The following is a 144,179-nucleotide window of genomic DNA, read 5'->3' as shown; positions in this document are numbered from 1 at the left end:
TCTACCTGAACATTCAACAAAGTATTTATCTCATGGAGTGCTTTTGGAAGCAATAGTAAATGAAAAATAAATTCTGTCTTCTGGGAGTTCAGGACAAAACTTTTAGCCTTGTCTGTAGAAATTTTAACTTGTCTGTACAAAACCAGAAAAATTAAACTACAGCTACTTTGGCTAAGCATAGATTAGGCCATGGAAGTTTGAAATTAAACCAATATAAATGAAACCATCATCAAGGTCCAAGGTTTGCTCCTCTATACAGCCCCCTTCTTAACACAATAAATTCATTTCCTCTGAAGACTCTGAAGAATAATATCAGTAACCACAGCAACACTGAAACGTAAGTATCATTTTTAGCTCTATGATGTAGGCTGCACAAAATAAGAGAACACATTTTGAAAGTTTTCATCACAACCTACTTTTTTCAGGGGTTTATATTAATAACAAGACATGTATCTGGGATTTTTTAATCATTCTTAAAATTTGCATTGGCAGATGATTGGCTTACATTGATTGTAGCTCACAGTGAGGAAGTCAATGAAGCCTCAGCTTTTCTGCCGCCCGTGGCATTATTCTCAGTACTGCAGAGATAAATTTGGTCACCTGCCCTCAGATTTCCGGACCCAAAGCAGAGTTTGAAACCCCTGTTGCAAACCATGGAAGAGACCCAAATGTATTTCTGAGCATCACACCAAGCCCAGTGGATCTCAAATATCCAGATGAGTGGCTTCTCTCCGGCAACTGGAGGACAGCCTAGGCTCCTGCATGAGAGTTTGTCCTGTGGGCCCTGCAGCTTCAGGATACATTCAATAGCCCTCAGAACTGGGAGCTTCTGCACCATGGCCCTATAGTGCCTGGGGCATGACTGGCCCTGCCCAGGACAGCACCCACCTGAGAGGAGCCTTTGCAGCAGGATGCTCGTCACAGCCACCCCAGGTACACCAACGCATTAGACACACAGACTCTGGGAGGTCAACATGAGCCTTGAGAGATATAACCCTTCATTCAGAGGGGTACAGGCCACCAGAGAAGGTTGCAGCACAAACCTCCATCTTGAGAGGAGCTTCAGAGGTGATGGAGTTCTACAGTTCCAGAGGCACCCCTGCAGGGCACTTCCCTGTCTTGAGATATGGCGATATATCAATGTACACTTCTTACTGAGACAGCTGGACAGGTCAACCTTTAGAATTACTGTTTTAACCTTCAGGAGCCTAAATTAAAGCCAAATAATTTATCAGCAGTCCTGGCTAACCAGGGAGGTCCCAGGTGACTGGTAGCTGGCGAATGTGACACCCACTGATGTGGAGGATCAAAAGGATGATCTAGGGAACTACAAGCCTGTCAGCCTGGCCTCAGCACTGTGGAAGGTCATGGAACAGATCATCCTGAGTGCCATCACATGTCACATTCAAGACAAGAAGAGGATCAAGACCAGACAGCATGGGTTTGTGAAAGGCAAGTCCTCCTTGAACAAATTTCTACTGCAAAGTGACTTCTACTGCTTAGTGGATAAGGGAAAATCTGTGGTTGTTGTCTACCTGGACTTCAGTAAAGCCTTTGAAACTGTTTCCCTCAGCATTCTCCTGGAGAAGCTGGCTGCTCGTGGCCTATATGGATGCACTGTTCACTGGATAAAAAACTGTCTGGATGGCCAAACCCAGAGAGTGGTGCTGAATGGAGTTACACCCAGCTGGGGGCTGGTTACCAGTGGCATTCCCCAGGAATCAGTTTTACAGACAGCACTGTTAAACTTCTTTACTGATGGCCTAAAACGAGACCCCCTCTGTCAGTTTGCAGATGACACCAAGTTTGGCAGGAGTTGATTTGCTGGAGGGCAGGAAGGCTCTGCAGAGGGATCTGGACAGGCTGGATCAAAGGGCCAGGGCCAACTGTATGAGGTTCAGCAAGGCCAAGTGCCAGGTCCTGCACTGGGGTCACAACAACCCCAGGCAGCACTGCAGGCTGGGGGCAGTGGCTGGGAAGCTGCCTGATGGAAAAGGACCTGGGGGTGCTGGTCAGCAGCAGCTGAACATGATCCAGGGTGTGCCCAGGCGGCCAAGAAGGCCGATGGCATCCTGGCCTGGATCAGCCATGGTGTGGCCAGCAGGACCAGGGCAGTGACCGTCCCCCTGTCCTGGGCACTGCTGAGGCCACACCTCAAATCCTGTGCTCAGTTCTGGGCCCCTCCCTGCAGGAAAGACATTGAGGGGCTGGAGCGTGTCCAGAGAAGGGCAGCGGAGCTGGGGAAGGGTCTGGAGCACAAGTGCTGTGAGGAGCAGCTGAGGGAGCTGGGGGTGTTCAGCCTGGAGTAAAGGAGGCTCAGGGGGGACCTTAGTGCTTTCTACAACTGCCTGACAGGAGGGGGTAGCCAGGTGGGGTCAGGCTCTTCTCCCAGGTAACAAGTGATAAGATGAGAGGAAATGGCATCAAGTTGCACCAGGGAAGGTTTAGATTGGATAATAGGGAAAATTCTGCATGGAAAGGTTTGTTGAGCCCTGGAATAGGCTGCCCAAGGAAGCAGAGGTATCACCATCCCTGGAGGTATTCAAAAGATGTGGCACTTAGGGATGTGGTTTAGTGCTGGGCTTGGCAGTGTTAGTTTTGTAGTTGGATTTGATGATCTTAGCGATCACTTCCAAGCTAAATAATCCTCTGATTCTGTGGATTCTATGAAAAGTTTCTTTTTTTAGCTAAATGTATTAGAAGAAAAAAATAGAACCACCAGTCTTCAGAGTGCAGAATCACTTTCACTGAAAGACTTGACAGGAAAAGAAGAAACTGAATGAAATCCTGTGAGGTCCTGACATGCTGCTGCTTTTATGCAACTAAGAGTCATTTGTTTCATTTATCACATGTCACTCTAGAAGGAAATGCTATTACATAAAAGTACTGCTATGAACTTCCTCAAAATACTTGTCTGATACCTTCCCACCTCCAGCAAGAGATTTAATAACTCCCACAAAGATTCAAAAGTCTTTGAATACCTCTGTATGCATGTCTTCATTTAACCCTAGTTTTAAATGAGTTATTAATCCATGAGCAAATGTGTTCTTTGATCCTTGGCAACTTATTATCTTTGAAGTCTTTAGTGTTGCTTTGTTGTTCCTGAAAGCCTTCTGGAAACACAAGTATATGAACCAGATTGCCTTAGATCCCATGATAATTTTTTAAGGATGGCCTTACCTCAATTTTGAACCACAGCAGTTTGAAGGTGGGGTTTTCTGTTGGTCTTCCAGCTATTGAGTGATCATGCATTTGTTCAAATCTGTGGTATTTTCAGACAATTCTTATGTCATCAGTGAACACTCCACCCTTTCATTTGTCTCCTTTCAAATCTAATATTTATATTGTTGTTTGTTCCTTTAGGGGTTTTTTCAATTGACCATTGTGGTTTTGACAGTAGGATTTTAACCCCAGGCCTGTGCATAGCTCCATTTTCAGTGGAGAGCTTCTGTTCCACCTGCCTTTTCTCTGACTAGCTCCTCTGTGGTGCAGTCTACAAATGCAATCAAACTGCACATACTTCATTTATATAAAGAAGCTCATATCTCATTTTTATTGTGTTTCCTGCATTGTCATCATTGTAATAATTGTATCTATCCATCCTGGGTCAAACAATAATCATAAAACTGCATTTTTGGTATTTATATCTGGAGCTTTTTTGTATGGCAACTGCATTTTGAGTCAATCATTTAAACTAATTACCTGATTAGATGGCATGTCTTCTTTAATATGCAGATACACTGTTAGAGCTGGGCAGCCATTCTTTCCTTTTTTTTTTTTAATATTTTTTTTCCTAATTGTTACAATATCCCAATAATTATTGTTTTCCTTTCCAGTTCTAAGGTGTCTGCTATGTCAACTTTCAAATTTAAAAGCAAATATACCTGTTCCATAATTTCAGCTTCTAGTATTTCAGGGAAGCACACACCCCTTGATACAGTTCCCTCTGTGTATGTGTGGTCACATGCACATGCACCTTGTTTAAACAGGAATTTTTCCTCAGAATAACCTTCAGATTCTGTAAACTGCAAACAGTTCTGTAACTGTTTCTCTCCTGGACTATCAGCCTCTGCACTGCCACTCATCTAAAGATGTTGTTTTTCATGCCTTTGTACCAGAGGACATGCTTTTCAGATGCTATAGCTCTTTGCTTTCTCACAGTTGTTTGTTAATTTTCCATATAACTTTTTCCACTTTGAGTACCACCTTCCATTTCTAGTATTTCTTAATGTAGAACCCCCATTTTCAAAAGCTTCCTGTGTGTGTCAGCTCTGTATGATTTATTTTCCTCATTTCCTAAATCACAACCTGACACTGATTTTCAGTCTTTCTGTGCTGACAATGTGGCACTGGGAGCATTTCAGCAAAGACAGCCATGGGAAAAGGCAGACCACTGTGCAGCTGCTCCTTAAAAGTTTAGGTAGAGATCTACAAGATCTCCCCTTGTTGCATCTAGCTGATATCAAAAATCCAGTTATCTACATGCTGGACAACTAAAGCCTATTCCATTTTAACTTCCCTCTTCCTGTCCATGAGGAGAAATTTCCCATGGCACTCCCAAATGGAGTATCTCTGGTACAGTTCTCATGAGGCAGAAGGGGTCTACCAAAGGAATAATTTCCCTCTCTGGCAGCTTGCTGCTTTTCTGCCATTAAAGTGTTTTCTCTGCAACAGTCTGTGTAGCTGGCCTAGAGGTAAGATTTTTTTATCATTTGCCTCAAGGTATTGATGATGAACGTTTTTCTTTATTTCCAGCTTAGCTTTGTTTTTTTCCCTCTTAGCCTCACTAGAGAGTAGTTTGCACTGAACTAAGCCCGTTTTCCCAAATGGAGGACTCCTCTGATAAACTAGGATGCTCCAGGGGGATTTAAATCTGCAATACAGTGAAAGTCAAACTATATCAATTATGTGTTATCCTACAGAAGACTGTTCATGTACCTGAACAAAGAGAATATGACAAAGCTCTAGAAGTGTTTATCAGATTTGAGAGATTGTGTAACAGCAAGAGGTGGTGAACAGTAGGTAGGTAGCATTTATACATGTCTTGTGAATCATAAGCTTCTTCAAAGTAGGGTTTAACACAGGCAAGCTATACCAAAAGTACAGTCTGCTTGTCTTCAGAAGCAAGGAAGGGGTTTTCTTCAAACACACAGCTACAGACCCATTTATTTCACCAAAGAAATGTCAGGGGAAATAAGGCAAGAGGCACAATTACTGAAAAACATTTTGAAAATGAATAGCAAAAACGTATTTTGAACCTAGCAGGCAGACAGACCCAGTATCTTGCCAAGATACTGTTAGGATGTGTTGAGTTTGGGAAGTTCATCCCCATGACCAAAGTCTCTGATAACAAAAAAGAAGCAGGACTGTCTCTGGTGGGTGCAGGCTGGTGGGGCACTTGTCACCCCCACGCCATGCTGGGGCTTGTGCTTGTGTGCCCGTGCAGGATATGAGACTCAGAGAGAGGCTTCAGTGTCTGGCTCCTAATCAGCCTGTACAAAGGGGATGCCCGTAAACAGCTTAATCTCTCTTTATGATACAGGCTCCTTTTTAAAAAAAAAACCTCCAGTATTACAAATACAAAATTACATAGGAACAGCAATTACACTCCCCTCACTGTAGCCCAAGGCAGGGAGGGAACTATTTCATTTTTCTCCAGCAGTTCCTGTCTGCCATTTTGGGGAAAAGTTGAAGCCCTGGACTGGTTTGATCAAAGCCTTCCTACACCGTCAAACTTGCAAATAATTCATGAAGTGTAAGGGACTGAAACCTTTCATAAAGTATGCTGTAATGTACACTTTTTTAAAGATGTTGGCTATATGCTTTATAGCAGCACTTGGAAATAGGCATATCGTTTAATTGCTTAGCAGCTGCCAGTTTAATGCTTAAAACATGATTTAATGCACTGAGTCAATGAATCAATTCCTTGTGCTTCCATGGTCTTCCAAGGGATATGCTCATTGAAATGTCTGGCAAAACATTTCTGTGGCCTCTTCATTCACATCACGATGAAAATTCCACAAGTAAGCTGATACTTTAGGTTCACGTAAGTGGTGCACTCTGAGTAGCAGCAGACAAATCACTAATTCATCTTCTAATTTCTTAATATTCATGTCTCTTCCACTGAATCTCAGTTGTGCATTCTGATCTCAATGTGAAACATTTGGGATTAATGTCCACATTTTTAAAAGCAGATGCTGGTTCTGGTGACCTTGGTATCTGAGGAATAGTTTGAGAAATTTGACCTGAAGCTGGATAGAGGATCTGATTTGCATATGGCACAGAGCCTCCTGCTCTAAAAATCAGACAAAATCTTCTTGACTTTTCTGATCCAAGTCTAATCCTAGAGTAGTTATTTCTGATTGATTGTTCCACATTGTCACTTTTATTGCTGGATGGGTTACAGGCAGTGGGAAAAGGAAAGCTCGAGAGAAGAGAGCAGCCTGTTTTAACCTACCAGCCCATAAAGTCTCTCAAAATCTTCCAAATCACATCAATCCTTTCAATTTCTGTTCACTCAGGAGACAGCAGAGTCTCTTCATACCTAAGGGCAAGAACACTGCCACATCTGCCCTCTCCTCTAAGGTGTTCTGTGCCAAATAGACTCATCAGCCATGACCTCAGGTATGCAAGGGAATGTCATCTAATGGGAGTGCTGCAGCTTTTAGAGTAGAAGTAATGCCTATCTACAGGCTTTGAGACAGGCAGCTCTCTGAGGATAACCCATAATCAAAGGAGAATAAAGGACTCCCACCAAAAGCTGACACTGGCATCAAAATGTGAAGTTACCATCAGCTACTAGCAGCAACAAGGAGAGGAAAATATGTGTTTAAAAGAATCAGTGTCTGATGGAGCTCTCAGAGTTGCACATCAAATAAGAAAGCTAAATTATAGACTATATGTCTTTCTGTGTAAGACACTTTTTGGAGTCATAGGTGGTGGATTTCTTCCTGTGCTGGTTTCAGCTGGGGTAGTCAATTTCCTTGACAGTGGCTGGTGTGGGGGTCTGTTCTGGATTTGTGCTGAACATAGTGCTGACAATGTAGAGATGTTTTTGTTATTGCTGAGCAGGGCTCACACAGAGCCAAGACCTTTTCTGCTTTCGTACTGATGTACTGAGGAGGGGGGTGGAGGTGCATCAGAGGTTGGAAGGGAACACAGCCAGGACAGGTGACCACGACTGACCAAAAGGATATTCCAGACCATCTGACATCACGCTCAGTTTATAAACTGGGGGGAAAGAAGGAGGAAGGGACGTTTGGAGTGATGGCTTTTGTCTTCCCAAGTTGCCGCTACATCTGATGCGATGCTGCTCTCCTGATGATAGCTGAACATGGGAAGCAGTGAATTAATCCCTTGTTTTGCCTTGCTTGTGTGCATGGCTTTTGCTTTCTCTTTTAAACTGTCTTTACCTCTACCCAGGAGTTCTTTATCTTTTACCATTCCGATTTTCTCCTCAATCCCACCAGTAGGGGCAGGAGTGAGAGGCTGCAGAGGCTTGGCTGCTGGCTGGGTTTACACCATAACACCTCCTCATCTCATTAAAGAAAATCTTAAGCCTTGAATATGAGATTGTATCATAAGTAGCCTTAATAATCTTAATATCACAGCTCTAGTCTCTGATCTTCGTAACACATAGTTTCTAAGTACCAGCCGCCTGTTTCTTTTGTTTGAGATAATCAGAATTCTCAGGAAGGCATTTGAAAAACTGAATTATTTTTGTTGTTGATCAGAACCAGAAATTTATGCTGTTCGAATTCAGTAGAACTGGGATGTGGCAGAGAAGTGCAAAAAAATATTACAAACATAGATATCAAAAGGGAGATAATTTTCTGCCCTAGGTTGAGTTTTACATATTCATTAAAAGGAGCTAAGAAATAATTCTGTAAAAAAAGACTTGGTGGCACTAGATAAAGGGGACAAATATAAAAACAAAACTTGAAATCCCAAGCCTATATATTTAAATTCTGGCTGGTGTTGCTTGTCAGAGCCAAATTTAACATTGAAGGTCAAAAGAAAACTTGTACAAAAAATCTCTTTCTAAGCCAAGATAGCTCATTAATCTGATTGACTGAAAAAATAGCTTGGGAAGTGAGAAGTATGCTTTTTGCTCCTAAACTTAAGATCAGTACATTGAGCGGTCAATGCTTCCAGAGTTTTAGTTTGACTGAATGAAAAGAATTGATTTTCAGAGATTGGGAGCTGGCACACCTGTTAAATCTAACAACTTTTGTGAAGGTGTCAAGGTGTTTACTTAGGAAATAAGATGTCTTAAGTGATTTGTCAGCTCTGAAGGGTACTGGCCAAGATCTGCATTTTAGAATTTGATCATTTCAATGACTCCTAAAATGCTTTGTAACCATAATGAAACTTAGGGCACAGTTAGTACCAATTGCCCAATTTTTTGGTACTTCTGTTATGTTTTCTTATTTAAAACAGTAATCCTGGATTTGTAAAAGGCAACTCAAGGTGGAAAATCAAGGTTCTTGGTGCCATCATAAAGAAGCTATAGGCTCATATGATTGAAAATCAAGGTCCTTTTAGGAGATTCAAACCTCACTCTAAAGTCAGAGCTGATGATCAAAATACAATCCATTACATATGATTCACTGAAATGGAAAATAAGTGTTAAAAATCTTAGAGAAAAGTTAATATCAGGTAGAAGAAAAAATTGTAAGCTTTCTGCCTTTTGGCAAACTTTTCACTGTCAAACTATTCAGAGATTCCGAAGTCCAAACCAACCTCTCCATTAGCACCTTTAATACTAAGATCATTTTATTTAAAGTCCTGGAATGCAAGAGACTGGTACAAGTAATGAAGCACAATTAAGGCAGAAAGAGTGGCAGTGATTGATAATGGTTTGCACAGTGGTACTTGTCAGTCTCAAATTCTGGTCTAGATGAAATGAGTGAGATAATAGGCTGAGTAACTTGCTATACCATGCAGAAATTAGTAACCAAACCAGCATTAGTTACTCAGTGTACAGATAGAAAAACATAGAACTTTAAATGGCCTTTCCAGGTCTCTCCATTCATTAAGACAATTTTAAATGTCAAAGCTATTACTCAAGCCTCAATTTTACTGACAAAAGACCTTTACTTAAAATCATAGCAGATGTAGCAATTTTCTAAGTACAGAGCAAAAGGTTCCAGAGTAGTACTGCTACAGATTTTGGACTTTGAGGTGTACATGTCACATAACTTCAGCAGTCTAAAAGTAAGGTATCTAAAAGTAAGCCTCAGTTAAAGATTAAGTTCCCTCTCTAGTCAAGGAGGAAGTGAATCACCTTTTGAAATGTCTTCCTCTGCCTCTCTGGTCATTGATGGAGGCTACTCAAAAGCTTAGCCTAGACTTTACTTTTGGATGACTGGAGTTAGTCTGCCGTGGCTTCAGGGCTGCACTGGTATAGACCCCCCACAGGGGGTCTTTGTGGTGTGAAGAAAATGTTCCAGGTGATATGATGTCCTTGTGACATTGATTTCTCAAGCATGTTAGCAATATATGAAGGGTGTCTGTCACTAATCAGTCAGCATTTTGGGGTACCTCATCTCCTATGTTTGGCACTTCACATAATGCCATGTTGCCAACACCAACTTTTCAGCTCTTAGCAGTACATGTGCAAAAAACAGATGGAAATAATTGTGTAATGGAAAAACTGGATTTAAAATAACTCTTTGTTAGAAGAAGTAAGTTTCAGAGTTAATAATATAGAGGGAAATCAACCTAGCGAGATAGATGGGATATATAATCAGTGAAGTCATGTTGCTCAAAACAGTGCTTTGATAACTTCTACCTTTTAAATACTGTCACAAACAAATCAATGGATGTTAGTCAATTTATCATTCTCTGTGGTTAGAGACTATTGCCTGGGAAACAACTGTAATATCTTAGCATGATTACACAATATTAAATAATTATTCAGTATGAATTAGTGCTCTTCACCAGCACTACCAGCAACTCTGAACACTGTTTTACCTAAGTAAAGAATAAAAGTTCTGGTCCATATTCAGTTATTTTTGTCTAATTTGTTCAAAGGTAAGAATCTTGTACTCTACAGTCAGAACTGTGTTTAATTAGTGAAAGCGCCTTCTGGGTTTGTCAGATGACATCCCTGTCTCAAGGTATGGTTAGTGAAGGAGATAAGGAGAGCTAGCCCAGAGTAGCCAGCAGCTGCAGAGTGTCCTTGTACTTTTAGGAATCTACTTAAGGAAGTCTACATGTGAATTAGGCACCAAGAGCCACAAAGGGCACTGTGGTCAGTGGAGATACAGAGCTCAATTCAGATGAGGTGTTCAGTGCCATCTGACACTTGTGGTCCCCAACTGCAGCTACATAAGGCATTATATGGGTGCCATATGTACCAGCCCACATGGATGTCTTGGATACTCAAGCACATCTCAATCAGTACCTATATGCAGACAAGTGGATTGAATCCTGAAGAAGTACAGCCAGGAGACCTCAGAAAATATTTCAGTTCACCCTGATATATTTGCCTACTGCTTGACTAAGTTCTGCATACACAAGGAATTAATGCTCTTTGGGATGCCACAGGACACCCAAGATGTGGCTGACAGATGCTGCCCATAACCTACAAAGGACCACGGCCTGCTGGAGGCAAGGCAACTTCAATGACACTGTGTGCTGGCACCCAAACAGGCATGCAGGTCTCTAGTGCCTGGCCACTGAGAGCTCCCTTCCCCCCAAAGGAGGCCTCAGCTAGGATGCCATGACCCGTGATGGGTTCCTTTGCACTACAGCTCTCAGTCCCCACAAACCACAATGAGGTTTTGTAATCTCAAACTGTGATTACACAGTTGTCCCTGAATGTTGGACAATTATGACTCATCTTTTACTCTCTTGCCAAAGAAGCCTCTAGGGGTGGCCTCTAGAGACTTTTAATTCTCAGGGGTTTAGGAATACTCATGGGTACAAGAGGCCTGGAGAAACTCCCTTTTCCACTCTTTTCACAGGTGCAGGGAACTCTAGAAGTAGATAGTGGCTGCAGCTCTCAAGCAGAGGACTTTTAGGTGAACTTTCCTTGGTGTCAGCTCTTCTCCCCTGACTTACCCTCCTTTCCCATAGCATATTAATCAGGTGAGTCTTCAATACTCCAACCTAGTTTCACCTGAAAGACATCTGCCTCTTTCTCCGTGTGCTGCAAAATTGAGCTGCCAAGGAGGAACAGCACAAGGAGAGAAAAGGGAGGCATGTTGAGGAGTTGTTTGAGAGATTGATGACTCTACTAAATTCACACTTGCTGTAATCCCACAACCTGTAATGAACTGCAGAGACAAACTCACTCCAAAGCCCTTGGGCCCTCATAAATTGTCTTCTATGGGCCCAAAATAAAGGCTATGGAAATGAATGAATCTCCTCTCCATGACTTTAATGATCTTCAAATGACCTTGGCATAATCTCTTCTGCTCCTCATCTTTTCTTCTCTATTTTCCTTCTGCTGCAAAATTTTACAGGCTCAAATACGCTGTGAATTATGGCAACCAGCTACAGAAATCTTATTCTTCAAGTGTCTGTATTATGTCCTGCCAGATAATCCGTCTGTGCAAATCAGCCTCAAAACAGGAATTCAGCCCTGCTGAAATTAAGTTGAGAGGAAACAGAAAGGAACTATTTCTTGAAATGTAGGTCTGCTACTGAATTTTAAAAAGATGTCACCATGATCTTGGTTAATCTGTTCCTTCTGTGACACTCTCCTATAAATAATACTGTTCTCTCTGAGTGTGCATAAATCTGGTGCAAGTTGACCTTGTCAACTTTTAGCTACAAACATTAAAATTCTTCATCTATTGAACTAACCCCAAGTGCAAAGTTTTCTCATTATTTCAAACTTAGGACTGGACTAGGCTTATACCTCAGTAAAAAAGCTAAGTCACTTTCCAGGTTCCTCCTGACTTGGGGGATGTGATAATTGATGCATCCACAATGCATCCAGCTGATTTGTATTATCCAGGCAACCAAGAGGCTGATAATGGCTTTGACTAAGTACAGCTGGGAACTTTGCTGTGAATTAGCCAAACCAAGACCAGAAGTGCCACCTTTTTTTCCCAATCTCCTGTGCTGAAAAACAAGAGAAAAAAATTCTGGTTTTCCTTAGCATAATATTTATGCTTCCATAATTCCCATTTACAGATGCTATATACAGGCAGAAAGACAGAGGACTGCTTAGGAAAGCATAAAACTAGAGAGAAGTATGGGATTAAGAAAAGTAAATTATTTCAAACAGACATAAATCACCTCATGGGTGAATACACTGAAGGTGAACCAGCAGGAAACGTGGGCAAGATATTCACAACCAGCTCAGAGCAGGTGAGGTCTCAGCTGAGGCCTACTCATCATCCCCATCATCCTTAAGATATCCTTTATCCTTTTACTGGATAAACATGTTTCAGGGATGGCATACTTCCAGTTCATTTTCCCTTAGGTAAAAGGACAAGTAGGTGAGCTGTAAGGAAAATCCAGCCTAGTTTCCAGCTATAATTCTCAGTCACATTGGAAACTGGCACAAGAAAAGGGGCCAGGGTGTCCAATATCACACCTGGGTTCCAATATGGTAATTAGGAGTATAGCATGTCCTACAATATCCCCATTTTTGACATTGCTAGAAAAACATCTGTTTTAAAGGGTACTGATTCTGATTCCATCTAAAACAAACAGCACCTGGTTTCCTATGCTTTGCCATGTAACCTAACAGGTAATTGTTGAAGTGGCTTCTTCAATAAAGTATGAAAGATTTCTTTGGCTGAAAGCTGTTAAATACTACAGTTGATTTACAGTGAAAGGTATGAATAGAAAGCAAGCTCTGTTGCACTGATTTCTAAGCACATAGTAAGGCATGTGTCCTATAACCAGGCTGAGAGTTTGCAGCCTTGAGAACTAAAGTTCACTGCAGAAATAACCTGCTGGATTTCCTGTTCTGCTATACCCAGGTAAATATTAAGCATTTACACTGGGTTCAACAGAGGTGGAAGTTAACCTAAATATTCCATGCTAGAGCATTTTCTGTAATGGATGGAAGTCCACTTCAGTAATTTCCTTTTATTTGAAGGACCATAGGATCAGGACTTTGTACTCTTCCAGAGTCATGATCTGGCCAGGAGAGGTAAACTCAGATTCTATGCTCAGGATGTTGCACACAGAATATATACAGCACCCCGGGCACCTGGAATACAAATCTTGTTTTCTTAACAGTGAAAAACTGACCCTTTACTGCCTCCTGTAAAACAAATCATGAATCATTTGTCAATTTGTTGTTATTAGGGTTATCAAACAGGTAACAGTAAATGACTGAGAATGGGTTTTTTCCAGCTTTAAATTCTGTTTCATTCCAGTTATGCAGCATGTGCCCTTGGATACCAACTGGATGAGGAGCTGTTGCATGGTGTAGCAGCAGTGAAGTGTTGCTTTGCCTAAGGGACACTATACCCTCTGGAGGGACCAGGATTGTGTCTGGTACTTAATGACCTTCCTTTACTTTAAGTCCTCAGATTTTCATGATTGGCTTGGCACAACAGTGAATAGGGCATTGAGTGTATCTTTGCTTCATCTCAACAAAAACCTAGGTGGATTCACTGGAAGGCTTCAATGAAGAGGTTGAGGACTTCTTATCTCCAAGAGAGCCTATTTATCTTAGTCATCTCAGGCTGAAGTAATTGTAGAAATTACTAGGTTTCCCACTATTAATGGGAATTTATCCACACCCCCAAAGCTGCCAGCTTCATTCAGCAGGCTGGGACAAAGGGCAAATGGGCAGCACAAGCCAAGCATCACTGCTACCCTGTTACTGGTACCTGAGAGAGCTGGCTAAAGCTAGCCCATATTTAGCCCTGTATGGCCCTTACACCTGACAGACCAAAACCATGACAACCCCTCAAGAAGGGATTTTGTGAATAAAAACTTATGTCCTATGCATAATGTTTTGGACTACACATTTATATTATTTAGGCTTTGTAAATAAACAGAGAATAGCAGCCACTAAATTATGATTGTGCATCAACTCCTGAGCAGACAGTGCTTTACAGATTGCCACTCAGTAGGTGATACAGTATTGTTCATTAAGTTTGGTGGGAAATGACACTACGTTTTTCACAGTGCTTGAATGTGATTTGTTGGTGAACACTGCAATTGCAATTTCTCATTAATTGTATGGGAAAAAGAAACCCTTGCAATATCTTCTTAGCTAACAGGATAAGGAAAAGCATATTAAAGGCAAATGTACATTTCCACAAATAGAATATTTTCTCCATCCATATAAAAGCAGAACTATTACTAGAAAATCGGGTTTTGCCCTCGATGTCTTTGAAGAAAGAAAAGAAAGGTTACATTCAGGATGAGAAAGGTTACATTCAGGGTGAAGTGCAAGGTACTGAGCCAGGGTACAGAGCATGGGGAATCATTCCCAAGGCACTGCCACTGAGGGAAAGCTGCTGGTATACATAAAGTTGATTGAACAGGACAACAAACAAGGATGTGCTCACGTGCTCTGGTTCCTACAATATGGGATATGTGGGCAAAGGCTGTTACAGGTTTGCATCCAGGAGATTACACCAGAGATGTCGGTAGTTTTGGTTCAGAAAGAAGATTAAAAATAATATTAATTAGGGTTTTAGCTATATTATTAACTTTTTCGTATAATTTCAAGGACAAAATGTTCACGGCCTCTATCTTGCCTATTGTTTCTACAAATTAGTTCTGGATATCACTGCAAGTAGTGACTACAGGAGCATTCAGAGGTGTTAAGTGCAAGGAGAGTTCAGCCCTGCTGCTGGAACTGACCCACCAGGAGAGAAGTGCAGCTAATGGGAAGTTATGTTTCATAACAGCAACAAATATTATTTGTATTCTGCTTTTAGGCCTCACCCGTTTTACATTTCTTTTTTATAATCCTCTTAGCCAAAAAACCTAAATACATAATGAATGAGAGTCTGATTTTTAAAAATTTTATTTTATATACTAATTTTTGGCATCTTTAAGTGATATATTTTGCAGAAGATGAGCGATGAGCACTGTTTTTATGTGCCAATACTTAGCAGAAAAAAAACATCCTGACATCTTTGGCTCCAACTACCAGTGTCCTCTTCAAAGCATGGCACTCTCCTAAATTCTTTTTGAGTTTATCCTAATGGTCTTTCAGGTCTAGATAGCAGGATGCAGTATAAAATGGACTCAGAGCAAGCCCATGCACAACACCAATTAACAGCAGATCTAATCCTGACATATCCAGGCCAAAATGTCTACAACAGGCTGACAGCAGACATCAGCAAAGACACAAGGAAAAACCTATTTTTCTATGCATTTTAATTACTCTCAGGAAAGAAAATCCAAGTCCTGGACCAATTTTAAAGTAAGGTAAGCACTTGCCATAGGCAATCCCACTACTGAGTTGGGAAGCCAGAGATCTCACAAAAACCTTGATGCTACTCCTTAATGCCTTTTTTTTTGCACAGAACTACAGAACTGCTCCTTGAGTCCTTCATTCTCAGCCCTGCTCCTCTGACCCTGTTAAATACATTTTCCTGCCTTTTTTTTTTTTTTTTTTTTTTTTTTTCCCTCTGCCATTTGAATTTTCCTAAGGTCTGGAGTGGGGTGTCCATCCTCAGCTGTGGCTGAATTCCATGTTTCAACTGCCAGGCTGTTATCTGAACTCCTGCCCATTTCCAGCTCAAAGACTGATGCCAGCAGTCACGTGAGGAGCTTGGCCTTTTGCACAAATTAATCCCATTTCTAACTCTTACTGTGCAGGAATAAAGTATGGAGACATAAGCAGGCAGTGGGAAGGGAGGGCCAGCAGAAAAAAATAAGTGTTTTAAAGAAAAAAGCAGCAATTTGAGTGGAGAAGAGAAAACGAGAAGGGGGATGCAGGAGTCTAACTCCCAACTTTTCAAAAACTGATGTTAGTAATTTTGTGAATGTCTTTCCAATCCTTAACCCTACCCTGCCTCCCTTGGGCTGCTGCCCTTCAAAATAATCACTTTACAAGGGCTACAAACAGCTAGTCCCTGCTAGTAGGAGGGATGGACAAGCTGCTGCTCAGAGACCAAGGAATCTGCTGGGCAGTGTCCACAAGGAACACAGAGAGCTGGAGCTCAGAGCCGTGATCTCCTGTAGGACAGGAGAGATAAGGACTTCAGATCCCGGTTCCTCTATCCCATGCTTCACCCTGGGCCAAGATGCTTCAAATATCTGATTGAAGTGGCATCTTGTTCTGGCTCCTGCAATTTTCTGCTGGCACATCTGACCCTTAATTTGGAAAGGTAACATTCAGCCTGGCCTTCTACCTTGGAAAGGATGCTGGCACTTGCTCTGGGAAGACAGAGTAATTCCTAATATGATAGATAGCTGAGGTGGCCCATGGGACAAGCTAGATGGATATTTTGGGAATGGTGATTCCTAATTAAAAGCTCAGCTTGAAAGAGGTTTCCATATTTTTGAGTCTGCAATTAGTTTGGTATTTATTTAGCTGCTAGTATGTGTGCGCTCCTCTGACATTAAACAAGCTCCAGCACATTCAGGGCTTTAAATACATCTACCTCAGAGCATGGCACTGCCTTTGACCTTGAGGAAGCTTGAGTATGCCTGGCCATGAGAGAAGTCCAGAATGCCCCCCAGAAGAGAACCTCATTTCCATCACACACCCCCCCAGAACAGCAAGAGCAGGGGCCCAGGAGGCTCATGCTGGGGGCATCAGGGGCTTGCAGGGAATGTTGTCCATGGAGCAGGCACTGTGCTGGGAGGACAGAGCACAGTCACAGAGCAAACACTCTGTCACTCAGCACAATCAAGTGTTGCTGTCTTTAAGTTTACTGAGACCCATGTAAGGGCTCTGGTGTATGGCACATCACAGTTGGGGTTGTGCTCTGTGATCAGGGACAGCCTTGGGGACAGCAGGGACAGAGCAGCATGCTCCATTCTTCTAGTCAGGCTGTGTGTTACAAGTACTGCAGGAGAGACCAAAAGGACCCCTTGGATGCAGAAACAGCTGCTTTTTCTGGATGGTAGCATGTAGCACAGTGTATCAATTTTTCAAGAGGGCCTTAAAAATGCTTTTCCTTATGTCTAAGAGTAACAAAGAGTCACAATGGGTGAGAACAACTCACTCCTACAGGAGCTGAAACTTTCGCATGCTTTGCAGTAGAGTAATATGTGCCTTTGATGACAAGGCTATTTTTCTCCTATCATTTATTTTGAGGAGGAGGGCTTATATACCATCCACTTACCTCTACATGCTTTTTGAGTGTTACTTATACTGAGCATGGAAGAACATTAAAGTAGAAGAAGAAATGGTAGAGATTCATTAAATAGTGTGCTCCACACTGCAGTCCTGAGCCAAGTTTTGAGGATTTCATAGCCTTTTCTCAATATATGCTTTATCTCAAAGCACTTCTGTAATACTTTCTAAACTCACATGACAGAGAATAATTATAGACAATAAATACAGACAATGAGGATCGTGTGACTATGTGTTACAGCACACCTGTATAGTTAAATAGAACAGCTCAGGGACTCTTATCTGGCCAGCTGATTATCTGACCCCATCTGGTTTGCAAATAACTGCAATAAGCCTGTGATAACATTTTTTCAGTTTAATGCAATACCCATTGGTATTTGAAGTGAACAAGGCTCTTTCCATAGTCACTAGTGCAAATCCCCTGTGATCAGTCATTTTCCCCTTAATGTTAATATCATTATTCAATGCTTTCTCTGGATGGAAAAACACATCAGCATTTCATAAACTCTGGCATATAATGAGCAAGCAGAGGGGAAAAATAATCCTCTACCAAAATCTCTCATGGCGAAACCACATTCATCAAGTATGAAGAAATACATGGCAAGATAGAACAATTTTTCAAGGTGTCTGTTAAGTACTGCTCTTCTTGAGAATGAAAAGTAAAAAACAGCACAATCAACAGGTAGAAAACATCACATTGTATGGGTTAGTCATGCCAGCCTCCCTGATACTACATAGTAATCAGGACAGAATGAAAAAAAAAAAAAGACATTTTAAAACATAAAACACTCATTCGATTGCTACTCAATTAATAAATTAGGAGTTCAAAGATGAATACGCAGAAAGTATTTAATCTTATATTTTTATATGTCTAAGTATATATATATATATATGTAAAGCCTCCCACAAGCAATAGCTGGGGGTCTTAAAAACATACAAGCACCAGCTGGAGCTATCACAATTTGCAATAATGGAAATAAAATTTTTAAAAAAGACAAAACTCCCAAAAGGTTCCATTTCCTCCACATCCCCTCAACGGAGCAGTGAAGTGTAAGTTCCATCAAGCCAGGAATGAACAGTAAGAAACTGCACTATGAATCTGCTCCCTCAGCTGAACCAGAAGCCTCCAAAATAAAGATATTGTGACAACATCTGCTCAGTGTAAATGTTATTTCATGTGCAATGACCAGCACAGAACTGTAAGAGGTTTTATTAGCTTTCTACTACACGTCATGGCATCCCAGTGCCAGAAAGCCAGACCTGGCATTTTCCTAGTACAGAAGATTGTCACCTGCACAAAAATGGCAGTTGGAACATACTGATTAATTACAATGCAAATACACATGCAGTAATACTAGAAGGTGTTCTGAAAATATTTTAACAGAAAATGGGGCAAGAATGGCAACTTTTGTACAGGTTGGCTGCAAGCTCTTCTTGCTAACAGGATACAAACTTAACTCTATGCAAACAGTCATTGAAGTATCATTCTCCTGTAACTGTAGCCTTCAGCAACACATTTGGAGAAGCATATAAAGAGGCTTCCTTCATGCAGCAATGTCTAGAGCCTGTCCTAATACATGCTAATTTTTTGGCAAGACATGTATAAACTGTCATAAAGATGGCTAAGCTGAGCCTAGGCTAGAAGCATCTATTCTTTGGTTAGCAATGCCTCTTGCAGGAGGAGGTAAGACTAAACTCAAGGCCTGGCTGATGTCAGGCAACTATCTCTAACCTTAATGTCTCATTGCTACCTACTAAAAAGGAGCAAATATGAAACCAAATTATTTCCTTTTGAGTAAGACCTGGATGAGGCAAAGACCTTATGATTTCTCTTTAGTACTTGGTTCCCTCTCACATGACATGAGATTGTTCCAGGAACACCCATCTCAATCTCCAATTGGTTATGGCTTTAAGAAGCAGCCTGATGATTTGTTTTCTCCATGGTAGGGATTAATTCTCCTGCTCAATAAGCAGGCACAGTTTGGTTGTCAATCAAAAACCACCCAAGGATTCACAGTGAACATAAATCTCATTCAGGACACCTAGCAGCTCCCTGAAGCAGGACTGTTAGCTGTGGCAAAACCCACTAACCAACATGAGCTAAAATCCAAGCTGTTTAATGTTGCCTTCAAGCAGCTCCTCCCAACCCCAACAAGAGTATCCTCCAGTATCACATAAACCTGGAACACCGTTTCTCCCATCTATCCCAGAAGAGAGCAGCTCCGTGCTTATCCCTTCAAAAAACATCAAGGCAGGTTTACCTCCAGTAAGACAAATCCATTGAGGATTTTGCAACAGAGGCCTATCCCAAACTGGACAGCATTTCTTTAAAATCAGAAATACAGGTGCTCTGGTGCCAAGGCAGATACACAGCCCAGACTCTTCCTGCCTCCCCAGCTCCTGCTGCTTTAGTAATTGTACTAATGTTGTTTCATTACCAACCTGTGTCTCACCCTAGGACGCAGTCTGGATATTTCTGGTATATGATGGAACTTTCACCACGAGCTGCTGAGCTCTTCCATATATGATCAATAAACTATTGTTGAACTCCATAAACCTTTGAAGCTGAAGATATGCTTGTTAGCCAGTCTGTGTTGGAGGATACATCTAAGGTGTATTGCTCTTGGAGCCATTGGCACAGTGAGCAGCGTGGACTCATAGCTCTTCCCAGAATAGAACTTCTCAGAAGTGTTCATTTTCATTTGAACAGTTGCTGCAAGCTGTGAGGCAGATGAACCTTCCCCCTGCTGTGCATGTTTATGTATAAATGTAAATCTTTCTTACCTTTCATCTGTGAAAACTGAAACTTTACCAAATGTTCTCGTTTACTGAAAACCCACATGCTGGGGGTATTCAGAGAAACAGCTTTCCATCCAGGATTATGTACATTCCTCTAGACCTGTGCTAAATTAATGCTGGGTTTTAATAAATGATTGCACTATTATTTTTACATGAACCATGAAGGCAACCACAATATATTGCAGCTAATGTGTTCTATACACAGTGAAATGCAGGATACTTTTGGGGACTTGTTTGAAAGATTAATCATCCCTTTTTAGGGCAGGCATAGCATGGGGGAAGTATATTTGGGTTAGGAAAGGATTTCTGAGTTGTTTTTTCACCTCTGCCTAAGATGCCACCCTTTCAAATCATGTTTTGCATAAGTAATTTTGACAAATTGCCCGAAGAGCAATCAAGCCAGCCAATTCTGCAGTAGGACATATTGAAATTTCACATTGGAAATGATTATGCCTCTCTAAGGTGTTCATCTTTTCATACCACCATTTTTAAATAGATAGTGAGATTTTACCCCACAACACTGTGCCCAACAATAACAAATCTTCTGCTAAGACAGGATCAACCCTACTTAGTGTCACTATGCCTAGAGTTCAATAGCATGCAGTGCTCAAACAAATCCCAATCAACTACAGATAGGACAAATGTCCCATAAAAGCAATTTAGGTGGTAACTAAAATTATCATGACATTTGACAAGAAAAAAAAAGAGAACCAGGGTCAGGGCCTTTTCCACATCCTACCTCTCAAATGCTAAGTGGTGAGCCATGGTTTCAGTTTGTTTCTCATGGTGCTTCTAAAGAGATGTCATTTAACACGGGTGACCTACACCAGAGTTAGCCTTAAATTTTGAGAAGTACTAGTGACATACTTAGTAATTCCTATTATATATTACTTGGAAATAGTCAAAATCAGGGAGATTGACTATAAAATTTCTCAGTAGTGATCCAAAGCTGTAGAGTTTACAGCATGCAGCTTTGTGTTTGTGAAGTCTATGCTACAAGATCCAAAGAGTCTTCCCCTTTCTTCTGGGGACAAAGCAAATCACAAATGATTTTCTCACCTGAAAAAAAATTTCAGGAACTGAGAAAAATTCTCCACCCCTAATCAGGATAAGCAAGCAGTTGTTTGTATCAACTGACAAAAAAAAAAAAAAAAAAAAAAAAAAAAAAAAAAAAAAAAAAAACCAACAACAACAACAAAAACCTAGATTTTAAAAAGTGATTTCATTTCAATTTTGATGATTTGGGGTTTTTTCATCATACAGTTTCATTGGAAAAGTCACTTTCAGATGAAAAAAAATGGAACTTTCCACATATAAATCTTGAAATCTCTCATTTCATATCTCCAAAACCAATGGTTGTTCAGATCACATGCCTCTGACTGTGGCACTGTCTTCTCTCATTCTAAGTTAGGTGTGCTATGAAGGGGACAGAGATCCTCTTTTCATTCCCTATACAACATCCAGAATGAGTCCTCGATGTACTACTATTAACAAGTGCAGCAATAATACAAACAATAAACAATAACTGAATAACTGGAAGAAACAAGCTGTCCTTTATGTCAGCAAGTCATGAACAATGTAAAGCCTTATAAAGACAAAACCCATACCCCAAATCAAAAGGAGAAACATAGAAGCAGTTGTACATCACAGTGATCAGGAATACCCTGGCAGCCAGGAGGGCCAACCCTGTCCTGGGGACATCAGGCACAGCAGGGCCAGCCGGGCAAGGGAGGGGATTGTCCCCTCTGCTCTGAGCTGGGGCAGCCTCACCTCCAGTGCTGGGGGCATTTCTGGGTGCCACAATATAAAAAAGGCATTAAATTGGGGAGAGTGTCCAAAGGAGGGAAATGGGCAAAGGTCCTTTGAGGGAAAGTCCCCCCTCATGGCTGAAGTCACTTGGTCTGTTCAGCCTGGAGATGAGGAGACTGAGGAGAGACTTCATTGCAACCTTCAGTCTCTTCAGGAGGGGAAGAGGAGGGGCAGGCACTGATATCTCCTCTGTGGTGACCAGTGACAGGACCAGAGGGAATGCCCTGAAGCTGTGTCAGGGAAGGTTTAGTTTGGGTATTAGGAAAAGGTTCTTCACCCAGAGGGTGTTTGGGCACTGGAACAGGCTCCCCAGGGAAGTGGTCACAGCACCAGCCTGACAGAGGAGCATTTGGACAATGCTCTCAGGCACATGGTGTGACTCTTGAGGATGGTGCTGTGCCAGACCAGGAGTTGGACTCAATGATCCTTTTAAGTCCCTTCCAACTTATAGTATTCTGTGATTCTGTGATTCTATGAATAAACTGATTCTGATTTGCCAACAACTTAATTTTAAAATTATATCAAGTAGCAGTAACAACACTAAGAGAACACTGCAGGAGAGATTTGTTAATGAATAGCAATATGAATTCAAAGCACTATGATGCCAGTGGAAAATCTTAAACATTATTAGATATTACCACGAAGCAGAAGGTATTCTATCAAGATGTTGATTCATCTTCAATTTCAATCTTCAAAACAAAGAATTCTCAGATTTTTTACATAAGAGCCTTCAGTCCATCAGTCAGTTCCCAAAGCTGGGACCCATCCAGGGTCTGCATCAAAACAACTGATCAAAAAAACTTATTCCAGTAGGCTCTGCCCTAGGGATCTGGAGGTACAAGGACAGTTTATACTTGAAATATTAATTCATCTCTGTCTTCACAAACACAAGTGTGTCCTATCTTTCCTCTCAAAGGACTTTGAACCCGGAATATCAAAGTACCAGGAGCTAAATATGAAGTTTCTAGATGAACAAACACTAGCAACAGCCCATGAAATAAATTTTCTGTCTTCAGTTTTAGTTTTATCCTTGAAACTTTGATGATTTCTCCAAATCAATGATAATCATGTGAAATTCAGAATCTCAGGTTACATATGCCCTATGGTCATTATTAGTATCATAATGCTATTAAACTTAGGGTATGATCAAAGTATCATGGATTTATCCCAAATGCTCTTTGCAGATACTCATGCATTCTCCCACTGTCCTAATATCAGTCTGGTCATTTGTATTTAGGTTTCCTTTGTATGTTGTTTGACCTGAGACAACTCGCTCAACTTGAAGTTTGTTCTGTAATTCTCACAAAACTGTTCTGAGTTTCATACAGATTGATTGATAGATGAACAAGTAGAAGATTCAGAAGCAATTATCCTCCATCATAAGATGTACTATAGTAATAAGGATTTTTTTAAAGGAACTATTATTTAAGCTGTTTATAAAAATAGAACTGAAAAGAGTAATATTTCTGAACACTGAACTACAATGGACCATATTTTTAGATCAACTTGCTTTTCAGATATATGCAAAAAATCCTCTCAGTATTCCTCCCTCACATGTTAATTTGAAAATTTACTCCACAACTTCAAGAATGAAGCTGATATCTTCTTAAACCTACAATAAAGACAATAAAAGAGCACTTCTGGCATCTTGCTTTTGCGTGCATCTTTTTTAAAGCACTGTAGACATAAAACATCGAGAAAGAGCCAGCAGGCTTTTGCTGATGTGGTGCCTGCTGATTTTGATACTCTCCTGCCAGGCCTTGTGGCTCACTGGTATGCAGCACTCACAGCAAGTACAGCCTGAAGTGAGCAGTGCAGAGCTGCATGAATTGCTTTTGCTTCAGTGGTGATGTAATTGGAGAGGGCTTTTCCTCTGATCAAGTTCCCCACCCGCCCTCCTAAAAGATAAGCTGAGGTTCTCACAGGGGGCGTTTAATGCCATGCATTCTCTCATCCAACATGTGCTTGGTTTCAATTCCTTATTATGAGAACTGTGTGAACCAGCTGAACAGATTGAAAGAGGAACAAAAAGGATGACTTGAAAATAAACAATGTTTAACGAAATAGCAACTGGTTTAGCCTTTAGAAGATGAGAAGCAACATGAAAAATAAGGGTAAAGGGCACAACAAAGAGGAAAGGAATAAATTGCACTCCATCCTCTTCCTACGGATGAGACAGAGTGAAATGGTTTTTAATATAGTTTAGACATTAGAAGTTTTCTTTCCATCTCAGAAAGGTCTAAAGGCCCATCTGTAGACAAAGACCAATCCATATCTCCACTTCTTCTAGCAGAAACTTAGAAGTCTACAGTATCTGTAGATATATACCTGTAGGCACATACAGTTACAGAATTAACCCCTTGATGATTATTTGAAAGGCATTTCCCAGAGAAACTATGAAAACAGTACAGACCAGTCAGTACAGGAGAATTTTGCCTACAGAGTATATGGTGTCTCCATCAACACACATTATCTAGAAGTATGACAAATGCCTTCAGCACTAATCTACATGGAGATGATCCTGCTGTGGAATAAAATGATGGGCCAAATAATGTCTCCTATCACACTGTTTTCTGTGATTTCTATGATTCCGCTTATATTCAGAAAATCATAGAATGGTTTGAGTGGGAAAGGACCTTAAACACCATCTACTTCAAATCCCTCTGCTGTGGGAGGGACATCTTCCACCAGACCAGGTTCCATCAAATCTGTCCTTGAACACTTCCAGGGATGGGGCATCCACAACTTCTCTGGGCATCATGCGCCAGTGCCTCACAATGATCACAGTAAAGGACATATAAAGGGAGCCAGTAATGGGGGAAAAAGGCTCCAAGAGACTCAAAGACTGGAGCAGAGTGAAGGTAAGTGTCTAAAGTCAATATTGCCCCTCAACTAAAATACAGACACTGGAAACTGTTCTGTTAGTTCAAAAATTGTGAAGTAATCAAAGTGAAACAAAGTCTGAGAACATGAATGGTCAGTCACAACTATCATAGCATTTCTATCTCAATTACACTGAATTAATAAATACCAAGACAATTCAATACTTGCTTGCTTTCAGGCCTTTGTTCAAAACAAGAGGGCAAAAAATTATATAAATGGAGGGAATAAAGAAAGTAGAGATTCTCATCTCCAAGGAGATGAGGTATAAAGAACAGCAATCATTAGGAGAGAAGCTATTACTGCATTCTCATTAATGATATGCAAAACCACTAAGAAAATGGTAGCATGTTGTTAGCAGCTTTCGGGCAAATTGCATAGTTCCTGAAAAAAACGTATTTTCACTGCAGTCAAAAGCCATTTTGTTCATTTGTGGTAACTGTTGTGCTCATTTCTGAGCTGTTATGAAACAGAACTCTATAGGAAATAACACTAATCCCCCCTCCAGGAAGAAAAAAAAGCATAAGCATTGGTGTTTGGTGGGGGGGGGGGGGGGGGGGGGGGTGCATCAGTAAGATCAGATTTCACCAGAATGAAGGAAACACAATGGTATCACTTCACCTTAAAGAAACACCAACTTCCCACACTACTGAGGTATAAAACTTATAATAAAAATACTACCTGGTGAAACAGCAGAATGTGACTAAGAGTCATATTGGTTGCAGAAGAACAGAAAAGAGCTTATTCCTCTGTAATTCTCTGGCAAGTTTTTGTCAGCTGTGAAGAAAATAAAACATTTGAGTATCTGAAAAGTATCTCCCAAGTGCTCTTTCATTTGAATTTTTAGCATTTAAAATATTTTCAGATAAACTAAAGGAAATTTCAGTGAAAATTTCTTCCTAATCAAGGAGTCAAAACCCCAACTAAAGATGGAAAAACAAATTATTTTACATAACAAAAGTTCTGTAAAATGTATGAATGCAAAACTGCTCAATGTTTTAAGGTTTTTGTTTCAAAATTTGAAATGCTGTTGCAACTACTTTCGCTTGAATTTTCATTGCTTCAAAATACAAATAACCAATACTAAATATATGGTATGAGGTCATTTCACACTCCCATATCCTTCTCTCCTTATTCAGTAAAACAACAGCATGACAATCACAGTTGATGAATATATGAGGTAAATAAATCCTCCTTGAACTGTTTTTTTTTTTTACTGCTAGGTTACTCCATCACCCTCTACCAGTGCTCTTCACAGCCCAGAGAATGAAGAATACAGGGATATATTCACAGGTATGAAGAATCCCTCAGCACTGGCTTTCTTCCTCTGCCTGTGCAGTCTCACAGTTTCCCATTAAGCTGCTGCTTGAGATGACTTGTACCTTTCCTGGTCTCCAGAAGCCAACACATATGCATCCTGCTAACAGAAAGCCTGTTTAATATTCCTGTCAGTCAGACTTTTTCAAGCATCAAATTCGTACTTTCCTGTGTTCTGCAGTGAAGAAGATTCCCATGCTAGTTTTCAATCATACGTCTGGATATGTTGACAACAGATACTTCTCTTTCTTGCTGATGCTCTGAAAATTTTGATAACAGTGAGCATGACCTGCGCCCTGACTCACTTCAGGGATGCCCTGTGATGTCTCCCAGCTGCAGAAATTAGTTTTGCATTTGCTTAATTCACTCTCTGGCAGGCACAGCAAGGGAATTTCTTCACTCTTTCCCCCAACCCCAGCATTATTGACCCTTTTTGTGGCCTTAAAGTGCCTTGAGAGTTTGCTTGGCTTTATCAGGATGCAGGAGAAGGTGATAATGGAGTCAGGCATCTGTCCATGCTTGACTGTGTCCAAGGATGCGAGAAGCAAACTTCTTTTGGTTTTTTCTTTTTTTTTTTTTTTTTTTTTTTTTTTTTTTTAGTTTACTTAAAAAAAAAAAATTACCTATCAAAGAAAGATTCCTGCCTCCTGCTTATTCCTTTGATCACTTCCCAGGCTGTGTCTCCTGCAGTGCTGTAAGGTTGCAGAAGCACAGACCCACACAAGTCAAAGGTTGTCAGAGACTTCTCAGTCAGCAGGCAAATTAACAACAAAGTAAGAATGCTCACACTGCAGCACATGTCTTAGTCCAGCCCAGGATCTCTCTCTGAGAGTGGCCAGCTGGAGATGCCTTTTGCCAAACACAAGAATTAAACAAATGTGCAAAAGCTCCAGCAAGGATGAAAGTTGGGGCTGCTTTAGGGACATACTGAAATACAGATCTCTGCACTTTAGCTTCAACAGCTCTAAATTAATTTTTATTCCATGGGCATACCCACATGCTTTTTGAAAAAGTGGTTAGTTGCAGGGAACCTCTCCTTTCAGTGTCTCTGAAAATTGCAACTGACAATTATATCTGATGCTCCACAGCTCCAATATGAAGACAGACGAACCGTGTTGTGGCAGTCCTGTGGCCCCCTTAGCATGCCTCCTGAAGCTACAGAGTTCCTGGAGCTCTGAGCTTTGTAGTCTTCTGAACCCTAACCCTAGGCAGAAGAGTAGGAGCAGCCTGGAGCTGAGGCTGGTGCCATGTGGGAGGACAGACAGAGATAGTGCTAAAGGTAATCTTGCCCCCAATATATTGCAGCTCTGTTAATTTGCAAAGAGTGGAAACAGCCTTGCCCTCACATCTATGGTGGGTGTGATAAAAGAGTGAGTTAGCTGGTAGAGTGGTTGGAGTCTGCTGCCATGTTGTGAGGAGGAAGGGACAGGAGGTCATGCAAGGGACAGAAAGGATAAGATGTCGTACAAGGGACAGACAGGGTTAGGTGGCTGTGCTAGGGACAGGAAGGAGCTAGTTGAAAGTGCAGAAGGAAGGGAGAAGAAAGTAAGAAAGAGCAAGCAAGTGGTGCCCATAGGAGGCTACAAAGAAGAGACTTTTAGATAACAAGGTGATGATGCTTGAAGCCTACTTCAGTGTAAATTGTACTGCCTCCATCAGTGCTGTGTAGAAAAGTGGAGGGAGCCATGTCACAGCAGTCCTTTGTTCCCCCTGGCATGCCTTCTGTAGCTGCAATGTGCTTTGACCTCTGGGCTTTGTGGATTCCAGAACCCTAACCCTAAGCAGGGCAGTAAAAGCCTCATGAGGGTGAGGCTGGTGCCAAGCAGAAAGGTGTGGATGGAACCATGTTATGGTAGCCCTGTGTTCCCATTGGCATGACTTCTGTAGCTGCAGAGTCACTGGAGCTCTGAGCTTTGTGGATTCCTGAACCCAAACCCTAGGCGGAGCAGTGAAAGCCTCATGGGGGTGAGTCTTCTGCCATGCAAAAAGGTGTTGAGGGATCCATATTGTGGTAGTCCTGTGTTATGACAGGTACTCAATTCATGGGGTTTGTGTCATCCATGATTTACAGATCCCTCTCACACCCTCTCTGGATTGTGTCCTTTTTGGGCTAAAGGAACTGTCTGTAAAAATGTCCCATATCCCTTACTATCCATACTACTTTTTTCTTGTTCCACTGTATCTCTTCTGAGATGTGAAGGCAGGAAGTGCTTGTGGCATATAAAAAACTGGATCATCATAAATAGGGGCATGATTATATTGCGTATTTCCTATTCTTTTCTTAATATGTATTTCTTTCAGCCACATTGATATTTTCATCACAATTCCAATATCCTTGGGCTCACTGAAGTCAACGGTTCTTCATTTTAGAATTTAGGGGTTTTGACCCCTTGAGAAATTCAATATTATAGAGAAATTTTGTCACTTTTTTCCCCACCTTTTCTTCCCCATCACCTATGAATACATGGATCAGCACAGGTACATGGGCAATACATGTTCTGTGAAGAAAAGCACACTACTAATATTTAACAAAAAATCATTACAGAAAGAAAATTCTTATTCTTTGACAGAATAAAATGACTGTACACTTTTCCAAAGCTGTCCTTAAGGTGAAAAAGAATAGGTTTAAACTTCTGATGCTTTTCTAATCTTTAAAAGCTTAGGAAATAAAGTATTTAGCATTGACAATTATTGCAACAGCTTTTTTATGCCCAAAACACACATGGATGTGCTCTGACAGAGATGCTGATTTAAGGCTATAAACACAAGTTTGTAGAAAAAAAGTAATACCTACTTTGGTCAAAAAAAAAAAAAAAAAAATAGAAAACCTATCAGGAATGTTATCTGTTGAACAGATCTGCCAAGTAAACAAATGCCAATTATTCTCGGTATAAGCTATTTATTTAAACTGAAATGTAGACAAGAATGGAATTTTTTAAATATACAAGACTTTTCAAAACCAAATCATGCCTAAAAAGTAACATAGTACAGTTTATATTAAAAACTTTATGGTTGCCTATCAGTGCAGATCAGAGAATTTGGGATTATGTGCCTTAGATCAGTCTGGAATAGAGCAACCCTTTATTAATTGAGTAATTTTTTCTAGGATATGACTAGAGAATCTCAGATTTATGTTAACATTTTGTATGGTTTATGTAGAACATGTCTGAATACACTGACAACAGTCATCTAAATAATTTTTATTGCATGTTTGACTCACTTGTAATTATAATAGTTATCTCAGCAGTAAAATGCAATGTAACTCATCAGTTTGTGTCTGTTGTGGGCTACCAAAAAAAGCCAAGAAAAGCTCTGGCCTGTCGCTATTCACGACACACAAAGGACAAACCAGACAGTAGCAGATCAAGTCAGGAAAAACTCTGACTTTATTTTTTGACTCTACACATTTTGGTTAGAGGGCCAAAGATTGGCTGTACAGGTTGCCACCCCTCTGACCTCATTGGTGAATATCACCATCAATCTTGTTTCTCATCTCAGAGAAAAAATATGTAAACACAAGTAGACAAATTTTAAAAATATACATTTTTTCATAAAGCTATGTGAGAACTTTACTGCAAAAATTCAAAAACTCAAAAGCAAAAAAATTCAAGGCAACACTGGCCTTTAACTACACAGACAGAAAAAAGGGAGAAAACATTTTTTTTGTCCTTCAAAGAGGAAAGAGATGATCAGGGATAGGACTTCTGGAAAGAAAACAGAATGTACAATGGGACTGGATAAAGAAACAATGATTAATGAGAAGCCTCAGATTATATGTAATCACAGAAAAATAGGTCTGTAACAGACCTCGATTAGTCACTTAGTCCATCCCCCAATTCCAATGCCAGATCAATAGTACTTAATATTTGTCCAGTACGTACTTAAGAACATCCGGTAACAGAGACACCATTACACCCTGTGATATAAAGCTGTGCCTCACTAATGTTACCATTAGAAAAGCTTTTTCTCCTTGATGCAATTTAAGTCCATTACATCCTACCCTACCTACCAAGAATAGATGATTCCCCTTCTCTTTGCAATAGCCTTTTAAGTATATGAAGTCTTAGCATGTCTGTCTTCTGCCCTTTCCTCCAGCCTGAACAACTCCAGCTTCCTCAGTCTCCCCAGTCCTCTGTCCAGCCTGGATCCCAACTGCACTGCCTCCTGTTGGTTCACAATGCTCTTGAGCTGTGGTGCAGAAAATTAGCCCTTCCACTGATGTCCTACCAATATTGCATAGAGCCCACAGGTTTCTCCCCACATCTCTATCTTCATGGAATGTTTACCGGTTTTGCCAGGAAAACACATCGCTTACTCATACTCAGCTTGTGATTTATCGTAGGCACCAGATTCTTTTCTGGAAGATTACTCTTTTACCCCTTGCTCATTTCCTGAATCTGTGCAATTTTTTATACTCGGCTAGGCTCATTGCTTTTGTCCCCCCAACTTGTGTCTTATGTTTTCTAGAATCCCCTCTTCCAGCATGCCTGAAATTCCTCATAGAAATTAACAGAACTGGATTTAGATTCCTAATGGAATCTACCTGGTAAGCCCATTTTGACAACAACTATTGATATCTACTCAATAGACACCGTTATCTACCTAGTTCAGACCCAGCTCCATAGCAGCTGCACACAGACTACATTCCCCTAGCTTTTTATCAGAATGCCAAAGTGCAATACCAAACAATGAAACATTTTTGCATGACTCAGTTGCTGTGGTAACATAAATTAACAAAATGTACATTGTTGTAGCAGCTTTGTCATATAAGTACGTAGGCTTTTCCACGCAAATAATGGCAGAAGCAGCACAAGATTCTCAGATGAAATTTCTGGACAAAATGTGATAGCTAAAAAAGGTAAAACAATGCCAGATGAAGGCTAAACAAAAAGCTGACAAACCATCGGGATATTTCAAGGATGTCAGTTTGGAATCAGGGACCATAATTATGGTTAAGTGGAAGGAAAGTTCAAGTGTCTACCTGCCAAAAGTACTCAAACAACCAATGCAGAAAGCCAACAAGAAATACACCTAATATTCAGAATCTTCAAGTAAAGCAGAAGCTATGTAAGAAGACAAAAGCAACAGGCACTGATACTGATGACATAATGCTGAAATCAGTTATCTGCTCTGCCACATCTGACAGTCTCCAGCACCACAAGCCGGATCAAGAGAGTCTGAGGGGTTACCTTAGAAGCAGGTTATTGTGGATATAGAAGCAGGTTTCCCCAGGCTGAGAGGCTGAGGAGTAGGTTCAATTACAGGGGTTGGGCAGTGCATTGGACAACTGAAGGAATAAAAGAGCCATTCCCTGTCTGAGGCAGAAAATATTCAAGTAATGGAAAATAGCTGCTGCACAACATAACTGAGAAGGTAAAGAAATTCTGAAAAGATGATTGTGCATTCCTTATACTAGAAAGAGAAGTAACTGATGTAGAGCTGTTAATGAAAGTTTGACATGACAGAGATTGAGAAGGAAGGCAGAAGGTAAATCAGAGTTAACACATACAGGAGATCAGTTTTACAGAAAAAGTACTGTTTATAAACTTTTGCTATTCTATATTGCATTGTAGTTATGCCAATACAGATTCTGGAAACAAAGGAAGTTCTGGTTTCCAAAGAAGGCAGCTGGTCCCGTTTTCCCTTTTCTTGCTTTTAAGTACTGACTAATCCCGAGAGTACATTCTCATTTATTCATAACTTTTTTTTTTCATTATCGGACCAGTTAAGTGTTGTGAAACATGTGAAAGTCCCAAAGAAGCCATGGAAATCCTGAGTTTCAGCAAAACCTGAAGAACAATGATGTAGGAGTGACTGGGGACATACAATGGAGAAGGAAGAAAGAGATGTGGGAAGTTCTGAAGGCACATAAATCCCCAGCCACTGACTGTCCTACTCTACCCCAAGAAAGTCTTTTAACATTTACAATCCCTCCTTCAAAAGTACTATTACTGTATTGTGGGTATGTGGTCACAGGACAGAAAAATTCTGGTTTCTGACTCCCAAGTCAGAAACCTGTTCCTATTTCAATTGAGAAGCAAGCTGTTTCCTAAGGCAATAAGGAGGCAATGAGGTTTTACCAACGAGCAGTGCAGTGACATCAAGCAGCCCGCTTCATTCTGAGCAGCCCTGCCATCTGAGCAGATGTAATTCATGCCTATGAGCAGCATGTTTTAATCACTCACAAGGTACTGTAGGTTTACTGAATCACAAGATCTTCTAAACAGGAGATGAGGTCAAAAAGACCCTTTAGACAAATTGAGGAGGAGCTATAGTATACTAAGAAAAAGAAGTTAATGGGAAGTTCTCGTAATTTTACGTAGTTTCAAAATCAATTTCATATTGCTCTGTTCTCTCTTATTCTGATAATTGAGAATCATTTTCTCCAGCACTGCAGTGCTTTTAACTGACTCATATGCTCCTCAATCACCGGCAAAGACGTCCATAATAAGCTGCAAAGTAGCACTGCAAATGTCTCATCCTTTCATCTTGCTTTCACCAATTTTCCATATTAAATTAATATTCATAGTCACATTTGGACACCACTCTGGCTCTGAAACAGCATCAGCATATGGGACTGAGGGAACAAGTATTTTAATTTTTTAACTAAAAGCCTCAATTTCCTTCTGTACAGCAAAGTAAACTAACCAGGGGAGAGAAGTGGCCTTTTGGATCACGAACTGAACCTTCCAAACTTGTGTCTAGGATGGGGATGAAAAATTTAACAGATTTTGTAATGAATGAGTCAAACAAACAAAATCATGCCATCATTCCATGGGCTATGTCAACTCTAAGAGGGAGGTTTGTGGAAACATATAGGAAAGTAACATACAGGAAAGTAACATACAGGAAAGTAACATACAGGAAAGTAGCCCTGTGCCTCCACAGCCTTTTGTCCAGGCAAATCTATCATATTTTATTGAAAAAATAATCCCTGCAAAGTTGCCCTTGGGGCTCATATTTCTGTGTAGATTTGTGTAAATTGGATGCAAATGTTTTCAAATTTAGCCCGTTTTTCTGCTGGGTACCGGGAGAGGTTCTTACAAATTCCAACGGTGAAACAGGAGAAGGTGACAGGTCTGTCTCTATACATGTATACACACACACAAACACTTGCAGGCTGTGAGTAGGGATGGCTGTATGTCTTATCGTGTACACGATACGCTCCACCAGCTCCAAGCCGCAATCACAACACCAGACTTTCATTCATTCATCTCTCCCGAGCAGCTCCTGGCGCTCCGCCGCCTCGGCACAGGCACAGAAGGCTGGGTGGGATGGTGAGAGGTAGATCATTTCAACTGCATGAAAGTAACCGCGGGGTGGGAGGAAACATCTCGTAATTAGAACACGGGACGGAAATTGAGGACTCTACCAACTCTGTCACAAAGGGAGTTCGTGATCCTCGGGAGAAGCTTTCCGCCCGCCCTCTCTGCACCTGCACAGCCGGGGCGGCGGGGCACAGGGACATCGCACGGCGGGTGCCCGGAGCTTTTCTCCGATGGCGGCGGGACCTTTGCGGGGCGGGAGGAGCAGCTGCCCAGGCCGCGCCGCCCCGGCCCTGCCCGCGGGCCCAGCCGGTAACGCAGCGGCCTTTCGCGGGGGGGGCACCGCCCGCGGGGATTCACGGCGGGGACCCGCGGCCCGGGGGGTCACCCGGGACCCTCACTGCTCGCCCCTCACCCCCGCCCGCTGCCGGAGCCGGGCCGGGCGGTTCCCCCGGCGGGTTTGGCGGCTCCCGGCCCCGGGAGGGGGCGAGGGGCGGCCCGGCAGCACCGCGGGATGCGGGAGGCGCGGCGGGCGAGGTGAAGGCGACCTTGCGGCCATTCCCCCGGGCTGCAGGTGGGGGCTGTGAGGGCCCGGCGGGCCCGGCGATGGCGGCGGGGAGCTCCGGGCCGCGGCCGCCTCCCTCTCTCCCTCCCTCCCTCCCTCCAGCCCCGGCGCCGCCCATGGCCGGGCTGGCCCCGTGTTGACACACGCGCCGGGCCGGGCCTGCCCCCGGCGCCGCCCCGAGGTCGCCCGGTGGAGGTCGCCCGGGCGGCGGAGGCCGCGGTGCGGCGGCGCTTCCCGGGAGGGAGGAGACGGCCCCGGCTCTCCGCCCCCAGGGGCCGGCGGGGTCGCCCCTCGGCACGGCAGGCCCCGGCCCTCCGGAGAGGAGAGTTCTCCCCGAGCCGTGCGGGGCCGAGCCCCCCGGGCTGTCCCGCCCCGTGCCGGAGCTGCGGGCCCGGGACACGCGCACCCGGAGCCCGGCAAGGAATTTAAAACTTGTCTCAGGTACTCTGACTACCCCGCTTCTTTCCCCTACCCGTTCCTTCCCCTGCTTCTAACTTTTGGGTTTGTTCCTGTGGATGTTTTGTTTTTTAATAATGCTGTGAGGAAAGCGTAGATTTATTCCCTTCGCTTTGTGTGAGAGGACAGGCTGCATAATTCGGCTTGCTCTGTTTGACCGACCCGTAATAAGTGTTGGTTTCGCCGTTCTCGGATCTGGCTGTGGCTTCTGAGCCGTAATTTCTCCTAAAAATTAATTTTGAATCAGCTGTGTGTTTGGGGTGTAATTCCGCAGGCATGTCTGAGTAGCGTGTGGGGTGTATTTGTGGAGCGGTGACGCTGTTTTATGATGCCCGGGGGAGGAAACTCTGCTTGTGCAGCACCTTCTGCAGCCGGACCTGGCCCTGCCTCGCTCCCTCTGCTCTGACAGCGCCAAATAACCCTTCAGCGATGGTGCTGCCAAAATCTGGGTTAAGTAAATCCATCCCACTAAGCGGCAGACCACATTTCTTCTGAACAACAGATGTATTGAAATGTCATGTTTACTGTGTCTCGTCCTCTTGATCTGTGTTTGCAAAGCGGAGACATAATTTATAATTGCGGCTCTTGGGGTTATGCAATTAACAACATACTTAAGATAGCAGTAGCACGGTCTTTTGATCTGGCAGGAAAATAAACCATTCAAGTATGTCTGGGTTTTCAAACTGGCAGGGTACTTCCTCTTCCACTGTCTCCTTACCGTGTAGCGTTTGCCTGTATAGCAAGCCAGGGAGCTGACAATAAGACTTCTTCAAGGATTATATTAGATGTATCTTAGTGAACTGAATTTTCTAACTGGCAATGCTCCAGGGTGATACTACACTTCAGCAGAGTGTAATCTGTCATGAATGAATCTGAACTGAAGCATGTTGGCATTTTAAAGGGGATTTGTTATGTCACTGTAAAACACATTTGCAACTATTTTAGGGTATTAGGAGGAAAATTTTGTGTTTTCTCTCTCTCTGCTCCTCCTTCTTGCTTTATTAATTAGACCACTTACTCTTGAAAGTTCAAAAACTTACTTTTTGTTTTTGCCTAATGGATGTAGTTGAACCAATTGGAAGTATTTCATTTCTCTACAAGTCTTGCCATGATTATTACACCTTGATTACTACACCAGACTTCTGGGCAGCAGTCAACCAGTGGAGCTGCAATTACCATTATCATTTGCAATTCTTTTAAAAAGGCAGTTATTATTTATGAGATCCTGATAGAATTCCACTAGCAGTATTTTTACACATCTGCAAATCAAAACACGCATTAAAAACACTGTCTTAAAATGTGAATGTGGAGAAGTGGAGTTTATTGAAGGTATGCAATTTAAAAATAAACCCCATACTCTCAACCTGACAGAGCATGAAGGGATTATCCAGACTTGACTCATCTGTGCAGACTGTGCATTTCATGCTGACTGCTGTGCTGAACAACACTCTGCTCAGTGATTCCACTGCCTGCTCCTGTGGCTTGTACCAACCTTTAAAAACACTGTCAGTGTTCCAGAGCTGTTGATATTTTTGAAGAGAACTAGGCTTGCAGTTGGTGAGTTCTGAAATGATGGGAGATGCAGGTAGGTATTTGATGAAACCTATTGACTATATTTACTGCTCAGTTTTACATAGGTAAGTCAAAAACCTTACGAAACTTTATTTTGTGAGGTCTTTTGCGTGCTACATGCAGTTGAAAGTACTCTTTAAGCAAGCTGGAGAAAAAGTAATTCAAAGTCAATGTGAAGTAAAATGAGGAACTTGTCTGGGTCAGGTCAGTTTTAGTTGTCCTCAGAAATGGCTACAGCTAAGCAACTCCATTTGGTAGAAAAGTGGTGTGGGATTTAGTTTGACTTCTTTCATTACAGCAGTCATAAAATCTTGTTTGGTATTTTCTGCATCATCTCCCTAACTTCTATCTTAAACCAGTTATAAAAAAAAAATCTGTCCTTGAGAACTAAAGAGTCTATTTTTGTTTGTTTGTTTGTTTTCCCTGGTTGTCAATTAATTTTTATTTAAAACAGATCATAGTCTGGATTTTGGTAGACTCAACCTCCAGTGATCAATCTCTTCATAATCTGTATTTTAAATAATTATTAAAAAATTTAAATGCTTCAGAGGGAGTAACAGTAATAAAAAAAGGGGGAGAGAGGTTTATAGTAACTAGGAGGAAGGCTGGAAAATGTGTGATGTAAAACTTCTGCTTTTCCTCTTCTGTAAGTACTATTCTGCTGCTTTTGCTGTTCTCTGAAGCAATGTTCCACATGTAGCTAGGTAATCATAGATAAGAGTTTTTCTAAGTTATTCAAGAGATATTTCATAATTCAGTCATTTCCAAAGTGTTTTTTGCCATGGGAGCTGGCCAGCGGCCTTATTGATGAAAACAAGGGGATTGCACTTTGTTTTTTGACTTGGGATACTGAAAACTGTGTCTGAGCTGCTGTAAGAAACAGATGGTGTACAAAGACTGCAGTGAGTTGTTTCTATGAAGATATTGAAGCATTTCTGTCCTTGGACTGAAGTTATAGAGTGAAGCTTTATATCTCTTATCATGTATAGTTATGTGTAAAATGCCTCATATCTCCAAGCTTGCTAAATATTTACAGTGAGTGTACTACTTCTACCATATGTTTGAATCAAGAAACCCATTAATTGAACAAGCCCATATTTTTATGCTTGAAAGAATTGTAATTTCATTTTAATTGCTAAATTATATGTTAAAAGTAGACTATAAAAAAAAGCAGAGGTGAGATGATGTAATAAGAATCAGAGTAATTTTTCTTACTTCCTGGCCTCAAACTGTAGTTATTTTCAGTTGGAAAATAGATAGAAAATCAATTGTAATCTGTTCATAATTGCCTTCCTGGTAGGGTTATGAGGCATTTCACTCCCTCTTCCCTCCCCTCTCCTCCACTCATTTTTCTTCTTTTTTTAATTTTTTTTCTCACTGTCTGTGTTTTTTCTGTGTCTTTATGTCTTGGGGATAAGGCAGATCTCCAGAGCTAGAGGAGATTTTTCATTGAAAAGCTCTTCATCTTTAAATGTTTTTGTGTAACAGCTTGAGGCTCTGTCAAAAAGCATGTTCCTTACCAAGCTGTTTAGTGGTGAGTAGAAATTGATGGAGATTTTCATAACCTTGGGGCTTTCTGCTTAGATGAACCAGGCATTTCTCTTTTACCTATCAGGATTGATTTCTTCAGGTTAGATCATGTGTCTTATGTAAAAAGCTTAGCTTGCTCTACCAAAAATCCAAATTTGTTTTGCTTAGCATCAAGTGCTGGGCTTGACATTTGACACTGACTTTCAGATTCTCCTAGGATGTTCTACTACCCCTTAAGGAATTATTTTAGCACTTTGGTAAACTCAAGCTCCATTCATTCTTGAGTCATAGCTGCAGAATGAGAATGCTTTGAAGGCATACCTCAATTTTAAGACTTGTACCTCTGCTCTCCCGACTCAAAAGGTCCAGACGAGACGTTTTCAAAGTTTCCCCTGGGGGGTAACATAGCTTACACCCTCTGTAGCTCTGAGATTCATCATTCTTCCAGGCTTATGTCACAGCATGTACCAGACTACTTCTCCTGATGGCTTGACTGTTTTAAGGTTATATTGGCTTGATTTATGATACCTGTGTAACACTTTAAAATTTGACATACGTCATCCTCCTCCCTGGGAGAGTGGGTGTCTGTTTATGTATTTATATGTACATGTGTGTGTAAGGGTAGATGATACAGAATAGAATGCTAGACTGGACTGTCCCAGGTTCTGCTGTCCTTTAAATGTAGAAACCTTCTATGTGCTCATAAATGTAGCTGCCAATACCTCTGTTTCAGACCAGATCTTTTGATTCTAAATTCTTTCAGGATAAAGCTGTTCTTTTGCATAAAATTTCTGCAGTATTATACAAAGTATTTAAAATGTATTCTTTCTTAAAATTACAGTTTTCTTCAGGGTGAATAATGAGGAAACTAAAGCTTTATTCAGGAGGAGGGTTTTTACTTATGAGAAGTTGGTATTTTGAGAAAAGAGTGGGTAGAGAGGAGGGAGGGGCAAGACATTCAGTGGATGGGAGTGTAGAAAAGTTTAATGGATGTTATTAATCCTCCCAATGGAAGAAATAGAGTAATTTCTTTTGGTATGAAAGGAATGTCTTGGGAGGTGGTTGAAAGTTGCAGAGGAGTGCCAAAGATTGGAGAATCAGTGAAGCTGGAGGTGTTCAGTAAATGTGACACAGGATATTGCAAATACCTGAGAAGCATTTTGCTTGCTGTGAGTAGGTAAAGCTCAGAGTCTGGGGAGCATCTTAAAGAGTAAAATCTTTGAGCCCTTTACTTCTTGACAGAAACTCACATGATAATTCCTAAATGACCATTTATGTGAGCCATGCTCCCCTATGAGCTGTAAAAAGTAATGTGCTAAGTTGTGAAATCAATGAATCAGTCCCATGAAGCTTTGAAGTTTTGTGATGAACTGAAAATTTCAGTGTTGCTATGATTTAGACCTTTCATCTTAGGATTAATGAAATTTGGTGTTTTTGGCAGGGATTGTCTGGAAAAGGGATAGATTGCACTTCCTTTAGTAGAAGCTACTTTCCTGGTCTACTTTTGTTCTTTAAACTGTTAGTGTAAGTAGCTGGTATCTCATTCTTCATCTCTCTGCTCTCATAGTTAGCATTTTAGTTGGTGCCTTGACTCTCAACAGGTCTCTTCAGTCCTTTGTCATCTGTAAAGCTAATATTTGAATTGCTGAGTTATCTGATCTTTCCAGATTCAATGCATTGCCTCATTCTTGATGAGAGACATTTTTCTTGTAAGAAGTGTCATAAACACTTTCATAGAGACCTCAACTTTATCTTAGTGGAGAGCCTTAGAGTTTCATAGCTTGCAGCAGCATCTCCTAAGGCTTTTCCACCATAAAACATTCGACTAATTTGGAAACCTCAGATGATTTTTTTCCTTCAGCAATAATTCCAATATATGCTATTTGAAATGCCAGATATACCTCTGGAAGTTGTTTGTTCTGGCTAGAGAAGGACTGTGATGTACAAGTGCCCAGGGCTGTGCACATGGGTTCACAAATCTCTGTAGCAGCTGCTTCTGGGGTTTGTACTGCCATTCTTGCTGGGCAGCCAACTAGGGTTTTGCCATCCTTGCTGAGCTGTGAATTGGACTCATTAGAGTTTCTAGAACTGTCACTGTTGGGATTACAGTCTGGATTTCTTGAAATTGTTGAGCTACAGCCTATGCTTTCTGGTGAAAGATTAAAATCAGAGTTTTCTGCTTCAGCTGCTGTTTCCCCAGCTACTTGTTCACTTGTCTTTTATAGCTTTTTATTGTAGCTGTTCTGTGGAAGAGAATAACATCTGGTGTTGTGCATACATTGATGGGACTTTAATCTGGTTCCTGCAAAAGTCTGTGTGGCTAAATGTGTTTAGGTAGTGCCCATTTCCTGGAGCTTGACCTTAGTGCCAGGACTCATTGAAAGTCACAACTTTGCCATCTTCTCTGAATTGGGCATTGCTTTTAAGTGAAACTTGGTAAACCCCCCTTGCCTGATAATTTACAAGAAGCTAAACTACAGACCTCACAGAGATTTAGGGTGTGTTTGCATTGTGAAATTATGCAGCCATGTTTTTTCAGGAGTGAGAATAATTCTTTGGTAAGTTTTAATGGTATTGGTACAGTGCATGGTCTCTCCCTAATGTTTTGTTCAGTATTTGGTGATAGTCTGCTATCTGATTTGTTCATAAAACTGGTTACTCCAAGGTTATATGAGGCTGTGGTAGCCCTCTGTAATTCACAAGGAATGCCTTGATAAATTTTGGACATTAGTATGTCACAAATCAGTTTGCTTTTGATATATACATGTATTGCAGGAGAGACCTCAGATAAGCAAACTGATAAATGTGGAATAAGCATCATCATCTTGAAGTTGGTCTTTGTTGCTACTTCTGTGAGCAGTTCAAATTGTTCATCCGCAGCTTGAATGGGGATCATCATTTTTCCTATGAGATCTCTGACAAGAAAATGTTTGTAGTGTGCAAACTGAAAACAGATGCCTCTGGTGGGCATTGTAAATAGGGTTTAGTCCATCTGCTGACATGGGATCCTTTTGTGGAAAGTAAGGCCTCATCCCTTGATAAGTGTTAGATGATGTTGCAGAAAGAGATAATAAGGGTAAATAGGGCATGTTAGCAGGAGGATCACCATTGGACCAAGTGAAGTGATCATTTACCTTCTTTTGGCACTGGTGACATTGTATTTGGAGCACTGAGTCCAGTTTTGGTTTCTAAAGGACAGGAGAAGACACTGCCTTACAGGGACCAGTCTAGTGGGTGGCTACCAGGTTGATGTGAGGGCTAGAGTACATTGTGTAACAAGAGAAATACTGGGAGAGCTGAGTTTGTTCAGCCTTTTTTAAGAAAAGACAAAGGAGGATCTTCAGCTCTGTAACTTGTTTGAAGACAAAGTAACTCTTATTTGGAGGCATGTAGCTAAAGGACAAGAGGCAGCAGTTCACAAGGTGTAGTGAGAAATTCTGGCTGAAGATGGAGAAAAATATTACCATGAGAATACTTACACACCGGGGCAGGTATCTGGGGAAGTTGTGGACTCTCCAGACTTGGAAATGCTCAAAATGGACTTGGAAAAGACACAGAGCAACCTGCTATAGCTGACCCTGTACAAGGTGGGCGTTTGTTGGACTAGCTGACCTCCAGAGATTCCTTCTAAACTAAGTTATTTAATACTAAATGTTAATAGCATCACCAGTTCTGAATCAGTTATTCCCATTTGCATTTCTTTATCAGATCTAACTTCATGACAAGGATTCTGAAGAGCAGAGTATGAGCACTGGGGGCTCAAAAGGGCTCAAAATGTTAGCCTTATTAAAGAAATGTATGCATGAATTCACAGGTCTAAAATCCAGCTGGCTTTTCAACTAAATACAAAAAAATTGGTCAGCAAAATTAATTACTACTTTAAAAGCTGCAGAGTTCTGAGCTCAGAATGACTCTGAGACTACAAATAGCTGGAAGAATTATGTGAAATCACTGACATGGTTTGTCTCTTTCTGATGTATTAGGTTATTAAACATGAGTAAGCTGTTTTATTAATGTGTAAAATACTAGGATTTCAAAGCTTGTATGTAGCTCAGTGTGGAGACTTTCTGATGGCCTTTCCTGAGTTCAGGAATACAGTAAATCTGAAGAAAAGCTATACTTAAATAACAGGTAATAAGATAGACTTCTGTGCAGCTATTTTCTTTCTTTCCAAGAATCCAGGTTCATTTGGAACTTTGATTTGCGGCTACAGTAACCCACTTTGTCTAAGATCTGGCTATTGTTGCCGCATGTCAGGTGTATTAAAAGCTTCCTCAGAAAGTAAGAAACAGTTATGTACGAAGTGTGTTGCACCACATGATCATCTCTGGCTTCCCTGGTTGCTAGCTTACTTTTAAATCCGAGTTAAAAATTAAGCTTAACATGTTCTCTGACTCTTTCATCCCGGTAGAGAGTAAATGGCAAGGCTGAAAGTCGCGCAGAAAATCCGCTGCTGGCAGCGCTCTCGCAGAAGGCTCCAGGCCAAAAAGACAACTGCAGCCGTGTGGTACAGGCATAGGAATTGTGTCTCAAATAAGCATAACACTGTGAAGCCATTTAGGGCGACACAGAGTCCAACCAACACCTTGAACTGTGTCCAGGAACCCTGGAGATTATGGGGCTCTATTGCCAGCAACATGGCCTGAAACACAACCTGGCCATGTCTCTAGACAGTTTGAGAGGCCTATTTTCCTCTGATGAACCTTTCAAACTCTTAACAATAGTCTGTGGCACAGATAAAAGATATTAAGAAATGAAGAGAGTACTTTTTTTTCCACATAACTGTGTTAGTTTTGTTAGAGGATTTTCTTCTAACAGAATAAATTTGAATAAAAGTACTTTGCTAAGCATGATGGTATACACTTTGTACAGTTGTAGGCATTGTCTGGCCTCCCAGAATTGTCACAGGGAAAGTTAATTAGACAATTCAAATTTTTGTGCTCAGAAAGCATTCAATCAACATGACTCTTTCTGGAAGTGGGAGGAGATCAAATCCAATGCATGTATTGGTGGAAACTTTTTTTTCCCTAGAATGCTTTGTATCTCAGTGTCTGCTTCAATTCAGAAATAATAAAATTTAAAAATAAATTAAACAGTTACAATCTTAAGGTAAGCACTGCTCCCCCATTTATTGCAGAAATGGACAGTGCATTTCACACTTGAAGTTTATGAGATGGTGTTGATGAGAGCAGTTGCCCAACTTCCACCTTAGTGTGTAGAAGGGGGTTTTGGTGCTTTCTGGTTTGTAAACCCCTGAATATACCTTCCAGTAGAGCTTTGTGTCTATTCACAAAAAACCCTCCAAGAATTTCTGGCCATGTGACTTACTGCCCTCAGAAACAAGACTTCTGTGATTGCCCATCTGTGTGCTTGTGCAGGTGTGGTTACAGTGGCTTGTGCGTTTGTGCTGGGGTTTAACCACATTTGAGTTGCAGCATCCACTTAAAGATGGGGAAATCCTTAAGCCTGCTGTATGTTGTGCTGGGGGCAGCCAGCAGTGGCCTGGTTGTGTCAGGAGGGGTGGTGTAGCAGGGCAAGGGAGGTGATCCTTCGCCTCTGCTTGGCACTGGTGAGATAAGTCTGAGCCCTCCAGTAGAAGAGAGACATGGCGTTACTGGAGGGAGTCTAATAAAAGGCCAGAAAGATGATGAAGGGACTGGAGCATCTCATTAAGGAGAGAAGGCTGAGAGAGCTGGGACTGTTCTGCCTGGAGAAGAGAAAGCTTGTGGGTTTCTTATCAATGTATAAATACCTGAAGGGTGTGTGCAAAGCAGACAGAGGCAGCCTCTTTTCAGTGGTGCCTATGGACAGGACCAGAAGCAGTGAGCACCAACAATTTCTTCTGAACATTAGGAAATGCACTTTTACTGTGAGGATGACCAAGCACTGGCAGCTGCCCGGGGATGTTGTGGAGTATCCATTCTTGGAGATGTTCAGATGCTGTCTCTACAGGGCCCAGCAGCTGGCTCTTGGTGGCCCTGCTGGAGCAGGGGAATTGATCTGATGTCCTACAGAGGTCTCTTCCAACTTCAACAATTCTGTGATGCTGTGAAAGGAGCACAGCTTAGGAATCCATGCTGACAACGAATACCTGTAAGTTACAGTACTGAGGCAATGACTTTTTTCACCATCCTCTTAGGTAAACATAGCGGAGTTGGTCTTTTTGTCATGCGATCAAAACTATTTAATTTTTTTAAAATTAAAACCTGCTTCAGAAAATGTGTTTTATTTCAGATGCTACATCTCAGAGTGATAGTAAGGGGGTGACTCCAGTGGTTTTTGGTGACACAGAATGCTGCTTTATGCTTTCTGTGTAGTTGACTGGTGTGGCTCAAGTCTGTTGGGCTTCTAATGTAGGCAAATTGTGCAGCTGCAGGCGGGTGCCTTGTCATGTTGTGATGAACAGCTCATGGTCATTGCCTTTGTCTACCAACAGGAGAGCAAAGACTGGATCTGTTCTAGCCATCGTTAGCAAAAAAGTAATGATAACTTATGATAAAATTTGGGGTTTTCCGCTTCTCTTCAAAATCTCAGAGGTCATCCTGGTAAATGTTGCAGTGGTTTGCTCAAGTCTTGCATGCAGCCAATGTACTGATGATTTGATGGAATTATACCAGAAACTGTAGACATTCTGACCTTCTTTTAAGATGACGCCCTGCTGGAAAATGCATCTCTGCTTTTTTAATTTTAAGGATAATGAGAGAGAGATGAGTCTTTTTTCAAAGAGTGAAAGAACTCTTCACCACTTTGTTTTAACGCATTTGAAAGTGCATATTTTTCTACTGAGCAAATGCACTGCATTTGAAAATACGGTTGAACCTTATTTTAAAATGTGGTTTTGAAAGGTTAGTTATTCTGTAGGCAAAACATTATTCATCTTTATCATAATATCAGTTCTTTTTTCTGAATTCTAGCCACTCTTTACGGGTTATTTAATTCACTCCTTTGTATGGCTTTAGAGTGGTGGTTTTTGTCTGGTTTTGTCTGTGAGCACATCCAGTCTAGAGCACCACTTACCACTCCTCAAAATTAGGTGAACTTCTTTCAAGTGTTCTACTTAAGATAGTCTCTTCATATAACTTGAACAGAATTTTTTTTTCTATATTGCCATCTTGTAATTTTAAAGATGAGCATCTCCCTTGCAGCTCCAAAGTCCAACAGTTAACATAGGTTTTTCACTTTTTTGGGGGGGTGAGTTTTGTCTGTAGCTTATAACTTAAATTTCTATTTCATAAATGCAGTGATGCATGATTGATTTAACTTATGCAGTGTGTTCTTGCAAAGGCATCATTTATTACAAGAGACTTAGCACAAAGTTCTAAAATAAAAGATAATAAAACATGTCAATGGGACAAATTGTCTTTCTAATTGCTGCAGTAATACTGTTGGAGTTACAGAATGACCATTTTGTATGTTTGCATAAAATAATTTCTTTTTAAGTAAGATTCTGTTTTCAATGTGTTTAAAACAACAAGATTTGGCTGGAACTAGTAGCTTGGGGGGGGGAAGGAGGTGGCAGTTTAGGGGTTTTTTTTCTGCCTTATAGTAGTGCTTCCCTAATATCTTCAGCCTCTGCTGTCTGGATTTTCCAGCTGCTTCAGCTCCCCCCCCACGATGGTCTCTCTGGTCCTTCCATACATGCTTTTCACACCACACTGGGCAGTGCTGGGGGGATAAAGGGGATAATCTCCTTCCCACCCCTTGCCCAAACCACAGAGATACCCTGGTCTGCAGCATCCCATCCCCTTTTGGTGTGTCATTCTGAAGTCTCCTTCCACTGTGGAGACTCCAAGTCCTTCACCTCCAGGCAATTCAGGATTTTGTGCTGGCCTGTTGTTTAATCAAGTGGCACTAAGGACCTAACAAGCACTGTACAGAATGTCCCGTACCTAGCAGCCACAAATACAAGTTTTTATAGCTTACTCATCTTGCAAGACCAGAAATTTGAAGGAGCTGTTACATTTGCTGTGTCTGGATTTAATTTACTACCTCTTTGTATTTTGAGTATTACAATAGGAAGCTGTTGAAGTTGTTATTGGATTTGGAGGTTTTAGCACAAGAAATGGCACTTGCTTTGTCCTTTTGTGCTGTGTACCTTGTGCTTGCTTTGTACTTTCTGGTGATGCACTTAGAGCCTTTCACAGATGCGATGGCAGAGCCCCACTTGTTCGTAATAAGGTGTCTGTGGTGAGCTCATTGTTCCCACAAAGAAGCCTCATGTACCTGATAAACCTTAGTATGAATGCTTTTCTGTCATCACAAGCATGATTTAATAGGATGATCTGACATCTTGTAAACCTTGAACAACCCAACTTCTTTTAGGGAAGAGCTGAGAAGATGCTTCCAGAAGAGGCAGCTGGTTTAAATAACTGATGTCGTGCACAAAATAGAATTAGAAAATGTCTTCTTAATTCACACAGCTACAGCTTGCTAGAATATTTTCTGTAAATTTAATAATATAATGTAAGTCTTCAGATTGCATCTATTCTCATTTTGGTTATGATGCTCCAGCCTGGTGTTTGCATGAACTTTAATCTGCAACTAAAGTTTATCCCTGGTTCCCTGAAGACATGTGCTTGGTATGTACACTAAATAGGCTGGCATTCTTATTGTTACTGTAGCAGACATAGAGGGAGCAGGTCTTTGCAAGGGAGCTTCTTACAGGACTATTTTTAAGGCAGTTTTCTAAACCAGGTGATACACTTGCACTAGTTGTGCTTGTAAAGCTGTAAGTACAGCACTGCTCTGCCACAGACTTCTCTGTTGTAGATGTATATGAAGGGTATCATATGTGTCTCTGCAAAGCAAGCATCTCTGTATTGCAGAAGAAATGCCTGGCTCAAATCAGGGCGATAGCAAATGACTAGCCAAGTGATCCTGCTTGCATTTAAGTGCAGTTCTTGGATAGGTGAAGTGGACTGGCTTCCAATTTTGCCTACAGAAGTTTTAATATGCTTAACGTTATCCAATACCAGCAACTGAGGTAGTCTAAATACCACAGCAGGGACTGATTAGCTTTTTCAGATCACTGCTTTTATTCGCTGTTTGCAAAGAGGCTTAATCCAGTGCTGGGGATCAGGCGTCCCACTGTGCTCGTGGGTAGCTTTCTCTCAGTCTTTGTGTTCGCAGTGGCAGAAATTAGTGTGGAGTCTCCTCCTGCCTCCGACTTAAAAGCTCCAAAATTGTGGTGTTGGTAGTTGTTTTTTAGGAGTGTTTAATGGACAGTGCAGAGAAACTATAGTTGAGGTTTCTTTTTGAAGTTTAGTATCTGGGCACCTGATAAGTGCATCAGTGTAATAGTGTGACAGTATGTAATTTCATTTACTGTGTTGAATTGCTTTAATATCCACATAAAGCTTGGAAAGTTACTCAAAACAGTTCTAACCTATTCTCATTCTTTTCTTCTGTTCAGTCACAGTAGATATTTCCCAGCAGTTTGCCTGTCCTCACAAGTAGAGAAGGACAGCTGCCTCTCTGGTTCTCATTATTGCTTTTAGTCATGTAATGATGCTGAAGTTCAGTAAATATGCTTTTCTAGTAGCCATTCAGATGAACATTTGCAAATGCAGAATCCTTTCCTTCTGTGTGTTGACCTGTCTTCAGTTGAAGTTATCAGCAGAGGTAAATTCTTATATGAAAGTCCACAGTGCACCACCTTTTTTATTGAGCATCAAACCTTGCTACGATTATGCTGCTAAACGTCTGTGTTGGCCAGTGGAAACGTTGGGCAGTGAGGGGAGATGTGGACTGGAGTTTGTGTTTCTATGTGGATTACTTCAAGTGAAAATAAAAACAATAAAGAGTTGGCTATAGCCTAGCTCTGGACTTCTGTTCAAATATTCTGTCATCGAGAAGAGATGGAAAGATCTTGGCATCTAGAACAGGTCTGTGAAAAAGTGAGAGGAAAGAAATTCTGTTGCAAACAAATATAAGGGACTCCAGAACAAAAGAGTGGTTCATAGTTCCTTTCTATCAAGTGCTCTAATGTTTCAACTGCTTAAAAATATCCATTATTCCATATATTAATTTTGTGTGTTTTTAGTTTAAACACTTTCACCCCCTCCATTGAAATTACCCACAAGTACTCTTAGAGTTGTGTGTAAATGCAGGTTTGTTAGTTCCAATTATTAACTAATGTAGAAAAGTGTCAGAAAATTCAGAAAGCAGTTTCTGAATACATTTCAGTGTTTAGTGTGGGCTCCTTTCATACCTCCTTGTGCTTTATACCACTATGATTAATTTTGCTAACAAGAAAAGAGGACTACAATAGCTCCTGATAGATTTATTTTTCTTTAATATTTTTCCTGACAAAGAACTTTTTGTTTCCATAATAGAAGGGGTTATATTCCTTCAAACTGATATATTTTAATAGAAACTCACAATTTTTACTACTTAAAAAATAATTCTTTTCTTTGTTTCATGAATTAGAAACAATGAGGAGAAGCTGAAGTCTGCCCAAGCCAGGTGTTTCTTGTTGGCAGCCTGCTCCCTAATGACTCTGGCTCTCATACAGCAGCTGCCTGCTAGTCTCTTTTGTATGGCCTATTGTTGCTGCACACCCCTCGTTAATACACATGCTGCCCGGGGCAGACCCTGAGAATGACATCAACTTGCTTATCTTAGAAACCTCCGAACCTGATGCAGGGTGGGGAGGTTGCCTTGCATCTGCCCAGCCAACTAATTGTGAGCTCTGCGGGCCGTGATTGGCTCCGCGGCCGCTCAGTAGTAGGTTAAGCAAAGACATCGCGGGTCCATCTGTTCGTCCATTCATTGTTCTGCTTGCTTGCCTGAAGTCTGCAGCTGAAATCGTGTTAAGGAGTTGCTTCTGGAACAGCTACGAGAAACCAATGTCTGTGTGTTTTCCAGCCAACGTAAGTATAGGGGCTTCTCTCTGCACAAACGGGATGGTTCACCTTTGGTGTTGCAGCCTTAGCAGTTTGCGTTTGGACAACGAGCTAGCCTGCGTGTCAGCTGGGATGTGCGCACTTGGGGTGTCTCTTGGAAAAAGAGGGAAAGAAAAACAGTTATGTGCTAAGATTAAGTATATTGAAGAGCGTTGATCTCACACAGTGCATTCTATTAAGGAACTTTGAAAAGCATCAGTAATGGTGCTTTTCCCAGAATTCGGAAATGGTAGGCAGTAAGCATCTACAGAATGAATTCTCTAGCCCACTGAGGAGAAGGAGAGGTTTCAACTTTTAAGTTGCAGGTATTTTTACTCTTTTTTTGCAAATAAGGTGTTACTTAAAATGTGACTATTTGAAAAAGCTCTTAAAGAAAAACAAAATTAGACACCTTTTCCATTATACACACCATGGGTGAAATTTACCCATGTGTTTGTGGAAATGGGAAGAGCTCCATTATGGGCTATGTGAAGATACTGTAATGTACAATTGAGCATTAGGGTGCTCTCAGATAGGAATGCCTTACAGTCAAAGGTTTTGAGTTTTGAAAACCAGTTATCAGTGTGTCAGATCTAGCCTAGTTGTTTTTATAAAGTTTCTAATCTGTTTTATGTTTTGAGTTCAGATGTTAGGCTGAAGAGCAAGCACTCTCTTCTCCATGAGCCTGTGTTCCAAGGATCCTGTAAAAAAAAAAAAAAGTCCAAAACAAAGACCTTCATATATCAGTTGAGAGGGAAAGAGAGCATATAAAAGGGTTAAAAAGAGGTTTGCATTTCTACCACATGCCCTATTGTGTGAACATATGCATGAGTCTATTGAAAGTTTTCAGAAGATGGGCAGGCCACCAGTTGCTGGTCTCCTGCAGTTCCAGTAGACATCTGTTGCCCCAGAGCATTAACCAATCTGTTCAATGGGACATCCCTCCTTTGTTGGATAGAATGATGCAGACAACAGCACTCACTCAAATACAATGGTAATTAAATACATAGAAACTACAGCAGTAGGTATTTATTACATATTCATTATTTTATTTGCATTGTTGCAGTATCTTTATCATTTGGATAACAGATACGTTCTTCTTTTTTCTGATCAACTCTGCACTTCTGCTTGTGACAAGCAGTGAGTGTTTCAACAAAATTATTTCAATATTTTCCATTTTGTGTTTAGAAGACTTAGAAAAAGTCTACCTGTGTGAAAACATGTTGAGCTATTTCCTTGTAGCGTGTATCTTCAGAAACTTGTTGATGGTCTTTTGAGAATACACATTTTGTGTTATACTCTGCCACACGACACTACTTTACTCTGTTATTTTCCTCTGTGAACTAAATTTGCATTAAATTACTTCTTTTGTGCTCAACTGTAAGTGGAAAATATTCTGAATACACAGTAAAAGATTAGGTGATCTACTTGCCCACATCACTTTGAGAAATATTTCTGTTTTGTGTGGAGGTGAACCGATGGGCTGATTGTTGTTAATGGTTAGTGGAAAACAGTGGCAACTTCTAAGAAATGATAAAAGATTATACTTCTGCAATGAAGTGCCCATCTGAATTATTATATTTATGCTTGATAAATGTATGTACAATACTTTAAGCCTTTAACAGTGAACACAGTTTGAGATCCTGTAGTTTCAAACAGGCTACAGTTTAAAACTCACAGGTATCATACAGGTATGTCTAGATTGGGAGTTACCCATTTTATTAATATTTTCACAAATACAAATTATTTTAGTGAGCTGTGGTGAGTATAGCCAAAAGGTGATGACTTTCATGACTGGAATTTTTTGGATGATATTTTTTGGTTATCTCTCATTTGAGTCAGAATTCATAGTAGATGCTTTTCTTAGCTATATTGCATTGTATCAGTCAGCATATTTTAAAACCATATGTGTGTGATAAAAGCTCCTTGTAAATAAAGGAGTTCTTAGCTGATGTTGCTCCTTAGATAAATGTGACCTTTTCTGGAGCTTCATTGTCCTATATATAGGTACACTAGTTTTTATTTGGAATACGAATTCATTCAAATTGACTGCCTGGCATGTTGCTCGTCATTAACCAAACCAAGACAAAATAATCAGCAGCATTCAACAGAGACATCTGATTTTCATGGTTCTAGTCAATGAATCTCATAAAGAACATCATGATGGGAGCTCCAAAGTGTAATGTTTCTAAGACACGCTGCTGATCACAAGTACAATATACGAAGTTCCCAGGCATTGTGAAAATTTGTCTGAAAATAAATGCAATTTGCATGCAGGGTTTAGGCCAAATGCCAGGAATAGTACTATTTATGTGTACTACTTACGCAAAACTGTTTCAGAAATATTTAGGTTAGGATTTACAGTACAAATACAATTATAACTACCCTTTTAAAGCAATAGTGTAATGACTATATATTATCTGTGGGAGATGTTAAAGCTGCTGCTTTCATTATTAAGTTCTTTAAATAGTTTCTGAAAAACAGTAGAGCTCTTTGCAAAACAAGCAATTATATATTGGAGCATGATGGAGATTGACAGGAGAATTAAAGCAGTTAGATGTGAGGCTGATTATGTATATATTCCTAACAATGGACCAAGCTCAGGCTGCGGTCATTTTTCATATGCAGTTGATGTGCAAATCATCTAAAATACGTTTCATATAATGGCTGATCTTCAGACACATTCATATGCTAGTGCCTTCTTTGAATCCCATAACACTGGAGGGTGTTATGATTGTAGTTGCGGTAAAGCGCTTAAACTTCAAGAAAGGAGTGATTGGAAAATGACTTGAGTATTATTTTAACTAACAAACACTAAAAGAAAAAAAAGTCCTCTTTCTAATCTATGCACTTCAGGCTTTCGATATTTGATGCTGTTAATCTACATATTCTTCTTCCCCCCCTCCAAAAACACCCTCCCTTCACTTTTAGTTCAATACTAAAATGACATTTCACAGTACACGGATTTAGGCAGTGACCCATTATCTCCCTGTATTCTGCTGCAGCGGTACATGAGCCAGCTCAACTTTTCAGTCCAGCTTAAAAGTATTGCCCATTAACTAGACTTCCTCGAGTCAGAGCAGATTGTGGGGTTGGTGGAACAATGATGTCGGGGCTTCCAGATTGGTTTGGCAGCTGCATTGTTCTCCGAGGGGAAACCAGACGCACTTAAGTCCCGCTCTCTTTCATGGGCTTTTGTTCATACCAAATTATTCTTTGGCTGTGCTAGTATTCATGATGGTATGTTAAAGGAGCGCATCCTAGCAACTAGAGGCTGGTTGCTAAGCAGCCTGGCTTCCAATAGGGGCTGCTTGTTTGCGATTTGTTTTAATTTGTATGTGTATGTGTGTGTGTGTTGCTTCTGTGAAGGCCACAGTGTTGGTTTTTTAACTGTATCTTTTTATTGGAATATTGTGATTTGTTACTACCTCTGTGCTATCAAGTGTATTATCTTAGTTAATAAATCACCATGTGAAAAGGTCCATTTCCTAAATTCTTGTTGTGTTTAATCTGTGGGTTGCTTAAAATCCTAAAGCTTTGAGTTAGGAGAAGGCAATATGCATTAATACACTGCCTGAGAATTACAGCCCTACTGCCTTCTAGCAAGATAAGATCTAAATAAAACTTTGGTTTTTTCCATATCAGTCTTGCTGGGATTAAGATGTTGGAGATGAAAGCACTGATGATAGATAAGATTTATTTATGTTAACTAGAAATGTTTAGGTAAAGTAAGATTTAGTGCCCTGTAACCAGAACGCTCTACCACAATGGTGATGTCTTGGCACTCCTTCCCTATAGAATCTACTTCTACTGAACCATGGATTGGATTATTTGTTTGATTCTGTCTAATCTTAAGCCTGGATGAAATTCTGTGGTGTACACTCTCAAATCTTCATCACAAGAAGCGGAAAGTACACTGTATTTTAAAAATACTGCATCGATCCTAAATGCTCACCTGTAAGGGGATGGGAGAGTTAATCTGTTTGCTGACAGAAATTTGAAGTTCAAGTGAAGTCCTTTGTCTCTATATGTTGCTTTATATTCTGCCTTACAAGATGGAAGTCTGAAAGAACTCTTTGTTTCATAGTCTTTCCTTAATTTAAATTCTTCTTTTTCATGGTAACCTTGCATTACAATTGGTCCATATGGTCCATTTTTATTTTATGAGAAATAATTTATGTTTTATTTTCTTTATTGAAGCAGTTAGCAAAGATTCCTGTTTAAAAGAACAAACTAAGGCAAAGAGGTAGCAATCTGCCTTTCAGTGTAGGTTGTTGAAATGATGTTTGTGGTGAAATGGGTAACTAACTTCTGTATAACTACTGTTATGCAAAATTTCTCAAGAAAATTCAATATGGCAAATACAGGAACTCTAGAAAACTGCAACATCTTTTCTTCCATTCTTCCTAAATGGCTCATATCTATACATGTAGAGTTTTGATTTATCAAAAGGCTCGCACAAATCTAGTGCAGGAGCTGAAATCAGCTTTTAATTTTGTTGCCTTATTGGCTTGATGAATGGTCTGTTGGAATTAGTGCAAAGACTTCCATTGGCTTTATTGGCCATTAGATCAATCCATGTCCCTAAATGCTGTATGTGTGAGTAATACAACACTCTGTTGAGAGCAATTAGTCTTTCTTGATTTAATTATCACTTTATAAGGGAATTCAGAAATAGTTTGAGTGTATTCAGTTGAACTGGTAGTGTCTTTCAGGGCCAATAAGTTTTTATTTAATCATGTTTTCTGTTACTAATAAGCCAGAGAATCTAACACTATGCTAATTTCTTTCTTTTCTGTTAAATACTGTAAGGTATTTGGTTTGAAAACCTTTTCTAATGTATTTTATAGTCACTTTTTTTTCATTGTTACAACATAGCCTTATGCTAGAAGAAATATCTCATTGTTTTTAAATAATGACTGTACTCCTGTCTCTGCATTACAGTAGATAAACTTGGAGTCTTTGGTTTTGTATTCTTTCATAAATTCATTTCTAGAAATGTATAAGTAAAAACATTTGATACATTCAGAAGACAGGTGGTTAGTTATTTATCCACTTAGCTACAGATATTCCTTAGGAAGAGTTTTTCCCACAAAAAGCTTTCCATGTTTAAAAAAAGAAAAAAGTTTGGTTTCTCTGCTGCAAGAGAATAAATGCAGTTCTGAGGAAGCAGCAAGAAAATGGAAAACAAGTAATGCGTGTAACCAGTTGCAACATTTTTGTTTTCTCTTTAGGAATACGGAACACTTTATATTCAGGAATACAAGAAAAACAGCAAAGTGGAGTCAAGTACATGCAGCAGCTTCATGGGCTTGAAGGATCATCTGGGGCATGACTTAGGCCACCTTTATGTGGGGAGCACTGGCACACAAATAAATGCAATTGTACCTTGGTCGATGGCGGAGAAGCCAACGATGGATAAGGTTAATTCTAGGAAAGAAGACAGAGAAAAGGAGGCATCTGAAGAGACTTCTGGAAGCTCCAGCTGTGACTCTGAAGAAAGCACAAATTCTGATAATGATTCAGAGAGACTGAATAATTCTGCATCAGAGTCACATTTATTGCCTAAGACTCACCGACAGTTGTGCCGATCTCCTTGCTTAGAGCCTCATATATTAAAAAGAAATGAAATCTTGCAAGACTTTAGGATAGAAGAGGCTCAGATAGTACCTAAGGAAGTCAAAAAGCCTCCTGATGTGGTGAAAGAATATCAAACCAAACTGGAGTTTGCACTTAAGTTGGGTTACTCTGAAGAGCAGGTTCAACTTGTACTAAATAAACTTGGTACTGATGCTTTAATAAATGATATTTTGGGAGAACTTGTCAAACTTGGGAATAAAACTGAGACTGATCAGACTGTAACTAATGCTAACACTAGTGTAATGCGTGAAGCGTCTTCCATAGAGTCTCAGAGGTCAGAGTCTCCACTGCAGGAGGATGTGACAGAGGATGGAGACAACTTGAGGCCAATAGTTATTGATGGCAGCAATGTTGCAATGAGGTATGTGACCATGAAGGTTTTGCTTTTCTATTTAAATGGAAACAGAAGGGTCTTGCCCATCAGTTCAAGCACTGATTTTTGGCGTGACTGCCTTACACTGTATGCAGGGTCATTTGTAAGTGTCTTTGTCAATGATGCAGTGTGCTGATACTGTAATCAGGCAAGTCTGTAGGACTTTAGTGGTGTACTACTCTCTGTTAGAACAACTAGAGGTTAATGCCAATATCCCTTTGTAGGCAGATACCAAATCTCTCCTTCTCATTCCCACTCTAGTTCTTAATTTTTGGTAGTCACCATTGCTACAGGCAATTGCTGGATGGTGTTACATACAGAAAGTTACAGCATATGTAAGATTCCTTAAGATGATAAAATAGTGATATAGAATTAAGCAGCTTAAGGGATATTTCTTAGTCAGCTAATCTGTGGGAACTGATCTTCCTATAACATTGGTCTTGGTTATCAGTTTTGGAGTTAGGTTTTATTGCCAGTAATTGTTGAGATCAGTGTGTGAAAGATGATTTTCACTGATGTGCCCATGGATAGCACATTTATCTACAGCATTCACCAATCCTGACCCAGTCACCTGGGTGCATTACAAGAGACTTGCCTCTGAAGGCAAGAAGTTAATGCTTCATTGGTGATTAAAAGAGAGAAGGAAATGGTAGTGAGACATTCTGAGAGATTAGATTTTTATGGCAATATAAATGATTAAATGATCAATTGATTGGTAACTGTTTCAGTAAGTCATAAGGATTATCTGATTGCTAACAGCAGATTTTAGGAGGTCAGTTTTAGTTTTCTGACAACTTGATGTGGTTTTCATTAGCTTAGGAATAAAATTTAATGCAAGACTTTCCTGGGCTAAAAAAACTCCTGGCATTTCCATGGGATTTTTTTTTTACCTTCTAATTAAGTCAATTCCCTTAAAATGAAGCTTTTTAATATTAAATATACCACTTATTTATGCCAATATGATGAGGTTTGGTGTTTTTTTAAGTAGAGAAGTTAGCACATAAGGCTAGGATATTACTTTTTAAATGTGGTATATTCCTGTGAGTTCTGTCTGCTGGATGTGTCATTCCTTATCTCTTAGTTCAACTTGAGCTGTAGAGGAGGCATGTCCAATTGAACAAACATGATTGTGGCACTCAACCAAGAAGTTATCCAGAGACTTCTAAAATGGGTTTTTCTTGTACGCCGCATTAATCCAAAATGGTTGTGTGTTAGCTAGTTAGCATGGCTCAGACTTGGTGGGTGGATTTAGGTTCAACTTCTCCTACAAACTGTACTGAACACATTGCAAAATTAGCTCCAGATCTGTCATTTTTCCTTAATGTTTATCCAGCTATTAGCATAAATATTTAGGATCTGCCTTCCTATGTTCAATTTACTTTCTTGACCACCTGCATCAGATGAACCATCTATGAATGTATGTGATGCAAGCTGCAGGGCCTTAGAACAGATTAAATCTATAATAGAATTGTTGTTCTGTATCCAAGAATCAAATGAACAGGTTTTTACTTGTTTTGTACCAAATGTAATCACAGAATCATTCTATTTGGAAGTGCCTTTGGGGATCCCTGCACAGAGCCACGTCATTTCAGGGCCATGTCCAGTTGGGTTTCAGATGTCTCTAAGGAGATGGAGACTCAGCATATTCTCTGGGCCAGTGTTTGAATGCTCTTATTTTAAGAAAGGTTCATTATTTTATGTTTAAGGAACATTTTCTCAAAATATTCTGTTTTGTGCCCATTGCCTCTTCTTCTGTCAGTGGACATCAATAAGAAATCAGTTTCTGTTCCCTTTATTTCTTCCCATCGGGTATTTAGACACATGGATAAGATCTTCTCAAGCCTTCTCCTCTCTAGGCTACACAGTCCCAGATCTCTCAGCCCCTCCTCCTTGTATGAAGGGTGCTCCAGTCCCTTGATTAATTTTATTGTGCTTCACTGGTCTTTCTCCAGTATTGTCTGTATCTGTCTTACATGAGGGAGCTCAGGACTGAGCCCAGCACTCCAGGTGTGTGAGTAGAGAAGGATCCCTCCCTCGACCTGCTGGCAGCATTTTTCCTAATGGAGCCCAGGAGACTGTTGGCCTTCTGTGCTGCTAATGCACATTGGTGCCTCATGATCAGGTTGGTGTTCACCAGAACCCCGCTGCCCTTCCCTTCAGAGTTGCTTTCCAGGTGATCAGCCCCCAGCCAGTACTGATGATTAGTGTTAGACCTCTGCAGCTGCAGAATTGGCATTTCCCTCTGTTGAATTTGCCGGGGTACGTGTTGGCCCATTGCTCCACGCTGACCAGGGTCCCTCTGAATAAGAGTACACCCATCTGGTGGTCTCCTCTCAGCTGAGCATCCTCTGCAGACTTGCCGAGAGTGGACTCTGTTCTGTTACCTAGGTCATTATGAAGACATTAAGCAATGCATTCCCCTGTGTCAGTCCCTGGAGTACACAGATACTGACTGACTTTCTGCTGGACTTTATGCCACTAATCACCTTTGAGTGCAGCAGTTCAGTCAGATTTCAGTCCATCTCTGCCTTATAACGTTGCTTCTACTTCCCTAGTTTGTCAGTGAGACTGTGATAAGAGAAGGCTGTTACAAGAACAAAGCTGTCAGAAACTTAGTTAAAGCTACAATAGTGTGTCCACTGCTCTCCTCATCCACTGAACAAGTCGTCTCACCATAAAAGGCTATAAGGCTGCTCAAGCATATTTCTTCTTCATAAATCCATGCTGACTGTTCCCAGTCACCTTCATCCAGTCTACATACAGAAATGGTTTGCAGGACGATTTGCCCCATCAAGTTTGCAGGGATCAGGGTGAGGCTGACCAGCTCATAGGCCCGTGAATTATCCTTCTTGCGCCCCTTTAAAAAGGGATATTTGGCCTTTTCTAGGCATTAGGAACATCCTCAGTCACCACAACCTTTCAAAAATTGCCAAGAGAGGCCTTACAATGTTATTAGCCAGCTCCCTTAACACCCACCAGGGCCCAGCAGCCTGGCAATATTCTGTTTCAGTGTTCCCAAAAGTTGGCTGAGGGAAAGTTCTGAGCCTGTTACCTTTGCCCAGCTTCCTGCATATTGCTTTAGGCCAGTCTTGAGCTTGGCATAGGTGACCTTGAAAAATACACCAGTCTCTCCTGTGCACTCTTCTCTGTATGGGATTCTGCTCAGTAGGCCAAAATTTGCTCTCCTGAATTCTGATCTCGTAATCCTGCTTTTTGTCTTGTTCTTTATTCATAGAAACTGGCTCTCACGTCACTGCAGCAAAGGCTGCCCCTGACTTTCCCATCTCAGTCTCCTTCTCCCTCATTTCTAAGTATGAGGCCCAGCTGGTTAGGTGCTCAGTCACCCGTGTTAAGAAGTTACCGCAAAAGCACTCCAGAAACTTCCTGGATTGCTGATGCCTTGCTGTGCCCGTCAGAACAAAAGCATCTTTGCCAACTGGCTGGTTGGTCCAGTGCATCCCACCTTTTTCTAGAAATCAGTCCTAGATTAGGAAAGCCAGTCCTGTGTAAAAGATGAGTCTCAGCTGCTGATGCCAGTTGTTTGCCCATAGGATCTGTCCTATCCGCTTCAAGAAAATAGGTTTTAGTAACTAAGCACTTCAAATACTGGAAAGATTTCAGCTTTTACGTGCAAGAGAAACAGGAGTTCACTTGCAGTTCAATATTCTTAAGATTTCTGTATGTAAATGTCCAGGGTCCTGTTATGGGTACCTATAAATTGTCACAGTTTTATCTTTCCTCTTTGCTGTTCCAAGCTGTGGCCAATGAGTTGACTCTGGAATTGCTAAAGGGAAATGGGCCTGTACCCCTAAGCAAGACTGTAGATAGTCTTTTGAGAGGTGTTCTAGGAAGCTTTCTCACATTATCACAGGAATGGTTTAACTGTGATATATATTCTTACTCCCATGTTGTTGTAATGCACATACCTGATGATACCATTTACTATCAGAATTATTCTAGATAAGAGCTACTAATTTTCATTTAAAGGATGTATTTGATGGAGAGGGAAAGTTTTAGGGAGAAGATTAAGGTGACTGATGTCAAATAATTCAGGTAGGATGAGATGGCTGTCCTCTTCTGGAAGCATCAAACACTGTGCTACCCTGTGTCTCCATTCCATGACTATTAAGGATGTAGTTTCACAAAACATCCAGTGAGTGATTTACTTTTAAGCTTGCCTCTATGCCACTGCCAGGAATGCTTTCCTATCTGCATGTCATCTAGTGACTGGGTGGCTGCAAAATGAGTTGATTCACCTTCCTAATTCAGAGAGTGGAGGCAATCAGAAAGGATTACTTTTCCATTAGACATGTAAACATAACCTGATGTTTTTGTCATTGCGAGGACAACTCGGTCCAACACAAAGGAGGAAGGATATGTCTGATTATGTGACTGGATGTTCATATTTGTGGAACTGGTTGCATCTAATGAAGATGGATTCATTAATTCTTTTAGAGCAGCACAGAACAACTTACTTGGCAGAACAACTTGGGTCAGAACAACTTATTCTGGCAAGCCAGAGCCCACATGTATACCAGTCTAGTCTGGTGACTCTTCCTGTTACAGACAAGCTGCTTTAGCAAACTGTAGATTCAGAAAAGCCCAACACTCAATTTTTCTGCCTTTTGGTAACATTTGGAAGGCTTTCCTTAAATTTTCATATGATATGCTTGTCATTTGTACCTTAAACTGTAAATGAGTCATCAACTGTAAATGAGGCATCTTGTGTATATGGTCTAAATAATATGAATTGGCTGAAGTTTCAAAACACCCTCTTTCAACTGAATGACAGAAAGGAGGCTTTTGCAAACTATAACTTGAAAAATTGCTATTTAGCATCTATAGGATACTTCAGATCTGGTCGTGTTTTGTTATTCTACCTTTCTTGGTGTTGACCTAATCCTTTTCAAGAAGAGGAAGGATGCCCACAGTTTAAGCCTTAAACATCAAGGGGTTTTTTGTTAGAATGCTCGTATAGATGAGACTGTGTATATAAACTTAAAATCAGAGCTGAACAGCAAATTAGATAATCCCCTAGAGCTATTGTGGACCTTGATAGACCCTTCCCACAGCAGGGAGTGGGGCTGAATTAAGTGATATGACCCAGAATTCAGTCATGCCATACCTGAGCAGTGACCTATGTCAGTTTTCCAGAGAACTATGTAGTTCTAACTCTGCTTCATAAGGTGAGTTGGGTGTTTTGCATGTAGATAATAATATTGTAAAGCAAAATCTTCATTTAGAACATTGATCCATGGGAGTGAGAGAGGCATTTATCCTCCATAAAAATGCACTCAGGACCTTATTTTAGTGTAAGTTGCACTTGATACTAGTTCTGTATCCTTCCTTGTGTGGTAAGATTCTAGCTACCTTAAATTTTCCTTTTACATAATTGAAGTAAGCAAAAGAAGGTGATCTCTATCCCTCTAACAACAGCATATTGTCAGCTCTTTGTCATCACTGTCATCCCTTCATCTATCTGCTCTCCGGGGAGTTCTTGGACCTGCCCTTTCATGCATTCCCAGCTTCTTCAGCTGAGCCTCCCTAGTTTGGGATCAAGGAGGGAAAGTCCTGTTTCTCCATGAAGCAACAGAGACAAGGTTTTAAGGTTCTGTTTTGACCCTTTAAGACTTCCTTTACTGCTAAGATTGAGAACAAAGGAGTTCCTTCTGAAGAGAGAAATATATGGCAGCATTTTCACACAGTCCTTTGCCTTTGCTTGTCTTTTTCAAAGATAAGATTGAGATGTTGAAAATGGCCTAAAACTGGTTATTGTTGTGATACTTTTCTTTGCTGGAATCAAAGTAAGAGTTTTACCACCAAGAAATAAGGAATAAAGAACAAAGTTGTTAGTAACAAAGAAGTGAGAAAATTATAGCCATTTTATTAATTTGCTTCTGTTCCATATTAGTTTTCCCTAGGTACCCTGGGTGCCTTCAGACTTTCTTTGCTGACTGTGAAAGAATGTTTCAAATATATATAAAACTTTATTCTGAAAACTAAGGAAAACACAGCATGAGATAAATAGTGTACTAATTTTTGTTTGGGAAGAGGAAGCTGCTGATTTGAGGAGTTGGTTTTTAGTTAAATACATTCCCACTTCTAAAACAGGTATTTTACGTTTTCTTACGGCTTTTGTGCCCAGCCGTCCCACCAGCTGTGGATGTTGTAGGTGCTTGGTGGCACCAGAAACATACACCCAGGCCTGACAGTCGTGGGCAGAGCCCCCAGTGCCATTCAGGAGTGGCATTCAGCTGGAGGAAGTGTCACTTGGGTACCTGACCAGTGTTAGACACCTCTGTGCAGGCATCTGAGCCTTGGTCCAATGTGTTAACCCTGAGGCAGGTCATTTGGCTGTAGTAAAAGGTTCACTGATATCCTGCCTACATAAGAAGGTTCTCCACAACTGGATGTTGTGTCAGCCAAAGGATGGCTCAGTTGTCTTACCTATGCCATGTGGAGTTTTCATGTGACAATTTAATTGTTCATTTATTTTAACAAACTAACAGTGTGGCTACATTAGCTTGTCCTCAGATTGTGTTGCTGAGTTTGGGAGACATGGTTGTATCTTGGTACCTTGATTGAGACATTCATCTTTCAGTAGCACTATCTGTCTATTTTTTATTTTTTTTTTTTAGTTTCTTTTGAGAAGACCCTTTAAGGAATAGATAAAAATTTTTCCAGCAACTAGCAATCACATGGAGAGGAGCTTGTCACTTTGTCAGCTTTGAGTGTAGCTTCTCACTGGCTGTTTTGACTTCAAGTGCTGAGTGTGTGGCTTGTGCTCAGACCCACTGCACTTGTGGCTGGAGACAGCACCTGCTGTGCTTGCAGAGTGCTCCAGCACTGGAGGCCCTACAGGCAAAAGGTGTCTTGAAATATGTGACAGCTTCCAAGGCTTTTTTCTTTAAAACACCTTGAAGCATTGAAATAATTCGGGCTAATGGAAAAAAAAAAAACATTTGACACCTGTTCTGTCTACTTCATGTCAGCACCAAAATATGCATATATAGAGGGAACAAATGCAGGGCTGATAGAAGGTTTGAGTTAATGAAAAATGGCTTGGGATAAGTGATTTCTGTGATTAGGAAATTAGTAGGGCTTCAAAATAAGTAATTAAAAGGGGCTGAGGCTAGTTACAAAACTGGGCTGCCAGGGCTATGAGTCACTGATATGATACAGGGTGGAAATTCTTCTCTGTCTGTGCTATGGACTGAACGCTCTTCATCCCATGATATGATGGAAGAAAATAGTTTGGTAACTCTGTAAGAACTCGTAGTGGGCAGGTATCTGTCTTAGTTTTATTCTTGCTTTTAGTCAATATGCTTTTCCATCATAAGTGTGTGGATGTGTCCAGATTTCAGTTGTATAAAAACCTGTATGCAACAGATATTGCAGACCTTGCCTCTTATTATCACAATGTATGTGTTTCCTGTAGCTTTCAGAATCTGAGTGTTGGTTTGGATATTGTATTAGACCACACTAGAAGTCTTGCAAGTATTCTAAAGAGTCTTTTAAATGTGTGTACCAAGTCTTTCCAGGACAGTCAATAGAAAATCTAATCTGGAGTCTGGAAAGGTAACAGAGAAAATGAAAAGTGTTCTTATCAGAAGTTTTACACTTCTTACTGATTCTCCTAGCTTAAAAAATGCTTGATTGATGTTTTTTGTCAGGAAACATGCTACTTTATTTTCTTTCATTTAAAAACAAAACTACAACTATCAACAGACCAAATATAAAACTGGTGGTAAAAACAATCATTCATACATGATACGAAAAAGAAATAGATACTTCTAAATGAATATATTTTATCTTTCAGCCGATAGTGGTAGATGAAACACAGTCAGCAAACAAAAACAGTACTATAAACCAGTATCTCATTCAGGGCTGCAGCTGTCAACCCAACTGGTCTGAGCTTTCTCATATTCCCAATAACTGGAAAGATTTTTTAAAGGAAGTTTCTTGACAAAGAGGTACAAACATTTCTTATCTTTTTCACAACTAAGAAGGAAAAGAAGTCAGCAGCAGTAGCGTGATTTCAGTCATTTCACCATATGACGTATCATAAAGCTGATGAAGCAGAAAGATACAAAATGAAGAGCATCAAATCTGCATAAAAACAAAACAAAAGAACAAATTTTGATTGCACATCTTTCACAGAATTTCTCACTAATGATTTAAATTCCTTGGAATTTGTATCCGCTCAGATCTGAGCTTAGGCATGTGTCTGAAAAGGAGCAGAAAAAAGAGTGAAGATTTATACAAGTTATAAATTCACTTGCTCAGCAGTGCAGAATAACTGGTATGCATTGTAATGCATTCCCCACTTCTGCTTCATACAGTTTAAGTATATTTAAAACTTGTATTCTGGATGGAAGAATTTAATAGTCTGTACTAGGCAATAGAAAACTAAGGAGCTGAACTGCCTGGTCCTCCCTCTGCCTTTAAAAGCATGGCTTGAACTACAGCCTGATGGAAAGCAATAGCCAAGGGTGTCCAGTTTTTTTCCAAGAGTCCAGGATTTTTTTTCCTGAAAATATTACTCAGAGTTGCAGAAAGAAACATAGTGCTGCTAAACTGTAGTCTAAGACACCACTTTTTCACTGTCAGATGTGAAAAGTGGATTTATCCTCTTGAAACCATGGAGATTGTGTAGAGTAATCATAGTACAGTGATTCCACTGGAATTTAATAGCTGGAATAAGATCTTTCTGACTGTTTTAAAATGGAATACAATTTGTTTATGGTTGCAGCCTGCTGATAGCATGAGCAGTAACCTCTTGTCTCAGGCTTTACAAAGGAGGCCTTATGGCTGCTCCCTGGGCATTGAATGTGCACCGAGTGTCCCAATCTTGTGTCGTTGAGGGAAGATGGAATTAGACCATGGATGAAATTCTGTTGGCCATTGTTGTTATGTGTTATGTGCATTTGCACTTAAAGTGTGTCACATCTGTGTGTGGTTTGGTTTCCCATTCCTGATAAGTTTTGAAATACACAGACGTACTACTTTTGCAGCCAAACAAGCATAAGAATAGTTGTATAGTATAAAACAATGCCTAGAAAAAAATACTGTCTGTGTTTTGTTATTACAGTGTTATGATGTAATACTATATTGTGTGATATGATCATAGAAAACAGGGAATGCATTACTGCAGAGGCCTATAACTGCAACTGAGTAGGATATTGAGGTACACAGTTACATTGTTCCTGACAGTGTTCCTAGTGCAGCCCTAAAGGCACAGAAGATGGGCTTAAACTATCCTTTGAGTACCCCATGCCAGCTAAAATCTACAAGTTTTGATCATTATGGCTGGCAACAACTGCAATATGAGCCTATATGCTTATGTTTGCAGGTAGTGTCTCCAGTTTCATTAGAAGAGGAAGTAGGACACTTCCTCACTTAAATCCAGTTAATGGTAGTGGGCTCTTCTTTTTCTTTTTCCTTTTCTTTTTTTTTTCCCTTTTGTTTGGGATCTGTGACCTTCAACACAGCCTTTGCTGAGAATAATGCTTTGTAAGAGGTGTTAGCCATGACTCATTCTCTCTTGACACATGTGCAAGTGTACACCACCTCCTTCACAGCCTTCTGAAATCAGAACATCTTTGCAAAAGTTTTCTCACTTCTTCTTCGGCACTTTGTTGCACAATTACTCAAGCTCCCACAGTGTCAAGAAAGACACAGCACTGCTATGTTTTAGAAAGGTGGAAAATGTAGGTACTTTCCTGCTGAGGGGGGAAAAGGTTTTAAATACCTTTCTGGTGTTTTATTTACCTCAAAACATGCAAGGAGAAGGGACTTTTAAAATTTCTGTGGCTATCTGTAATGATACTGTCCCTTCACTAATCACAGACAAAGAATTGTCTTTTACCCTTCTGGAAAGCAGATTGTGACATACCTGCTATAAATGACAAGCCAGCCAAGTGAAAGGTGATGGCTTGTTTCCCTGCCTTTGTGTTTCTTCTGCTACACAGAGCTGCAGATTTGGGAGAGATGGGAGAGCAAAAGTTGCTTGTCTCCTCCTGTGCATGGAGAACCTAGACGGGCCTCAGAGGAGCTAACTTGTTCTGCAAAGTGTCCAATGAGGAGATCCCAAAATCCATGACCAGATTGTCCCACAGATCAGGCAGAAAGCTTTTACTAAGATAGTGCTTAACTGTTCTTTACTCTAGTTAAGGACACTTCTGTCCTTATCCGGTGGGACTGTAGTGAGTTGGCTGTTGCTTGCCTCCTCCCAGCAGAATGGGAGAGAAAACAGGAGGAGCAGAAGCAAGAAAACCCATGGCTCAAAATAACAAAAGGGAGATCACTTGTCAAGTAATTTCTTATGTCAGGCAGACTCAGCTTAGGGAATTCAATTTAATTTCTAGCTGGTTAATATAAATATTTAATTCCAAATCAGGTATTGAGAAACAAAAAAGACAAACATTAAAATATTTAGGGAGAAGACTGTCTCCCCTTTTCCAGGCTTGCTTCACTCCAAACATGTGTTTTCCTCACTATGTCACCACAGCGTCACTCTTACACCTTGTCACAGCTGCGGGTGGCAGTCAGTCCTTTCAGAGCAGCTGTGAGCAGTGCAAGGGGCTGGGGTCAGAATGTCACAGCTTTTCTCTGCTGCTTCTTCTTTCTTGCATTTTCCCTTTTCTCTAGTGTGCGAGTTCCTCTGGGGATGTCCCTGCTCCTCATAAAGCAGCTCCTCATCCTCCTGCCTTGGTGTTCCCTCATTCCTGTTTCCTACATTATGGAGCTGGCTAGAGCTGGGTGTGCCCATCATGGGGCAATCCCAGATTCTTCTCACAGCAACCACCCTGCAGCTCCCTACTCCCTGAACCTTTCTATGGACACCCATGGGTTGATTGCTGTCCTCCATTTCAGTTACTTCCTATACATGGAAGATTGCTTTGTTCTTCCATAAGCTGCCTTTTTTTTAGATTAGCTAAATGTGTTTCCTTCAGCCTTTCCCCATCAGTCTCCTTTCACTTTCTTTTGGATTCTTTCCATTTCATCTATGTCTTTTATAATGTCATGCCTGAAACTGGATGTAGAAGTAGGGCAAGACTTGTCTGCCTTTAGAAAATCACAATAATTGCTTCTCTTGCCTTACCCCAGACAGTTATTGCACAACGGACACGTATTTTGTTTTGCTTCTGTCTGATCACAATTAATTGTCTCTTCACAGCTTTTTAAACACATGTTAATTTCTCCTTCTGAAGTACTTACTAAGCACATTCTTAGTTTTGCCATGTTGATTTTGGACAACCTCTCCAGTTTGCCTAATTTGTCCTCTTGAGTGCCTGCCATCCCCTCGGGCTTGGAGGCTTCTCCTCTCTCTTTCCTTGTTCACACAGGACCTCGTGGAGCTTCTGCAGCAGCTGGCTCTGCTGTCCCTTCCCCTGCTGCTATTGACACCTCTGCTCATCTGCTACCATTTCCTAAACACAGTGCACTCTCATGTTCATATTTTGGGTCTCCTGCTTTCCCTCATCAAGTCTTTGAGCTACTGTTATCCCCCATACATTTGGTTGGGCTATGAGGATTTTTAAAAGCCCCTACTTAGATTTTTTTTCTTTGCTTGTCAAATCTGTGTACAGGTGATAAATATGTTTGGCAGATATAGTAGCCCTCTCCCACACCATTTTGGAAATGATGGCTGTGTTTGGGCAAGGCTCAGACAGACTCCCAGCTGCCTTTAGAAACCATGGAGCAAGTAAAGAGCGTGGCTATGACATCTGCATTTTACTGAGCTCCACTTACGGTTATAGAAAAGTCATCTAAATAAAGAATTTTCATGTGTGTTTCAGCCACGGTAACAAAGAAGTATTTTCTTGTCGAGGAATCAAATTGGCAGTAGATTGGTTTTTGGAAAGAGGCCACAAGGATGTTACTGTGTTTGTGCCAGCATGGAGGAAAGAACAGTCAAGACCAGATGCTCTTATAACAGGTAAGTTCTGTCTTTGCTTGTTTGTTCAGCGCTTTGCCCAGCAGGAGTGCTGCTGCTCAGATGAACAAACCTTTAGCAATGAAAGGCTGTAACAGAAGGTATCTTTGGTGTAGTAATTTTGTTGTGATCTGTAGGCAGGAAAAAGACAAAGCAATGCCCTCTCCAAGTCCTCCTGTTCTGTTCTGCTCACCTGTTCAAGTTTCCATTATGTACTTACTTCTTGAAGAATGTGATTGCCTTTTTTTGAATCCATTATGCCTGTGCAGCATTAGTAGCAAAGAGATTTGATGGGTAATTTGCTGGTATTATTTCTTGTGGTCAGCAGATTCTGCCAGGCTGGCCTGTCACTGCCCATGCTTTGGGTTATGGGAATTATCCAGACAGAAAGGGAATGGTTCCCCTCTTTGTCATTACTATTAGCAAATAGACAACTTTTGAAAATTTTAATTTTCAATGTGTTTATCTAGAAAAAAAAATTGGTGTAGAGGTATTTGTTCCTGTACAAACAAACAGGTTCTTTGTGAAGGCTGGAGAGACATCCTCCAACTGCCCTAAAGTTGAAACAGAAAGGAATTGGGGGTTAAAAAAACCCTAGAACTTGGAGAGGAAGAAGGAGGTTTGGAGGGAGAGGGGTGGGGAGGCCCAACACAGCTACCATTAAAGGAGGGGAAGCTTTTGAGACTAATAGCTGTATCTTCTAAAAGAATACAGAAGCATGTTTTGATTGCCATGTGCATTTTCAAATATCTGGAAAGATCCTCTCAACACTTCATTCCATTTGCTTGATTGCTACTAGAATATAGCATGTTAACACAAGGAAACATTTGGAAAGCTGCTGTTACCCTGTTGGCACTGGCAGTGTGGAGCCTCTCTTGAAGCCATTCTCTTTTGCTATACTAATATTTGGGGTATGAGAAGAGCATTGGTTAAGTAATAAAAAATTGGCCACTTAGAATTAAACTGTGACATCTGTTTGAAGTGTCCATAGGGCTAAATGCCCCAAAAGGTGTTTCAAGAAAGCAGCAAGGCTAGAATTGACCTAGCAATGGTCAATTGTCTAGCAATGAGAAATCAGTTTTCCATGGGTCATCATGGACCCTGAAAATGGGAGGAAGATTAGAGCAGGTTATTGTATCTTCTGTAAAAATATTGCATCTTTATTTTCCTCTAAGGATGCAGGAAGCCTGTGTGCTATCAGGCATGTAAAATATTTGGTGCTGACACTCTGTTTCCAGAGATACGCACCTGAAATACGTGGCCAGCTGGAGTTTTGAAAAAGCCCTAGGTGACTAATGTGGGGATGGTTCTGGACTGTCAGCACTCATGAGGAGCCTCTTGGACTAAACAACAGCCACATCTTTCTTACCAGTACCCACCAGTCATCATATGGCAGATCTTTTTTAATTCTTTCTTAACGGGGAAAAAAAATCACCTTCCATCTCACTCTCAGTCATCATTTAGCACATTGTAGGGGGGTTGAATTGTATTTAATTTAAAATCTTGGTGATTTCTCTACTAACCAAATAAATGCTTGTATCAAATATATTGCTTATATGTAATATTAATGCTGTATTTCTCCCTGTTGGAATTTTTTTTTCCCAGATGGAACATGTTCCCTGTCAAGTTTCTTATGCTACAAAACAGTTGAGTTATTTGAGATCTTAACCATTACTAATAGCCATGACTCATATTCACTGTGCAAGCATCTGCTGCTGTTTTAGATGTTGCCTAGGTTTTTTTGAGTGTTTTTCTTTCATAGATTGTCTGCTCCAAGGGGAGTGATAGGTAGGAGAATCAGCATTAGGGGTAGGTGCCCCAGTACCAGGTACAACCTCCTTCGTAGCCTGAGGGCCATCTTTCAGAGCTCCTTGGGATCTCTAGGTTCTACACAGGAAAAGGGAAAACAAAATACTTTTGGGATATGTGAGTGACAAATTGTGTGGAACAAGAAGAAACTATATAAACTACTAAACATGCTTATTTAGAAGGATTGAAGAGAAATCTGTTTGGCTTTGATAAGAACTTATGTATAAATGTGTAAACTATTCAAGGAAAGATACAATCTAAACCATTACTGGTGTTAACAAAAAAACCAAACCAAAACAAACCATCACCATTTTTGCTGTTGGTTACAAAATGACATCAGATGTCTTTCTGGGGAATGCTGTTGATATCTGTGGAGAACCTGAGTGCTTGTACAGAATATGGGTTTTCTAGTCCTTGCTGGTACCCCTTCTGTTGATGGGCAGAGACTTTCATGAGACAGTCCTATTAATTTGAGCTATTCTTTCAAAAGATGTTTCTTGCTGGGTTCTACAAAGAGATGAAAAAGGTCTGTCTTCACCAAGGAGCTCAGTTATGGGAAAAAACCTCAGCTGTACTTGGGTGGTGTTTAAAATGACCCCTTCTGTCAGAGGAGTTTTGCACAGGCATTTTGATAAAATGATTTTTCTTTTGAGCCGCAGGAACATGAACTATGTCTTCTGTGCTAGTCTTAGCGAAATGGTGCGGAGTAGTAGGTTTTGATTCGATTTTAGGGTCTTTTGAAAGTATTACCAGCTGACTGCTGACATAAGTTCAGATATCCTATGTGGGACAGCTTCTGCTGGACTATAACCATCTAGGACATTTTTAATCCTAAATGCTTGGATTTTCTTCATCAAGTCTAATATCTTTAGAGATTAAACAAACTTTTTTCTTTTCTTTCTTGTTTGACTTTTGATTCTTATTCCTTCTAGATCAAGAAATCTTACGTAAATTAGAGAAGGAGAAGATTCTCGTCTTCACACCGTCCCGGCGCGTGCAGGGGAGGAGGGTGGTGTGCTACGATGACAGGTTTATAGTGAAGTTGGCCTTCGAGTCAGATGGCATCATTGTCTCCAATGATAACTACAGGGATCTAGCTAATGAAAAGCCAGAGTGGAAGAAGTTTATAGATGAACGCTTGCTGATGTATTCTTTTGTTAATGACAAGTAAGTCCTTCTGTCTTTACATGTGCCACTTAAATAATTGAGGAAGGACAGTTTGAAGATTTGTATGATTTTTTTTATCTTACACCCAAATCATTAGATACATGTAGGAAAACAGGAGGAATAGTCAATCATAAATTGAGTCTTCTGATTAAAAGTACTTGAAACTGTTTTTGTAGCACCATTTTAATGTCTTTTTATGCTGTTTTTTCCCCTGTGGTGTATGCCAATGTATATTTGACATATAGGTATGGTATAATATTCCAGCTCTGTTGATACACTGAGCCAACATTTCTGAGTGCCTGTGGTAAGACTCCTAAGTCCTAGAGTCATAGAAAAACCCAGTTTGGAATGAACATCAGGAGGTCTGTAGTTCAACTGTCTGATTAGATCCACGTATAGTAACTGTACCCCAGTCTACAGATCAACTGCAGTTACTGCTGGTGGCTTCTTGTAGTGACAGGGACTCAGTGCTCCCCCAAGCACTGAGTCCCCACTTGTGTTGAAGTGCCTGAATGCTGATGCAAGAATCCTAGGCCATCAGGAAAGCCTGATGCAAAGCTAGTAATGATGTTTTAAGAAATGACTGTCTGTATTGCAGCCCTTACTTTTGATTTTGGGATAGGTTATTTGCAGCCCTTCTTTGCCACAAAGCATCAGCTGAGCTGGACCAAAGGTGTCTGTAGCAGTCATGGGGTGTCCACACAGTCTGTTCCTGTGACCTACCTCTCAGGCAGTACCTGCAGCAGAAAGGTGGCCTTCCAAAACTGCTCTCGAGGTTCCTGGATTTAAAAATGACAGGATGGCAGGTTATGGTGTAGCATAGTCCTGAGGTCCTTGGTCATTGCATGGGGAGTATGAAAAGGCTTGTTTGCTTCTATAATACTTTGTTCTTTCTTTATAGATTTATGCCTCCTGATGATCCTCTTGGCCGCCATGGTCCAAGTCTGGACAATTTTCTTAGGAAGAAGCCTATTGTGCCAGAACATAAGAAGCAACCTTGTCCATATGGTAATTTGATTTAACCCATCAATTTTTATGTACTGAGACTGGGGACCAAGCTCCTGCTTTGTTGTAACATTGCTAAAACTGTTTAACACTCTTTAACATTGGTTTAATGTTGTTGTCTTAGCCTGAGATGGGTTGAAATGCTGAGCTGATGGTGGAAACTGAAGCAATTTTTTCATGTGCTACTTAAAAAACATTTCTGTCTACTAGTTGAACTAAAAGAGCAACTTCATTAATCATTCATAGGAATAAATCCAAGTCAGCACCTAAATTTTACAGGTTCCAGATGCCCTTTTCTAATGTCATGAGATATTGAGGTTTTCTTCCAGAAAATTAATTGAGTTATCTGAAGTTTTGCTACTGAGCATTCCTACAGGCATCTTGACTGAGCTGAAACCTGCTGGCCTTATGGCTGTGGGACTTTCCTATTAAGTTTTCTGCCTGCATATTGCCTTGGCCTGACACAGCAGGTGTGTACGGCCTCCCTGGCCGTGCCACATCCAGCTCAAAATGTGGCTGGTGGCATTGGTCTGCATTCTCAGAGCACCTGCTGCAGGACACTACCACTACCTCTTTTTTCACCACAAAACAGGAGAGGAGCTATTATAGCACACCCTGTGTTGTGTGAAACCAATCTTGTTTGCAAGATCTTTTAAATCAACAGTAAAACTTCAAAGGAGGGGCATTTCTATTATTTGATGGTAAGCAGATCTTGTTTGAAGTTTTTTTAAATCTGATTATGTTTGTATTAATAGGGAAGAAATGTACCTATGGACACAAATGCAAATACTATCATCCAGAAAGAGGAAATCAGCCTCAGCGATCTGTAGCTGATGAACTTCGTGCCATGTCTAGAAGCACAGCTGCCAAAACTACAAGTGAAGGAGGACTGGTAAAAAGCAACAGTGTTCCCTGTAGCACTAAAAGTGATGGCACTTCAGAGCTGAAGCGTGCTGCTCCAAAGAGGCAATCGGATCCTAGTATAAGGACTCAAGTCTATCAAGACTTGGAGGAAAAGCTTCCCACCAAAAACAAATTGGAAACCAGGTCTGTACCTTCTTTAGTTAGTATACCAAGTTCCTCTGCTGGAAAACCCCAAAGTACTGCACCTTTAACTAATGGCCTTCCATCCGGAGTTCACTTCCCACCTCAGGATCAAAGACCACAGGGACAGTATCCCACAGTGATGATGGCAACCAAAAATCATGGAACACCAATGCCTTATGACCAGTATCCAAAATGTGAGTCTCCGGTGGATGTAGGGTATTACTCCATGCTGAGCGCGTATTCAAATCTCAGTATATCGGGGCCGCGCAGTCCCGAGAGGCGCTTCTCCCTGGACACGGATTATCGGATCAGCTCCGTCGCTTCCGACTGCAGCAGCGAGGGCAGCGTCAGCTGCGGCAGCAGCGATTCCTACGTGGGTTACAGCGACCGCTCCTACATGAGTTCACCTGACCCGCAGCTAGAGGAGAACTTGAAGTGCCAACACATGCACCCCCACAGCCGCCTTAACGCCCAGCCCTTCCTGCAGAGCTACCACGAGCCCCTTACTCGAGTGCAGAGCTACAGTCACGAAGAACCAAAGCATCACCACAAATCTCCCATTCCGTACATGGCTGTGCATCTGCAGCATCCAGCGGTGGGTGCTCGTTCCAGCTGTCCCAACGACTACTCCGCACCTCAGAGCTCGTCCCATTCCAAGGCTCTGCATCTGGGGAGGGCCCTGGTGTCCACGAGGATAGACAGCGTTTCGGACTCGCGCTTGTACGAGAGCTCTCCGCTCAGACACAGGAAGCCTTACTCCGGCCAGGAAGGGCTGGGAGGTTGGGACAGGCAGGGTTACGGGATGGATGCCTACGGCTACCGCCAGACCTACTCCTTGCCCAGCAACCCCACGCAGCCCTGCTACGAGCAGTTCGCCTTCCAAAGCCTTCCTGAGCAGCAGGACCAGCCCTGGCGCGTTCCTTACTGTGGAATCCCGCAAGACCCCCCGAGGCTCCAAGACACCCGGGAGAAGGTTTACATTAACCTCTGCAACATCTTCCCCCCCGATCTCGTGAGGATGGTGATGAAGAAGAACCCTCACGTGACGGACGCTCAGCAGCTCGCCGCGGCCATCTTGGTGGAGAAATCTCAGCTAGGTTATTGAGAGATGATGCATCTTTGTGGTGTCTCGTAGTTTTCAGCTCAGCTCTAAGGCTGAGGGAGGTTTGCTACAATAGCATTTGGGATCTCCTTCTCAGCAAGGAGGTTATATAGTAATCCGTTTATGTGAAATACTGTATCATGGAGTCTGTATGTATAGCCCCATGCATTGGAAGTACCAGATAAGTTTTGTGTTCTAGTTTGAAAATTTTTAAATGGCTATTTTCACATCTGGAAGATGTTCAGTTTAAATTAATATATATATATATATGTATATATATATATATAAAAAAATCTGTGGTCTCTGGTTATAATCTTTGGTGCATCAGGGGTTTATATGCAGCACTTTCTTATCATTGTTACATTTTGTTGGGATTTTTGGTTTCATTTTTTAACTTGCTGGATGCTTATCCTTGGGTTGTGAGATACTAACCTGCAGAAAGAGGATTTTTCTACTTCTGGCAGGCAATTTTCAAGCCAATTTTCAAGCCAAGTTTCTGAACTTTTTACACCACCATGAGTATGTCTGATGTATGTTTGTTTGTTTTTGTGAGCTTTTTTGTGCTGTAATCACCTGTTTGTAGAAAACAAAGATTTACTACAGCACTGACTTCATTTTTTGAAACAATTAAGTTACCAGTTAACAGTGAAATGGGTAACAATATATTGGTAATTTATAGTATGGCACTTTTCCTTGCTTTCTTTGTTTTGCTTAAATAGTTACAGGTTTTTGTTGATGCAGTCAATTAGTAATCAAATGCAAACAGAGGAGGAAAAGATTTTTTTTTTTTTACTAATTTATGGATATGTTCAAAGCCTTATTGCCTGATTTTCAAAGGTACTGAGAATTTGCAGTCCCCTTGGAAGCTAAGAGAAAACTGCAAATGCTCAGAACCATCCCAAACCAGGCCACTCTGTTTCAGTTCCCATGTGTTGTTACCCAGCTCTGTGAATTTCTGGTTAGTAGATGGGGACCTGAAATCGTAGGGCCCTGTTTAGTTGTTTTATATGTTTTTCCTTTGTATTGCTGCACAACTGTACTGGATAAAATATGCTTTTCATAAAATATTTACCTGTTTTTAAATGAATTTAATTATCTCAATGCAAGTTTTGTATTTAAGATACTGTTTGATTTTTCTTGCTATTTATCAAGGCTGGCCTGAAAGGGTTTTGTGTGTTCAGGATATGCAACATTTATTAACTGCACTATGGTAATGATATTGTAGCTCAAAATAATAACTTAAACTTTTTTTTTTTTTTTCTTTTTTTGGCTGGGGAGGGGAGGGTTGTGGGGAGAGAAGATACCATATGTGTTCCTGGAGTTAGTTTTTCGCTTTTTACGTTGTGTAGGCCTGATTCTTGCCACAAATAGTGTAGTTTTAGAAACAGACAAGCCAAGTCTGTTCTAGCATTAGTAAGGGATATTTCTGGTTTAAAGTCATGGGTTTTTACTAGCACCTCTTAAGCTTTTTTATATATATATGAAAAATAGAAATAGTTTTTGCAATTGATGTCAGATGTACTTCCATGTACATGATCGGTTGCCAACGGTTTTGGTTTCCATCCATTGTAACGATGTTCAGTGTTAAAAAAAAGGTCACTCGTTTACACTATTACAGCTGATAGTTTTGGTAGACTTGATGGAGTTTGAAGTAAGGCCCTGAAGAACCAGAAAGTACCTTTTACTGTTGATACAAATTGTATCTTTTAAACTGAGAACTATTTTGATTTGTAGATTAGTAACACAAATGTATAATTATAACTAGTCTTTTGGGCAACATTTTATCCCTTATTTAAAAATTAGAGATTTCAGACATAGAATAGATTTAGGCAAGTAAAAGTAGGTATTTATTTAGGTGTCTGTCTCAATTTCACATACTAAAAGGAAAAAATAAACTATTGGCATCTTCTTCCTTCTAAAATCTTTGTAGTGGGAATTCACTAAAATAAAGGTAAAATGCTGCCTGAAAATTATGTCCAAGCACCTTTGAATACGAAGACGTTTTCACTACTTGTGTGACACCATGTGTTGCAGCAAGTAGGATTTGGGTATACAGTAAATGCTTCTAAAGAGCATTGTGCTATAGACATATCCAATAATCTGAACCATGTTCAGCAAACCAATTCAGGACATGGTGCTCCTGCAGCTCCCACGGCCGGAGCGCTGCAGGTTCTGCCATTGCCTGTCCCCGTGGCAAGGCTGGAGGGGCTCTACACCATCTGTCCTGTGTTGTCTGTTTAGGGAGAAGACCTCTTCACCTGTGGCAACAGTTCTTCCCTGGATTTGGTTGGTCACCATCCGTAGAGCATGTTTTAATGTAGAGATTGATGCAGCGCTGACGCTGAGGTTTGGACTGGGAAACGGCTCTCATCTTAGTTGTACGCTAAGATTTGGTTAAATTGAATTACACTGAAGTACTACACCATAGTGTAGATGCAGCTGTTTTAATAATGCAATTGTTGTGTTTATGTTTTTAATGGGTTTCTACATTTATTTTTTTATGTAGGTATTTACTTCTGCCAAAAGTTCAATTCCTTTAAGCGTGAACTGAAACGTGCATATGTAATAGAAGTGTTTTGTGTTTTCTCCTGTGATGTGGGCACCAGGATGCTCCTGCCATGCACATGTCACAGTCTGGCCTAGAGCAGCAGGCTTAGCCATTGGGATATCAGTGTGAGGAGCTGCACTGCCCAGGCCTGAGTTAGCAGTGTCCATTGCCTCCCTACACAGCCAGGGCAGTACTGAATCCCCAAAGGGTGGTGGTCACTAGGGAATTCTTGTGATAGGTTCTGTGCTTTGCACTCAAGCACTAAAAATGCTTTAAAACTACAAGAGCAGGAGTAATCTGGTGGATTTTAATGTTGTGCAATGATGTGCTAGTTCCCCTTAGACTTGTTATGTTGGGTAAAGGAAATTTACTGTGGACAAAATGTTTGCCTTGATACTTCCTTTTGTTTTGCTGTGGTAACAGATGGAGGAATTTTGTGTGAACGTCTCCATGATGCGATCAGTCTGTATATTTAACAGCTTCTAAAGAGTATGCCAGCAGCAAACATGGGTGCAATGATGCTGGTCAAATACTACCTTTGTCTGTGTAATTGCATTGATGCAAATAACTGAACTGTAACCTCCCATGATCCTTAAATAGCAGAGGTAATTCAGTGATACTGTCTTGGCCCCAGCTGAGTGCCACAGATGCAATGAAGGATTTAGTACCTTCAAGTTAGAGCTGTCCCTCAGCTAAGAGGGCAAAACTTCCCTTTGTCTTCAGTACTTGAGAGTTGTTTTGATACTTAGCAGAAACTCTGTATTTTTAGATAAAATCTCAAGCTGTTATAACTGCATCAGTAATAGCATATAGATATACAGCATTTTTAATGCACATACATTAGGCATCTGCCCACAACTGTTTTCAATACAACATGTTGCAAATATTTAGAGTTTTTAACTATGTCCTGTAGATAACTAACTTTGAGCTAAATATGCCCAGGCTGTGACAGTATTAATCACTTGGTTGTTTTTTATTTTTTAAAATATGTGTAATATATATATACACATATTTATATGTATATATATACACATATATTTGGCAAGTGGGTTTAAGATTCTGCTAATAGTTTGTGGTAAGATCATACCTTTCCAATTGTCCCATTTTCTTTGGTATGTCTGAATTGTAGCTTGGTCCTCCACTGCAGAATAGCTCTGGGGAGAGCCAAAAGCCTGATGTGTTTGTGACACCCCAAAAAGAGAAGGCATGCAGGGCTGGGGAGGCCCTTGAAGGAGACTCCTGCAGCCTCAGCAGGTGCAGACTGTTGCTGAGATGTTGATGAACTTCTGCTGTGAAAGCTGTAGCTAATAGTGAGCACCTTTCCAAAAATATCAAAGCTGTTGGTGTAAACCAGAGTACCTCACTTGGAAGGGGACACTGGGGGCGTCTGCCCCAGCAGGCTGAGCACTGGAGGACTGAATGCCTTGGGGGAGAGATACTGCAGCATCTTGCCACAGTAAGAGACTTCCAAAACATTTACCAGTTTTATCAGTTGATGGTTTGACCAAGGTGTTTTCAATGTATAAAGCTTGAAAAATAACACACAATGCTTTCCTGCTCTCTGGAGCATTTAGAAAAATACCCAACTGACTTCTCATTGCTACTGAAAATTTAAAATACTGTGCAATTAAAAAGACCACTTAAAAAAAAAAAAAACAACTTAGAAATTATTTATTTTTATTTACAGTGTGACTTGCTAATTTATTCCTTGCATTATAAGGCCATGGTGGAACGCCATTTGTTGAAGTTTTTTTATCATAGGAACTAAAACTGCTGAGAAGAAAAACCAGTAGATATAAACTTAAAATTCTATGACCTTGTTTTGTTTTCTGTAAAAGGGCTGAGGTTTTATAAATGTCAAATCACATGTTTTATATACTTTGTAAATTTTAGAGAGGCATAGTTTAAAAATTTTGTTCAAGTGTAATAGGTTCGGGCACATTATTTAGGTTAATCATGTAACTAAACTAGAATCACCTGTATTAAATGGTTTTTCCAGCTAACCTTTTGCTCAGTAACACGAGACATGTTCCAGTTTCATCTTCAGATGTTCTAGAATACATTTCTCAAGGTTTCACCAGAAGCTGCTGACCTAGGCACCCTATCACACGGGAAATGCACATTTGTGTGGGAAAGATCCTGCAGAATGCTGGGTTTTCCTTGCCATACAGTACAGGGAAATGTGCTGGTCTCTCACAGATGTTTATAAAGGCACTATCAAATACCATGTGTGCTTTATAGTTATCAATGTGCTTGAAATAATTTTCCACCTTCCATTTTCAGGTCCTAAAGGGTTGTCATAACTTGTGCTTGGAGTGTTTATTATTCTGCCTACCCTTTAAGCTAAATGATTGCAATAGTTCTCGTTCCCTCTCACACTCAGTAGCCCTGGGAGGGCCCAGTCTGCCAAACACTGACATGTACACCTGACTGCAGCACAAGGAGAGGTGTGGGCTGGTTTAGTGCTGTGAGAGAAGACCTGAGTCAGACTGGTGTGTGTGTGTGTGTAAGTGCAGCTGGGCTGGGACCTTGAGGAGCACAGCTGGAGAGCCACCTCCTCTCAAGTTCAGGGGAGATCTCACTGGTGCTGACAGGTCATTCGGCCAGGATTGCCCTTTGCAGGCATTGGGAACACCTGCAAACCAAATTTACTTAGATGTTTAAGCACATCTAGCCTCTGTTTTTCAAAGTATAAATCTACTCTTCGCCTTATAAAATAAAACCTCTCTGCTTTTTTTGTAGAACAACCCATTTTCTTTTGGTCTCAGATAAACTACCATGTGAGATTGGCTGGTTGGTTACGTTTTATTTATCTAAATGACATTCTTAATGAAACTGAAATTTAAAAACTGCTTTCCCAGCATACAGTAGAGTATCCTGCAAGAAAGCAGTGCAGATACAGCAGCAATAATTGTATTTTGTAGCTCTTTTCCCAGTCATTATCTCTGTATTTGTGTTGAGTAGGTGAGATTATAATATTGTCCTGGAGTCCACTCTGGCAAAACCATTAGTTAAAAATAATGTTTGGGCTACTTGATAAAGCAATTGTCAAACTGGCTCTTCATTCCTTCACTGGTTGTTCTGTATTATTTCTGTGATGTGACTATTCACATCTTAAAACCACCTATAAAGCATAAAAAAAACCATGTACATGGATTCTGCTTTTAGAGAAAAAAATAAAGATTCATTTTCCTCATTGATGGGCTGGTTTTGTTTAATAAAAAAAATGTCTAGAGCAGTTAGTGAGTTATAGACAGCTTTGTGTTCCTACCTGCACAAGTCCTGCAACAAAGCTGCTCACTTTGAGTAAACTGGAACAGTTTCAAACATAGAATCATAGAAAGGTTTGGTTTAGAAGGGACCTCAAAGATCATCCAGTCCCACACCCCTTGCCATGGGCTTTCCACTGGATCTGGTCAGCCTGGCCGTGGACATCACCAGGGATGGGCATCCACAGCTTCCCTGGGTAACCTGCTCCAGTACCTCACCATGGTCACAGTGAAGAATTTCTTCCTAACATCTAATCTAAACCTATTTTCTTTTTGTTTAAAACCATTGCCCCTTGTCCTATCTGCCCATACAAAGAGTTCCATTTCCCTCCTTTTTGTAATCCCCCTTAGGATTCCAGAAGGTGCTATATGCCCTCCCAGGAGCCTCTCTTTGCCAGGCTGAACAAACCCAGCTCTCTCAGGCTGTCTTCATAGAGGAGGTGCTCCAGCTCTCTGATCATCTCTGTGACCCTCTGGCCCTGCTCGTGCAGGTCAACATCTTTCTTGAGCTGAGGCCCCCAGAGCTGGAGGCAGCAGCATTGCAGGTGAGGTCTCACAAGGGCAGGATCCCCTCCCTCACCCTGCTGGCCACAAGCAGGGTACAAGTGGCTTTCGGGGCTGTGAGCACACATTGTCCAGCCTTTCATCCACAAGAAACCCCAGATCTCCACAGGGCTTCTTTCAGTAAGTTCTCCTGGTCTGTACTCATGTTCAGGGTTGTCCTGACCCAGGTGTAGCACCTTGCACCTGGAGCTGTTGAACTTCCCGAGAATGACATCCTCGCCTATCCTCCAGGTATGTCAGCTGCACCACCCAGCATGGTGCCACATGCAGACTTGCTGAGGGTGCTGTCAAAGATATTAAAGAGCACCAGTCCCAGGGCAGAGCCATGAGGGACATCACCAGCCTCCACCCGGACATTAAAGCATTGACCACAAACCTTTGACTGCATCAATCCAGCCAATTTCTTATAGGTGATTTTTTTTTTTTTTTTTTTTTTCCTCAAATCATCAAGCTGCTGGCATTTGTATAATCGAGTTTGGTCTCTTTGGATGGTGCTCCTACCACCACCTGAGGCTTCTCCTCCACATCTCTGCTTTCTCCCTTGGGCTGAACAAGGACCATGAGTTTCCCCAATTAGGTCAATTCCCTAAATCCCATGAGATCTGCCTACATCACCTACATGTCAGGCCTGGAGACCCTGTCACCTGTTTAGAAATTTCTCTTGCAAAAGCTTTAACAAAAGCATGGCAGGTATCACAGCAGCCCCTGATGTGTTGTGACACTGGAGATGAAAGGGCTCTGTCATGCAGCCTGGAGCTGAAACCTGAACTTGACAACCTGCATGACCTTGTCTGGAGAAGCTAAGGAGAGGCTGCTGTACAAACACAAAGGGATGCTCCTTGCAAGACCATTTCCAAGCAGGACAAAGTGTCACTTGGGCTGCTCTGGGCAGCATCCTCCAGCCTTGCAGGATCTTTGAGCTCATTCTGTGCTGAAGAAATGGAAGAGACATTGAGAGATTTTGTCTCGTGGTGCATAAACTGCCCCCTTTGCTGTAGCTGTAAAGAAGCAGCTGGCACGAACTGGGCACATTAAATACCACCATGATCTTGCTCCTCAGTGTCACCTGCGTTCACAGGACCTGTGTTCAGTAACCTCAGCACCCACTCCTGGGACACCTGGTGTGGCAGAGCCAGGTGTTGCCAGCAGCAACAAGTGTTGAAAATTGTTGAAGCTGCCTCCACCAGCCAGCTTTGTCACACCCTGTTCCACTCACCCTTCCCCGCAGGCTCCCACAGTCCTACAACCAGCACCAGGAAGGAGCTGCTGCCCTGCCTTTCCCTGCCCATCCCTGGGGACATGTCCAACCCACAACCCTGTTCAAAGAGAGCTTGGGAGAAGCTTCTCACTGAGGAAGACCTGTGTAAATCCAGCTTGTAGGGGACTCAGGAGATCATTCCTCCCTGGAGTTCTGCAGGGCAGGACAGGGGTGGCTCGAGGAGCAGGGGTGTCTCACTCCCAGCATGGCCACGAGGGGGGTGCTGGGGCACACGGCTGCAGTGGTGCAGAAGATGTTCTGGTGCCATTCCATCTGATGGTCTCTATAGCAACAGTCGGGCTTTTTCTTTCCCAGCTGAACTGCCAGGAGCAGCAGGTAGATATGATGGAAATTCAACGCTGCTATTAACTTACATGAGCTGGGTGAAGCGTAAGCAAGAGGAGTGTGGGGGATAAGGAGCTGGCAATGTTCTCCAGGCAGGTTCCTTATGCCAGCCAGGATCACCTTACAGAGATCCCCAATTGCACCCTGGAACCACAGCTGCAGTGGTGGTTTGAGTGACCCAACATTCCAACCCTCAGGAAGTGGCCTGAAAGGGGGAAAATTGCATTGGGGTCTGGCCAGGGTGCCTGGGAGAAGGAATTTTTGGGTTTCATCCAGCTCTACAAAACTTTCAGGCATGTATAAACCTGGATTTTAACTTACGTTTTACCAATTTCAGGAATAGAAAGTCTGTTTTCCTGGGGGAGCGGGGAAAGAAAAGTTAAGTGAATTCAGTGACAGAACTCCCTGTCTCAGGCAGTGTTTTGCTACCTGCTCTCTCACTGCAGCCACCCCTAGCAGTTGTTGGGGACTCTGGCATTAAGTCACATGCTTGCAGAGTGCCTATAACCACAGTGCTGCTGGGGCTTAAACCCAGTTAAACATTTTGAGGTTTTTGGGAGGTGCAGACCACGGTGATCCTCAGTACTGACCTGCCCCCAGTGTTCTGCCCTGGTCTCATCCTAATCACAATGGTGAGGAGAGGCAGATGCCCCAGGAACTGCAGAGAGGGCTTATATGTATGTTTGTTTGTTTGTTTGCTTATTTAGTACCTGATTAAATGAGCTTCCCTTGGTTCCTCTGCAACAAAGTGATTTAATTAATGCTGAAACAGGATGCAGAAAAGCTGTTCACAGTTGGCATTGGCTACATCTATAGAATTATTTTGGAAAAAGGAAAATGTCAGTATGATAAAAATGGAAAGTGTTAGTGTGCCATGTGCCACCAGGAAATGGGGCTGCTATCCTATTCTAAACCTGGATCAGACTTTAAATTAAAGTTTACTTGTTCACCCCACCTTTTAACATTTAAAACTAATTTAATGGAATACCTGCCCCCAGCTGAGGGCCAGCAAGTGCTGCCATAGGAGGCAGGCAGGCAGGCAGGCTTCCACTCACTAACTCGCCAGTGCACATCAACTATGGAAAAGCCAAGCAGCAGCAGAACTTCAGTCAGACCATCAGAAAAAGTGGGAAGAGACCCCCAAATGGCTGCAGGTTTACAACATTGCCCTCTGCAGTCAGGGCAGTGAAGTGGCTGAGCTATGAGACTCAGGGTGGCTGCACCCCAGTGACTGCCTGCCACCTGATCAGGGCCACCTGCAGCCCAGCTGCTTCCAAATCCACACCCTGCTGCAGGCACAGATGCAAGGACCACTGGTGAATTTAGAGGAACGACCCAGGATGAACTGCAAAGAGAAGCAAAGCCGCTGGCCAGCCATCAAGTGTGGAAACAGCATGTAGGAGAGAGGGACAAGGAAGGACACCACCATTTAAAGTGGCAATCAAGTTTCTTCCTGCCTTACGGACCAGGCACTGCTATTTGAGGCCAGCCATTCACAGGCACGACTGAATTCACTCTCTCCTTCCCTGCAGGATGGCGTTTTTTATCCTACAACTCTGCTAACAACATTTCAGACCTTTACCTACAGGTAAATACCAATCTGCAATTCCAACACCATACTCACCAGGGTAAAATCCCGACTGCCGTGGAGGTGACTGAGAAACCTGTTGTGTCTGACCAGAGGCAGGACTGTGCCAGGCAGAGACTGGGACCATTTCAGCTCATCCAAAGCAGCTGCTGCAGCTGAGCAAGCCCAGTTCCCAGGCTGGGTCCTCCAACAGCTGCGAGGGGAGAGCTGCCACCCCTTCCCAGTCCAGCTCCTGCTGGTTACTAGCAGCAGGAGCAAACCTGCATGTTCCAGCTAATGAGCTGCCATTTCGACCTGTCAGAGCCAGACCAGGCCAGGTGAGCAATGCTACAATCAACAGTGAGAGGGAGCCCAAAGCTTTCATTATATCAGAACCCCTATTTCATGTCTCTTTTTTTAAACCCAGCTGCTAAGGTACACTTCATCTTGCCCAATTCCCCCTCTGCAGAACACCCACCAGAGAACTTCAGCACTGACTAGAGAAGATAAAAAGCATCCTAGGCAGCACTAGACACAACCCTCAGGAACATTTGTGGTGGTACTGAGGATATAATTGCATGAAAGGGTCTTACAACCTTTAACTGTTATTACCTGAAGCAAGCACAGTCCCAAAGAAGGCTGCTCCAAGCAGTAGCTATTGCAGAAACACTTGCTAGACATAACTCTTGGAGGCCCCTGGGCCTTGGTCCCCTGAGCACCAGGAACATTTCTAAGCCCCCACATGGGTCATGCAGGGAGAGGGAGGCTGCAGAAACCATTTTAAATAATCACTCAAGTGCTGAGCAAACCAGTCCCAAGACACCAGTGCTGGCCCACGTGTGCAAATCAGACCCTGAAACTCCACAGCTTTGGATTTTATGTTCCTCTTGGCATCCTAAATCCAAACCTCGTCTTCCAAGGGCTGAGCTACGGTCTTCAGCTGGTGGTGTGCGGATGTGCCAATCAGAGACAGGGGAGGCTTCCTTCTCAACAGCCCCTGTCCCTGCAAGGATGTCAGCAGGAGGCTGGCCACAACCCACTGCCCACCCTCCCCACCTGCAGTCCTGAGGTGTGGGGGATGTGGCTCCAAAACCTGCCAGGATGGAGAGTACAGGGCACACACCCAAGCTGGAGGGCTGCTGCCAGAGGTGGTGCCTACAGGAGGCACAGCAGCAGCACCAAGGCAGGTTCCAGGTCCATGGGGTGCTTGCAGGGCCCTGGGGCAGCTTCCTCCTTGTGTGGTTATCACCCAATGACTTTGGGCACATGCCAGAGGCTCTGGCAGCCGCTGCTTCAGATCCAAGTCCTCTGACAGATCTATTGGCACAGTTCCCAATGCAGGAGGCCATTGTGCAAGAAGGCACTGCAAGGAACATAAAGTTCACTCTGAGGAATATACCGAGGTTTGGTATATTCCCAGGAGGTGCTAGCTGGATTTGAGGACAATTTGGTTGTCTATCTACTCAGTCAACAGCTTCCTTAATTATCAGCTGTCTTTTCCTTCAAGAGTAATCCATTCTTTGTAAATAAAGCTTCTCATTAGCTTACCTGGTCACAGCACAAGTTATTTACCTGGAAACTCCACTTTGGATTGGTGCCACAAAATGAATTAAAACTTCTGAGAGAAGTGAAAGAAAATCCACTAGCACCACTGATCATCAAATGAATAGTGATTCTTTGGATGAACGTTAAAACCCATTTATTCAGGCTTTTGTGCAGGGTGCACAGTCCAGCAGTTATGTATACACAGTATGCACATCCTGACAGCATACAAAAAGGCAAGGAGCAATGGGTGCTTACACTGGGAATCTATGTACAGACATATTAAACTGGGATTTTTACATTAGAAAATTATCTGACACTGTTCAGGTATCATCAAGGCTATTAGAAATTGTGTAGAAAACCAATAAAACTTGGAAAGTATCTATTGTTATTTCACTTTACCCAGGCTGGATATAAGTCAGGCTTCCCACACTACATCACTTGTGGACAAAGCCTACAGGATGCCCCAAGCACTTTGGAGAGTCACATTACTCTAGTACATCCCATTACAAGGTAAAGATTAACACATTAATATTATTTCCTGTTTTCCTGTAAAGAACAACAACTTAAATACTTCAGATAGCTACTTTTCTTCTGGGAAAAGACAACAAAGGGAAGATTTAGAGACCACGAGAGAATCAAACACTAATGAAATGTTGTAACAGCACTTCCTGGTCCTTCCAAAAACTCTTCACAGACCAGGCACCTAATTTAAAGCACTGTACACTGTCCAGATTTACAGAAGTGCAATAGCAGGCCTTGGCAGACCCCAGGTCTTCTGCAGATCTTTACCTTGCTCCTATCCTAAGGGTTGCAAGAGATCGTACTTTTGTAACCTGCACAGAAAGACACAGAGAAGATCAAATAGATTTAGCAAAAGGATACTAAACAATAGAAATATGCAGCAACATCATATGAGCCATACTTCACTTCCTGTAGCTATTGCATATTTCATTTCTGACTGAACTTTTTTTCCAAGGGAGCACCAGAAACACAGTGATTTCAGAAACACACAATTCTTGTGGCCAAGGCACCCAGGGACACTCAGAACCCACCTTCACAGACTTTCAGCTTGAAGAGCAGGTCCAACTGTCTACATACTCTTCTATGCCAAATTTTTGCACATAGCAGTTCAGTTTTGGTATCAAATTTTAGCATTACAAAGAACCTAACTGAAAATTCACCCAGAGAGTAGTTTTAAAGGACCAATCCGCTCTTCCAGGTAACACAAACCACATGTGGGTACAACACAGATTGTGTTAAAACTGCTCCCAAAGATGGCTGAAATAAAATAAAATGCCTTGTGCACAAATACACCAAATAGAGGACATATTTGTAGAACATTCAATCACAGCCCGTATGATTTCAGATATATTTTCCTTTTAGCACAGCACATGTGCTGTTTGCTGCGTAAGCTCTGGTGTTTAGTTTAGTTTATTCTGTTTGTTCCTTTGCATGAGCCTTTTGGAGAAAAAGGTGAGGACAGCATAAGGAATCTCTCTCAAATTTATTTCTCTCCTAAAGTTTAAAGTTCTCTGGTGGAAAAATTTACAGTGAGTCAAAACTTACTTGAGTGCAGACACGTTTCAAAAATGTATATTTTCCATGTTGAGTTTTATAAAAAAACATTGTTGAAGTGGCTTGAAAATTGCCTTCCTTTTGTAGAATGACTCCCTTAAACGTAGAATGACTCCCTTAAATGTATTATGACTAGGCAAAGAATAACCAGTACTTTATATTTAACATTCCTATGTGAACTTTGCTTTGTTGTGAACATCTCACTCTGATTGTTTCAGAGAAAAACACTTCAGCTGTAAGTAGCAATATATCATAATAATATCCAAAATTAATCAGGAAAAAAAGTAAATGACCAGATTCTCTTTACCATTAATAAGCATGGGGAATAAGCAGCTATTCAACAGAAGGAAGCCTTCAATAGATTTTTTTTTTTTCATTTATGAATGCAGGTACAGCATATAATGTGTAGGAACATCAAAATTCTATACCACAGCCTGTTTCCTTCACAGATCATCTTCTGGCACAGAAAGTCAGCAAGAACTTTCAGGCTTGACTATAAGCAAATAAGGCATGTGGTTAAGGCTGGTGTTTTAAAAGTCTGACAGCAATTCCTGGACATGGGTGGGGTGAAGAAACAGGTTTCCATCAGTGAGTGAAACTGTAGGCTGGGAAGGCACCACTGAAACCAGTGAAATGTTTCCTGGTACTAAAAGATTCCCAGGAACAGCTGGATTTCACAAAATCAAACATGCACATAAGTAGATTTGATTTTGAGATAAAGAACAAAACTGAACCATATTCACTCCGCCTGCTGTAATATTTTTTCAATGGTATTTTAAATACAGTTTTTAAAAGTCTCATTTTTAAAACTATTCAAGATCAAAGTTCCTGTAAGTAGCAACTTGTACATTTCACTGTAATACAGCTGTTACAAGGCCTGATGCCACATGCTGTATTAGAAATCTCTAGTTTAACCATGCTATCTACATATTTTTAATATATATGTTCACATATATACATACATATAAATTATCAAGCTCAGTTAAACAAAAGACAAATCATGATACCTTTCTCTCAGAAAACAGTTTCTTCCATTAAGCTGTAGATTGCAAAGATAATTTCAGTGTCATAGGCAAAACATAATTTTACAAAATTGCTGGAGAGGAAAAAAAAAGCATTTTTACTCTTAAATTGGTGAAATAAGCTACAACAGAAGTAATTAAAGGACATATGACTGAAGAATGATTCAATATTTTCTTCTCCAGTGCTCTCAAAATAATCCAGCAAGTGCAAATTAAAAAAAAAAGCCATGTGAGTTTTACCAAAGTACTTTTCTATCATGAATTTAGTTTGAGAAGTCCACCTTGCCATACCTAGCTGTCTGCTTCCATTTCTCACCTTGAGTCTAATTAGTCAACTAAGTGCAATATATTTTTTTGCTAGGACTTCAGGTTTCAACTTACCCTTACAATGTTTTCAAACTAATAATTATGCAACATTTTCCTTCCCTGTCTTAATTTGCATTCTTATATTGAAACAAAGTTATTTAATTGCACTGAAGCTCTCATTGATGTAAACTGAAATCTGTTCTTCAAATGAAATTAAAGGCATGACACATTAGCAAGAGAAAAAAAAAAGAAAACAAAAAGAAGACAATCTCAAAACAAGCAAGAAAGCAGCAAAGAGAAGTGAGATGTAAGAACCAGTTCAAAGAAGACTGGGAAAAGCACATATGAAAGGGCCATCTCAAAGCATACAGAAGCCACTGCTAGAAAAAAGCAGAAGTTCAGAATTTATTTTCATGGCCCTCTATGAAAATGAACAGAGACAGGTATTTCCCCCCCACACCTACCACTGTTTTTTAGAGGCAGGGCAGGCTGAAGAACCATGGGATACCTGACTCCTGCTCTCAAGTATCTGTGCTTATTCTATAGAGGAGTTCAGCTTTTACTAGAGTGACCTGCAGAGAAAGTTCAAGCCAGACAGGAATATAACAATAATTAAGTCTGATTTGGGAAAAGCCAACTATTTCATGGCTGCCTTTTTTTTTTTTTTTTTTTAAACTATCAAGAACATCTATTGTGCAGAAAAGCAAAGCTGCAGGACCATGCAGTTGTGCCTGACAGCTCTGCTCTGCTGTTTGAGCAGGAAAAACCATCCTGCTCCAGTGCTTTCTCCTGCCTAGTCCGGACAGCCAGCTACACAGTGAAAGCACAGAATTTCTCTCTCTCCCACATGCTCCCTTATGCATGTGAGCAGGCTCAAAGCTGAACCTCATGGGTATAAACACTGTGATTCAATTTCTACATTAACATATATGTTTTCTGACATCTTCTTCAGAAAGCTACCAGCAATTATTAACTAGTCAATACAATTATTTATGCTGTAAGGTGGCATATACCATGCATGTCTGAAAAGAGAACATGCACCCAAAATTAATCCAAAGACTATTTTGAGAAGCAGCAGTAATAGTTCTAAATTTGAAGATGATGAGTTCACTGGCTTTACTGAAAACAATACTAAGATTCTAAGTGCAAAAGAAGAAAGAGCTGTGTTTCCAAATGGTATGGAAAAGTACAACTGGCACTGAGCAGTGAGACAGATGTCCAAAACACTGCTCACAAGAGATCCAAGAATTCAAAAGGTGAATTAAATTGAAGAAACACTATCAAGGACATGAAACAAACAGTGCAGTGCTGATTATTGGTGTGAAGATTTCTTGTAATTTTTAGAAATTTCTCTGACGTGTGAACAAGGTTGCCTGAATCTCAAACACTGAATCTGCTCACTTGGATGTAAATGAACTTGTTCCCAGCAATAAAGGCAGCAGCAGGATCGACTCATCTGTGTATTCTGGATGTTATTTCTCAACTTCGCCGAAGACTGAAATGCACTTGGCAGAAAAGTTTTGAGCCTTGGTCTCAATGCAAATGAATCTCTTTCTGGCAACACAACCACAATTACCATATTCACAGAGATTATTAATTAATCAGAAGTGCTATTTGAATAAAAGTATGGCTCATTGATATATTTTAAGAAAACATTTGACACAGTTGTCAACCATTCTGGAAAAGCTCAATTTAGCAGAATGTTACTGAAGCCACAGATTAAGAAGTTAAATACTGTATCAAGTTTAAAGAAGAAATGGAGGGTGAATAAGAGGTGTGAAAGCTGAGGCTGTAGGGAGCTGTGGATACAAGATCCAGCCGAGCCCAGTGCAGGCAGCAGCAGGGCTGTGGAGCGATTACTGTTTCACAGGGGCACACGGGTTTCGTGTTGCTGCAACAAGGGGCAGCAGGACCCTGCATGTGCACGGCTTCTGGCCCTGCAGAAATGTGCCCGGGCAAAATTACCACACTGCAGAGGAAGTTACAACACAGAGGCCAGGCTGGGAGCACATGGCCTTAAGAACTCCAAGACCTTTCAGTGCTGGGCAGCAGGCTTTCTAAAAGCCTTCAAATAATGGCAAGTTATCCTCTGTAAATAAGGTAGCTTAAAAGCAAACAAACAAACAAACAAAAACCCAAAAACAAATAAGCAGAAAAAGCAATGCAATTGTCCTACCTCTGAGCTTGATTTCTTTACACCTGATCCACTTATCCAGAGCACAGGAAACATTAACTCTCATGCACACGTGCATTAGGAACATTTGCACCAACCAGGCCGCCTCCTTTGATGTGCATTTCCATCTCCCCTCATTTCTTCTGCTGCCTAAAGCCTACTGCTGTGAACAGAAACACTCTTGACATATTATTTACAAAAGCCAATATAAACACCTCATGGAATATCAGCAATTCAAAATGCTCTGTTTCCTCCTTGCCATTCCCTAAACTATGAGCTATGTGGGCATAATGTGTCTCTTCCTGAGGCATTGCTGCAAATATTGTGGTCCTTTCTGAAGAAATTTGATAGCTTGTTGAGAAAGTCTATTGGGCTTGGTGAGCCCACTTCATTCACATTGAACAAAACATACACATTTGATATGGCAGCAATCTTTGGGTGGAAGAAATTTTAAAAAAAAGCAAAGCAAAGCTTCTTTAATAGCACTCCAAAGTGGCAGCTTATCAACACAGACAGTAAAGCAAACACAAGTGACAAACTCCATGAAGCAAAACAAAATCAGGCAATTGGCTTATGCCTATGGATCTAGACTCAGCGCAGTGAAAAGAAAAATGTAACTTGCTCCAGAAAATTGGCTGCTAAATTTGCTAAACAGATTATTGGCCACATACCCACCACAGGACTACACTGAAAAGGAGTCCTCCACACAAGTAAATAAAGGAGCCAGTACGGGAATCTAGTGCACATTTGCATTTGGCATCTTCTTCCCTCTTTGAGCCCTCTACCATCACATCAGCCCTTCAGCTTGAAGTTGCCCCTTGCTGCTGACTGGGTCCCCAAACTGGGAAAAGGAGCAGCCAGGCAGAACTCCCCTCCCTGCAGACCAATTTTGCAGGGAGGCAAGGCACTGGACTGTGCTGCTCAGGAATGGAGCAGTGGGACACGGCGCTTGGCATATGCCCAGCCAGAAGCATCTCCTCAGGCACCCAGGCAGCACAGCATGCCCACTGGGAAGCAGGTACTCTCCACCTACAATCCAAACAGCAGAATATACCCTGAAGGAGCCAAAGAAATCACCAGTTTGTATGCTGATACACTGATATGTATTACATTTTTCAGAAAAATCTTATCTCCCAGCCAAGATGAATTAAATTACATGTATGAGACAACTTCTATTAATAAGTGAACTTTGCTCTTTTGTAAGGAAGCTTTCCATTTTATGTTGCTATTTTTACTCCAAGTACATTTACAAACACCAGGATCAACTACCTCAGCCCACTTGGATACGTCTTTGTTAAAATCCCTGACGTCTTGGGCAGAAAAAATTTTAGATTATCCATATGTAAACAGATACGGAAAATGCTTGCATAAAAGTTCATCTTCAAAAGCAAAAGGTTTTAATTAATTATTTTAATCTTTATCTTTTCTTTAAAAATTTAGAGAAAATACTTATGGTACTTTTTCTTCAGAAGTTTGAAATACTTCATTTAGAACAAACCTTTTTTCCTCAGAGATGTTCAAAGCAGGTAATTTGAAAAACCCTAGAGAACATGTTTTAAGAAAAAAGCAAAAGCACAATAATGCTTTCTAAACTGGTACAAGTGACAGAAAATGTAGGTTTTGATATGTAGAATGGACTACTTCAAGAAGACAAAATATCTTCTTGCACAACAAGGCATGTTTGATTGTAATAGTGCCACTATTTACAGACTACTTTGCATCTCTTTCTATCCACCTCAAGAGCATATTTTTGAAAAAATAAGTCTTCCAAAGCACTTACCTCCCCTTTCAAGCACAATATTGGGAAGCTACATACGTATGCAGAAGCTCTCTAACAAGTGAGAAACCTCAGAGTTAAGGCTTCAGCAGCAGAAGGGGCTCCAACAGGAGGGAAGTATCAAACTAGAAATATGCACGTTTACAAATATCAAGTTTTAATTCCTCAAGGCAATTCTGCCCTATGGAGCAACAGAAAGGGTCATGTGCTTGTACTGAGTGCAAGGCCAAACAAATTCAAGAGAGAATGGAATGGCACCTGAGAGGAGGTCTAATTTATGTGAGAACATTTTAGCAGGTTATTTGTACACCTATTTACATGGGACTGCTCCTGTCCTTTTCAAGTGTATTAGAGAAATGAAAAATCCCATTAACTTGTCATTGTTTAAAACACATGGCCGTGCATGTATTTGATACCACTGTTCACTATAAGGTGCAGTATAAAAAAAAACCAAACCAACCAACAGATCAAGGTTTCACAATAATTAAGGTATTGATCCATTAAACTAAATTCCACTTATCCTGGGGCTAAGCAATATATAGGCAGTGATTGAAAGTTCTTACATTACCCAGAGCTCTTATATGGCCAAATTACCCTCTGTTCTCAAGAGAGCAAATTTGCTGTGATGATTCACATCCTGTTTTGAATCGATAAACACCAGTGCTTCCTCCTAACTGTATGTGGTAATTTCTTAAGCAAAATACCATTCTCTAGGGATACAATTTGATTTTTTTAAAATTTCATTCTAACTAGAGTGTGAAACAAAAGATGACCAAAATTTCTACACTGCTCTGGAAAAAAAAGGCTATTGGAGTGTCCTCAGCAAAGCTGTCAGAAAAAAAAAAAGGCATTAAATAACAACAATGGACCTCAGAGAAATTAACTGTATCTCTTTATTGTTAACCAATGAATGTTATCCAAAATAGTAGATGTAATTGTAGCTTAATTGTACAACACAAAACATGATGCTAAAGGAAAAAGCATGTGGAAAATTACTTCACCAAGTAATCATTAGATGTATTCTTAGTATTTCTGCACCAGTAAGTGTTCCCAGCTGCTGATGACAGCAGCTATTACCACTTTGTTCAGTGTGAAAACCTGCATTACAAATGGTTGTTCCTGTTTGTTTGAATAAAAATTAAAAAAAAAAAAATCACACAGCTTTATAAATTGATCTAATCTGTTTAGCCCTACTCTACATGTTGTAGACTTATGAACAACAATCTGTACTGGTGTTTTTTCCCAACACTGAAACTGATGGATCAGTGTTACTGCACACTTTTCAGGGAAAATGAAAACTCACTGGAAGCACAGTATTTCACCTGCCATGGCAAACTGTTCAAATACTTCAGAAACTTCCTTAAGCTTCAGTGTATGAAGCCTGTGCAACAAAAACTGTTCTTACAATGCACTGCAAGTTGAAACACCAACTTCCACCAAGCAGCATTTTGAAGCATGTGCACAGCATCTGCACATCAGTCTTCAAGGTCAAGCAGATATGTTTAGCCCCACAAACCAAAAATATATTAATGTATCTTTATTTAATTTTCATGATGTCACCCCACATAGCCAAACTTCTACTCCGCAAAATAAAAAAAAAAAACAAACAAACTTAGTTGGACTGTTCATAAGAAATTTAGACCTATTGTGCATCAAAAAAATGTTTAATAAAATGGCAAATTTTAATGGATAAGTGTAAATTTATGAGTGCATAATATCAAACAGAAAAAAAGCTGAACCATCCTCAGAGAAACCTAGGTTCTTCCACTGTTCATATTTACTAGGGTACTCTAACATGGGGAGTAACTGAAGTCCACATTAACTGTAAAGTTATGACTGAAGTTCAATTTCTAAACAAATTTCTCAAAAGACCAGGTTTCCTTTTCAAGAGAGAAAGGACTAAACAATCTGACATCAAATATAACAATTACAATACTAGCTTCACTGAAAACTGAAGCTACAAACACTTTAACTCCAATTCTGGGAAGTTTCATTTTGTGTCTGAAACTGACTGACACACACATTCTACACCCCTCCAAGAATATAGTATACCAGTGACAGGTTACAGCTTTAAAACACACCAGATGCTTTTACAATTTAAACTCAACAGAAGGCAGTTAGACAGTATTTAGCACTATAAATCCATCATAAAGTAAAATAAAATTTTAGGAGTAAGAGCTCCTAGCAATCTTTGATGTTACTGTGTAGTGACATCAGTATTTAAACAGTTTTTTTCCTGGTGTTTGAAGGACCAGTCATCATGTACATAGTAGTGAGGTAGGATACTGTCCCCTCCCTGGGACTGATGTTTTCATATGCTCCCTTGCCAGAAAGGTCCAGGTCTCCCTACTGCAAATAAAATAATTACAAACAAATAGCACATTAAGCTTTGTTTATTTTTTTCCCTCTTTGCTGCATTGGAACATTTTGCACATCTAGAAGAATCAGCTAGGAAAAGCAATACTTACTCAAGCCTATTAGCAGCCATGTGCTGCCCACAGGTAGTGTTCCATTTAAAAACATTTCCTGGAACTACCACCTGCCATCCAGACCTTTGTGAACAGGTAGGCAAAGAAAACCATCAATGATGACAGGACATGAAACACCAAAGAATTTCACTTGGGAGAAAAAAAGAAACAAACACAAGACTTCTCCAAACAAAACAAGAAATAAAAACAACCAAAACTGAAAGTGAGCAATATCAAACTCTTAATGGAGTAGCTACATTGAAAACTAATTTCAAACTTCATACTGAAATAGTACCTATCCTGTACCTAGGTACAGTTCCATTCTTTTTTCTATTTCTTAATGTTTAAGCAATATATACACTTGTCAGTCATTATATACTTCACATCTGTTTCCAGAGGGGGGAAAAAACCCAAACAATGAACTGAAAGCACAATGGGAAAAAACCTACTATTAACCTCCACACCCTCCCCCCACCCAAAAGACTGCCTTACTGTTGAATAGCTTCCCCTAAATTTGTCTTCTACTCATTGTAGTCAACCTGGTATTAAGTGCTTTGGCAAAGTGGGGTGCAATCCATCAAATCTGCAAAGGTCTGCTTTTTTCTCTGTTGGTGGTTCAGCTTTACGAGGAACATATATGCAAAATACCAGCTCTCACATTGCTTCAAACTCATCAATACGCTGCTTTGTATTGCCTTGTCGGATTTGCCGGAGAGTCTTGTACTTATCGCGGCCTGCTTTAACATTCTCAGCATGAAGGACATCATTTTGTGTTTTCTTGGTTTCATCTCTGGCTTGAGCCAACTCTGAACTTAAAGCCTGTTGAATAAAATATTTGAATTTAAGTGCTTTGACTAATCCTTTAACAGTTCTGGAGTTTCTGATAACAACTATTCTGCAATCTGGATAAGAATTTCTTGAATGCTTGTGCTCCTCAGTACTCAAGTTGTGAGGTCTATCCAAAGGAATGCAGAAGGAAAGGTAAGGAGAGGATAGGATTCTTTTCCTACATGAGTGTAAGCATCAAACTATATAAAAGAAAAAAAAGCCTCACACACCATAAAATCCAAGAAGAAAGGGACCAGAATGACAAAGCAGGAAAACCGCCTTATATTTCAATTTTTCTTTAACTAAAGATTTATCTCCGTGATCAGGTCAGTGACTGACTGGCCAAGCAAGAACACTACACATACACACTACTAAGACAATGTTGCCAGACAAAGTAGCAGCTTTCCTTTTCTTCTGTTTTCTTCCCAAATAAACATTTGGAAAACCAGGAAAAGGGCTACCACTTTCACCACAGATTATTATGCTTTGACACGTAAGACTTAGCCTGGGAGGAATTGCTCAGTTTCAGAGAAACAGGAGTAATCCAAAAGGGGTATAATTTGAAGTTTTGCATTTACATGACTACAAACATAAATGCTACCAAGCAAGCATCTGTTCATACCACTTAATGAGTTTTGGTATTGAAAAAGGAAAGCATTATGTTTTAACATGCAGAGTTCTGGAAATTATATCATTATTAGAAATGTTTGCTGGCCAATGCAACAGCATACTTACACTTTTAAGCTATAAAGCACAATCTTACATCCAATCTTTCTATATATTCCACTTCTAAAACACTATGAACAATTATTGGTTGGTAAACTGGCAATAAACCTAATATATGATAAAGAAGCTGTTTCCTTGGCAGACCATAACGTCAGTGAAATTTCTTACAAAAGAAGGATGAAAACCCAAAGCCTGAATTGTGTTGATAAAACTATGAATCTTCATTACCTGGAGTTGTTTCTTAACACGTTCATTTTTCTGTGTTTCTGTTACCCGTTCTTCCTCACTCCTGTGATTCATGACACCATCAGAAGACAGTTCTGCACTGGCTTCAGCATTGTTCTCATCATGTTCATCATGTTCATTCTCTGTTGGAGGAATAACTGGTGGGGGTGGAGGTGGAGGAGGAGCAGACATCACAGATTTCAGTTCTTCTTTGGTCTTTTCCAAGTCCTCTTGGGCTGCAAAAGCCTAAATACAGTAAACAGTACTTAGCATCTTTTTAAAGGATTTATCAAGAGTCATAAAAATAAATATTTGAGATGTTCTCAGACACATGAAACTGTTCTTTATAACTGACATGACTATCTTATGCACTACAAACTGTCTAATAGATACACAGAGTAAAACCAGATATGGCTCCAAATAAGCTGTACTAAGGTCCAGTTACTTCCAGCAGTAGACAAGAGAAGAGCGAAAGAACAGGACAATCATACTGATTGTTTTCCAACTTTCCTCATCTCCTGAAATTTAAGGCTCAGGGGTTTCCTAGATCAAAGGTGATGTCTTCAAATTGCATACTTAACCAGACATTGTGAAAATTTTTTCAAACCCTTTTGGAACCCATGCACAGTAACGATTCACACTCCATAGCTAATTATAGATGTTATGAAGAAATACTATTTTGCTTTAAATTTTTGTCCAGTTGCATTTCACATGCCTCTGTTAACTGTTTTGGTTCATCTTTCCATCAAATCTCATGATTTTATATACCTCCCTCCTGAAGTGTTCTCCTCTCTAACACAATCTATTTCATCATCACACAAAAGGAAGCAATTTCTAATCTTTGACCATCCCCTTGTGATGACAATTTCTCCCCCTTCATGGCTATATAATATCAAGAAATTAATTAAACAGAAGCATAGGTTGGCTTCAGTAGACTGGAGGACAAAAACCTTTAAGAAAGAATTTTCTGAAGCCTAAGGGAAAGAGACTGATTTGACCCCATGGACTTCTAGTGAGATTTCCGCACTCATTTCCCTTATTTTCTTTGAAGTTCTGACTTCACACAGCATGGGCTCATTACTTTGTGCTGCCACTCTGAAGCTTCCTCTTCTTTCTTTTTCTTGGCCTCCTCTAGAAGTGCAATCTTGGCTGTGAATTCAGCAATTTCTGCTGCCTAAAACAAACAAAAGAACAAAGCAGAAGTTTTAATTTGGTATCTGTCTGGTTTTGCAGTGGAAGAAAGCAGAGCCTTTGCTATGATTTGGCTTGAAAAAAGTTAGTTACCATTGATCACTTCTCTGTGAAAAATAGAAATTTTAAGCATACATGACAGAGGGTATGAATCAGAGCACTCTTGCCTAATGGAAATAAGTCCAGAAAAAAAAAATATTTATCTTCTGCACTTCCAAAGCTTGCTGGGAAACAGCAAGTTGTCATTACAAACTAGCATTTCAGGCTGTTTCAGTCTAATACAACTTTAATGATCCCACCATTAAGATTATGATTCTGGATCATAATCTCAGTACTATTAAACTAAATCTTAGCACATAATTCTGATGGCAAGTTTACAGAAGATCTAAAGCACAATTATAGTTGAAAAATCATTTCTTCTATTTTCATGCCTTTCCTGATTATTTACACAAAAATCTTGAATTAGAAGTAGTCTAAAACAGAATGTGAGAAGACACTGCAAATACTGGCTACGGGAGAGGAAAAGCAACAAAAATACCCCAATGAATCCATGCCAGCAACTCCTCACCACCACCATCAAGCTTCAGAACAGACCTGCCTCAGAGAACAGGCTTCCCAGCAGGCTGCAGAAAGAAGCTACTCTTGTTCTCAGCTGGATAAGCTTGAGACTATTAGACAGAGAATGTCGTGAGTGTTGCCTGTCTGAAAGGTGGTGGTCGTCTTTTAATCTCCCACAGATCCAGAGGTTTATTTTTATCTTGCAAAGTAGTGGCGAGTCTAAACAGTATCTCAAGTACTTTTGTGTTTCAATGTACTTCTTCATTTGACATAAACGAGAGTGAAGGCTAAATTTTCGACTGTCTTTTCCAATTCCAATTTTGAGGGAAAAAAAAAAAGGTTTCTTACTAGCTGCTCCTGGTTCTTCATTTGATCAGCTGCCTGCTTGGCTAGAGCAGCTTTGGCTACTTCAGCTGCTCGGCGCTCTTTTTCTAGGCGTTCTGCTTCCTCTTTTGCACGCTTCCGTTCTTGATCCAGTTCTAGAGCTCTTCGAGTCTGTTCCTCCAGCTCTGCCAAGAGGAAAGTTTGCAGACAAGTTATCACTACCTAGCTCTTCCTCATACTTATCACCAATACCAGCTGTAATACACACAAAATAAAGTAACCTAGAACATTAACCAAGATTTACAAGACCACCTCAAGCTAAGAAAAGCTGTTGAGCACATTACCCAGAACTCTGTTCCCTGTCTGGTTTCCCCCCTACTTTAAGAAATTCTTTGGATATACTTCATCTCACCTGATATTCCTAGTGTTTCAGAAAAGTGTCACCTGTCAATGATAAAACTAAACACCCAAATACATGTACATATACATGCACATGCTCCTACTATGAGAGTGTTTTATGTACAATAAATCACTTTCTTAAAGAAATCAAAAGAACTCTTCCTCTTTACTGAAATGCCTGACAGATTCCTTAATCACGGCTGAAAATTTAGGCACATGCCTCCAGCAAAATGACTTAAGACCCACTGGAAAGGTCAGAAAAATTCTTTGTATAACAGAGGAGGAAGATTTTAAATCAAGGGAGAGATAACAGCTGTCTAGCTGCCTGCATAGCAGAATATTGAAATCTAAAGGGCAGAACCCTTAGTGAAATAAGAAGAAGTAATAATCTTAAGAATACTGAAAGCTAAAGTTTACACAGACAAAATATACTTCTCCCCAGTGAGAAAAACTGGTGACTATGAAAAAAGTCTTTCTAAAGCTCTTTGCTGGTTCTAACGATAAAATTTCCACTATGTTCTTTGCTAGGCACAGCTATCATAGATTCCTTCACCAGAAAAAACTACTCATTTTTCCCAACAATCCATTTGCTTTCATCATGAGCTTCAACACTATAAAAGCACCTCCCCAGGTATGCTGACACATGCTTTATTTTTGCATTTCTACTTTTAATTAGGTCTCACAGTCATTATTCTTCAGCTGGTTTCCCAGGCCTACTACTACTTCAGTTATAAAACTAAATAAACAGCATCACAAGTATGCGGGGTTCTACAAATGCAGTACCTAGAAATTAAATAAAACACAAAACTATTTAAACACACTACTCAAACAAATCTTCCCAAGATGGAGAACACGAAACTAACACAGACATCATTTATATAAAGACTTTTCCATGTGTAAATACAAGGCTAAAATGACATATGAACATTTTGTATTGCATCAGAAATTAAGCTATATTGCTCACAAAGTTATGAGAAAATGTGTGTTAAACCTCCAGAATCACCCTGACACTGTTTTCTCCTGGGCGAAATAGCTCTCCCCAGACAATTCCATGGCACAGTTAGTGTGTTACCTGTCTGGGTATGTCTAACCTGTTCTGCACTGAAAGACTGAAAAACACAGGGTAGAGCTGGAGAGCAGTGCCAGGCATATGCAATTTATTTGTGTAGAGTTAATCAGTGATTCTCTCTATGATACTTGAAGCCAAGAGTTAGGATAAGAAAGGAGCAACAAAACTTTTATGAAAGTGAACCAAGTGAACCAAACTTGAAGCATGAAAAGAAAAAAAAAACTAACATGGAGAGGAGGGACTGGGAAGTCATGGAGGCAGGGACTCTACAGGGTGATTAAACACAAAGAATTGTGATTGGTGCAACTATGTGTTTTGTCACTAATGTCTGACAAGATTTTAATTTTCTCAAATCTTACAAGGGAATAGGAAAGGAGAAAGGAACAAGGAATTACCAAATTAAAAGCTAAATTCAACAAAATACCAGAGAGAGTATTTTAAATCTTTCCCTCTAATTTCCCTGCCCTCTTCAACTCCAAGTGTTCAGCACTTAAAGCATTTCTTATGTCTGAGTTGAACTGTGTATATGCATTAATTTTCTTTTTACTAAATCAAAACTTTTGCTATATTAGAAATTGGTTTTATATTAAAAAGATACAGATAAAAGCATGCACACCATCATTTAAACACTGAAAAATCAAATAAAACACCACTAAATTTTTGCCACTATTAGTAAAATAAACTTAGCCCCCACCCCCAGTAACACAACACACTGACAAACAAAAAGAACTGTAGAACTGAACTACCCAGCTAAACTAAACAGTCACTAGATTAAAGAAATCTATGACCTCACCTTTCTGAGCTTTCATTGTCTGCTCCTCAATTTGTCTTAAGCGCTCCATTAATTCCTCCTTTTCACGCTCTATTCTTTCCTTTTCCTTTTCTGCTATCTCCCTTTTTTTCTTCTCATTTTCTAATTGTGCCCTGAAAAAAAAAAGTAAAAAGGTTTTTTTACTTTTCAACATAGTAAATGCTACTCTTTGGATGCAGGTAGCAAATTTTTCAGTTTACTCGGCTAGCAGGGAAGGACAATTTTAAATGCTTCTAATTCAGTTTCTGCTTCAAACTACTGCAGAGAAAAACAATTTATGAATAGAACTGATAATCAACCTGGGTTATGGTTCAGTCAGGTAAATCCACAGTTTTATCAGCATTTTAGGCATGAAGTTTCATCTGGGCTAGAAATGGCAACAGTATTTTTTAAATACACAAAAGATAAGCCAGGACATTCTTCACTGAACTTGCTTTAAGGGTTCACCCACAGAGTATAAAATTCCCTAGGAATCAAGCACCAGAGAGGTAAGACTTGCACAAAATACATAACATGAACAGGAACAACAGTACAGTTACTATTCCTGTGCTGAAGGCTCAAAAAAGATACGTTTTCATATTAAGACAGGGGAGCCACGCCAATTCACAAACCTGCTTACAGAGTACAGAAAGAAAAGCAGTTCTCTTTTTTCTAGAATTCTAAGATATACGATATTCTGTAACTTCTTAAAAAAGCAGAATTTTTTTCTGTTTCACGGAAGTTTGTTAATTACCTTTCCAATTGTTTCTGATGTTTCTCTTCTCTAGCTTGGGCCTTCATCTGTTGCACTTCAATTGTATCAGGTTTCCTCCGCCTCATGTACAATTCATGATTTCCCATACACAGTGCCAAAATCCGCTTGTTAATTCTCAGACGAGGTGCATAAAAAACAAAATCCTAGGAAAAAAGTAATTCCAGTATATCCATTACCCTAAAAACATACACTTATGATAAAGCATTATTGCATTCTTGCATTGGTTAAATGAAAACTTACAAGTATTTTGATATTGTGAGCAAGAAAGCACCATAATCTATAAATCTAGTTACTGCCAGAAAATTGTAAGATAAATTCAAAATTGCACCTGGAATGCTCCAGAAATTAGCTGGTTTATAAAAAATTATTTAAAAACTTTAAAAATGAGACTATTCTCTATGCTATTCTGAAGTCATTTGACCTAGAAAGTCTCATTAAATGTACTGTTGCAATAAAAAAAGAAAGAAAAAAGAAAAACAGAGGAGAAAAGAGGTAGAGAATTTAGCATCTTATGCTGTCTTTTCAACACATCACAAAGTATTAGTTGACTTAAAACCACTCAACAATTTAGGACTATCAAGCAGAATGAAAAGAGAGAAAATAAACAAACCATATTTCAAAATTAACATTTTGTTTTGATTACTGCCTATTCTATCAGTAAAAGTAATGAATGTCACCAATATTTACTCATTCCTTAATGCCAAAGCAAGTCCCTGCACGCTTAAACCCCTTCATATAGGAAGTGATACTATTGTACACACTACTTACAGGGGCCTTTTTGTCAATTGGCTTTATGACAAACTTTTTGTCATTAAAAGAGATGTTTCTTATTTCACTCCAAGGAAAACCAATCTTGGGTGTCAGCCTTCAAAGAGAAAGAGTTCTCATTAGAAGCAGCAAGGATGTGCACTTTATATATATATATGAATTTAATAAGGCTTATGTCTGTACCATTCTCACTACTACACTTAGCTACATTTAGAACATTACATCTGCAACATTATGTTTTAACACAAACTTTAACAACAGTTCAAGCGTATTTTGGTAGATTTTTCTTTTTACAAATATTCAATCAAATTAATTACATTTTAATCAATTACACAGCATTGTAACAAAAGGAATTTTGATTTATGACTTATTCTACTACTATTACCTAGATGCTAAACATCAGGATCACATACTCATTCCTAATATGGTATTGGTAACTGTATTTTCACTTGAAAGAGTAACTATGTAAATGTGAGAAACTGACATTTCAAATACTGAAATTAATGTAACTTTCAGCCGTATTGTACTTCAGTTTAGCTCAGATTTGTGTTCTTACATTTTCAGAGTTCAAGTTAAATTTACTTCCTCTGCAACCTTAAGCAAAATAAATTAAAATCAGAAATTGTTACAATGTTCGCATCAACTGCATAACAGTAAATATTTTTCTGTCAACACAGAAGTTTTTTCAATTCATAGTATCTTAATTATAAATATCAGAAATTATTAAAGTATTTGATTGCTAACTATCAGGAGATGGGGAATACCAAAAATTGCCTCATAGCTCAATCTGATCTGAGCATTTTGAGTATTTCCAGCTTTCAGGAGTTATATTGCCATCTAATGGCAATTAAGTCTTACAGAATTTTGTTACAGAGTATATACATCTGAAGTTGACTGCTCCCCTCTGGAGTTTGACATATCACGTGTAACTTCAAATCACTGTGAACGGTCTGTTGACATCAGATACTACTAACAAGCACTTGTAAAGAAAGAAATCTCTGTTGTTCCATTTCCAAATTCTTCCCATTTTCTACATTTCAGCTTTTCCCTCTTCAAGTAAAACAGATTATTTGATCTCTTTATCACGACACATGAATGATCTATTTTCTTTGGTGTCTAAAAGGTTTCACTTTTAAATATCTAAGTTCTTCATGCTCCAACATCCATAATCCTTGTCATGGCTCTTACAAATGTTTCTCATTAAATACATTGCTCAGCTTTAAAATGTCCTTTTCATCCTGACCGAAGAGAACGTTCTGAGTGAAATGTACAGGAAGAACAATATAAAGATGTAGTAATCCATCTAAAGCAACGTAAATTTAAACTTCTGTGAAACTGCTCTTCCTTTCCCTTCTTTTGCATCTCTCATCTTTAAACTTCAAACATTCTGGCAGTGAACTTCTCTCTCTTTTTCTATCTCTTACATAGATTAGAAGGAGAACCTGTTTTGCCAGATCTTACTGAACATGCAGTAAGGTGGGGGTTACAATCTCAGCAACTCCTAGGACAGAACTGCAAAATGAGTATTTCCCACTTACTTATCGTCATGCTCATAAATATTCAGACCCAAAGCATCAACTCCTAGCCACAATTCAGTTCCTTTTTTATTCTTTATTTCAAAATAGTTGACTCCATACATTTCCAAGTCTTGTGCTATCTTAAGGTATTCCATCATAGAATCTTCCCTGATGAAGAAAAAAAATTGGTATCATTTAGACAACAAATCATAAGTACATTGTAAGAATGAGGTTACTGCAGAATAAACAGCTGGGGTAAAATTTAATTATGAATTGAATATCTCTCTAAAATAGTATGACTCAGATACTTCCAAGAGTTCTACATCCTAATATCCAAGTAGAGTCCAATCACTGCACTTTGTCTTTCTGTCCCGCCACCTAAGGAAATACTAAATGTATTTTAGAGGCAGGCAACTGTGGACAAAGGCAGTTGACAGCCTTACCAGAAATCATGTAGGCAAACCAACAACCTAACTGGAAACTGAACTCTCATGGAAGTCCTTCATAACCACCTACCCTGGTCAGAATAAAAGAAAGCCGCTTTTTAAACAAATACCTCCCACAATACATCCTAATAATAACAAAAAGTGTCGTGAACATTTTTTACATGATTACCTTAACATTCCCCTGTGCTCTTCATGCCAGTTCTGTATTCTTTCTTCCCACTGTTCTTTTGTCAGTTTGTGCTGTTCTAACACGCTGTGAATAGAAATTGTTGCTATTAAATGACACTGACAACAAACTTAACCTCTTTTGTTCCACAGCACAACATATGCTTTAACTGAATAAATTCAAAAGATTACTTCCTATATACTGCTCATATTTTCAGCACAGAAACAGAAACTTTGTATTTCAACAAATTTTTTACTTGGCATTCCATATTCTTTGTAATAGAAAAGTCACACCACTGCATACCTCAGCTAAGTCATAAAATGTAATGTTTACAACAGCTGAAAATGCACACCTACAGATTTCTCCAGCAACAAGGCTGCAAATTAATCTCTAGGTGTGCAAAGATACACTCAAGCTTTCATTGTGCTGTCATTTGAAAGAAAAGGTAAGATATTACAAGTTAGCAGACAACCTTGTTGAGAAGTTTTTTGTGTTTTTTTTTTCTTTACGAATAAAATCAATAGGGAAGCAGCTTCAGAAAGCTATTTGATGTTTAATCTACAAGAGGCTGCAATAATGGAATTATACTTTGGCCTACTAGAACTTTCAGTGTAGTACTGCATTAAGAAATCAAATGCATAGGATAACTTTATTATGCTTTCATTCCATGCACGCAACACTTCAGGCTTTTCTGGAGAAACTGTTTTAAAGGACAATTAAAAAATCATCTGAATATTTGTCTACTGAAAAGAACACCTTAAGTATAGCAACGATTTTATTTTTAATGCAAGAAATTTATTTGCAGTACACTTACTTTCAGGAAATTCTTATCATTTAAGTGTACGAAAACATGAAAACTGAACAAAAGGAGAGAGTATCAAATGAATTTTATTTACTTCTATATTGGCGTATTTTGATTTTAATTTAGCAGAAGCAGGCCTCCAGTAACATTAAATGATTTTGGAGTACCTTGGAAATGTGTTCAACTAAATCTGCGCAGGTGTGTGTGGACAGGACAGGAAATACATCCCATGAAACCTGTGGCTGTGACGCTTCTTTGTTATTTAAAGTCTAAAGTAGGATCTCTAAATTTTACTAGCAAAAAGAGGAACTCTAAGAAAGCCACCAATAAATGCATGTTATTGCTTAATGTTTTATTTATAAAAAATGTGCTATAGTTAAGTTTATGTGCAGCATTTGGTGCAAACCAATCTCACTCACCGCTGGGGGAGAAGCCTGTCATTGGCTAGGTAGCCCAGTTTATGGATCTCCTTACTGTAATCTCCATACTTGGACTGGACAGCATAAGAAGCCAGAAGAACTGCAGTTTCTGGTGGGCAGTATATTTCATCATTTAATATTGACTCTTTGACTTGCAGGAAGAAAAGTCTCTGAGTTATTTCCTGAATTAATTCTTCAGATACATCCTCTGGAAAAAACTTGGCCCTGAACTTAAACTGCAAAGGATTTTCTTTACGTACATCTTGCTGTGTTACCTGGGGGAGAGGAATAAAGAGAAAAATAAAAAGAGCACTAAATGGTAAATCAAATATGATTTAATAGTACTTAACTCTTTAGTTCCTCTACACTGAAACCCAGAGCTTCCTGATAAGCCCACTGTGAAACTCACTGAAAGGTTCACTGGTGTGAACAAGTATATCAATTTGAATAAACCAGACAATTCTGAAATACTATTTAAAGCTCACTGAGAGTTTGTTTTGTTTGTGGGGTGTTTTTTTGTTTTGTTTTTTTGGGGTGTTTTTTGTTGGTGGTGGTGGTTTTTTTGGTGGGGGGTTTTTGTGGGTGGGTTTTTTTTGGGTTTTTTTTTTGGGTTTTTTTGTGCAGGCTTGAGTGAATTTTTTTTATCACAATAAAGACCTGGAAACTAAGAAGTTGCAATAAACATTAAAAAGATCAAAACTATATCCAAGGATGATTTGCAGGAAATACTAAATTAGGGTCTAACAATGATTCTTTAGCAAGAACTACAGCACGATTCTTCAATGTGAGTGTGAAGTTGGATTCTTTTAAAAGTTTTTCAATTATTGAAATAAATATTCGCGCTTTGTTCCTGTGCAAAAACCTTAATTCCTTTAGTTCGCATTATTATTCTAGAATGGATAAGCTTTAAAACTGTGATTTCTATAAAGAAATCAGATATGGTCTTAAGACTCCTGCAACTTCATATCTCAACAAATACTCATTTTTATGGAGAATTTGATTTCATTTGTGCCCAGCTTGCAGCACCAATTATGGCCAAAACAAAAACGTTCAAAACTAAACTAATTTTTAACATAAAATAGTAATTTTTAAAATGTAAGTTCATTGTAAAATAATTCTCATACATCCCAACTCAAGCACTTTATTACGTATGTATTTTTATGTGCACTCTTAGTCCCACTAAAACCTTCTTGTCATGTACGAAATGATATATCTATTTGCTTGACTTGTAGAAAGTCTCAAAAACTGTGCATATAATAAATGCAACCTTTTAAACACCTAAGACAGCATAAGTATATCTATATTCAAGATTTGAGGTGTCAGTTTTATTAGTTTCACTCACTTTTCATTACTGTCATGCATTATTTACAGACACAGCATTTCATCTCGCCAGTGAAAAATTAGTTGTGCTCACCATTATAAAATCTTACTTGCACATCTATTCTTTATCGGATTGTATCTGTATTTACTAAAAATATGTAAATAGTAATTTAAAAGTGAGAGACAGTTAATGTGATGCATTTCAGAAACAAACGTTACAAGTTTTTTAAAGATAAATAACTCTCTTAGTCAAAGTTTAAAACATGAACATACCCTCGGTTGCTTCTGAACAGTACCAGAAACTTAACTTGCTAAAGGTTTTTACAGAGCAATGCTTCTGTATTTTTCACAACTGATGCAATAAATCTCACAGTCTCCAACCACTTGAGACAAGCCATTACAGTTAACAAAGTATCTGCAGCACTACAATGTTTATTGTGTATGAAACAAGACACATACGAAATTCTAGGAGACAGATTTGGTAGTTAGCAGGCTTAACGCAGTGGATTTACCACAGAGGAGAAGCAAAGATTACATAAGTGCAGACAGTGGGGCTTGCTCCTAAAAACCTCGCAATTTGCCTTCTAATATTGAAGATAAAAAAGGTATTCTTGATTAGGTATCTCCATTCTAAACACTCACATTAACAAATAATCTGACAGTCAGTATTAAAATAAGTGACCATTCAAATTCATAAGTAAAATGACCCAGTTCCCAGTACCAGGGAGGTACAAGGTACTCAACACCATTCCGGAAAAAAAATTATCCTACAATCTACCTATTAGATACCTAAAGTTTAGAAGCTGATTATTGTGCCTTGTTTAAAGATTCATAGCTGTATGCATACAAATTCCTGAAGCTCAAATACTTCCCATACACACGCCCAAACTGTAAAACAATAATTCTATTATGTTTTGCTACATGAAAATGGGACAATCACATGAATTCAAGTTTTCCTAATGCATGCATGCATGCATTCCACAGTCCTGGAAACTATCTCCACAAATTAAATATTGATGCAGCTTTGCATATTCTTTATAACTAATCTAACAACACTATTTTATAACTTAAAGCATATGAAAAGCAAATTTTCAACTAAATTTGAAGCCAGCTATAAGTCACATAAGATATTAAATCAGTAAAGCTTATAAAATATATTCAAACTATACACTTGGCTAAATATGAGGGAATTGTTACCTTTTTATTTAGCTTCAGCCAAGTTGAGTAGCCTTTGCTGTCCACATACTGCAGCCCAAAAAACCAAACTTCACGAAGACCAACAGTTTTCACCACCTGAAGAAAAATGAGCCATAATCATCAGTAATCACTACAATACATTTTTAAACTGGTATTGTGTAGCTGAATAAAGCTACATAAACAATTTCAAGATGAAATGCAATCAAGTCTTATAAGAGTAAAAGAAGATAAAACAGTAGCAAAACATCAGTTTCAGGGAACCTCAGAGTTCTCAATAAACTCAAATGCTCCAAGCTATCAACTGGAGCGTGCAGCTCACTGTGCACATCAGCACCTGAGGAACAGAAGGTAGTAACAGGACCCTGAGGTTACAAAGCACATCTGGGAAGTGACCTGGAGCCTACGGAGAAGTAAGTACACTTCAACAGAAGACAGCTGGTGAAGCGATAATAAAGAGCAATATTTGTGGACAAGTGTGATGTAATGAGGATGAACTGACTCCTGCAAATAGTTCTGCCATCTTCTAAGAGTTAATGATAAAAGGGGTAAGGATGATCTACCTAATTAAACATACACGACCTTCCTGTAAGACTTCAGATCAGGTCTATCACCAAAAGCTACTAAAGAAGAAAAATTGTCCTTAAATAGAGGGAAGGTTGTTTTATGGATACACTGCTTAAAAAGACAGACAAAAAACCCCCAAGCTGTTTTCATTATAGAATTTCATAATAGCATAACCACTAAGGAAGTCTCCCAGGACTTCAAAAAAGGATGAAACTTATGTGATAAAAATCTGCTGTAACAAATCTTCCATAAAGATCAGTGAATATTAGTAAAAAGATGAACCTCAATAAAAGATCGTATTTAATAAAAGCAAAATACTGTACATAAAAGATAACAATTTAAATTATGTGAACAAAGTTCTAGTTGTAAAGCAAAAAGGCAAGAAAGCTATTACATTTCTATACACATGTATGGTATTCACAAATCTAATTCTACATAAGGACAGGTCACATCAACTTATAAAAAAGGGTGCTGCAGCCCTGGAAATGTTTCAGAAATCTTGAAAAGAATGATCAGCGACTTGGAACACTTTCCGCATAGCTAAACAAGAACTAGGGCTACTGACAGAAATAAGGAAAGATATGGTACAGGTCTATAAAACTTGCATGGCATGTAGAAGGAAAATAGGGAATGATTGTTCATTATTTCTTATAATGTAAGAATTAAGAGAATCAACAGAAATCATGACATAGCAGGCTCAAAGCAAACAAAAAGAAGCACTTTTACTACAAAGTATAATGAAACTGGAATTATTTTACAAGTCTTTTGCACAGCAAAAGCATATGTGGATTTAATAAGCAATTAATCACAAAGGTCCAGCAGAGATTATTAAATGACTGTAAACTCTGGCTCCATAGATCACGTATGGTAGTACTTACATATGTCCTCAGGTTGGACCATGGTGCCAAGCTGCTTTACTGAAGGCTGTTTTATGGAAGCATTCAGATGCATGTGAAGTAAATAGAATTTTACACATAGATCCTCCTCCATTTTAAAGTAGTACTATCGGGTTGCAAAATTAAGATTTTGAAAATTAGAAAATGTCATAAGATAACTATGCAAACTTACTTCTGCTGCCTTGCATATTTGCATCATCACTTAACAACCATTCAAGTGTGCACCTTTTTTCTTCCTTTATCATTTCACCTTCAAACTCCAAAGCACAAAATGGACAATGTTTGTGGATCCAACCTGATTGATGCCTTGAGTGAGCACAGTTATTTCCTCTAGAATTCCCGCATAATTTGCTTTACATCATAAGAACTGCTAAGAACAGGTGTACACTACTAGTATGGTCCCAAGCAGCATTAAATTTGGTGTCCCAACTCAGGAATTTCAGACCTGCTGAAATTTCTTTTGGCACAGATCTCCTATATAACGCTGATCAAACTAGTTATGGCTTTATCAAATGACTGAGAATGCTCTTTACTTAGCAGCTGTCCCAGCTGAGCCCTTGTACCTTATCAGCTCTCTGAGCTGCAAAGAACTGCAGATGCTCAACAGCTCTGCCCCGAAGGCATAAGGAGACAAGTGCTTATGCTCACGTCAAAACATTTTGCTCTCAACCCATTAATTACAGCCCCTGAGATGCACATGATTTAAATACAGACAACCTGGGTACAGCTACACAAGTTTGCAAAATCAACACTAAAACCAGCAGAACCCACAAATAAGGAAAAGGCATTGCTATACTGCCTCTCAGCTCAAAGGAAAGAGAAACAACCTTTCTGAAGCTTTGTCCCAAGAGAACACATGCACTTATGCACTGCAGTAGCATGATATGGAACGTAAGTAGAAAATGAAAAACTTAGAAGTTTGATTCTGGCTCAAAACTTCTATTAAGCAGCTTCAGGCAAGTTTTCATCACATCTGTAAAACAGATTTATGCACCATCACATCCTACAACTTGACTATTAGTAGCCAATAAAAACTTCTTGGAGAAGAAAAGCAACCTGAACAAAGCATGTTTGGGCAAATCACAACATACACAAAGACAACCTAACAAGGATTTTATATGGTCACCTTCCACAAGATTGTAAAGAAGGCTTTGGAGACATCTGGAAATGACAGTGGGATACACCATGAAATAAAGGAGACAACCCTCAGATTCTTCTGAATGACAGTTACAGTGAACCAAAAGCTACCAATGCACAATGCTAACAAAACAAAATAAAACAACTCCCCCATGATTTCCACATCAGTGTGTGGAAACATATCCCTCACAGAGCTCCTCCTCTCCCAGCAAAGCTGTAGATGCTTAACTGGTTGACTACAGGAGGACAGATCCCCTCTTGCCTATTCTGACCACTGACAGGATAGACAGAGGGACCAATGGTAAGTGTTAGAACACCTTCTGAAATGCAAGTAATAAAAAAAAAAAAAAGAGTTTGTGCAATAAATAAGAAGTTTATTGAGTTTGACAATGGAAGAAAAAATATTTCAAATGCTGAATTCTTGTCTGCTAGCAGATGAAGATGACGAGAACACACATGGAATGGGAAACAAATCAACAACTCTAGAGAATGCCAATTAAAAGCTTAAAAGAACATCGGCTGGTAGAAGGTTGAAAGGTTGTTCACTAAAAATGTAGAGGAGCACTAGATAACTGCTGAATTCATGGAGAAGTTATTTTCTGCAAACAATAACCAGCCTGCTTGTCATGTTCACCACTTCTGTCAAACCCTGAAGGCTAATCCTTCCAGTAACAGCACTATTCAATACCTTATCTATAGAGAAACAGGATAACTTTTTGTCTGAAAATTTCATGCTGGTTTCACAATGCTCTTCAGCTCTTGATGTTACACTGTGGAACTCACACATGAATTTAAGATCAGGTTAAAAATGTTTCTCACACACAACTATTCTGCTTGATTTTTCTTGACCTAAATTTTTTTTCAATTTAAAGCTCCAGAGGTAAGAGTTGGTGAGATGTCAAACACCACACAGAGAACTAAGGAACAAAGAAGAGAGCATGACAGCAAATTCAGAACTGTATCTTTGTTCCCTGTTTGCAAATGCCCCAGTTGGGATGAGCCTGATTACCTGGGCACAAGACATTACACAGCAGAATGTCACCCCACCCAGCAGTGCATGGCAGAAGATAACAAAGGCTGGCAAAAGACAAGTAACAGCTTGAGCCTTCTATGCCACAGAATACCACACTTTTATTTGATGATGATGATGCTGGTTAGACAAAAAGCAAGACAGCCTCTTTTTTCAAGAAGTCTTTTTAAGAGTCATGAAGTTTATTCCGTCATAGGAGCTGAAGATATACTGCTACTGATGTTAGAGAAAAGGGCAGGCAATAAGTGTTAAGAGTCAGTCATTTCAAACAAAAACTGCAAAGGCAATTTCATTTATCTAAAAGTTCAGTATTAAAACAGTAAACATTCCCTTCTTTTCAATTTATAAAATAAGACATTTTATTGACTCTAAAAGGTCAACTAAAAATTGAAAGAACTTTTTTGATGTGTTACTTTTTCTTGGTACTCATCATTACATACTTTGAGCATCTACAGTGGAATGGACATAAACAACCAGGCATAATTGTTGCTCTACCTTAACTACTTTTGAAGAGTAATTTCAGATATTTCCACATTTCCTAAATAAAGGTATATATCTTGGATCTAGATACTAAATATATTTATTGGTATCTTGTTGGCAAACGACACAACACATTGACAAGATTCTATTCTTAAAGTTTCCTGTAACACCCCACAACACAGAACAAAAACTTGTTTCAAGATTCTGAGGATTAGCATCACATGAATGCAAAAACAAGCCTGTTTAAGAAATCATTCACTTGGTCCATCTGACTGATGTACAACACACACCATCAAGTGAGAGAGTGCACTTCTGATAGGTCTGCAATCCATAAGCACATTAGGGTCATCATTTTCAACTATTCTTTTTTCCTTCCCATTTTTAAAACATAAAATTCCAAACTGGTTCATAGGACAACAGTATTTAGTTTTAACATTTTGGAAGTGAAAAACCATCTTACAGCATTTATTGCTGGAAAGCAATTGTGTTAGCTTTCATTAATGAACAGTTACATACATGCTTCTAAAATATGCAGTTCTAACAACTATATTGAAGTAGCAACTATATCATTATTAGACATAAAAACCACAATTAATTTCAAAGCAGTTCCATACACAATTTATCTGAAGCCTCACTGGTAACATATTTAAAGAGTTGTCTTTGAATTCAGTATGTTCCATGAGAAGTAATGAGGAAATCCACACTAACTCAAAGCATAGCTTAGATAACATAATCTTTACACGAGAACATTACCACTTTTTCAGACTATGCCATAATAACCACAATACTCTTATGTGCTTGTACTAATATATACATAGAGACATGTAAATTACCTGATCAAAGAGCTGCTTGCCTGTTGTATTGGGCTGGATGGCAAATTCCAACTCCGCATCCATTGTGGTTACTCTGACATTGATCTACAAAACATAAGGAAATATTTTAATCATACTTTAACAGTGTAATACTTCTATATCCTGTGATTGGCCTGTAAGAAACAATAAGTTCAACAATTTTAATGGTCTTGTGAAAACACAGAACATAACAGTAAGAAAAGCAGAAAATTTGAATCTTAAAAAATTCTCATCTTTATTTAGTGTAAAAGTATAATCAGGACAGTATTTACCAGTAGGTTAGAAGGTTAAATTAGAGAACAAAGCTCAAAATAATTTTAATGGGAAAGCTGACATCACTACTGAACAGCTGAAGAACACTGAGACATTCAGCTGCTGGGCACTATCTTTCAGAGGGCTTCCCAAATGTACGCAAAAGTTCTTGGTCACATATACATCATTTTAAGGTATTTATGCCTACCAAAATAAAAAGACAAGCAGCCTCCTGCTTGCCATTTCTAAAATCAAGCAGTTTGGTGGTCAAAGTACTTAGGACTAGAGGTTGTACATCTCAGGACAGCCTAGAAGCAGATTTTCATCAATAGAAAGAAAAACTACAGAAATTAGCTCTCCTTAGTGCCAACTTCCTTCAACTCCCTTACTAAAAGAATAAGAAATCACCACCATTCAATGAGCCTCCTTCTCCTGAAAGGGAAGACCATTTTCCAGATGACTCCTGACAATTGCTGCGTTTATTTGGCATAAAACAAGAAGTCAAATACTGCAAGAGATAATTGGAAGCCTTACTTGGAAATACTAGAGTCTCTTCCAATTTCTCTTCAGCTGAACATACAGAAGTGAGAATTTTCATGAAACAAAACAAAGTATTAAACACACAGCCCTGTCACATCAGTGTTAGAATTGTCCTCCACTCCTACTGCCAGGGTATCACATTTTATTCATCTTTAGTGCACAGGAATACAAAGCATCAAAGGTCAAATATAGCTTTCTATAACTGTAAAAAAACCCCAAACTCACACAGATATATTCTAGTTTCTCTCTACTGTAAAATACAAAACAGGAATAAATTATGGCTTGTATTACATGTTCTTACACTACTTGATCTATGCATGTGAGAAACATTTCCATTAACAATTTCCCTTATTTTGCCACCAGGTGGAATACTTTGAGAAGTGGTCATCTGGAAAAGAAGACAAGATAAAACATGGAAGCGAGATCTAAGCTGGGGAAAACTGCAGAGCAGTTTGTCCTCGTGCAACAGGTGAAGCTTGAGCACTGCTTCCTTCAGTGTCAAGGTAAACACGAGTGGGATATACAAGAGAAGAATAGCAGGAGCCTGAGCACCTCTAGGTTATAGACTTGCAAACAAGAATGATAGAGGGGGCTTAGCCAACTTCACTGTGTGTGCAAACACCGATAAAGAACAAGAGCTGAACACTTTGGAGTAAAAGATAGTCCAGTTTTATTGCAAAAAAAGAAAATTAAAAAATAGAGGGGGTGTGTCAGGAAGAAGGGAAAAGATGTTTTCTGCAGATTCTCTCAGTCTATCCATTTCAAGTTAAGAAAAAAAAAAAAGCCCCTTATAGAACATAATTCCTCTAACAAAATAACTAATTTTAAATGGTAGGTCTAACTCACTGCCAGTTGCACTAGTATAAGCATGAGAGATTGCCCCTTAATTATAAAAATTTAATATTTCAAAACAGTTTTTCTATTTAAAAAATTAAGCCCTCTTTAGGGCAGTCACAAGTAAGCAAATTACAAAGAATAAGGCCAAAAAATAATCTTATTAGATGCCAAAGTGTTCTGTTATATAACACCACCATTACCAAAACAAGAAGCGTCACAGAAGATCTACAAAGCACAGCAAGTTCAAAACTAATCACAGCAGCAGGCAGCAGAAACTTCTTGTATAAATATCCTTACAACAAATGTCATCTACAAATGCAAGAAATACTACCTCAGAGTTTATCCTTCACAAGAACTTCACAACACCCAAACAGTAAAGTAATAGCTGTAATACAAACTCAATACAGCTCTAAATTCTGTCTGCTTCTGGATGCTACTGCTCCAAAAAAATCTGAGTGCTCTAAGCCTACAGAGCTTCTACAGCTGCAATAGCTACAGACTCAGCAGTACCTGGCCACTTACACACATTACAGTAACTGCTTAAGCCTGTAGCACTTCTGTTCATCTTTGAACTCCAATTAACAGCTCACTCAGCTGCTAATCAATATTTACACATTCAGTTCTAATTAAAAAGTTGCAAATTAAATTATGGCAATGTTAAAATGCTACCTTTTGTGATATGAATGATTTAAGAAGAGACAAGGTTAACACTACAGTTCATTTTCTTTCCAAAGGAATTTGGACTGACTTTGATTTTTGGCAGATAAATTCTAGGCTTCTACAAACATGTAACATTGTTTCACACATTCAAGTATTTCTGGGCATCAAACATAAGAAAGTTACTTTTTTCAAAACCTAAAGAGCCCCAAAGGTCTACTTATCTAATTCAAACCTTGATCACAGGGCACCCCCCTCAACAAAAATCAAACCTCTGGTACCAGCTGCATTGTATGTAAAATGAAGGTAGCAAACTACATTAACAAGAACCATAGGGAAAGTTGCCATATCATAAACAGGGCGGGGAATTGAGAAAACACAGCAGAGATAGGTGGTCCAGGAACTTCAGCAATGGTCTGTCACCCATATAACCTCTGCTGGGTATCCAGCTACTTTGAAGCAATGCTCTTTATGTGATACTGGCAACAGGGGAAATTGTTTGAACCACAAGCTACAAGGACAGGCACTAATCTGAACCAACTTTACCACACAAATACGGAAACAGGAAGGAGCTCTTGCAATGGTGACAAGAGAAATGCATAAAGGTTTCCTGTGGCAAGTATTGGAAGGCTACCACTACACATACCAACCACAAGGTCCATTCAGTGCCTGCTTTTCAAACTTACTCTCCCCAGGACTCCCCATCTTTGTAACAGAATCCGACAGCTCTCTTCTTCACACTAATTCAGCCGATTACTACCACAAGTTTGCATATTAAATAGAATCACAGAAGAGTTTGGGTTGGAAGGGACCTTTAAAGGTCATCTAGTCAACCCCTGCTGCAATGAGCACAGACACTTTTCTCTACATCAGGCTGCCCAGAGACTCATCCAACCTAACCTTGAACATTTCTAAGGATGGGGCATCTACTATCTCTCAGGGCAATTGTTTTGCATCACAAAAATCTTCTTACTTATATGTACCTTGAATCTATATCCTTTTAGTTCAAAACTATTACCCTTGTCCTATTGCAACAGGCCCTGATAAAATGTTTGTCCCCACCTTTCTAAGAAGCTCCCTTTAAAGTACTGAAAGGTCTCCTTCCTCTCTCCCCCAGGTGGAACAATCCCAACTCTCTCAGCCTTTCCTCATATGGAGGGATGCTCCATTCTGAGAACCATTTTTGTAATCCTCCTCTAGACCTGTTTCAACAACACCATGTCCTGCCTGTGCTGGGAGCCCAGGGCTGGATGCAGCCCTGCAGGTGGGGTCTCAGCAGAGCAGAGCAGAGGGGCAGAATCCCCTCCCTGGCCCTGCTGCCCACACTGCTTTGGGTGCAGCCCAGGACACGTTTGGCTTTCTGGGCTGTGAGTGCACACTGACAGCTCATGGCCAGCCTCTCACCCACCAGCACTCCAAGTCCTCTGCAGGGCTGCTCTCCATCTGCTCATCCCCAGCCTGCACTGACACTGAGGGATGTCCCAACCAAGGTGCAGCACCTTGTGCTTAGACTTCCTGAACCTCAGGAGGTTCACACTGTCCCATTTCTCGAGCTTGTCCAGGTCCTTGGCATCAGCAGCAGGTTGAGTTTATCTGTATTTTACCAGACTCCCTTCAGAATGATTAAACATGGCCAAAGGAAAGGGAAGAACACACACTAAAGGACTACATGTTGATTATTCTTTGCCAAGGGTGCAACTGATGTTTTGATAACAAATATTGCTATTGGGTTATGAGGATATTTGCCACAGCTCACAAAATACTATCTATAGAAAAATATTCTACAGCAAATTATCTATCAAATAGTTTATCAAAACCAATAGAGTGAACATATCTGGAACAACAAACATCAATGTGTACTTAATAAAAGCATGCACTTCATAAGGGAATTGTATTTTTATTGCATTTGTTCACCTTAAAGGACTTGAAAAAGTATTTCTACATTTTCTTGTAGTACCTAACTTCAACCCCCCCACAATTTATGGGAATATTATACTGTCACCACATGAACCTTTGAACCTCTCCTCAAACAGATACTGTCCATGCAACATGCACAAAACCTGGCTGTAGGCTTAATAACCCAGAACTTTCTATGACTGTACTTCAGCCATCCTTTGCAGATATTAGTTATGGCACTTCAGCTTTCATCATGAACTCCAAAACTGAGTAGGCACCAATATTGAGAAGAAAAGCCATTTAAAATAACATGGAAACGGTTTCCAGAGATTTTGCTTTGGTTTAATAAATGCAATACAAATTAGTCATCTGTAAAACCCAGCCTGATTCATAAGAAAATTCATATGGCAAAAAAAGTTTGTTCGAAGAACTTCCTCACATTGGTTCAGCCATTTACTGTCTCAAGTTTGCATATTAACCTGATCAAGAGTAGCAGTGTGTTAGCCCCACTGCTTTACAGACTGCACACAGAAACACAGCTCCATAACAATGAAACTGGCTCCATAACAATGTCAAAGGAATTGTAGGAGGAGATGAAAGAAAAAAACTTTATGAAGAAGATAAGGTAAAAAGGTATGGAAAACACAACATTAGTAACTGAAGGCTACAGAAAAACGCCCAACAGATTTTACTAATAAATGAATCAAAGAAATCAGTCCTCCAAGCTGACACCAGTTGTCTATTTATACTACAGAAATAAATCATAAATTCAAGCCATAATTCAAATACTGCATTAAAAAGACTCAAAGATTTTCCTGTGTAACAACACCACTGTAGTAAAAAAAAAAATTTATACACCATTTCAACTCAACCACCTTATAGAAATTAGTTTGATCATGCAAATATTAGAATTTTAAATCACCATATTAATCCAGAATTTATTTACTCCTTCTGAATACACAATATCATAAAATGTTGAATAGACCTAAAAAAAAATCCTTTCCAGTCTTAGTAACTTTGACATGTATTCTGTTACTCCCCAGTGTAATGCTTGCTTTCTTTCATGCCTTGCAGTCTTGTAAAAAGCGCTGCAAAGTACCACCAAAACGAGATGATAATTTAACTCCTTCTACACCCTAAAAATGCAATATTTCAGTCAATTAAATCTAATCTTCTTAGCATATGAAATGAGTAACAGTTATGTAACCCATGATGTCTAATTTTAGCTTCTATGTTTCTATTTTCAGCACAGATCTGTGAATACCATACAGCTGAGAAACATTTTGTATCTATTCTTTTAGGAAGAAAGCACTGAAAATAAGAGACAGCAAATATTCTGTTCTTCAGCAAGCTGAGAACTAAACATACTGAGAATAACACTTGCACCAGCTCAAATTTTGATTAGAGCAGCAAAGATGTTATTAAACACAGAAGTCATCAGTTTCATTCAGATGGATCACAACTTGCTAACTGAAGCTAAAATTCACACTGCTAGGTAGAACTGAGTAAGTCTCTTTTAAAAACAAATTATTTGGTTTTAAAAGTAGAGGTGTTGAGTAACAGCTTGAAAAACTGGAAAGCCACTTTGTCACAAACTCAGCCAAAGTGAAGGAACAGACTTTCTACTGAAGCAATCAAAAAAGAAAATGTTTCAATTATGTATATTTTTCAGTCCCATATTACCTTAATATCTCAGGACAATCTACAAAAGTTGTTTTTACTGTTTTAAAACAGCCTTTTCACCAAAGCTATTTAACCTACTAGCCTCTAAGAAAAAAAAAATCCAAAACATGACCTTTTACTACCATGTATAAGAATCATTCACAGTGGCATGAAACTTATTTCAGGCTGAGACTTCCAGGAAAAATGAAAGATGTTTGCTATAAAATTCCAATACACCACTTTCTACTGGTCTTCATTTACTTAATTTTGTCTAGAATACCACATAACTTTTCTATGTGAAACAAAAAACACCCCAAAATCCATTTAACTGCCTCTTCTGTGGTTCAGTGGGTACCAATTTCATTTGATTTGTGGCTTATTTATTTGTTATTTTCTCAACAAAAAAAATAGTCTCAGAAACACATGAAGAATTTATAGTTGTACTGCACAAGTTTCCATATTTACAAGACCACCAGACTTTTCTGAAAACTATCAATTGGATCACTACAGCCAAGTTTGAAAAAAATAAAACCTAAATAGGTCACAGTAACATAGAAGAGAGAAAAATAACACTGTTGAAAATCTCACCACTCATGTTAACTGGGTTTTCTTAGCTCTCACCCATGATTATTTCATTAGTTTTCAGGTTAAATGATTTCCAGCAATGAGGCTACAAAACACTGACTGTCTTATTGCAACATCTGTCAAAAATAAGCAACGATGAGCTAAAGCATAAATAGTTTCTGGACTAGAAGTACATGTGATTATTGTGAATTATCCACAAAGACAACTACCAAAATCTCCAGTAAATATCCACAGCAAGAGGCCTCCTACTGTCCAGTACTATCAAATCTGAGCAGAACAGCACGACTCTTTGAAGAGCAGCTGCGGATTCATTAAACATGACAATGGCTAGGCTCCCACAGTCTCCAAAGAAGAAAGAAGCAGGGGAAAAAAAGAGCAGAGGGGGAAGGAAGAGAGCTTCAAAGCCATTTATCATTTAAGAAGCAACCAGAGAAAAATCTGAGGTTTGACTTTTATAGGTAATACTACTTAACCTTTGGCAAGTGTGCTACTTCTTCATTCACTGATTACCAACTATAATTACAGCAACCTGCAGTTTACAGGAAGACATTGAGAAATGTAATCAACTTAATTTCATTTATAATGGCTCCTTTCACCTGGCCTATTTCTAGGATTTCACATGCACCCACATCATCAAGAGACACATGAACTCTTTATAAAAACTTCCTTATAAAAGAAAAAAAAATATGGCACAAGGCCAGCTTCTTTGCCAAGATCTGACAGCTGATATCTATTATTAGGGTGGATTGTGTCCTCTTCCACCACTATAATCTCAGTTCTAAGGATATCGCTTTCCTCGTGATCAACCCTAAAATTCTTATTTCCTTCAATTTTCTCTGGTCCTTAAAATAGAAAGAACCCTGCCTGCCTAAATTTCATGGTTCCAATCCCAGAATTTAAAAAGAAGTTAAGAAGTTACCTCACCCAGGCTTTTTTTTCCTAGTCACCACCTCTGTGGCTCCATGGCTCACCAGCTGTATGGAGCTGAAGGCGTCAGAAACCACAGAGCTCACAGTGACTTTTTGCCTCTTTCTTAAAACAGAGTTTGCCAGTTGAGAAGCTCCATCAAAGGCAGTACTCAATTCTCACAGCCAGCACTCAGAGGTCAGAAAACTACTGCTGCTAGTTCACTTTCCTGCCCTTTACAGTGCAGCATAGTGTCACCAATGAGCAGATACAGACAGCTACTTCCACCTGGAGAAAGTGCCAAGATACTGCCCCTAATCCACTGGTAGGAAAAGAATAAATTATAGAAACAAGGTATGGCCAACTGGTCATCAGACCAACTGCAAAGCTCTGAACACAACTTCAAGCCCTCAGTCCCACGCTCACATTATTCATCGAGCTGTACCAGTTCCAAACACTGGCACACAACACAGATTATGTACAGGGTAATTTCTCACTAACAGCAAAAACCTTTTATTTACCTACATATAGGGCTGTATGTGTGCATACACATGCACCTGGACACATTTATTCCTAGCAACAGACCTGCCCTGCTTCTAATCTGCTACCAAGATGAAACATCAGTAAACGAAGAAAGCATGAAGGCTATTACATAAACCAAGAGAGTTGAGTAGAAATAATCTGACAATTCAATTCCCTTTCTGAATGCTTTGCTCACTGGATACAAGTGAAAGAGACAAGCAAAAGTCATTTAACACATGGCAGATGAAATCCTAACTAGCAATAGAACATTAACAGAAAAAGAATCAACCTACTGAATCTCCTCAAGAAGTCCTAGAATTACTATCAAAACAGAGGTTGGAGATCTTTTTTTCTCCTGGCTATAAAGTGGATGAAACCTTGTCTTAGCTGAAGAGGAATAGATCATAAACACTGCTTATTTCCTCCCTTCAAAACTTATGTTCTATGTGATCCCCTCTACCATGGCAGAACTACTATCTAACTTAGTGCAGACACTTTACACAGGTTCTGTCTTCCCCTGCCAAACCCTGTAGCAAACCCTTCCACTGACTCTCACAGACACTGAGTCAGGCTCAAATTATGCCTCCATTAACTACTATAAGTCACCTCATCTCAAAGTCAACAATTCCTGAAAAGTCATTCCTCCTGCTCCCATTTCCAATCACCCTACATATGCAACTTGCAGTTCCAAGCTCTCTTGACCATTTTTTCCCCATGTTGGTACTATAACTGTCTCAGCTTCAATTGTACATGATCAAACCTTAGGAAATCTAGAAAGGGCAGAGCCAAAATAATAACAACAGTTATAAGATTATCCCTCTAAAATGTAAAAACCTTCCTAGATTTTAGATTAATATAAACCTGCTACTTACTGGTTTCGGCATTTTTCTTGTTTTCTGTAGTCTCCTGTCCACTTAAATCTTCCAAAAACTGTCAGTCCCCTTCTGCCAAAAACAAAATTTAAAGGGTTGGTTTTAAATTAATCAGAACTTAATCACAGTAAATAGTACAAATACCAAAACAAGTAAACAAGCTCTACATGTACAAAATACACTTCTAAGTAGATGATATATAGAAAGAGGAATTAATTTAGCCAGTGCCAGAATCAACAGGCCTCTAAGAAGTAACATCCTTTCAGGTTTCTGTAGAACATTTATGCAGTAATGTTACAATAAAGAGATGACAGTTCCCCAAGTGCTACAAATTCTTTTAAAGGTTTTGTTATTATATATCAGCTACTATTAAAACCTCTAACATTATTTACAAGAAACATCATGAAGACAAACCTGCTCTAATAATTTTAAAGCATCAAAACTTTTATATCCTGGCCATAAAGTCATTTGTTTCTCTCAGCAAATGAATGACAGTAATTTTTCCCAAATGAAAAGAAATACAAGTACACCAACACAGTAAAAAAGGAAGAAATTCTGCTGTGCTTAAAATAACTGAGATTTTTTTTTTCTTTTTAAGCAGAATGGTATAAGTTATGTCTATGTGGTGATGAAAGTATTCAGTACTGTTTTCTGTTCCAAAAAAGTTTTTATGCCTTGGAAAAATACCCTTGCAACATTATTGGCAGATATCACCCTATCTCCTTTTCAATTCCTTTTAACTCAGAGCAAGCAGCTGGTCACCTTCCTGCACACATTTACAGTAATGACTTCCACAAATCAGACTGCTCCTGGCTGGCAAGGAGCATCAAAGACTGCACTGCCTTCAAAAACAATATTAACTGGAATTACACTTGTACTAAGAAAAATGAGCGTGACATGGTAGTCAGAATAATCTGATATTTCAGTATTATAACTCCACAGCTGCAACAGATGAATAAAATCTTCAGAAGTGCTTAAAAGAAAGAGAAAAACAGAATACTTGAGAGCAATCCAGTTATCAAAAACAAGCTTTTGTACAACTGATCTTTCAGTCATAAAGAAAAATGAAGAAGTACTCTTATATAAAAATTACAGAAGAAATTTTCCTTGCTTCTTGGCAATAAAAGTACAGTAAATATTAGAAACATTTGCCCAGCAATTTAAGGTGCACTATCACTTTATATTACTACTTCTAATCTGTAGAAATATGTTTGAAAAGAGACTAAAAATACAGATAAAGGATGAAAACAAAATTTAAGAAGCATAAATGTTTTTGGCTGGTAAAGAAAACAAATACTAAGACTAAAGATTACAGAAAGAGACATCTAATGGCATAATTCAGATACAGAACAAAACTGTGCTTAACAGAATCCTGAAAACCTTAGAACACTAACTTGAAGTTACATTCATTATGATATAACTAAAGCAGCCCAACTCTAAAACACTCTATGCCTAGCATATAGACAATTACACTCCAGCTGATTTTTTTAATTACAGAAGATACTCTGGAGAACTGGCCAGTACCAGTCATGTCCCAAATGCGGCTCGCTGCCTGATGTGCAGCGCCAATTTCTGCACTGAGCATTCCCATTTCTTTATTCTGACGTGCACAGAGCAGGGGGCTGGGTGGGAGCCCACCAAAGGCTGGCACCCCAACCATCCAAACTTTACACCTTTCAGACATCTTGGCAGAGAAATCACAGTTTATTGGCTACAGGTTACATGGCACTCTTCTTGATCAACATTCTACCTTCTACTGTTCAATGATTCTCTCCCCTCTCTCCAATCCAGCACATGCTCAGCCATTCCCCTCTGCCTTAGGGAGTCAGTGGGCCCCGGGTTGTGGCCACAGTCTCCCCCTGCCAGAATTACCTTTTCTCCACTTGGGGCTGATTCAACACAGTTGCTGAGTTGGCTTTGTTTGTTTCTTCCTTATCTTGGGAGTTCTGCCAAATGTCCTTGTGGCTCATGAATTCTGCATTCCCTGTGCCCACTATCAATGGAACATCCCTCTTCCCAAACTTTGCTAACTTTCCCCTAGATCTGAGATGTTTGAAAAGTGTCAAGCCCCAAACCTTAATAAGACAATTCTACTGACAAGTCATTTATCTTTCTAACACCTGGACATCAGCAGTAAGACTACTGTTCTAAGATACTGTTAAATATATTCTTGAACATCACGAATACACTTTTCCTCTATTCCTCTCCCCTGCTTTTATCCACAAAAGCTTCCTGGGGAGGAAAAAAAAATGGCTTTTGATAAAAATTCAACAGCATGTTTCTCTTTTAGAGAAAAGACTGCCTCCTCTTCCCCCTTCTTTCCCTAATGCATGCCTTGGAAAAATTCAAGAGAATAAGAGAAACCAAAACAAGCTTGGCTCCAATATCTGTTAACAGTTAGCAGGATTCCAAGCTGTAGCAATCCCTGTGCTCACCTCTGACAGCAGAGGCTCAATGCTTGAAAAACTGAAGGCAGATTGAAGCCCTAGAGTTACACTCAGTTAATTAACGATGCAAAAGCTAAATTAGATTCGCATCCACCATTTTGTGAGCGTGCCAACTCAACAGTCCCAAAAGGAAGAGAAAGTAGCACAGCCACCTTCCCGTGCCTTTCCTCACACAGCACTGAGGAGAAGGGGTATGGTAAGATGACTGATAAGGGAGTCCAGTCTCCAGGAGAGCAAAGACAGCACATGGCACAGGATCAAGATCTGTTACCAATGATTTCTTTCTGAGGTCTTTCTAAGAGACAACACGTCTGGCAATTTCTACAGTGACTGTCATACCCTTACATATTTTATCACTACAAGTTCATTCATAAACATGTCCCTGATTTTTGCTTTGGGATTCACTTAAGCATATTGTTATAATACTATCAACAAACCATAAACCATTTATTTGAAAACTTGCTTTAAAACCTAAAGTTAACTTTAAAAATCAAAAACGTGATTACAGAGTTTTACAGGTTAATCTTATGTCATTAAACCACAACTGGGAGACATGTTTTTGCATGCAAGAGAACAAAGTTATCAGTAAAAAGCAAGAATCCTCTTATGTATAAAACTAAATAAAAATGAAGTCTCACTGTTAGTCCTACAGATCCTATAGGCCTGAGAAATTATCACAGTATATGAGCAACAGAAAAAAAATCCATGCAAAACAAACAGCATCCCATGTATTTTTTGTTTAAGCGTTTGCTCATAATATCTTTTACTAAAGTAAAAAAAAATCCGTACGTTCTTTCAAAAAATCTAGCCAAATAAAAATTTATATCCAACTATGCTGAACTTATTTCCATTGTTTTAATTTTAAATATAATACAAAAACAAGCTTGTGTCAGCCTTATTATATATAATACAAAAAACAGCCTGTGTCAGCCTGAATATGCTTTCATATTCAAAACCTTGTGCAATTTTGAAACAATACATCCACACAAACACATTATAACTATTATATATACAAACCAAGAAGTTCACAGATCTTAAAACTGCAAACATTGACACCGAATAAGCACTGATTAAAAAGCAAAAATCACCCTATCTTTCCCAATTATTGGCACCAGCTAACATTAAAAACAAAATAAACATGAGGGAAACACTGGGCCAAATGAAATCAAATATTGCAGCCAGCCAAAATATTGTGTATCTCTACTGTTATTACTGGAGTGGCAGTTCACTTTTGCTACTAATGCCAGTTCAGACAAATTTATATTTAGCAGATGCAAAAATTTTAACTTTGAAGCAACTAATTACTTATACTTACTTTTATCTTAACACTCATGGGAAGTGGAATTGCAAATAGTGGGGGGAGAAAAAAAAAAATCCAACAGCAAAAAAGACCCCAGTCAACTGGGATTGGGAATGATATTCCTTTTGATTCCTGCATTCTGAAACCAGCTTGACCTACTAGGCATAAAGGCTCATCACTTCAGCCTTTAAAATCCTAAAAGTCCCTCTTCCGAGCCAAGACTAACAGGGATGTGACTTTGCAGAATTCCTACTGCTACCACACTCAGGACCTTCAGGAGTGTATGCAGTAATCTGGACTCTGGACCAAAACAACAAAAGTATCAGCAGGCTCCACATCACAAACAGATATAAAAGTCATCCAGAACATCAAGAACTCTCTTGAAACAAAAAGCTGTGATTTCAATTTGTTTCACTACAAGGCAGTTGAGATTTTTAAATCAGTATCATCCATGTTTCTAGTTATGGCACAGAAAGCAACAAATAAAGCAATTGTTGAAAGATGACAATGAAAGCTTTCTTCAGAAAATGATGGTGCATAAAACGCCTGATGCCAAAATTCTGTCAAATAATTTATGCAGCAGCTGTTTTCAAAAGAAACATTCATACACACAGCCATGGGTCTGAGGTAAGGTGAGGAGGGGGTAGCAGGCAGAAAGCTCCAGCAGCGTGCTCGGCTGCCAGAGAAACAACACTCAAAAGTAGGATCCCTATCTGACAGCTCAGGACCCTCTCTCAAAAGCAGCCCCTCCAGCAGCATCCTTCCCAAGCCTGAGCAAGAGGTTTGCCATCTATTTCCCTAAATACAGAGAGATGCCAGGGATCACAGACCTTTATCCACAGCAATACAACTCATTTGTTTATTAAGAGAAAGTTATTTAAAATTAATATACATTTTCTTTTCAAAGTCTTCTCCCGTTCCATTTTTTGTGGTATCTAAAAGTTTTAGATCTTTGTGGTGGAAGCAACAGGCAACTCACAGGCCACTGGACCTGATTAACTGGTCTCAGATTTCTACAAAAACGTGTCTTTACTCCAAAGCAGTCTGTGAATGTCTGCAGGGCAAACATCCCTCACACCAACAGCTCCCTAATGACACACTTGCTGCAATCCAACCAAGAAGTTCATTTGTCACAGACTTGACTTCTGCATACATCTTTTTCAGACGGACAGAGCAACCTCCTACACAGCTGTCTGCAATATAAGCAAACCAGGGCAGGAACTGAAACAAGTCATTTATTTCACACACACACACACACACTTAAAAAAAAAAAAAAAAAAAAAATCAACCCACCTCTGAATCGTACACCTAATAACCTAATACACAAAAATTGAGATCTGACCACTGCTAGACATCACACGCAAAGTTTTACATGCCAACTTTTCTCGTGTTGTATATTTCCCTCCTGAAAATTACCATTCCCCAACCCTCCCTTCTCTGAAACATCTAAAAAAAGCTTGCTTTCTCTGAAAAATAACTGCAATAGAACTAGTACAACTTATGTGTTCAATGAATCTATAGGAAAATACATTTTGAAGAGTGAAGTACTTCTTCTGAACTGGACTTCCTGTGAACTTCAGCTGCAGCTGCCAACACAGTATTTAACTAAAAGCAACTTCATACTAGTCAAAGAATATTTGTTCACTACTTGCAGTTTTGCCAGTTAATAAACTGCTATATTTTAGATGTGCTACACAATTTACATACACTTAATATTTATTGAGTTTAGCAACCTTAACTTCAAGTACCCACAAAGGCACTAAGGGAAATAATCCAAAGATTCTGAAGAGTCCCACAAAAGAATGGCCAATCTTACCATGTCCATTGGATGCTCCATCAAAAATGGAAACCACGAATATAAACTGACAGAAGTGCTGTTGCTTCCAAGTGCAATAGTTCTTTCTCTAAACATACAGCTAGCAAAGAAATAGGACAAGTACCCAGAATTTTGGGTATATCTCATCTCAAAGTCAAGTACTGTGTTTTCTGAATGACGCTGTTAAGCCTCTTACAACCAGCTCCATAAAATAAAGGAAATGTTTGAACTGGCCACTCATCTCATTCTCCATATTTGTATGAGTCCTGTAAGAACTCACTAGCTGGAGTTCTTAAATTGCAATGTTCTAGTGTAAAGATTATTAACGGCCTTTTTGGGACAATGTCATTTTTCTTTTTCTTTGTACTACATCCATTGAAGGCTTCACTTCACAGAGTGATTAATAAATATCTAAAGCAGAAAGGAAAAACATATTTTTTAAATCCAAAGTACAGCTAAGTATTAGCCTATTGGTAAAGTTAGCCACCAAATGCAGTTCTTCAGTGTTGAAAGGAAAGAGTTTACCCAGGCTCCTTCAGCTCTGCAGCAAACTTGCTGAGCATGCAGGATACACTGGATGCTGCTTTAATGGATCAGTATCTTTCCACAATCAGCTCTTTCTCCACAAGTTGGTATAAAGCTTTGTTTACATTTACAGACTTGAAAATCCTCCCTTTCCTCTACTCCCACAGACTTCTAATGCGATATAAAGCGATAGGACAGCTTTGATGTCTTTAACACATCCAACAGAAAGAGGTAATGCCTCCAACAACTCTCCCCTTCACCTCTGCCGACAGAGGCGCCCTCCTCAAAGAGCGCAGAGAGGCTGCTGGAGAAGAAAGGCCGCTGGCCTATCCTGCCAAAGGCTAAAGGAACTTTGCCAGGAGCAGCCTTCTCACGTCAAAACATCTCCACGTCCTACCCTCCTGGTTCTGCGGCTCTCACTCTCTTTAAGGCTTTACCCAGATTTCTGTGAAACAACCTTTTTCTGGCAATACTATTACCATAGCCCTGCAATGCTCTCTACTGCAATGGTAGAAACAGTCTGAACAGAACTCTTCTTGCCATCTCTACACACACTTTTATGCCTTTTCTATGAGCCAGCACTCAATAAAAATCCTCTGGACAGCTCCAGACATGTCACACCATGTCATTTTTTCATGCATTTCCCAAAGATGTTTCGCTTTTGCTCTCCAGTTTCCCAACCTAACAGAACAACTGTGTCACTTCAGTACAAAGCCTGGAAACACGCCACCGCCTCGCCATTGCCATTTGCTGGGAGGCCGCTTATCTGGGAACACCGCACCGACTCGCAGTTTATTTTTCTCACAGTCCCTCTTATGCTAAATCAATAGATCAACAGAGGTAAGTCCTACAACCCAATAAACAGTTATCCCTCGTCCCATCGTTAATGATTAAAAAAAACAACTTCACGGCGATAGCCATAATGTTACTGTACACCAACTCCACATCTTCCCTGGGAACACACGCTGGTTGCCCGGCAGCGCTGTGCCAACGCACCCAGAGCTGACAGCAACAAACACTTCTCCACAACCTTCTTTCTCCATGTGAGAGGGGCTGTGCATCCTCAAAAACGCTCCCGTGGCAGACGCAGCGACATCTCCAATGGAAACAAACCTGAGTGACACGCCGGGACACATCTGAAGCCTGACACGAACCAGCCACAGAGACAGAGCTGCTTAAAACTCAGAAACGCCACTCCCGTAACTCGGTTTTAAAAATGGAATCTTTTTTTAAAAGCCTGTACCAGAAAGAGGAACACGAAATACTTGTCTAGGGTGTTATACAGACTGGGAAAGACAGCTTAATAGCACCTTACAAGTAAAGTGATTAGTTGTGTTGGCATAGAGTCCAAAGAGTTGGGTGGTGGTTTTTTTTTTCAGATTAAGAAACTGTCAAAAGACAAGCGAATTCCACGAAGTTGAAACTAAACCCCCTTATCTGCGCTACACTTTAAGCGACAAGGTTAATTACAAATGCCCACGACTTCTACAAAACATTAATCCATTCAAAAAAAAAAAAAAAAAAAAAAAAAACAATGCACAAAGGCTCATTCAGGGCCGCTGCGCCCATTACGTCGGTCAGTACTTAAGGACTCTTAAAAAACGCGCATTTGTCGAAAACAATAGACAGCAACAGATGCTCCACAGCACTTGTTTATGAAGTAATTCCTTATTATTCTCCCACACCGCCGCGCTCAGCCGGCCCGACCCGGCTGCCACATGTCCCTAGCACGGTGTGAGCTCCCGAGCCGCGCCGCCGGGGATATCAATAATGCAGGGGGGCTGCGCGGGCACGCCGGGCGCGCTCCCGGGGCGCCCCCAGGAACGCGGCCAGCCGGGTCCCGGTCCCGCTCCCGGGCGGAGGCGGTGCCGCGCTCCCGCCGCCGCAACAAGTCTCCCGGTGCCCCCCGCCCACCGCGGGCTGCGGGCGGGCTCAGCCTCGGGGTGCCGCCCCCGCGCTGCCCCCCGGGCCCCGCCGCCCGCCCGCGCACCCCCCGCCTCACCTGGGATCCGCTCCCTCCGCGGCGCCGAGCGGAGGGGGGGGACGAGCCCCCGGGGCGGGGTGCTCGGGGCGCGGCGCTCTCCGCTGCTGGCGGGGCGGTGTGTCCCCCCCCGCCGGCCCCTGGCAGCGGGGCAGAGGCGCTGCGGGGCGGCCCCGCGCTGCTGGCCGGGGGATGCGGCGCGGAGCGCGGCGTGCGCGGTGACAGCTCCGCAATATGGCGGCCGCCGCCGCCGTTCGGATTTTCCCCCCCTATCAGATGTGGGTTCCTGCGCGGGCACTGCGCAGGCGCGGCGCGGGCGGGTGGGCATGCGCGGCGCGCGGCGCGAAGCCGCTGCCCGGAGGGGCGCGGGGGCGGCGGCCGCGAGGGGCTCCCGTGAGGGGACGGGGGCATGAGGAGAAGCAGCTCTCCCGTTGGCGCGGGCGGGCGGGAGGGAAAGGCAAACCTCAAAAAAAAGGCTTGAGCTAGGGAGAGGGAGCTGGCGGCGTGGGTTTTTTGGTGTTTTGTTGGGTTCTTTTTTCCGTCCAAAGCCCCGCCAGGCGTAGGTGCCGCCTTTTTGTGAGGCGTGTGCTTGGGGCCGGCGGTGCCCCCAGCCCCGGGGGCGAGTGGTGAGCCACGGGCTGGGAAGGGTCGAGCCGTGATGGCTCATGAGAACAGGGATGCCTTCAGGGAAAGAGCGTGGAATGCAGTGGGAGTGGAGAGCACTGACCCTCTTCCTCTCCTCCATAGCGTCCCAGTGATGGGCGTTCTCTCTTTTTTTTCATCACTCAGTCGTGTGAAACAGTCACGCTGGTGGATAGCATCACACCTTCTTTTTTTTTTTTTTTTTTTTTTTTTTTTTTTTTTTTTAATACTCAGTCCTAATGGGAATGTAGAAGAAAATAGCAGTAAGGAGAATCCTTCTGAAGGACAGAGAGGTTGAGGCAATCCCAGCCCCCACTGTGCTTTCTCAGTTTATTTTTATTTGCAGGGAAGTGAAGGTGCTCCCTGAGCTCAGTGGCAACCCAAGCAGAGAGGCCAAACAGCAAAGCTCAGTGCAAAGGGATCCACTCGAGCTACCAGCTCTGAGTCATGCAGCTGCTATTAATACACCTCGCCCTCTGGCTGTCTGGTAAAGAGAGGTTGGGGGAAGAACTATGAGGAATTTTCAATTTAAAGCTGCTACAAAAAGAATAAAAAGAACATTCTAGGGTGAATTGGAGGTGGGGAGAAGGGGAAGAAGAGGCCTTGGGGACAAGTCATCTCCCAGATAATTTGTGGGAGCCTTATTGACTATTTTTAATTTTTTTTGCAAAATTTAAAGAACATTATTATAAGGTAAATGACCACATAATCTCACCACATAATACAAACTATTATGAAATTAAATTTAAATATTGATAGAAACTTGAGTATAATTACTTTTTTTCTGGAGACATTTAGTTTGTGATATTTTATGCATTTTGTGGTATATTTCAAACAGGCATTTATCTTAAGAGTCATCATCACAGAATCTGAATGTCTCAGTCTTGTATGTTCATATTCCTCACATGGGCTAAAATTTCATTTCCAGCTTTGTGCCATTTTGCTCCAAGGAAGAAGTGACAGTGGCTAATTCATTGTGAAGAACATCCTCTTGTGAAACAGTATTTTGCAGTACATTAAACTTGGAAGGCATCTTGCAGCGTCTGCAGATACACAGTGTCATGGACCAGCCACCATTAGTGTGCATTGTATTGTTGCCTGTTCAGATGGCCTTTACCTGCAGGTCAGAGCAAGGAAAATCAAACAAACAAACAAAATGCAGAAGAAACAAACCCTGTTTCATTCAGTCACTTAAATAAATTGACTATGATTCACTGCAGTGCACAGATAAAATGTGTTTACTCTAGTTGACCGAATTAAAGGCTTGCTTTCTTCTCCAATAGTCCGTTCTGGGCTGGCTGAAATATAGGATTATTGCACTAGGGCTCAGTTTCATTACTGGTGTTGATAGCATGTGAAAGCCAGTTCCTTTCAGTCTGTGCATTATCACTGCAGGATATGCTTTATCTCTTATCCTGTTACATGAAGAATATTATTGCTCAGAAATGTCAAGGTAAATAATAGTCTTATCTTCCTTGTCAACAGTATAATGTGGTTTTCTTCTCACCTTGCTTCCTTAACAAGGTGTAAAATTGCAGTTTGTCTGATAAAACAGGGCAGTAAAAACAGAAGTGTAGTTAGAGATCATATTCTTTGTAGCCATGAAACTGAAACTACAGAAAGAACTACAGGCAATAAAGAGAGCTTTCAGATACCCCTATCGACTTAAATTACACAGCTCTTTAAGAGGTAGGTTATAAAGATAAAGCTAATGATAAGAATGCTGTAACTGCAAGGCATAAAAGTTTATCTTCCAGCAGTAATGCCAAATCCTAGCTCTTCATTAAAAAACAGATTTTAAACTTCTATTGCTTGATCTGAGACATCAATCCTAGAATCCTTTTAGAAAGTAAAGATTTTTGGGCCAAGGTTTCTCTTCTGCAGTGCACCTACAAAAGCATCAGCCAGTGAATGCCCAGTTGTTTGTTAGAATCTACTTTTCTTAAAGCCAAAGGTACAGTTCAAGGGGCATTTACTAGACAAGGCATTTTGGAAAGGAGAACTAAGGAAACAAAAACCACCATGAGAAATGTCTGATTTTCTTTTTTTTATTATTATTTTCAAATGATATGCAAAACACATTGAAAAATTCACCTAATTCAATTATGATTATGCCGCCAGCCAGGATGGAAGCGTATTGCTGCCCATACCATGCCCCTAAAGTGAAGAGTTATACATGGACTCAGCCCTACACGCCTGGAAGGCAGCCATTCTGGGAATAATTATATATATGACTCAACACGCATACTCAGCTATTAATATGTTTACAGAAGCAGACCTGACATTGTCTAAAATTATTGCAGGGTAATTTTACTCTTACTAATTGCATGGTCTAAAACCAAATTGCTTTTTCTTTTGTTAGTTTTTGAATAATAATAAAAGGATACATTGCCTTAATGGACATTATTAATAATTATTTTTCCAAAAATATATTAGATGGCCCTTTAAAGTCTTTGCTAGAAACAAATGGAATTTAAAGTATTCTGTGATCATCAGATGAATCCACTTCACAGATATTTTAAATATTTGGTGAAATTACAATAAATGTCTAAAGTAATAGTTTCTATGTCTCTTGTTAGATTTGTCTGTCATTTAAAATTAAATGCATCTAATTCCAAAAATTATTTTTCATGCATGGTATTAACATACCAGGTTTCAATAGAAATAAAAGTGTTCCAGTAGCAACACTGAGAATTCCAAGTTGCCTTCATTGCATGCATATGTACAGTGTTAGCTTTGATCAAATTCAAAAGGCAAAATATGGTATGATCCTGGAGAAATTGGGTTTTCCCTCTCTGAAATACCACAGGTGTGTGAAGCTTATTTGAGTGTCCTCCAGGGCCAAGATCCTGCACTTGGGCAGCACCTCCAGAATCCTGAGCTCAACTGAAGAAGTTCAGGAGTCCATGTCCAGGATAATCCCCTGCACGAGCATTGTAATGAGGGAGAACAGACCTACTGTGCAAAAAGTTATATGGAAGGGGGATCCTCCCTCTTCAGAGACACACGGTGAACAGAAAGGATAAATCAGCATCTGGACAAAACACCTGAGCAACAGTGGGCAGAGTAATCTACTACTGAGCTGCAGGGTTGGCAGCTGGCTCCGTGTCTTTCCACCCCTTGATTTAATCACCTGGCTGAGGAGGCTTGGCCTCTGACATTGACTGTGAAGCCTTGCTGGCCAGCACACACACCTTTCCCTTTGAAAATCCAAGGAGTTGTTTGCAAAAGCTTTGTCCTGCAGCCCAATCAATTTCTGCCAGGCTAAGATTTAAGAACGTTGTTTCTCTTGCTGACTGTGCTCACCAGAAGCCTAAGACTGGGTGAGTAAGAAGCCCAAAGGCTTTGTCACTGGTGGTATCACACGTTGGGACTTCTTCCAGTGACAGAGTTTTGGCTTTTTCCTGGTATTTAGTCTCTGGTTCTACAGTAAAGATACCAAACTGGTGTCCACCTATCTCAGAGTCAAATCTTAATACCTTTTCTACTCAAGAAAGGGAGTAGCAGAATCACTTGTAGAGGAGTGTGTTTATTTAAGGGCCAAATATGGATCTCCAATATCCATTCTAAGTGAATCAGTATTCACATCTTTTGGTAATAATTTGCTCATTTAACTTTTGTACACAAAGTGTGTATTATGCAGCACTTATGGTCCATCTATTATTTCAACCATGCCTTCACTGATACATAAGGTTGTCATCTAACAGCTGACACTTAGCTGCAGTTCCTGCTTGCGTCCACTTAATATTTTTATCTCATTCATAGTTATAATTATTATGACAAGTACAAGTTGTTCTGCAGTGACAGCACTGTTTTTTTCGTGGCAGTGTTTATTTAGTTAGAATGTGGCAGTAGCTGTGTCATGTCCACAGCACTGGAAATCAAAGTCATTGATAACGATATTCACTTCAGTGAAATAATGTTATTAAAAATAAAATAGTATGTAAGGTACTAAGCAGTTAAAGGCACTAATCCATACATCTTCTTTGAAGAATTTATTTCTGAAGGAAAAAAAAAAAAAAAAAAAAAAAAAAAAAAAAGAGAGTTGGATGCAAGTGTATGAAAACTTGAAAAATGTATGCACCTGTTAGAACCAAAGCAAATACTTTTGGGACTTTATTATTGTTTGGTTTGTGTTTTGTGGGGTTTTTTTTGTTTGTTTCTCCTAAGGTGGATATACACTGTTCTGAGAGACAACCATACATTTTGTGAATAAATAAAATCATAATAAAAGGTAGAGCTTTTTACTAGAAATCCATCACTGGAGTATTTTAGGTCCCAATCCCTTCTAATTTTACAGCATTTACTTGCTTCTTTATTAACAAGCAGAAAAAAGCAAAACCATAGAAGGAGTGTTACAACTTTTTGGGCAAAATATATTCACAACATTTTGTCGTCTCCCAGTTTTACAAAAATATAGATGTCAAAACGTCAAAATAGAAGTATGTATTTCTTCACAAATCCAGCCTTTTTTAAATATGGGAATTTTCTGGAATAGTTATATATATTGAGGAGGGAAGAGTGAAAGTTGAAATAGGTTTGTGTTTTCCAGATACGGGGCATTTTTGATGGCCAGTAGCATCCCAAAAAATGAAAAGATGCCTAAAGGAAACACTCCATTGCCTTTTTAAAGGGGATGTTCCAGAACAGCCTCCTCAACCCATTTTTGCCAAAGTTGTTTTCAACTAAACCTTAATCATAAAACTGCTTAAAAAATAGCAACAACAACAACAACAACAAAAACCACCAAAAATGTCTCAGCATTAACATTATGTAAAGAAGTAGCAAGAGACCGAATATAATTCCTCTCTTATTTTAAATGTTCTATGCCTCCACTGAAATCACTGGCTTATTTAATGTGCCAGTACTGAGTACAAGGTTTTATGTCCACAGACATTCTAAACTTCTGAAGGAATTCAGGAACAAGAAGGTTGAGTTGATATTAGTAAAAGCATGTGTCATTAAAAACAGCTATAGCTCTATTGCTGAAGCAGATATCCCCACAGATTAATTTTTTCCACCTCACAAGCATAAAAAGTGAGGAATGTATCAAGGAACTTCCTTTGCTGAACCAGAATACCACAAAGCTTTATCATCAGCACACCTACAAAGATGCAATTTGGGTGCATGAAGGTAATTTAGCCTTAAGAGGGCACAAGCTTTTGCAGCAGTTATATTGCAAAAGAAACTTAGCAGATCAAATCACTCTTCACTGAAATTCATCAAAGAGAAACAAGGCAGGAAAAAGAGAAAGGTAAGATAATGCTAGGGTGCTAAGATCTTCATTGTGCTGTGTCTGCCAGTACATTTTTAAAGGCTGCTTTTTTTTTCATTTCACTGTGTATGAAGAAGGCCTGAAAGATTTAAGAGTATTTATTTGCCTTAAGAAAAAAATATACTAAAAGATGCAATCTTTGACTTCCCTTAAGGATACTTCAAAGGCAGTCGAAGGACCAGGTGGGCTGCAATATAACAAGTACCAAAACCATGACATATGAATTAACTAAAACAGGAAATTAGTCCTCTTAAGATGTTAAATTCTGCTAATGGTTCTCTGTTACCTGGTGAACAGAGATTGAAAGGATTTCGCATAAGGGCAGATTTGATACTGCAGATGCTGCTGAAGTTGAAATTACAAAATAGTTAAGTTTCTGCATGAAACTAGATTGACTTAGATTGTGTGTGCTTGGAAATAGAGTCCTGTGACTGACTGACTTGGAGTAGCTGTAATTGTGTCCTGTGGCTGAGGCAAACTTGAAAGCTCTGCCTGGTGTGGATTCCCTGTGGACCAAGAAGTTACAAGATTGCTCAGGCAATCCTTCCCAGCAGGCAACATCTCAGTTGTCTTTTCCTTCTTTCCTGATGGATATTTACTTAAAATATCTAGGATATTCATTTTTTTCCAGGGGTCTTCCTTTGTTGCATTTGGTTGTATTTGGCTAACAGGTTTTAAAGTTAGCAAGTAAATTTGCTGAGGAACCTACTTTGATGACAAAAGCTGGGCTAAAAATAAAGTTATAAAACTGAGATCCCCTATGAAGGCAGAAGAAATACCAATCCCAGGTATTTACCTTGTTAAATAATGAACAGGTTTTTTTTTCTATATCTTGAGCTAATGTTCAGATTAGACTGTAGATAGCATATTATTAAATATGATATTTGGCATTAAATGCTACTTGCAGCCTACATTGAAACCAGCAGGTTTGGCTATAACTTTTTCCATTTGAAAATTAAAAATTTTGTTATATGCCAAACTTGGATTCGGGGAATAGGTTGAACATCTGTCTGCTGCCTGCATCTCTATAGCCCAACTGTTCATCTTTTGAGTTTAATTAGATGAGATGGAGCATTCCTCCTGCAAAGATGTCTGGTTTGCTCACTTTTTGTTTCTTTTAAAACAAAATATGTTCCTTGCACCCACTTAACAGATCAAGAGCAGAGTTACTCTGGTTGCCCTGTTGAGTGTTCATCATCTTCTATATGGAGTTTCTTCTACCTGGAGCCAGCCAAAATCATTGAGGCTTTGCATGGAAATAAAGGTTTAGTGCCTTGAAGATATGCCCTTTTTTGTTTCTTTACATAATTTCCTATGATTTAAGTACAGCTGAGATTTTTTTTTTCCTTCATTGCTTCAGTAGTGCCTGCAAACTTCGTTTCTGTTGTCAATCTACACAAACATGGGGAAATTTCCTCAGTGCTTGTGTAGTAGGAGTACAATGTCAAGTATGCACAAGGTAGAGAAGATAAAAAACTAATCATGCACATTACATGTTAAAAATATTGTTTCCAGAAAAAGAGTTATCAGTGTAGACAGTACAGTACGTGGTTATGATGAAGAAAATGTTTAAGATTTATGTATGTACAAATGATACAATCTTGGCTGAAATCTGTACAGCTCTGGTTGTTGCAGTCTAGAAGGCTACAGAATTAGGAGACATTTGGATACAGAATTGGCAAGGAAAAAAAATGTCTGTAACTGAATTAGAACATTTTACCTAAGAAATTAAATAAATAAGAAGAGATTCAAATATACAGGCCTGAGGCTTAGGAGAGGACAAAACAAAGTAAAAAATAAACCTTGAATAAACAAAGCTAACCCTTCTCTGAGCACTGTAGAGGAATGGAAAACTGAAGAGGGGGTGAGTGCTCTATTTGCATCCTGTGAATACAAAAGGAGCTGAGCAGAAAGGAGCAGGCTTGAAACCTTCTTTTGAAGGATATGCTTTGCTGCCTTTCTGTTAACAATTCAGACACTGCAAAAAAACACAGTGTAAATTTGGAATTGTGATGTAATTGCAGTAATGTGTGAAAAGCCTGGGCAAACTAACTCAGCGTAATGTGCTCAGGGCTAGCAGTCACCCAAATCTAAAATTTCCCTGTAAGCCTAGGGTTGCAGCAGCTCCTAGAAGGGAAGACTCTAAAATACAATCTTCCTGGGGCAACAAGGATTATTTGTGTCTTTACACGTTATCTCCTATGAAAAAGCACAAAACCACTAACAAGTGTCTTACAAAAAGCAACTGCCATCAGGATGGTGAGTAGGAAAGGGCAGGAGAGGACTGGGATCAACCAACCCAAATTACAGGGTGTTGTTTCAACACACAATAGCCTGGATTGAGGCTGGTGGTCGATACACTGGAATTGAGGTATAGTGCCAATGAACAAAGTATTACCTTAGGGGGTAAGTAGCTGTCACCTGCCCTAAGAAATCAGAAAACCACTCTAAGTTATGACTACTGGCTTAGGGAAAGTGTAATTGCTGTCCCATTTACCTTCCTTTACTTTCCTCCTTTCTAAGTTCTGTTTTAGTAAGCTGTTTGTGAATAGGAAATACAGTATTTTAAGGTCGCCTTTTAGTAAATATTCCTGTATAGATTCCTCTTCAAGGTCTAGCAAACAGATTGCAAACACAAAAATAGCATAGAGAACATGGTTTGAGAGCTTCCACTTTCTCAGTGTTGTAGTAAAGAGGAGGCAGGCTATGTAGCTGACAACTCTTGAGTGTTGTCTTTTCATCAAATAACAAAATAGACTGTGAAACTCGCTGCTCCAGGATGTTATTAAAGTCAAAACACACAGCAGGAGTCTAAGAGGAAGAACAATATTCTCTTGTCCTGGATTACTGAAATTTGGATATTCTTGTTATTTACATAAGAGGTACTAAAAGAAAAAAGCAGCTTGAAATACAAAGTTTAAACAAGTTAGTAGTTAGGATGAAGTCTCCATCACCCCAATTCTGTCAAAAATATGTTTGAGTTTGTTTTGGTTTTGCATCTTCTCAAAAGCACTGGGAGTCGACAACAGTTACAGATATACAGCTGGGCTAAATGAACATAATTCTGTATGGCAAGTTATATGCTTCAGTGAGCTCAACATTTTCTTAGAAATAAAACTAGGTTTAGCCCACAGAGAGAGCATGTCAGTGATCAAACTATACATGCCTCAAGGAAAAACAGAGGAAGGAATCTCTAAGGTTTAATTCTGTAAAGCAAAGTTTCAAAGAGACTGCTGAAGAGCAAGTAATTGCTCCAAACTCTCTTTTCCGAAAGGTCATTTTTTAGTTCCCTTTAGGAGCATGTACCCTTTAGGGGAATGTAAGAAATACATGTTACACAACTGTTCAGAAAATCTTTCATTACCGTAGGAAGTCAGTTCTTTTAGGCTACTTAGGCTTTTGGGAAATTCATTTATGCAGAGATCCATTTCAGATGTTACTATACAACTATTGGGGCTTGGAAAACCTTGTTCACAAATGCAACAGACCATGAAAATGGTGAGATGGATTTCTGATTTTAGCTCTTCTAATAAATTTAAACTTGTAAGTTAAACTGCAATGGCCAACTATTAAGATCCTCAAAAGTGCTACCATTCCCTGTGGAAGGGTGTGCCGTGGTTCCACCCAAGATTCTTTTTAGTTCACTGTATTTGCAAAGGCTCATTTTGATATTCATTCTCCCACGTATCCAAAATCTGATGGCAGTAGTCCAGCTTTACATAAAATGTAAAGTAAAATAAGCATTACATAAAATGTAAAATGGAAGAAAAGAGTCCGGCTCTCACTGTAACCTGCTTATCTTTCTATTAGTGCCATTGTCACAATATTACTGCCCATGGTAGCAGAGCAGAACACAACATTCTTGCTTACGTGCCTTTTTCATTAGTAGTTGTATGATGAAACTGAAACACCACATCCTACAAAATATAGCAAGGAAGGCTGTCTTGTTAAGGTGGTTTTACAAGCAAAATCAAGATATGCCTGAAGTCTGCATAAGAGCTTTTAATACATATATTGTGAGTAAAACCAGCAGCAGTACTGTCACATGCACATGTAGGCACATTCTCTGCCCACTTCTTCACTTCTGCTTAATGGCTGCTGAAATTTCTTCATCAAAACTAAAGCCTTCAGAGCAATGCTTTAAAGAAGGTTCAGGCCTTCTTCAAGATTATAATGAAATGTCATTTGCTTTGCATTACATTTTCAAAATCCCTGGAAGAGATTTTTAATTGCTAACATTTTTGTTCATCAGTTTAAGATACTCAATGTGCTCATCTGCATCTTAATATATTCAGATATATCAGTTACAAAAATATTTGTGTAATGCCTAATGTTATCTACTCCTTAAAAGCTCACTACATTTCATTGCAGTAAGATAACATACAGAGTAAAGTTAGTCTCAAAAGAGCTATGAGTCTCATTAGTAGTACTGATCATTTTAGTCAAAGAACTGCTCATATGCATTTTGCAGAACTGGTGATCTAAATTTTTTCAGATTCAGTGAACTCTAAACCACTGGACTGGTATTTTTCCTACAAATAGGCAAGGCCAGAAAGAAATCTGTGGGGAAAAAAAGATAATTCAGCAAATCAAGGAAAGATGAATTAAAAGATACTGTCTATCCTAAATTTAGCTGTGACTGTTATATTTCTTTACACAAGATGTCAGAGCTATAGCAAAAGTCTGGGAAAAGAACACAGGATGTTCCCTAGATTTTTTTTTTTCCTTGTGAAGAGGAGGCAGATAAACCTAAGACATCAATCCTGCAGGAAAGGATGTGGGTAACTCTGGTTTCATATTTGGTCTGGATGGCTGCTTCTCAGTTGCCTTTTGAGGGATGCTCTACGCTTGTCCTGTAGAACAATTATACTCTGTCATGCATAAACCTGGCCATGCAGCATGAGAGAGAGCCTCAGAGAACCTCAGAGGCTGGTTCTCAGTAAGTACAGCTCAGTCTTGGCCACCACTCTGTATCAGTAGAGAGACAGGATGCCCATGGGCTGCCTGTGAGCATTTCTGCAGGCGTCACACGGGGCTGACATCCCCATGAGGGGCAGGTGCATCTTGACGCAGGTTGTGTTCCACAGCGGTGCTGTTCTAACTGTTAACTTCTGTTTACTTCTACTAAAATATGATACTCTCAAAAAAAAGCATGGAACTCTGTGTCCTTGTGTTTGAATTGAGGTATTTTAACTTCAGTAAAATTTGAGTGTTTGCAATAAAACAGATGTAAAAATACAAGTATTTTTCCTGTAGCTTTTGGGTGACAACCTGGTCTTTCATGCAGTGAGACAAGTCTTTTGAATGCAGCTGTTCATATGTTCACAGTGCCTGGAACTTTGATCTTTTACACCTCTAAACTATTAACCTAGAACAGGTGGATACAAAAGGAAACAAATTCAGTCCAATTAGTTGGATGTCCCAGCTAGAAAATGGTAGAGACACAAGCAGGCCTGCAAGGACTGCAACAATGGTGGCCCAGGAAACAGCCCACACACTCCTACTCTCCCTCAACAAACAAACAGCAACTTCTGGGAAAGCATTTGCTTCTACATTATATAACAGCATAGTTCAAATTTCTCCCACCTTAGCAAGACAGCAGTCTACAGATAAAAGCTGACGAGTGCAAAAACACCCATCCTGAAATCACAATTGCGAGTAACTCAGCTAGAGCAAGATGTTTGACAGACATTTGCTTTTAAGGTTACTAAAAAAAGTATCACGATTAATTCCAGAGGGCATAAAAGCTGGAGCTAGACCTTCATTTACTTATCTTCGCACAAGCCTCTGCCTCGGGAGTGTAAGCCCAGCTCTGAGCTGCTGCAGCAGCACAGCAGGACTCTGCTAACTTCACAGCTGTGCCTGTCTAAATCACAGAATTTGGCCTGCTTTAAGACTTGGGAGCTGCGTGATTCTGTTACCCTTGTTTCCATGCAGAAAACAGAAGTGTATGGAAGAGTAAGTACCCCAGCAGTTTGGAGGCACAGCGGTACCGCTGCGGGTTGTTGACTCCAGCCCTGTGCCCACACTTTGGCCAGGAGCCCTGGGAGCGGCGCGGGAGAAACCCACCGCCCGCTGTGTGTACGCCAGCACAGTGCTCTGACTTGAAATAAGAGCCGGCAGGCAAAGCCGGTGGAATACATTGGAAGCATTGTTTTATTGCTGCTTTACTGCTGAGATTGCTGAATGGTCACGAAAACGCCTGGCGCTGCTGCCGCGCTGTTCCAGCGGGATGTGACCTGCTGCAGGAGATGCTGCACACCGCGTCCCTTTGGAGTGCAGCAGAGACAGCTCATGTGAATGCTGAAGAACTGGAAATATCAGCAGAGTTCTCTCTGTGCAACTGAGTTTCCAGCAACTGGACCAGTGCCAGCTAAACTAGCACAATTTAAAATTCAAACAGAATTTCTACACCAACCAAAGTGTGTCAGCTGGACTAAACCCACACAGAAGCTGGTCCCAGGGAAGCAGAGTGGGGCCCTTGGCTCCTCATCCCAGCCCCATTGGCCCTCACCACCAGCTAGGCCTCACGGCTTTGGATCATTTTTTTCATTTCCCATGCTTAAAAGTTCTTGACTGCATGCAGAAATCTTGGATTACAAAGGGGCATAGGCTACATCTCAACTGTTTTAAGTGCTGCCAAGAAAAAAGGGGACTTGGGTCAAACCTAAGCTAGCCAAGCACAGAATTGTCAAACCAAGGCTTTCAATAAATTTCTTCCCAGAAAGTCATGAGGCTGGCATTAAAAACCAAAACTCATGGGGACTTAATAATAGTTTGAGGTTCTCTTTCTTTCTTTTCCACATTCTTATATTCAGCTTTCTCTCAAAGCCTGGGAAGAGAACTTACTTGTTTGGCTTTAGATTTTCAATTCCTAGCTAACTACCAGATTTTGAAACGACATAAAAGAAGAATTTTACTACAGTATTTTAAAAATCACGAAATTTAGCAACTTTGAAAACACTAGTGATCATATTCCTGACGTGCTAAACATGATTCTAGGATCAGAGAGAAGGATCCTTGTTTGTAACTCCTGTCAGAGGAGGAGCATAACTGATAAGCTTATTACAGCCTGTATTCCCATGAAGTCCCAAATGTGCAAGTACTTATTGGTAAGCTTCCAGCTGGTTTTGCAACCTCTTTTATATTGTTAAGATGTAACAGATATGACCGTTCACGTCCAGAAATGTTTGCAGCATCACATTTTGTGATTCTTGGGCCAGTCCTGTGAAGGGCCAGGATCAATGATCCTTATGGGTCGCTTCTAACTCAGGATATTCTATGATTCAATAAATCTAACTTTGTCCTTCTTCACATGTACATTAGATACATGGAAGTATGTAATTTGGCCTCTCACACAACTGCTGGTGTATACTTCAAGAAGCTGAGCCCCAGTATTCTTCATACACTGATAAGCATTTTTATTTTTGTCATATCTCTGATGTCTTCCAACGACTGTGAACAACAGCAACAAAGTTTATTTGAAATTATAGCCTTTGACCAGACAGCATTTTGACATATATGCATTTCATTCAGCCTCTTGCCAGCTTTTCTGTCCACAGCCTCTTGTCCACATTTTCTACCTCTGGCTGTAAAAATCTGATGAACACTTCTGTTCTCCTTTACTGCTGGTACATGCGGCATGTCCAGGACTGTGAACGAGACGGAGCCCGAGCTCGCTGTGCCTCCTGGTGGACACACAACCCCCTGCCTGTCAGTGCATTCACTACCTTTGAGCATCACTCTTTCTCTGAGGATCTTACTAAAGCCTTTCTCATGTGTAATTGAGCTGCTTTTCACTACAAACCAAGAGACTGCCACTAAGAGGAAGTGGATTCCTTCATAGAGGTTTATACGAAGAGGTATTTTTCAAAGGTAGGAAAGATCAGCATGCAGGACCTTATACATCACTCATTCACTTGCTACCAACAGAACAGCAGGACTTGACTTGCAGCACCTAGAGCAATTGACATCCTTACTCGATGGAGAGATTTTACTTACACTTTGTTGCAAATGTTCTTATGAAACAACTGTATGGACTTCTGGGAAGAGAGTGGGAATGTGTTACTGAGAATTCATAACAGTATTATCCAGAGAAGAGAAGTGAGTAGCAGCAGACAAGAGGAGTGTATGTCAGGCTGTAATTCATTGTCAACACCATCTTGGGCAGCTGGAAATGCTTTTTTTATTTAATTGGAGACTCTAATTACTGTCCTAATCACAATTTGTGACACTGGTAGTGAAAGATTGCCTGGGACCAAATTTACTAAGGAAACTATGACGAATTTTGGTCCTCAATCCTGTCCTCCAGTAAGAAGTTCAACTTCAGTGTGTTATTATACATATGAAAATTAGGAAAGAATCAGACCAAAAGAACAGTCTCTTTTGTTAGACCAAAGGTCCCTCAAGCCCCATATTTTATCTGCAGCAACTGTAAAAATTGCCACCTGGGAAAGAAACTAAGAATGAAGCAAGCATTGGTTTCCCTAGAATACCTTCCCATCTACCAATAACATGCAGGTGAAAGACATGAACTGGACATGGTGCTTTTGTATTTCATAGTGGTATTCCCTTCCATGACATTGTATGGTTGCATTTTGAACATGCTTCAAGGTCCCCTATTGATGGAGACAAATAATCATGATGGAAATGTGGCTCTAGCTCACTGCTCACAAATTCTGGTTTGTTTTGAAAATGTCACATTTCACTGTCCATGGACTTTTTCAGTTATCATAGGAAGGAACTGTTGCTATGAAATGTTATGCATAATATGAAGTTGAAGAATTCCAGAAATTTAAAAGGGTAAGAAAAATATATCAGGATTTTCAGGTAACTAACTTTAAAATCCCCTACTTAAAGATGCAAATTCTCACACAGATTTCACAGTCTATTATGTATGACAGAATCATGGCTTTGAAGCAATAGATTATTTACAGTTTAGCAAAATTTCTTGGCAGTAACTCACCTTCCTGTCATAAGATAGACACACTTCAGAAATTTTCTTGCCTCTCTGAGTGGATAACAAACACCAGGCTTTCTGGCTTATTCCAAGAGTGCCACCTCTTTGAAGAACAAAACTCCAAATATTTCTATCTGTTTCCAGCTGTATTTCAGGTGCTATAGAGAAACCAGCAAAGATAAAGCAATTGCAAACAGAACAGGCTCCCACCCTCCTGCACCACAGTTACCAGATCCTCACCAACAAAGTGCCAAAATTCCCAGATCTCCCTTTAGCTACAGAACCACTTGGCAGCTACAGACACTTCCATGGCACTTGGATTACCTGCCCTTTACAGAAAGGTTTACAAGCCACAATAATTCTCAAAATAAAAACAACCACCCCATGAGCATTTTGCCTGTCCATTGACCTTTCATTGGTTAATGACCCGTTCCTCACATTCTTGCCTTTCCTCAAGTGTGGGTTACTTCAGACCTCACTGTTCTGAAGTCCTGTGCTTGTAGGCAGAGGGTGACAGAGCCTGTGTCCCACTCACTCCGCTACAGATTGAAACTCCATGGGTTTATGGCTGGATGGAATCTTTCCTTTTTCTGGATCTCCCTGAATATTTTAACTGAAAGGGATGATTTGACACAATTTTACTTCCGAGAAAATCCTGGTTAAAACATTTGTTTTAACATTAATCAGTGTTCTAACAGAGAACTTGAGCTAATGGTATATAGAAGTCTGATGACTTGGTCAATTTTTTAATTTTCAAAATCTCTTAAAAAATAAAGTCGGATTTCTATTTTGTAAATATGCAATCATGCCATGTTTCTTTTAGATAGAAAAGAAAGGGTCAGAGAGACCCTCTGTAGTAATTTATACAAATTAACTGATGACAATATTGCACATATTTAATGTTTGTATCATCCTGAATCTTGAAATTCTATGTAAAAAAAAAAAAAAAAGAATATGGGGTATCTTTGCTTAGCAGCATAAAACAACCCAAGCTCGGACTGCTTTTCTCCCAGGATACATCTTGGTCTGCACAGTGGGTCTCCAGGCTGGTTGATGGAAGTGAAATGCCTGGAAGCTGCTTGCTTTCTCTTTTTCCTTTCTGTTTTGTGTTTTTTTTTTCCTTGTTAGTTTCTGCAAAAATCACCTGTATGAATCTACCCCACACCTGACTCATGAATCCTACAACAGCAAAAGAGAGGGACAGGCAGGGA

The 144,179-nt window shown here is 40.0% G+C and overlaps 2 protein-coding genes across 3 annotated transcripts; one reads left to right on the top strand and one right to left on the bottom strand.

The window, feature by feature from the left end:
* Positions 1 to 34,209: 34,209 nt before the first annotated feature.
* ZC3H12C (zinc finger CCCH-type containing 12C) lies at positions 34,210 to 78,185 on the top strand. Its single transcript, XM_083855719.1, has 6 exons — positions 34,210 to 34,318; positions 53,553 to 54,319; positions 66,133 to 66,272; positions 69,011 to 69,245; positions 70,147 to 70,253; positions 71,006 to 78,185. Exons 2-6 carry the CDS (start codon positions 53,625 to 53,627, stop codon positions 72,400 to 72,402), a joined length of 2,574 nt encoding a protein of 857 aa, XP_083711845.1. The 5' UTR covers positions 34,210 to 34,318; positions 53,553 to 53,624; the 3' UTR covers positions 72,403 to 78,185.
* Positions 78,186 to 91,216: 13,031 nt separating this feature from the next.
* Positions 91,217 to 128,242, bottom strand: RDX (radixin). Of its 2 annotated transcripts, XR_014589396.1 has the most exons (15): positions 128,114 to 128,242; positions 120,024 to 120,095; positions 111,277 to 111,360; positions 106,337 to 106,432; positions 103,820 to 104,094; positions 102,602 to 102,685; positions 102,008 to 102,154; positions 100,470 to 100,566; positions 99,681 to 99,844; positions 98,930 to 99,060; positions 96,693 to 96,853; positions 95,677 to 95,769; positions 94,599 to 94,841; positions 92,817 to 93,635; positions 91,217 to 92,697 (listed from the first exon to the last, which is right to left on the bottom strand). XR_014589396.1 is itself a non-coding variant. In XM_083855635.1 (14 exons), exons 2-14 carry the CDS (start codon positions 120,033 to 120,035, stop codon positions 93,471 to 93,473), a joined length of 1,752 nt encoding a protein of 583 aa, XP_083711761.1. In that variant the 5' UTR covers positions 120,036 to 120,095; positions 128,114 to 128,242; the 3' UTR covers positions 92,813 to 93,470. The 2 variants fall into 2 exon arrangements, 1 of the variants encoding a protein (XP_083711761.1); XM_083855635.1 differs by lacking the exon at positions 91,217 to 92,697 and having other exon boundaries at positions 92,813 to 93,635.
* Positions 128,243 to 144,179: the final 15,937 nt, after the last annotated feature.

Source organism: Zosterops lateralis (genome assembly GCF_965231275.1).
Source record: "Zosterops lateralis genome assembly, chromosome: 2".
Lineage (NCBI taxonomy): Eukaryota > Metazoa > Chordata > Aves > Passeriformes > Zosteropidae > Zosterops > Zosterops lateralis.
This window is presented reverse-complemented; position numbering and strand designations above follow the sequence as displayed.

Coding starts and splice junctions, on each gene's coding strand:
- ZC3H12C (XM_083855719.1), top strand. CDS start 53,625: ATGGGCTTGAAGGATCATCTGGGGCATGACTTAGGCCACCTTTATGTG. Junction 54,320..66,132: donor GGCAGCAATGTTGCAATGAG/GTATGTGACCAT, acceptor TGTGTGTTTCAG/CCACGGTAACAAAGAAGTAT. Junction 70,254..71,005: donor GAAGCAACCTTGTCCATATG/GTAATTTGATTT, acceptor TTGTATTAATAG/GGAAGAAATGTACCTATGGA.
- RDX (XM_083855635.1), bottom strand. Junction 106,433..111,276: donor GCAAGCAGCTCTTTGATCAG/GTAATTTACATG, acceptor ATTTTTCTTCAG/GTGGTGAAAACTGTTGGTCT. Junction 104,095..106,336: donor GGCTGAAGCTAAATAAAAAG/GTAACAATTCCC, acceptor CCTCTCCCCCAG/GTAACACAGCAAGATGTACG.